Source organism: Phacochoerus africanus, chromosome X (genome assembly GCF_016906955.1).
Source record: "Phacochoerus africanus isolate WHEZ1 chromosome X, ROS_Pafr_v1, whole genome shotgun sequence".
Taxonomy (NCBI): Eukaryota; Metazoa; Chordata; class Mammalia; order Artiodactyla; family Suidae; genus Phacochoerus; species Phacochoerus africanus.
The window spans coordinates 15,009,454-15,153,632 of NC_062560.1; the positions used below are offsets into that span (position 1 = coordinate 15,009,454).

The 144,179-nt window shown below is 42.6% G+C and overlaps 1 protein-coding gene across 2 annotated transcripts; it reads left to right on the plus strand.

Annotated features, from left to right (window-relative positions):
* Positions 1 to 18,154: 18,154 nt before the first annotated feature.
* On the plus strand, positions 18,155 to 68,624 carry GRPR (gastrin releasing peptide receptor). 2 transcript variants are annotated; one of them, XM_047765554.1, is made up of 7 exons: positions 18,155 to 18,968; positions 51,359 to 51,710; positions 53,595 to 53,974; positions 61,186 to 61,316; positions 63,782 to 64,009; positions 67,793 to 67,925; positions 68,157 to 68,624. In XM_047765554.1, exons 1-4 carry the CDS (start codon positions 18,556 to 18,558, stop codon positions 61,226 to 61,228), a joined length of 1,188 nt encoding a protein of 395 aa, XP_047621510.1. In that variant the 5' UTR covers positions 18,155 to 18,555; the 3' UTR covers positions 61,229 to 61,316; positions 63,782 to 64,009; positions 67,793 to 67,925; positions 68,157 to 68,624. The 2 variants fall into 2 exon arrangements, with proteins under 2 accessions (XP_047621510.1, XP_047621511.1); XM_047765555.1 differs by lacking the exons at positions 61,186 to 61,316; positions 63,782 to 64,009; positions 67,793 to 67,925; positions 68,157 to 68,624 and having other exon boundaries at positions 18,177 to 18,968; positions 53,595 to 54,606.
* The last annotated feature ends 75,555 nt before the right edge of the window (positions 68,625 to 144,179 follow it).

Sequence of the window (144,179 nt, forward strand, 5' to 3'; positions counted from 1 at the left end):
GACATTGTGTTCCCAGCAGCTTCCTTCACAGTCCTCAGCAGAGCTATAGCACAGTGCAGCCTGGACCTGCCCATTCAGAATGTCTCATGAACGTGGGTTCCTAAGTTTTTCTTGTTATCTGATCCCTCCAGAGAGTTCAGACATGAATACATAGGGCCAGGCCAGGGACCTAAGTGCCTAACATCATTTCTGACCCTTCCCGAGGCGAGAAAGCAGTTTCCTTTTCCTTCAACCAATGATATAATCAGTTTATAGTTATAAATTCACCAGATGTATTTAAACCGTGGTTAAGGCTTAAACTAAGACCATCTCCATATATGTTGCTTGATAGGCACTCTTAGATTCACATAAAAAATATTGTTACCCAAAATGGAATTCAGCGAAGGTGTAAGTTGGTCATTCCCATTAGGAAAGAGAAATTAATGGTGAAGAGCCAATTTTAGTGACTTGCTTTGTACCTCTTTTATTTTTTTCCTCTTGGAAATTATTGTTTGATATTTGTAATGGCTTCTGAAATGCAATTTATAGGAAATTTCTTAGTTTCATGGGGGCATAGCTAGTTGAATTGGAACATGGTAAACCCATTCAATTTCGCTGAGAATGCAGTAAGGAACTATGTCTTTCTGCTAAATGCTTGTGTGTATTCCCAAAAGCCATTTTTTCCCTGCTGAGATAAACTCTCAATGTGGCCTTAAAGATGTAGATGAAATGAGGATTTCTTTTTTTTTTTGTCTTTTTGTCTTTTTGCTATTTCTTTGGGCCGCTCCTGCGGCATATGGAGGTTCCCAGGCTAGGGGTCGAATCGGAGCTGTAGCCACTGGCCTACGCCAGAGCCACAGCAACGTGGGATCCGAGCCGCGTCTGCAACCTACACCACAGCTCACGGCAACGCCAGATCGTTAACCCACTGAGCAAGGGCAGGGACCGAACCCGCAACCTCATGGTTCCTAGTCGGATTCGTTAACTACTGCGCCACGACGGGAACTCTTGAAATGAGGATTTCAACTTCAGCTTCCCTTTTCAGTTGAGAAACCTGTTCTTGTTTCCTTTGTTTAGAAAACAAATGGAAAGCCCATGTTAGCAAATGCTTTCCTCCTTAGGTACTGCTTGGCCATGAGGGATCTGGCTGAGCCCTTCTCAAATATTAAACCAAAAAAGGCTTCTGAGACCTCTCTGTCCTGATGCTGTACTTTTATGCTGAACTCTCTTGAAAATTACTCTCTTCTCTATATATTCACCAACCAAAGAGATAAAAACAAAAAATGCGTTTATTTTCCAAATATAAAATTATATTAAATATGCTTTTACAAACTATACCTGCCTCCCAGGTATTCTTTTTTCTTTTTCTTTTTTTTTTTTTTGTCTTTTGTCTTTTGTCTTTTTAGGGCCGCACCCATGGCATATGGATGTTCCCAGGCTAGGGATTGAATTGGAGCTGTAGCTGCTGGCCCATGCCAGAGTCACAGCAACACAGGATCTGAGCTGTGTCTATGACCTACACCACAGCTCATAGCAACCCGGATCCCTGACCTACTGAGTGAGGCCAGGGATCAAACCTGTGTCCTCATGGATACTAGTCAGGTTTGTTTCTGCTGAGCCAAGATGGGAGGGAACTCTGCCTCCCAGCTATTCTGATTCACCCTCATAGAAAGGCACTGCCCTCCCACAAATCATTTCTGTAGTATTGTTCTACAAGATTCGACCAGTGAAAAAAGACATGCCTCACCCATGTCTAATCGGGCCAATTATTTCAGTGAGCAGATTTGAGTTCTAGCTGCTAAAATCTCATCTTTTTTCCTGAGTATTTTCTCTGGCTTCACAGTGAAGCCTTTTTTTTTTTCCCCTCATTCCTATGGCTGGCCAAAATTGCCAAGAAATCAACACCCCCATCCGCATGAGCGGTCCGTAGCTAGTGTCAGATGGGTATTGGTGTGTGAATATCCCCAGCTCTCTTGCCCCTCCAGTAGGACAGTTCAGAGCCAGGTGTTCCACACTGGTTCCTAGACTTCCTACTGTGATCGCGCTCCAGTTACCCACTGGGGAAAGTAGCTTCATAACTTTTATTTATAACGTCCCTTTTATTCACTCCTTCCCTTCCCTCACACACTTCCCTACTCACCCCAGAATTTTTGGAATTATCTCACAAATAAATTATTTGCACTGAAAGTCATGTCTTGGGATCTGCTTCAGGGAAAGTTAAACAAGTCAGATAAGACCAAGAAAGACATCACATCCTGATAATAGCATTGAGGAGGAAACTCTGGATAGTAGGAATACAAAGATATGTAGGATTATGGCCCCTTATGTTGTTTAGAGTCAAGTGAGGAAAGATAAGCTGAAGCAGGTAAGCACAAGGTCTTTTGATATATATTAATAGAGGGGCTGCATAGGGTTTAAGACTAATTTCATCACTTTCAAGCCCTGTGACCTCAGTTTCATCATATGAAAATTGGGGGTGATAGTAGTAATAATCCCATATCAAGGATTAAATGAAATATGTATAACATGCCTAGGCCCGTTCCTGGCAAATAATCATGGATGAATACTAAATTCTCAAGTCATGGAGTTCCTGTTGCGGCTCAGCAGGTTAAGAATCCAACGTCGTCTCTGTGAAGATGCAGCTTCGATCCCTGGCCTCGCTCAGTGGGTTAAGGATCTGAGCTGCAGCACAGGTCACAGATATGGCTCAGACCTGATGTTGCTGCGGCTATGGCGTAGGCCTGCAGCTGCAGCTCTGATTCGACCCCTGGCCCTGGCCCAGGAACTCCCATATGCTGCGGGTGCAGCCATAAATACATAAAATTTCAAGTCATGTGCTGAGGTACCCTTGGGCACTGCAGGAAATTCACAAGGGTGAGGCAGGATATTTAATTATTTAATTAATCTATCTCTTTCTGACTTTACTGAGGAATAATTGACAAACAAAATTGTATATAAAGTGTACAACGTGATGATTTGATGTACGGCTATATTGTGGCGTGATTACCAAGGTCATGATGATTGGAGCTCCCGTCATGGTGCAGCAGAAACGAATCCGACTAGGAACCATGAGGTTGTGGGTTTGATCCCTGGCCTCTCTCCGTGGGTTAAGGATCTGGCGTTGCAGATGCGGCTCAGATCAGCCTAGGCCGGCAGCAACAGCTCTGATTCGACCCCTAGCCTGGAAACCTCCATATGCCGAGGATGTGGCCATAAAAGGACAAAAGACAAAAAAAAAAAAGATCATGATAATGGACACATCTATCACCTCACATAGTTAACTTGTTTATGTTATGTTTGTGTGTGTGTGTGTGTGTGGCGAGCATGCTTAATATCTAGTCTCTACAAATGTCAAGTACACAGTACCGTGTTATTCACTTTAGTCACCATGTTGTACATTAGATCCTTAGAACTTATTCAGCTTATAACCGATCTTTATCTCCCCATTTCCCCCGCCTCTCAGCTCCTTGCAACCACCTTCTAGTCTCTATACTCTGTTTCTATGAGTTCCGCCTTTTTTTTTAAGATTCCTGCATATAAGTGATACTATACAGTATTTGTCTTTCTCTGTCTGACTTATTTCACTTAGCATAATATTGCCCAAGTTTATTCATGTGGTCACAAATAACAGGGTTCCTTTCTGGTTTTTGGCTAATATTTATAAATATATATATTTATAAATATATATATATATATGTTTTTCTTTTTTTAATTACTCAGTGAATTATATTACATTTATACTTGTACAACAATCATCACAACCCTATTTTATAGCATTTCCATCCCAAACCCCCAGCGCATCCCCCCACCCCCCAACCTGTATCATTTGGAAAACCTAAGATTTTCCATACATATATATATATATATATATTTTATTACTTTTTTTTCTTTATCTATTCATCCATCAAAGAGCATTTAGGTTGTTTCCATGGCTTGACTACTGTGAACAATGCTGCAGTGAACACGGGAGTACAGCTATCGCTTTAAAATACTGATTTCCTTCCTCTGGATATACCCAGGAGTGGGATTAGCAGGATATTTTAAATTTTTGAGGAAAACACAGAGCTATGTAACATCTTTTGTACGCTATGCAAACTAATAGCTTGATGTAGTCCACGGTTTCAACATTGGGTCTATAACTTTTGATAGCATGATATCTTTTGAAGCTGGGTGGCTAGCAGTTGCTGTGGTAAAAAGCAAAACCAAGTGAGAATCACTATAAAACAGGAAATGAGGGGGTGGTGGCCAATCTGATTCCAAGGTTTGAGAAAATGTACAGTGCCCAGCAGGTGCACCAGTCTCACTGGGAAGTACTTGTGGTTGTTTAAGAATGAAGTTCTACAATATATATATTTTATTTCCATGCATTATTTTTTTTCAGACAGCTACTACGTTGTTAGGATACAAATATTCAATAAATTATTTGGCTTTACTTAATAAATGGAATTATTAGATATTTCTTTTCTTTTCTTTGGCTGTACCCATAGCATGTGGAAATTCCTGGGCCAGGGATCCAACTTGTGCCACAGCAGCAACCTGAGCTGATGCAGTTTCAACACCAGACCCTTAATCCACTGTGTCACAGAGGGAATTCCTGTTAGGTGTTTCTTTTGGCCTAGGGATCCCCTGAAAAAATTACAGAGACACAGACTGTTGTGAACTGAGAGCATTTTAGAACCTCTGGTTTATTATATTTTGTCTATTAAATAGCTAATCGAAAATTGAAATTGATTAAAAATGCTGGCATATGCCACTTTGACTGTATCAGCCTACTACTTTAAAATCTCAGTGTCTTCGTGTGCCCACCAAGAAAACACATTTCCTAGACCATTACTGCAGGCCTTTCATGATCTGCACCCCCCTCCACCCCGCCCCGGCAACACACCTTTTAGGTTTAACCTTCTATCACCATCGTCCGGCTAACACAAAATACTCATACTCACCATTTCCAGAGTTCCAGCTTGCCCTCTCTACCAACCTCTTTCCCCCAAAGGCACTCTCCCTTCTATTTATAGTATCCTACCAATTCTTCAAGAATCTTCAGAATTCAAAGTCAATTCTGTCTCTTCCATTGAAGAAGTTTCTCTTTCTCTTCTGTCAGATGTAAGTCGTCATGCTTTGAAAAATCTATAGACTTAATACACAATTCCCGGGAACATTTATCTCATATCTGCTCTTTTCTTTCCTCTATTAAATGGAAAGTTTCTATTTCTTCTGTGCGTTTATATGCACTGCGCTCTTACTCCCTTGAGTGTGTTCGTGGAATGGATGGGTGAATAGAAGGAAGGATGCATAGGCGGATGAATGGCTGCATAATACATTAATGGATGGAGAAAAAGAAGCAGCAAGGATGGAGGATGGATAAATAATAGATGGATGGGTAGATGAAGTAGTACATGGCTGAGTGAATAAATGTTACAGCTGTTAAAAAACCCACTTTTGGTTAACGATCCGGCGTTGCCGTGAGCTGTGGTGTAGGTTGCAGACGCGGCTCGGATCCCACGTTGCTGTGGCTCTGGCGTAGGCCGGTGGCTACAGCTCCTCTTAGACCCCTAGCCTGGGAACCTCCATATGCTGCAGGAGTGGCCCAAGAAATAGCAACAACAACAACAACAACAACAACAACAACAAAAAGACAAAAAAAAAAACCCCCACTTTTCCTAATATTTTAGTCTCTCATTGTCATAAATTACCCAGGGGTTACATTCAATTAACAATCCTTTTACCATTCCATACCTTATTAGAACTCTAACATCCCTTATCATCATATCATAAATTAGAACAAAATATCTCCTACTCACCAATGAGATTGACTTCTCCCAGTCAAATGTACACATCAGCGTCCTTATCAAATCATTTGATGGGTGTGTCCAAAAAATAAGTATAGTGACTATAACATGTATTTTTCATTATATATATTTCATACTATATAATTAGATAAAGGCAGTGTGTTTATAGATAAAACTCAAGTCTTCCCATAAAAGATGAGAATTAGTTGATTTTATACAAATACGGTTCAAGAGAGTATAATGGAGCTAACAGTGAATATCAAGCACAAAACTTGACAAAATTTGAAAGGGAACTGTACTTATTATTATTGTTTTTTGTTTGTTTGTTTGTTTGTTTTACGGCTGCACCTGTGGCGTATAGAAGTTCCCAGGCTGGGGTCGAATCAGAGCTACAGCTGAGGCCTATGCCACAGCCACAGCAACACTGGATCCAAGCCACATCTGTGACCCACACCGCAGCTCATGGCAATGCTGGATCCTTAACCCACTGAGCCAGGCCAGGGATTGAAGCCACATCCTCATGGATACTATGTTAGGTTCTTAACCTGCTGAGCCACAATAGGAACTCTCAGGAACTGTGTTTATTGAGCCTTGCTGTGTGTTATTTAATTCTCACAACTACCTTGTGGGTTAGAGATTACCTAATAGGGTTGAAAATGCAGAGAGAAGAAAGCATTTAGCACAGTGCCTGGCACATGCTGAGGATTCAGCAGATGCTAGTTGCAACTTCGGTTCCATATATGTGTTCTCACATGCAGATACTCTTGAACTCTTGAAGGGACGGACAGATCCAGGTTACACCCAGCAGCTGCTAAGTCTAAGTAGAAACTTCACTCCTGCTTTTTATATTTCTGCCTTTCTGAGAAAGGGTAAAGAAGTATTTTTCTTCCAGAGCACAGTTTGTGATGTTTCTGGATTGCCTAGTAACAAAAGCATCTCTTCACTCTTTTTCTGATCTGATTGTTTTCAACTCAACAGTGTTTTTAATTGAAGGTTTTAAAAAATTGTTAATTGAGCTCTGCTCCCCTGACCATTTGGAGTCACTGAGTCCCAAACAAAACTCTCCAGAAGCCCATAAACATTGTTTGTTATAACCTACTCAGAGTTGTTAACTTTCCAGTCTTTTTTTTCTTGGATGCTTGGCAACCAGGCTGTCTTGGCTGTAGACACGATGAGACATCTCCCTTAGGTCAGCATGGCAGCCGGGGGCTGCTGATGGCGGGGGAGGTCTGGCCAATCACTTCTCCAAAGCAGGGTTCCCACATTCTCAGGCTTTGGATGAAAGAAACAGAGTGTGTTTGGGGAGTTGATTCCAATGGTACAGAACTCAAAGAGCAAGACTTGTCAGTCATAATCATTACAAGGAGAGTTTACAAATGAAGGAAGAGGAGTGGATGTTTTTAATGACTGAAGTGAGGTCTTTCTAATCCCAGCAGAAAAGCATTACAAGGAGAGTTTACAAATGAAGGAAGAGGAGTGGATGTTTTTAATGACTGAAGTGAGGTCTTTCTAATCCCAGCAGAAAAGCGGAAGCCAGTGATTTTGAGAGGTAGCATCCTCACAGTTGGCAGAGGGACGCAGAAGTGGAATTAGGATGCTGAGTAGGGTGTGTGAGAGGGGAATGCAAAACAATGCATCGAGCCTTGCTCTGAGCCTATGAGTAGCCTCTTTCCCAGGAGATCAGAAATGCGGGCTTGTTCACTGTTCTTAAGGGTCACCCCAAAGCCTAGCAGTGTTTTCAGCAAAATGGTACATAATTTGCTTCATGTTTTCATGGGAATGTTTTGTCTTATTTCTTGAAAAAGGAAGCACAGTTGAGGTCCTGTCACCATTGGGAACCAGTGAGTTTCTTCTCTCGACATCTTAAATTACTTTGATATGAAATAAATAGGACTGTAGACATAGAGAGGAACTGAGCATCCTGTTTATTTCCCTAGAGACAAAACCCCCAAAACCAGAAAAACCAAAAACACACAGGACACCGCTGCTGAGGAAGAAATAGGAACCACAGCTGCTGGACTCTCTGTGGTTTTTTTGCACTAGTATTTCAGCTCCCTGATTATCCCTAATTTCTACTTCCTTGTGTTTCAGCACGCTTTTGCCCTCTTGCCTGTTTGTCCATTTCACCTTCCAGGAGAACTCCAAGGTATGACTCTCTCTACTTCTACCCTTCGTCCCCTGAGAAGCGTGTGGACTAGTGGTTAAGCACCCAGTGACCAGAACAAACCTATTAACCGTGTAAATTCCGGCCAGTTGCTTCCCCTCCCTATACCTCATTTCCTCATCTGTACAAGGGATGTAAGTAGTCCTGTATCATAGGGTGGTTGTAATGGGAACCATAGAGGGAATACATATAAAATATTTGGATTCAGTGTTGGTCCTTTATTATCGTATCCTCTGTCCTCACTCTTCCCATAGGTCCTGTACTATTCACTATCCGGCAATTTAAAAGGATACGAAAACTTGCTAAGAGAAATAGAAAGCTGAATGCTGGTGGTAGCTTGTCCCTGAAGTATAAGAGGGGGTCCTCTCTAGAATTTTTGTGTAAAAGTCTGGAACAGTCATTTGAACTCATGTAACTCATATAGGAAAATAAGACTATAAGCCAAGCCATTTCTACTTTCTCTGACTCCATGATAAAGAGCCCGGGTTTTAGCACACCTAGTCTTTTAAAAAGCAATCTGGACTAACAATTGATCTCACATTTTTTACTTTTGTAGGACACCGCAGAATTTAAAATACACTAATGTAGCTGTGGAAAGGAATGAGAAAGAGAGGGTAGTTAGGAAAAAAAAAAGGCAAAACAGTCCATTTTCCTGCTGTATCTAGGAGGCATTTTCCTAGGCTGACAATCCAGTAGCCACTCTGAAATCAGTCTCATCTTGAGTCATGTGTTCTCCCTGGCACTTTAATCTTGGATCTCTGGATTGATGTGGAATAGAGGAAATGCGTATCTGAATGGCCAGAATGATGCTGCTGGCCTTCTGGCAAGCTCCACTCGACATCATCCAGCCAAGGTCTCAACGATACATGTGTAGTTACTTGTTTGGCCATATTTATTATGTTAGTAATACATTATGGTTTTGCTACTATTAAAAGTAGTGGAGAATTTAAACATATACAAAATACACGCACGCATTACATGAATCCCCGATACCTTCACCCTTCTCCAGTAATTATCAACTTGGCCATTCGTATTTCACTTCTGTCCCTCCTCACATCTCCATTTTCCATATGATTTGGAAGCAAATCCTGGCTGTCATACCATTTCGCCCACAACTATTTCAGTAAGTTTCTCTGAAACAAAGGTTGGCAAACTCTGGCCCGTGGACCTACCTCCCGTATTACCAATAAACTTTATTGAGACACCACCCCACCCACTCCTTCACCTATTTTCCATTGGCTGCTTTCCTAGAGACTCCGTGGTCCTCAAAGCCTAAAATATTACTATTTGGCCCTTTTATAAAAAGATGGCTCCCCCTCCTCTAAAAGGTAAGGACCTCTAAAACCATGGCTATGATGCCATTTTCACATCTCAGAAATTAACAATATACGAAGTAACTTAAAATTGTTGAGAAGTCTTTACCTCTGAAATGTCCTCGTATTTATTATCTCACTTGAATCTCGAGTCAACTCTCTCAGATGAAGATGGGAAACCTCACTGCCATCTAACTCCCTTTTATATACGAAGAAAGGTGTAAGCACAGAGAGTCTTAAAGTGACATTATTAAGGGCAGGCAGCTAATAAGCAGTTTGAGTAAGATCTTGCCTCTGATATATTGCGGTCCGGCCAGGGGAAGCTTGAAGTCTGCAATATGTGAATGGTAAATTCCCCGCGTATTTCTCAGTTGTTCCATTTTGAGAGTATTTGACTTGAAGAACCTGGTACGGGATATATATTTCAGACATGACTTGAAGTTAATTTAAGGTGAGCCTCCTTGAAGCAGTAAAAATAACAGAGTTTTTCTACTGAGTGAGAGTTCCCATGGAACCACTCTGAGTTTGAAGTGCTGTAGTGGCATCTAGAGAAAAATCTCTGGGTAATCCTGTTTCCTAGCATTTTCCTTGCAGAAGAACACGGTGTGTTATTTCACAGGCTGAAGAAAAAGAGTCAAGTGTGAGGTGTGGCGATCCACTTTAGTTTCATAAGCACTCAGAGTCTGGGGCCGCATCCCAGCCTTTTTTGTCCCTTAAAGCTGGCTGGGTGCCAAATAAAAGCCAGACTTTCTGATGAGAAACCTGATGGCATTTTTATCGGTTTGCCCATGAGGTAGTACTTCACCTTTGGGAAGAAAATCCAAGAGAGCATATCAGAGTGGGAAATGGTCTCAAAAAGTCCAACCAGACTTTGGAAACTGTAAGAAAATTAGTTTCCATTTTCACATGACCTGAAACGTTCCATACAATTAAAGATCATCACCAAAACAGTGTCCAGATTGTTTAAAAGGAAAGCGTGTTTGTGTTTATAAACTTGCTGTCTTTAAAGAAATTGCAAATGCTGTCCTAGTTAGGCAAATATCTCCTCAAGGGTAGGGACCATTGCTTGTTAATTTTTGTATTTCTAGGGTCTAGAACTGAGTCTGGTAGGGAACGGTACTTAATATAAGTACCGTTATGAGTGGTTACATGATGTCAACATAATTACTTTGGGTGTGAACGCAATCACATTTCTGGAATTTATCCCCCTCCCCCCAATCAGTGGGAACCCCAGCCAAAACCACCTTAACCAGAGATCAAGATTAGCATGACCACTGATCAATCATATGGATGTCGCGTAGTCTGCGTTGGCCGAGTAATGGCCTCCAATAATATCCAGGTCCTACTCCCTGGAACCTGTGGCTACATAATATAGAAAAATTTATGTGGCAAAAGGGACTTTGCAGATGCCCTTGAGATAGGGAAGCTATTCTGGATTCTCTGGGTGGGTTTGGTGTAATCACAAGAGACCTTATAGGAGAGAAGCAAAGAAAGCTTTGCCTGTGGAAGAGGAGAAGGCAATATGATGACAGACGTAGAGAGGGGAGAGACGTGGCCACCAGCCAAGGAATGACTGGAGCCTCTAGAGCCTTCAGAAGGAGCCAGGCTTGCCAGCACCTTGATTTTAGCCCTGTAAAACTTATTTCAGACTTTTGTCCTTTAGAATTGTAAAAGAATAAATTACTGTTGTTCTAAGCCACTAAATTCACAGTAATTTGTTACAGCAGTAACTAATGCATACCTCCTGATAAGATGTGATGAGAAGAGCACCTCTTTGGTTTTTCTCCCCAAAATCCACATCCCCAGTCTCATAATGAAAGATGTCAGACAAACCCAAATAGAGAGATATTCTACAGAATTCCCGACCAGTACACTTTAAAAGTGTCAAGGTCATGGCAGACAGGCAAGTCAGAAACCATTACGGATAAGAGGAGATTAAGGAATCATGTGCTTAAGTGCAGTGTGTTATCTTAGATTGGGTCCTGGAACAGAAAATGGCAGTAAAAGAAAAACTGGTGAAATCTTAATAAAGTCTGTAGTTTAGATAACCATATTGTGCCCATGCTAATTTCTTAGTTTTGTAGATACTAATTGAGGAAGTTGGAAGAAGGGTACCTGGGAACTTTTTTCCTATCGGTTGCAGCTTTTTTATAAACCTAAAGATATTTCAAAATAAAATGTTTAAAAAGGAATTCATCCCAACCACATGTTGTCTTGTCAGACATCTTCTGGTGAAAGCAGACATAATACAGGGATGCATTTCAGGGAATCTGGAGTCTCACTGATCAGATTCTCCCAGGAGAGAAGAGCTGGGAAGAGAGATGGCTGAGGGCAGAGGGGAAGGTGCCACTCACTGTGTGTTACCTTAGGTGCCATTGGATGATACTAATGCCTTAAGTTATCCTGAAGCGTAGGCCAGGGGAAAATGCCCCTGTAGTTTATGGAGGAGGAATCCATGGCACAGAACAGTTTAGTGGAAAATAATGATCCCTGAATTGATTCCACTTGCCCAAGCTCACTGAGCAGATGGGGAAATGGGATATAAATTGTCTAATTTCCAGGTATATGGTGACAGGGCAAGAAAGCTCAGCTCGTTTATAATATTTAAAAATACATATATTTTATCCAGATTAGAAACTTGGGCGTTATGGATTTCTATCTCCATAACTCTTCTGGATTTGACCATGCTTTCTTTTCCTTCACTCTCTAACCATTCAAGTTCAGTTACCATAAAGCAGTGGATTAAAGCCAAACATGTTTATTAACTCACAGTCTCTGCAGGTCAGGAATTTGAGAGTGTTTTGACTGGATGAGTCTGGCTTAGAGTATCTCTGGAGATTGTAGTCCAGATGTTGGCTGGGGTTGTAGTCATCCAAAGGCTTGACTGGGGCCGGAGGATCCGTTTCCAAAATGACTTACTCACATAGCTGTGGACAGGAGGCCTCGGTTCATCAGCCTGTGGATCTCTCCATAGAGTGACTTACATGTTCTCCTGACATGTGGCTGACTTCTTTCAGTGCAGGTAAGCTAAGAGACAGTGCGTGGAAGGAGCTACAGTGTCCTTAGCCATGTGATCTTGGAAGATGTGTGCCATTGCTGCTGCCCCATTCTGTTTCTTAGAAGCCAGTCACTTGGTGCAGCTCACATGCAAGGGGAGGGAAATTCATCTCTACCTCTTGAAGGAGAGTACCAAGAACTGGTGGAATATTTTAAAACCACCATTTGAGATGTTGTTTGACTGAGAGTCTGGTCTTCCAGTCCAGGGCTGCTTTGGGCATCGACCTGTCCTTCTGCAGCTTCGTGTGGCTCAAAATCAAACTCGATTCTGTCTTTCAGAAGACCCGCCCCCCCCCCCCCCGCCCCATCTCTCCTAAGTTTCCAAGCCCCATGAAAAGTCACAGAATGTTAAGAAAAAAATAAGGGAACTTGAAGTGATCCCGGCATTACAGGATCTGGATATAGTCACCTGTCTCTTTTGTTCCTGCTGCAGCACTAAAATTTGACATCTCTGATTCTTCTCAAGTAAGGGTTGCTGCAGTCTTTTCAGCAGCTTCTCCGTGGTGCTGCCACAAATAGAATATTGAAATCATGTTTGGTCCCCACTGACTTTCAGCACATGACCCTTTCCTCAAAGCCTAGCTTCACTTGATTCTCAGCGATATCTCTATACCTTTAAACCATTGTCATTCGGCATCCTGGTTCTCAGCCAGTTGTCTTATTTACCTCTCTGCGCTCATTTCCATTGGCTTCCTTCCTTTCCCTTGTTCATGTAATGAACTCAGTACACCTGAACCCAGATTCAGCATTTCCCTCCAGAGTGCCCGCCCTCTTGCTCTTGCTGTTTATTCTGAGTCACAAACCTTAAAAAAAAAAAAAAAAATTACTGTCGAGCGTCTCCATTGCTTGTATTCCCTATATTTATAATGTGATTCTGGCCCTTATCTTATGGCAAAAAGAGCTTATCTGCCATGCAGTCTGGGATGATTCCCAGCCATTTTCAGGGATGTCAAAAAAAGCCGCAATTCAGGGATTCTTCATTCACTTTGAAATTCATCTGGTTGCTGGTTTCATTCTGAACTTGAGATTTCAGTTTCCTCTCTGGCCCCAGCTCCTGCTCTGGCTTCTTAACCTTTTCTGCCAGAGTTCCCTGACGCCTAGATGGGCACTTTTCAGACATTAACCATGCAAGTGAATCCCTGGAGAGCTTGTTAAAATGCAGATTATGATTCAGGAAGTCTGGGATGGTGCCTGAGTTTCTGCATTTCTGACGAGCTCTACAGTACTCCCCATGCTGTGGGCTCAAGGACCACACTTTGGGTATCAAGGGCCCGTAGCAACAATCTCCTAAATGTGCTTTCTTGCTCACCCGATCCCTCTGCAGAAGGGACAGCGCAAGGACTGTCACGTTGCCATGATCTCTGGGTCGCGCACTGCCTGCATTACTGGTCCCCAGCACTACAGAGGGCTGGAGTCCCTTTGGATCCTCATGAAAATGACTGATTCTTGGCTTCCATCCCTGGAGATCTGATTCAGTAGATCTGGGGTATGGCTGCAGAATCTTTATTTTCAAGAAGCTTCTCTGGGAAATCTTAGCGGTTTTGTTTGTTTGTTTGTTTTTGAAGGACCAGTGTTTTATAAATTCAAGTCCAACCAGAAACCGTAAATGTAAAGTCTTCCCCGGCAGATCCAGTCTCCTTTTTGTCTCATTTATTACTTCTCTCCACAGCTTTGTTCCAGGCAGACTGTGTTTCAAACAGACCCAAAGCATCCCCTTCTCTTGACTCTGGCTCCACCTGCAAATTCTACCCACTCTATAATTAATTTAGCTTTTCCGTGGATGTTCACTGTCAGTCTACCAAGAATGCCAGCTACTGGAAAAGATCCAGTGCTAGGCACATGGCTGGTGGGAGGAGACTTTGCCTCTATTCTCTTTGGTCCTGTTGAGTCAACTCATCCTCCCAAGTTCTACCAAATAATTGTGCCCCGCCCCCCCAGCTTCCTAGAAGAATGGAAAATGTGACTGTTGACTGAAACAGAAGTGACACTCCTGCCCTGACACATAAGAAAGGATGCTGAGTCACACTCCAATTCTATTCGGAAATCGGAGTCCCTGAGGAAGGGGACCTTGCATTATGTTTGTTCTATGCCATTTTCCTAAGTCAAAGGCACCTCATGCTCACAATTAAATAAAAAGCTAAGCAAATGTCTAAGTGTGTTTGGTGATCTGCCGGAAGGTGACACATAATGGTAAGGGTGGAAAGAGTCATTGTACCTAATTAGTTGACGTGATATCAAAATTCTCTAATTACCTTTTTATTTATTTATTTTTTTACAAGAGTAGATAGGTTTTAATCATTTCATCCAGTAAATATTTTGGGGGGGAGGAGGGCTCCAGACAACCACACATCCGCATATGCTGAAAAACAAACACTTTGGTGGCCACGGTGTGGGGGTATGGGCTCAGGGAGCAGGGACAGGTGTCAGGCAGAGACCTGACAGGTACTGGTTGCACTGACCCAGGTGGCTCTACTAGGACTACAGCTTTTTTTTTTTCTTTTTTCTTTTCTTTCTTTCTTTTTTTTGGCTACACTCGCGCCATGTGGAAGTTCCTGGGCAGGGAACCTGCGCCACAGCTGTAACCACAGCCGCAACAGTGACAATACCAGATCCTTAACCACTGAGCCGCCAGGGAACTCCAGGGCTATGGCTTCTGAAGCCTCAAATTTGTTCAAGCTCCACTTCCTGTCCTCCCGCCTCCCTCCCCAATGCCAGCTCTTGCTGCCTGCCCTGCCCTGTTCAAGAGGATGGTATTTCTGGTGGGATGGTCTCAGCTCTCCCCTGGAGAGTGATAACCACATGGAGTCTTTTCATGAAAACCTGTTTAAAGGCTGCAGAGTCCACGAGAGCAGAACACTGCTCATCTTATTCAGTGGTACCCTGAGCACCAGATGCAATGCCTGCCCTAATTAACTTTTTAAAATATCCTTGCTCCCAGAAAATATTAGGTGTTGAACGGTCAGTATATCGTCACTCCTAAAATACCATCAGAACAGTCTATAGTGCTGTGGGACATGTAACACCAACACCAGCCATGAGCAATCACCCCTTTCAGCATCAGTGTAACTTATGTGGAAGAAACACTAAGAGCCCAGTTGAATTTAAAAGATGAGGTTGATTCAACACACAGGGTATCTAAAGAAATAAGGGAAACATCCGAGAGTCCTCTTTGTGAACCCAAAACATGCCTTCTAGACCACACTTCTTAAGAAGCGTACAAGAGCTGTCGCAGACCCTGCCAAACCTGCCTCAAGCTGCATTTCACACCGCTCTCTCCCACCTTCCCTCTTCCAATCTGTATGGCCTTTGTGCACTTGAAGCTGTCCCTGCTCAATGCCGAGCTCTTTCCCTTATGCTTCCATCCTAGATGCATACTGTTTTCTCTCTTCAAAGGATTCTGTCAAACACTTACAAAGCCTTTAAGATCCAATGTCACCTTCTCTGGAGAAAAGGTAGTTACTTTATTCTAGGGACAAGATGGGGTCTAAATGCTGCAACTGTTTTTTGTTTTTGTTTTTTCTTTTTTGGTAAGCCAGAGTTTATTTCTATTTAAACGATACTCAAGGAACTTTCAGAGGGTTAAAAGGCCCAAAGATACCTGGGTTTAATATAATATTATCGCCAGGCTATTGCTGCGTCTGTTTTGAAATCCTCAGGACAACCCTGGGCAGTTCAATGCTTCGCTAATTCCTCTAGTCCAAGAGTGGTGAATTTCTCTGGGATTTGGTCTAATTCATACAAGCCCAGGCCGACCTCATGGTGCAATGGTAGCGCAGCTGACACCATGCAAGACTGTTCCTCCAGGACTGATGACAAAAACTATGCCAGAAGCAATCACTGTCATTGAGAGGAAGAAAGGTAGATGATCAGAGAAGAAAGCCACCACAAAAAGCAATTTCAAGAAGGAGAATTATTAATCTGGTATGGAAAGAACAGAAGCCTTTGCACACAGGGTATCTAAAGAAATAAGGGAAACATCCGAGAGTCCTCTTTGTGAACCCAAAACATGCCTTCTAAACCCTTCTCTGGCTCTGAGCTTGAGTAGCTGGGATCAGGACGGGTCTTCTAATAACATGTATCTTCACGTTCTTTTCCTCAGGCTCTTGCACACTGTCTGGAAACTGGCAGATGTTCAATAAATGTCTTTCAAGTAAATGGAGGGCTTGCTGATTCACATGTGATAGGACCTTTTGTCTATTGACCGGAGGTCCCTTGCTCTTCTGACTTTATTGGGCTTTTCCAAAGTAAAATCACAAAAACTCTCTCTCATCACAACAATAAGCATAGTAATAGCAGTTGATATTAATTGAGTGCTTACTATGTGCCAAATACTATGAAGTCTTAACATGGCCAATTTCATTGAACTTCATTTAACAAATTATCCCCACTTTACCCGTGAAGAGCTTGAAGCTTAAGACACCAAGTTAACTTGGCTAAGTAATTTGCCAAGGGAGTGAATAAAGGAGCCAGGACTTAAGCACGGAGTCCCTGTGTTAAGCTCTACTGCTAGCTACTCTTCAACACCACTAGGCTGATAGTTATTAACTCATTACTGGCGGTACTGATCTCTACTGAGAAGCTCTTCCCCCTCCAGGCACGTAGCATCAGATTTACTGCTGGCCGAGGGGAGCACGAGCCCCTGGATTTATGGAAGGAGCATGGCGGCCGCCTCGCCCCAGTGGTGTAATCTGCTGTTGGAAATTTCCATGACAGCACACTTGGAGGCTTTCTTGGTGGGCCCTGGCATGGTGATGAATGCAAGTTTCTTTATTCCTTATGGATCCTGAAAAACCAGACCTTCCGTGGCTATGCCTGCTAGTAACTGGCTTCCTGCGATGGATCTGGAAGAGCTGGCTCCTTGTAAGTCTTGAAGATTCACACTTGATAGTTTTATACATTGTTGCTGAAGGTCTAAGCTCAGATCTAAAGTACCTCCTCAAATAAGCCTTTCCTGGCCCCTGTCAAGTTAAAGTGCTTTCTTTCCACTCCCTCATTCCTAGTTTTCTGTCTGTAACTCCTTTCCAGTTCATTTCCCACTCAGAGCTTAGGAGGAAACTTGCTCTAAAACCTGGCAAGCATTAATTAAAAATTGGAAATAGCTGCATCAAAATGCCAATTCATGTACTTTTTTGTATAGTGAGAGAATACCCATTCTTCTGGAAAAGACTACGGATCTGTGAGAGATCAGCTGGCTCTTGATTTTATTTCTCTCTGGTAAAGGGAACAAGAATGGCCTGACAAATCCGCAGGACCGAGCGCATGTGCCCTCTGCCTCTGGTTTTCCTAGCTGTCAGGTGCTGAAGGTTTAAGCAGGAGCCCTGTGCTTATTTGCCCACAGTTGCAGTCCCCGTTCGGATAGGCAGGGGGAAGGCTGAGTGGGCCCACGCACACGTGGACACCCTGGGCATCTGTGTGCATTTAATCCGGAGACAGACCTCATTTCGTAGCAACCTTAACATGTCATTCGAATGTACTGGAAAAGAGGAGAAAAGGGAAGGTGAGTCCCCTCTGGACCCGGAGCCTCGTCTCAGAAAGATTTCCCGTGCTTTGCAGAGGGCCGGAACCCTTAGGAAATACCTGCCAGGGGTTATCCACTAAAGCTGCCCGCTAGCACCGGCAGACTGCAGGGGATTCTCATCGAGGCAGAGCAGGCGGCCGGGCAGTGATTGAAGTGTCCAGCAGGGGGCTGGCATTCTCTGTCTATAAGTAGCCCTGGTTCCTTTCAGAGCCTCAGCTCAGCAGAGCTGCCGTTTGCTGGTGAAGCCGCTGACGTGCAAAGCACTCCTGCCTATAGCATTTGAGGCTTTCTCGGTGCAATTTTTTTCTACCCACTTTAAACCTTCAGGTTCTCACTACCAAGAAAGACACGGGGAATGCCGTGTGGCAATAGCAGGGCCAAAGTTCTTAGTAAACTGCAGCCGGGGAGACTCAGATGAGAATGGAGGTAGAAAGAGTTGGTACAGAGTGGGTTTGATTCGAAGCCCCTTGGGGGCTGAGTTTTTGTGGTTGTTTTCTTGTGAACTTATTGAATTTAGAGATGTAGTGCATTGGTCACATGAAGACCAGGGCAGCACCAGCGTCAAAATAGTGACAGACAGTCTGAATGCCATCGTAGCTGTGTACTCAGAGTATTTTTATTAGAGAGGCTAAAGAGCCCGGCATAGATTTTTATCCTCCTCTTCACCCAACTGCACAACCAAAAGTTCAGAAACGGCCTCTCAGGACACGCTTTAGGTGAGAACGAATCTGGAGGATGGCTCTGAATGACTGTTTGCCTCTGAACTTGGAAGCGGACCGTTTCGTGCACTGCAACATCTCTAATCTCAGTGTGGACCTCCCCACGAACGACGACTGGTTCCACCCTGGGGTCTTCTATGTCATCCCTGCCATTTATGGGGTCATCATTCTGATAGGCCTCGTTGGCAACATCACCCTGATCAAGATCTTCTGTACGGTGAAGTCCATGCGAAACGTGCCGAATCTCTTCATCTCCAGCCTGGCTTTGGGGGACCTGCTCCTCCTGGTGACCTGTGCTCCCGTGGATGCCAGCAGGTATCTGGCCGACAGGTGGCTGTTCGGCAGGATTGGCTGCAAGCTGATTCCCTTTATCCAGCTTACCTCGGTGGGGGTGTCTGTCTTCACGCTCACGGCTCTCTCCGCAGACAGGTAAGCCCTGGAGGAAAGTGGGGTTCTCTCGGATGGTGGGAGCTGCCTCGGTAAATGAGCTCCCAGGTTGGGACAGACGGGGCTGTTTGTGTCAGGGGAAGTTCTCCTCCAACTCCGCTTCCCTTTCAGGCGTGTTTCTGTTCCTAGGGATTACTTCCTGCGTTGGACATACTGGTTTAAGAAAGGAAACTCAGTGAGTGGGTGGTGGGGAAAAAAAAAGATCTCTGAGCATAAGATTGAGGTGCATTTTTCTGGGGACAATGGATTTAGCCTTGCCTTTTCCTCCCTGCAAAATTAATTGACTGGTGAGAAAAAAAAAAAAAACCACACCTAATAGAGTTTAACCCCCAGGCAGATGTTTCTTAGAAGTCATTCAAAGGCTTCGGAGAACCAGCAACAAGTCCCACTCCATTTCTTCTTCAAATATTCTTTCAGAAAGAACCAAGAGGAGAAAATAAGCGGCATTTCCTTGAAATCCATTTTCCTCAGACAGTTTAACTTTTGTCACAGCTGGTTTTGTATTTGACTCTCTGGAACGGAACAATTTGTATGCTGATTTTTCTAAGTATCTCTTAGGTGAAATCAAGCATTCTTTGGATTTTTTTTCCTTAAGCAATGTCCATTTTCAAGGTTGATTTCCAATTTTAATATTTATAGTGATGTTCTTCCAGAGACCATTAGGGGTTTTTTTGTGGGTGGGGGGGGAGGGAGTCCAGTAACATTTATTCCTGGGAAATATACATATTGGTGAACTGCATTTCTTGTGAGAACGTGTTGCTTAAAAATTCACATTTATTCCTCTGTAAACATTCCTACTCATTCTTTGGGCATTTCTCAAGCGTCTGTCATGTAAAAAACATTTGCTTGAATTAGCCAGTCAGCAGCTGTCTGCAGGTTGGTCACGTAAATTGCTGAACCTATCTTACGTACTTCCGAGCTCTAGAACTTGAACACAGTAATGAATAGGCTCCATATATGTTGTAGACGTTGTGGTCCCATTAAGAAAAACTGATGCAATGATTCAGAGACTCTCAATTTTTATTTTAAAATCAACTGCATGTTATGCTTTTAAAGATACATGGGGATTTGAGAGTGCACCGGGCAAGGCATAGAAGCAGCTCTTGAAAATTTATGCTCAGAAGAAAATGTCCCACATTTTAATACACATGGAGCTGGGTTCTTGCTTTGTGGAGGAACAAACAGTCCCCAGGTGATCGGGCTTCGTGGAGTAGTGGACAAATAAAGATAGTGTTATCAGTATTTGTAGACATGTGTTTATACTCAGCTGCCTGAAGTCCACTGCTCAGCACACACAACTTTTTCACGGACTGAAAAATAATAGCCCAGGAATGAGGGTTGCCCATGGCGCCAACTAGGCAGGGTTTCTCGCTTCCTTCCACTCACCTCCAGCTTGCTTGAACCCTGAACATATATGCCCACCAGGGCCTGATGGCCACAGGCAGTCTCACTGGGGAGGCAGGGCAGGCAGACTGTGGAGCTGGCTGCTGGTCTGTGGCTGGTTACCAGTGGCCAAGAGCGCCTCGGGATGAGGGTCATTTTCGTGATGGGGAGATGAGATTTTGGTTTCCGAGTTGGCGAGTGCAGTGGTACAGGTGGTGTTTCCTGTCCTCGTGGAGTGGGGTGGGGAGGAAGGGGAAGGAAAGTGAGGGCGTGTCACGGAAAGATGCAGCTGCAGGGAGCTCTTCTCCCAAGTTTCAGAGCAGACCAAATTTACCATCAGCAGAAAGGCTCTCTCAAAAGCCAGGCTGTACCCTTTTGCAGCTCTGGTGTGTTCTCAGTAAGTTTATAACGCCTGTATGTCTTTCCCCAAGTTCAGGAATGGCTGTAAGCTTCCATATAACTAACTTTTTTGTGTTTTGCTGAGGCTTAAAATTCTTGATGGGGGAGTTCCTGTTGTGGTGCAGCGGAAACGAATCCGACTATTACCCATGAAGATGCGGGTTCAAACCCTTGCCATGCTCAGTGGGTCGGGGATCCAGCATTGCCGTGAGCTGGGATGTAGGTTGCAGACTCAGCTCAGATCCTGCGTTGCTGTGGCTGTGGTGTAGGCCGGCAGTTACAGCTCTGATTCAACCCCTAGCCTGGGAACTTCCATATGCTGCAGGAGTGCCCTAAAAAGAATTTGATGGGTTACCAGAATCACAAGTAGTGCTTCTAACCAATTTCAACAAGAATAGGTCCTGAGCTAGTTACAATATCTAAGACTGTACCTATGTATTTATCTTTAAAAGCTCTTGGAGTCTTATAACAACCTCATGAGGTTGGCAGTTTCTTCTCAACAAGGTGTAATTTATATACAGTAAACTGAACAAGTATACAGCTCAATATATTTTTTGCATATTCTTTTTTTTTTTTTGTCTTTTTGCTATTTCTTGGGCCGCTCCCGCAGCATATGGGAGGTTCCCAGGCTAGGGGTCGAATCGGAGCTGCAGCCACCGGCCTACGCCAGAGCCACAGCAACACGGGATCCGAGCCGCGTCTGCAACCTACACCACAGCTCACGGCAACGCCGGATCGTTAACCCACTGAGCAAGGGCAGGGATCGAACCCGCAACCTCATGGTTCCTAGTCGGATTCGTTAACCACACTGCGCCACGATGGGAACTCCTATTTTTTGCATATTCTATCTAACAACATAACCACCACCCCAGTAGAGATATAGAACAGTTACAATACCCCAGGTGTTTCTTTTATGTCCCTTTCTGGTTAATACCCACTCCTATGTGAGACAGTCACTATTCTGAGTTCAGCTATCATGTATTATTTTGGCCAGTTCTCTCATCTCATAAAAATGGAATCCTACCTCTTATGCTTACCGTTATGTCCGGGATAGTCATCCATGTTGGAGCACATAGCAATAGTTTATTATTTTTCATTGTTGTGTAGTATTCCATTGTACAAATATACCTCAGTTTATTTATGCATTTTAATACTGATGGACATTGGATTATTTTCAGTTTGGGGTTAATAATAATCTGCTCTGGATATGCTTATTCATGCCTTATTCATAAGTGCTTCTCTTAGGTGTATGCCTGGGTGAGGAATTGCTGGATCATAGGGGGCAGGTATTTAGTAAGTATGGTCAAAGAGTTTTCCACAGTGGTAGTCTGTGTCTGATCTGTAGTCTGTATCACCTTAAAAGGGTAAGCCAGAAGACCCTTCAAACTGGGTGATCATCGCAATCACTGGGGAGCTTAACATATACAGTTTCTTAGCCCCCATCCTAAATCTACTGAGTCAGGAGAGACGGTAATCATCCATCTGGCTCCTAGGAGGTTGAGCAGCAAAGCAAGTTTTCATCCAGGCCTCCTTTTCTGCAGTCTTTCCCTTCCCCAGGTAAACTTGAGTCTTTGTTAATATGAAAAGAATATTATTTTTCTAGGAAAGTTTCTACTGCTGACACTGAAGGGAGACTTCAGGGCAGCCCTAGAAACCAGAATTCTGGGTTTCACACCACTAACCAATTGCAGATTATTAGCATTCAAGCCCCTACACTATTGGTCCCAACTCCCTGTACACGCCCACCCCTGGGCTTTCTTCCCCACCTTGCGCAACACTTATGAGTTCCCAGCTCTGCTTCCTTGCTTATGGTGTGTCACGCCCACTCTCTAGAATGCTTTCTCCTTTCCTAAATACAAGACTCTTCTCCCGATCCCATCATCGCACGTGATGTATGGGAGAGGAATGAGTATCAACAGCCCTGCGATTTGGGCTTTTTTTTTTCCTGCCATTGCTACCCATGTAAGGGAGTTGGACCAAGTCACTTAACTCTCTGACGTTATTGAACTACCTATAAAATGAGTTAAGTCATTTCCAAGGTCCGTTTGCATTTTAAACTCTCATGATTTTTATCTGTCATCTTGCCCATCATTCAGATTCTGGCTCAAGCCTCCTCCTTAAAGCCCTAAGTCGGACAATTCCAGCACAAATTTTCTGACCCTCTTCTAAACATGAGGCTTATTGTCTGAGACATGAATTATCTTGTGACATCTTTCATCTTGCTGTTTTGAAGTATTTCACTCATTTGTCTTTTTGAATATATAGTCGCTGATATATTCATTACTTTGACTTTTCAAGTAGATTATTAAAAATGTTGAAGGCAGAGATCTCTTATGTATTCTCATATCGTACAGTCAGTGCTTCAGATGGTTTCTTGTATCAAATGGGTGACCAGTAAATATTGATTAATTAAAATTATGGTGAATCACTGGAAAGCATACTCTTAAAGAATATATCACATGGTCACCTGCCTCTTACTTGTTTCTCTCTCTTAAGCTCCATTATTTGGGCAAATGAGAGAAAAGCTGTTCCTTGTGAGTCAGTAAATACATTTGGGGTGTGTGTGAGATGGATAGATGGAGGGAGAGATGGAATGACAGGTGGATGGGTGGGAGGATGGACAGATGGTTGGATAGAGAGATGAATGTTTGGGATGGATGGATATATTTTTTACATACTTGCCTTTCCTACTAGATGCCCATCTCTGTATTAAGTGCTTCAGTATTGTGTAAATAGAATTTAAGACCTAACAGGAAAAAGATAAGGAGAGTTTGTGTTTTCTTTTTCAGTGTAAGTGTAAGGTATAAAGCTGGATTTAATGTTAATAGCATATTATGCCCACGTTATATTGTGTTTGCTTCGGTACTTAGTTTTATTTCTGCTAGAACAGAGCTGAGAGAATAAATCCTAAGGACAAATGCGTATAGCAGTTCCACTGCAATGTGGTCTTTCTTTGACTTCATGGAAAAGACTGGTCCTAAGTTTTCCCCTCCCTTGTGATTTGGAAGGTATAAAAAAACAGGAAAGTATTATATTAATGCAACCTTCTGGATGTATAGATTCTTTTCATTCATTGCAAGCAGTTTATGAGACAATGTGCTTTTCAGCCTTTCCTGACATCTAGAGCTGCAGGGTCCAACATGGGGGCCACTAACCACATGTGGTTTATTTAAATTTAGATTTAATTTAAATAAAACAAAAAATTCAGTTTCCTAGTCACACCAGCCACATGTCGAGTGCTCGGTGCCACATGAGATTCTACTGGACAGAGCAGGTAGAGAACATTTCCATCACAGCAGAAAGTTCTGTTGGTCAGCTGGCAAGGGAGTTTGCTCTGTACCTTGGGGTCCAAATCTCTTTCCCAGGGTCGGTGCCAGCTGCTCTCTTTCATTGAGGGTATCAGGAATTCCTTACATAGGCAAATATCAAATGCCTCCCAGCTGCATAGACTCTTCCTGTCTGTAGAATATCTTGTATTGGAAGATACTCAAAGATGAAGAAGGAGGAAAAAAAAAAAGATGAAGAAGGAGGAGGACGGGCAACTCGGTACAATTACGAGTCACTGGCTTGGGGAATTCAGGCATCCTATTAATGAGCTTTTTGAGACTTTCTGAAGAATGTAAGAAGTGTTCACTTCCTGGGTCTGCGTTACGGACTTCTGTCTGATCCTTCTATCTGCCAGCCTTTTTACCTTCCTCTCTCAAAACTTGCCAGAACAAACACTGCTGTAGCTAAACTCTTCCTGTCTCCCAAACATGCCGCCTGACTTCTCCTCTCTCTGACTTCCCGTCCCTTCCCCGATGCAGGGCTTTCCCCTCCTTCTCTCCAGATCCTACCAGCCTTTCAAGGCACAGTTGCAGCCCTTCTCATCTATGAAGCATGCCCCGAGCATTTGTTTTCATTGATATTTTCCCCCTTCCCACGATGTTTTTGCCTGTATTATTCATTAAATACCGAATCTCTCCTACCTTGTATCAGTAGATCCTTTTTAGAGATGTGTTTTCTACTTCCTTGATCATACGGGAAGCTCCACAGGGTCTGTACCTGCTACAACACGCAGGCCTACCTTACATCTAGTAAGAGGACAGTAGCTATGGCTTGGTTGATATTTGAGCAGTGACAAAATGATCAAGTCTAGCAGCTACAAGTGGAAGTCTTCTTCAAGTTCAAACTCTCATAAATGATTCTGAGACTCAATTTCCAACATTAGGGAAGGGGGTTTCCCATATATCCAATAAACAATTCTCCGACACCAGCTAGAGGTCTGGGAATTCAACTCAATTCTGACACTATCAACCCAGGGATAGCATTGGATCCCCCAGGTTAAGGGCTCAGTCCTGCGAGATTGCACCTCCCCTCCCCTACTTCAGATGCCAGTCACCAGCCTGTGCTTCTGACCAACTGGCTAAAAATCAGAGGGTCACATGACCCCCTCTCCCCAGGTTCCATTGATTTGCTAGAGTGCCTCAAGGAACTCAGAAAAATGTGTTACTTATTAAATCACCAGCTTATTGTAGAAGGATACAATACTTGTACCCTCAGTAACAGCCAGGTGGGAGAGATGCAGAGGGCAAGGTAAGGGGAAAGGGAGCTTCCATGCCCTCTCTAGGTGCCACTCTCCTTGTATCTCACGTGTTCACCAACCCAGAAGCTCTCCAAACCCAGTCTTTGTGGGTTTTTGTGGAGGCTTCATTACACAGTCAGGATTGATTAAACCATTGGCCATTCTTTGATGACTGACTTGACCTCCAGCCCCTTCCTCCTCCCCAGAGGGGGGTTTCAGTCCCAGCCCTCTAATCAAGGGGTTGAGTCACTTGGTATAAGCCATAGACTGGACTAAGACCAAATATGGATGAGAGATATATTTTGGTCATTTGAAGGACCAAATAAATATTTCTTACAAATCACAATATCTCACCTTGTTTGACACAGAGACGGAAAGAGGTGATGGAATTTGGCCTTGTCACAACAAATTCAGAGTAGAGGCACACTAGAACCCTGCTTTTCTCAGTCCAAGTCCTAGTTCCCTCATGGGAACCTAACACTTGTCTTCGGAAACCATCAAAACAGAGTCTGATCCATTTTCCTTCTCTGGACAGTGGGAGCTACTGATCCCAAACTCTGCTCTTCTGAGTGAAGATACCCTGATTGATTCCAAGGTTGTCTCCTTCTAAGGGGATAACCCAGTGATTCCAGAGGTTCCTCTACTTCACCGATTCCAAGGAGACTGGCCCTTTCTCATAGGAGAGGACAATTTAATTTCTTATAAAGCATCTTGCCCAGAAAGTCTCTCTTTTGGAGGGGTTTGCATGAGCCACCAGTCTATAACTTCTCCAGGGTATGATTTTTCTGAAGCATATGTTGCCTGTCTAGAAGGAAACTGAACCCGTGTCTCCCCACAGTGATGGGTCTGTCGTAGCTGCTGGCAGACGCCACCGGGAGTGCTCAGAGAGAGGGCAGATGCAATGGAAGTGGGGTTTCCCAGCATGACTCTTTGAATCGGAGTGCTGCAGAGAGAAGGACAGCAAAGAACTCTGACCTTGTCTCTCACACATTATCTTTTAAAGTGGTAGACTTTTATGTGATTAATTATCCTTTCTGGCAACTTAAAAACATGGAGGTAAAAAAAATACACATACTTAATCATGAAACATAGAGCATAGACTGAAAGGGCTCCCTGGTGAGGTTTTGTGAACTGTGCTTGTCAATACTATCCTTTGAAAATAAGCTAAATTTGCATTTTTGCACTTGTAAATCCTCCTGGTGTGTGGGATTTGCATAAATTCTCTCTTAATTAAAACACGTGTTTTGCAGAATAAAAGAAAAAATTTCTCCATTCCTTTTTCTACTTCCCAGTAACATATCAAGGGGTCTTGTTTATTACAGTCATCTTTGAAATTCTGGTTATTAAATATTGGCTTAGCATCTGATATTTGCTGCTACTTGAAATGATTTGATTTGTCTAGGAACCCCTACGAGGCTGCTGGTTCATTTTATATATTAAGTGTCACCTTCTGTAGGACGTCTTCATTGGCTACTCAGTCTAAAGGAATGACCAACACCATACCGTCATCTAGTTTCTTCTTTCGGGTTGATCGAGGTATAACTTAGAGACAGTAAACTTGTAGGTGCGCATTTCTCTGAATTTTGACAAACTTAAGCAGTCATGTAACCACCACCGCAATTAAGATATAGAACACTGCCCACAGCCCCCCAATTCTCTCATGTCCCTTTGGAGTCTAGCCTCTTTCTCCACCCTGGAGGGGATATTTTTTCTTCCACATCCCAACTTTCTTTGGTTTATAACCTCCATGACACATTAAGTTAATTGTACAGAAAATAAAGCTCCTGGCAGCCAGTGTTCTTTTCCGAAATATCATGTGAATGAGATCATACAGTGTGTAGTTTTTGAGTCTGGCTTCTCTCACCTCATGTTGTTGCACATATTAGTCTGTTGCTTTCTATTGCCGAGTAGTAGCCCATCACATGGCTAGACTACAGTTTGTTTATACATTCTTTGGTTAATGGGTGTTAGGATGGTTTTCGGTTTGGGGTGAGATTTCTGTGAGTTAAGCTATCATAAACACTTGCATACAGGTTTTTTATGGGTGTATGTCTTCATTTCTCCTGGGTAAATATCATCCACTATTCTTTCCTGTTCATTTGGTGTTTTTTTACTTGCTTACTCTTTGTCTCCTACCTCGAGAATACAAGCTCCCAAATAAGTGGGAAACTCTGGCATTTGTTAGCATATACTCTGATGCTAGGACCGTCCCTTACCTGTGGTAGATGCTTGATAAATGTTTGTTGAATACATGAATAGATGGATGCATGAAGGAGGGACTAAAGAAATGAATGAATTCTAGCAGGTTCTACTATCCATGTTGCTGCAAATGACAAAATTTCATTCTTATTCATGGCTGAGTAGTATTACACACACACATACACACACACACACACACGAACACATATTACATCTTCTTTATCCATCTATCTGTGTGGATGGGCACTTAGGTTGCCTCTATATCTTAGCAACTGTAAATAATGCTTCTGTGAACATCGGGGTATATGTGTCCTTTCAAATTAGTGATTTTGTTTTTTTCAGCTGTATACCCAGGAAAGGCTTGCTGGATCATATGGTGGTTCTATTTTTAGTTTTTTAAGGAACCTCCGTATTGTTTTCCATAGTGACTGCACCCGTTTACATTCCCACCAACAGAGGACGAGGGTTCCCTTTTCTCCATATCCTTGCCAACTTTTGTTATTTGTGGTCTTTTCAGTCACTCTAATAGGTGTGAGGTGATATTTCATTGTGGTTTTGATCTGCATTTCTCTGACGCTTAGCAGTGTTGAGCATCTTTTCATGTGCCTGTTGGGTGATACCTTTTTTTATAGAAAAATTAGAAAGACAACTTAGTCTTTTAGGACAGCTCATTCAAATTGACTTACTATTGGTTTTTGGCCACGCCCACAGCATGTGGAAGTTCCCAGGCAAGGGGTAAAATCCACGCCACAGCAACAACCAATACCAGATCCTTAACCTGCTGAGCCACCAAGAAACTCCCAAACTGACTTACTATTAATGAGAGGGTAGAAAAGTTTCTTTCAGCTTCATAACTCATTATTGGTAATTTCATGTAAGTGTTTAGGATTATTATCAAATGTTTAGGATTATCTGAGAAAGCCACTGTCAAGGTTCTTTCCTATATGGGCTGTAAAATTTCATAGCATTTCAAGTTTTCTTGTGCCTTGAACAATCTTAAATGCTCGTTTAATTGATGATATCCATTAACCTATTTGCCATGGATATCTTTGCATTATTTTAAGTTACCTTCATCAGTGTTGGTATTTTGTGGATTTGCATAACATGAGTGACTTCACACAAACACATTTGCTCTTTGTAATTCGGCTATAGGTTTCTGCCATTTAAACACGGACATTCTGACAAACTTGATTTTGCTGAAGTATTTGGGTTTAAATCTCCCCTTTTATTATTTGTTTTTTGTTGGTCTCACTTGTTTCATAATCCTTTCCCCCTCTTGCCTTATTTTAAATTGATCAACATTTAAATTATTCTATTCTTCCCCCCACCCCCAGCATGAATTTGTCAATTACACAAACTCGTAATATCCTTTTAAGGGCTACCCTAGTGTTTACAACATGTATCCTTGACTTATTAAATTTTACTATAAATTAGAATTTTCCTACTTCCCAGACAAGGGTAACAGGGCACTTTAACTTCATCCTAATTCCCTCTTGCCTTTTTTGGCAGGGAGAGTGTTATCATACTTCTGTATTTCAACTGTCTCCATGTTGTAAGGCCTACAAGACATTATGTTAATTATTTTTATACACTTATATTTACTTACATATTTACCTTTAGATTTATTCCTGTATTCACCTTTTCTTGCTCTCTAGTCCTTCCTGTATCTCTGTGACATCATCTGAGATCATTTTACTTCTGCCCAAAGAATGCCTTTCAGTATTTCACCTAGTATAAGTCTAATGGGGATACATTTTCTTGTTTCTTTTGTCTGAAAAATGTCTTTATTTGATGTAATTTTGAGAGGATATTGTCACAGAGTATAGAATTCTAGGCTGGCCATTCTTGTCTTTCCCACTTTGAAGTTGCCATTCATTGACTTTTGACTTCCCCTGTGAAGCCAGATGTCAGTTTCATTGTAGCACCTTTAAATGTATTGATTTTCTTCTCTTTGACCGATTTTAAGATGTTTTTCTTTATCTTTGGTTTACAACAACATCACTGTGATGCACTTAGGTGTGGTTTTCTCTTCATTTTTCCTGCTTGAGATTCATAGCTTTTTTCTTAAATCTGTGGATTGCAGATTTTAGCCACATTTGGGAAGCTTTCAACCATTACAACTTCAAAAATTGCTTCTGTCCCATTCTCTTTCTCCTCTACCTATAAGTAGAATAGCTATAGGTTAACTTAAAGCTTTTCAAGGTTTTTTTTCCCCTTTTGGTTGTCTTTGCTTTTATTGAGGCAGGCAGTTTTGTACTTGGGTCAGGCCTCTGTGACTGGGAACTACTTTAAACACAATTTCATTTCACCATTTTACCCATTTACTTCTATTACCTTTTCTGTATTTTCCATCCTTTTTTCTCACTGTATTTCAGTCTGGCCATTTTCAGCTCACGAATTCTCTCTTCAGCTATGTCTACTCTGCCTCTGAAGTTTCCATCCATTTAATTGCAGATACTGTATATTGCAGTTTTAGAATTGCCTTTTGGTTCCATCTTGTCACCTAATTTCTTGAATCAGTCCCAATATACTGTAAAATCCCTCTTTGGTAACTCTAACATGTGGAACCTCTATAAATTTCTTTCTATTACATAATTCTTCTCTTGTTTTTTAACCATTTTGCTTTCTCTTCTAGTATATGAGGCAGTTTTTGTTTGACTCTCTGGTTTTGTATATGAAGACTTATAGGTAGTTTGGAACTCTGGACGGTATTATCTTCCAGAAAAGATTAGCTTTTGCTTCTTGTGGGCAGGTAGGAGGTGGCATTGTACCTGACCCAGTCAGGCATTGAGCAGATTGGGGGCCTGGCTTTGAGCTTTGCAAGAATTGGTCTATTTCTGGTTCACCTTTATTACTAGGATGTACCCCTTTGGGCATCTCCCCTGTAAGCCTGGGGTGTTTACCTGGGCTTCTTTCCCTGGTGGGCCCTGGACTCCATATTACTCCCCTTCATCCTGAAACTGCTAGAAGCTCTTCTCAGCTCTCAGTTCGTGCTGCTAGAAATTTAGGAAATGCCTTAAGGGGAAAACGATGCTGATTAACAGCTTCATCTCTTTGCACTTCCCTTCTCTCCAGGATTTTGACCCCTCAGATCCTTACTGCCTTGGTATTTCTCTGAGGTTTTCAAAGGGATTTTCTAGCTTTTCATTTCAGAAGAGTTGGTCAGTAATGAGCTAGGCTGCCATTATCGGAAGTGAAAACTCCTACACCACCTCTCTGAAAGACATGCTCCACTGCCCCCTAAGAGGTCCACATCCCAGTTCCTCTAAAGAAAAGGACAGAACTACCGAGTCAGACCTGTGGCACCAGCATTCAGAGTCTCAAATTAAATCAGCAATTTAGATTTAGAGAAATGAGCTCTGGCTAACCTCAAAGTGAGTAAGTCAGGAATCTCAGCTGAGGCCTGCCTCAGGCGACACTGCCAAGTATTACAGGTACCTGAAAGCCTCTGGGATCTTTCAACTAGGCCAGGACGCTGAGCCCCAATAAGCACGAGCGAGAGCCGACGTTTAGTTCTGCACTGATTGATAGCAGCTGAAATTTCGTGGTAAGGACAGAGCCAAAATGTTGCTAAGGTACACTTCTTTAAATTTCACTTCCTTATTACTTTTTCTTTTTTTGTATTGTTCTCACACCAATTGGCCAATAGTGATAGTGAAAGGTTACATAGGAAAGAAATAGGAAATGTGAAATGCAGCACATAAAGAAATTCACTTCCAGTGTGAAAAGAACTGTGACAATAATATGTCCATGTGACTCACTTATTTCTATGCTGTCTACTTATACATAGAATAACTACAGGTCAACTTTAAGCTTTTCAAAGTTTCTTTTCCCTTTGGTGGTGCTTGTTTTTATGGTCAGGCAATTTTATACCAGGGTCAGACCTCTGTTATGAGAACTGCTTTAAACCCAATTTTAAAACAATATAAACTTATGTAAAAACAAAATTACAGTAGTTTCTCCATGAGAACATATGGGAAATGCTTATTTGTCTTAACATAAGTGGTGATCAAACATATTTTTTAAAGAATTTTCTGGAGTTCACATTGTGGCTCAGTTGTTAATGAATCTGACTAGCATTCATGAAGAAGCAGGTTTGATCCCTGGCCTCGCTCAGTGGGTTAAGGATCTGGCGTTGCTGTGAGCTGTGGTGTAGGTTGCAGATGTGGCTCGGATCCTGCATTGATGTGGCTGTGGTGTAGGCCAGCAGCTACAGCTCTGATTCAACCCCTAGCCTGGGAACCTCCATATGCCGCAGGTGGGGCCCTGAAAAGCAAAAAAAAAAAAAAAAAAAAAAAAATTCCCTATTATCTTTTCATTTCCCCTCCCACTTTGAATAATTGGAAACATCACAGAAGAGCAGAAAGATCAGAATTTGGCATCTTTTCCTTCCTAGATTGTCAGCACGAGGTGAAATTGAAAGCTAAAATGATGGCTTCAGGACTATATACATATGCTACAGGATGAAGATAAATGTAGTCAATATTTAGTTTTAAGCATTCTTCATTTGTGCTTTAAATAGCCTGTGAATCTGAAGTGCTGCAGACAGATATAACTGACTTGCAGATCTGATTCTAGTCTTGGTTCTCAACTAACCAGCTGTGGCACCTCTGTGGGCACCAGTTCCCTCTTCTTTAAGTTAAGGAAATGGGACTTGCAGACACCTAAGTTTTGGATTCCATAATCATATATAAAGCAGGTTTGTAATCAAGCATGTCCTCATATGTCTGTACCCTGATGGCAGACTTCATCTACCGGCCTGGCATCTTCTGCTCTGAGTGCTCCACAAAGAGGAATATACCTGTGCGAGTATCATTCCCTTGTTCTTTAAGGGCTTCACCTGGGTAGCTTATTCCCTCAACCAGATTTTAAATCCGTAATGGCCGGGAACTTTGATATCCAGAGTGTCAAGCAGAGCCTGAGATACTAAACTAGTATTTAAATGTGCTGATAAATTGACTAAGCATCCTAAGCCATGAGTGTTTAATACTGGAAGACCCGCAGCAGAGCTTAGTGGCCTGTCGTCTGCACTGTCACAAATTAATAAGCCTAACAGGCAGTGCTGTGTGAAATGAGAGACAGGCTTTCCTCCATCCAAAGAAGGAACAAGCAGCTTCAATGTGGACAGCAGAGAACAACGGAAACGTGAGCCCTGGTCACACGTTCAGTGCACATTGGCCAGGATGCTTTTTCTGCAAAGTGCCATATAGTGAATATTTTCAGCTTCGTGGACCACGAGGTCCCTGTTGCAACTACTCAACTCCGCCGCTACAGTGCACAAGCAGCCATAGACACCATGTAAGCAAGGGGTCATGGCTGAATTTCAGTAAAACCCTATTTATGGACACTGAAGTGTGAATTTCATGTAATTCTCACACGTCACGAAATCTTCTTCTGATTTTTTTCCCCAACAATTTAAAATGTCAAAACCACTCTTAGCTCATGGGCCGTATGAAAATAGGCAGAAGGCCAGGTTTGGCTGGCGGGCCGTAGTTTGCTATTCCTGATGTAGTGGTGTGTGCACACTTGCTGAGGTGGTCATTTAGCAGAGAGAGTGTCCTATTTAAATGGAGTGGAACCTGGGGGGAATCTATGACCCCTGTTCAGTGAGCCAGGACGGACTTCCTAGGGGATATCATAAATACAGATCATCCGGCTGTGTGATGCTTTATGGCACATCAATCATAGCAGGCACATTAGCTTTTGGATCATCGAAAAGTTGAGAATCAAGGCAGCGTCCTTAAGCCATGTGTCTTCCCCTGGGTCCTCTGTGACACGAACAGTTGTTTAAATGAAGAAAATGAGAGTTTTAAACCCAGGCTTAGGTCGATTCCAGTTCTCATGGGAGGTGGGCACGGGGCAGGCCTTCCTCTTGGGAAAGTGAAGATAGACATCAATGCTGTGCTTCTCACTACCTCCTCCTCATGGTCCACCGTCACGCGCCACCGCCTCCTGTAAAGTCTTCATGATAGGCTCATGTAAGCAAGCCACCTTAAAATTGCTAAAAAGGGAAATTGTGCTCATGGAGAATCATTTCCTCAATACCCCCAGGGGTTCTTCTGGGCTTGAGACGGTTAGAGAAATCGGAAGTGTTTGAGTCACAGGAGATCTCTTGGGGAAAGCCTAATACGATGGTGTCCAGAGTGATTTAGGAGGAGCGTCTGGCTGGGAGCATGGCAGGAGAGGAGTGGGTTATCTTGAGCATCCTCAGCCCATTTCCTTATCTGAAAGTAAGACATTACAGGATAGACAAATGGGGTGCACAATTCTACATTTTTTTTGTTCTAATTATATATTTGTTCAATAAATAAAGCAGGCAAAAAATGAACAAACGCCCCAACCCTTAAGAAACTGAGAGTTGGAATTCCCGCTGTGGTGCAGTGAGTTAAGAATCTAATTGCAGCAGCTTGGTTTGCTGTGAAGGTGAGGGTTTGATCCCTGGCCAGGGGCAGTGGGTTAAAGGATCTGGCATTGCTGCAACTGTGGCTCAGATTGAATCCCACGAAGAGAACTTTCGCATGCTGTGGGTGCAGCCATTAAGAAGGGAAAGGAAGGAAGGAAGGAAACACAGTCCTGTAACCCAGAGTAAATGAGCCTTTATAGTTTCCAAGATGGAATGAAAAAAAATGTCACTGAGTGTCCAGGGCTTATGCCTCTCTTGACTGCCTCTGTACCTAGTACAGGGCCATGCAAAAGTAAGTGCTTAAGATATGGGGGTTTTTTTTGTTTTGTTTTGTTTTGTTTTGTTTTTTGCCATACCCATGGTATTTAGAAGTTCCTGTGCCAGGGATCGAACTGGTGCCACAGCAACCACCCAAGCCCCTGCAGCAACTACTCCAGATCCTTAACCTGCTGGGCCACAGAGGAATTAAAAGTGCTAGTGTTTGAGGAGTGGGGATGCTTTGTTTCATTTACCCAGGATGCACTGTGCTGGAGCTAATCCTAGGAGGCATCTGTGAAAGCAAGGACATTGCACTCTAGTGACCGCCGTGGCTCCTTGGAGTTAAATGGACATGGTGCCCGGAAAGGCCAGTTGACATCTGCAGAGTGCCACCTGCTGGCTAGAGGGGTCATGGGTATCTTGAGGAGGAACCACTTAGGCTAAAGATCCTTTAAAAAGATACAAAATTGTATGATCTGGATTCTGTACAAAAGAGGGAAATTGGAAGAAAATATATCAAAATATCACTTGTAAAACTTATGGATGATTTTTTTTCTTCTTTTTTAAAAGAATTGTCTCTCTAAAATTTTACAATGAGCTGTTAACACTTTTATGTTGAATTCTTCAACTGAAAAAAGTTATTCAAATGAACAAACTGCCTATAGACCAATCTTCCTTGACAGTGTCTTTGCTGACTCAAAGCAAACTTTTCTAACTGGTTCTTAAAATAACCCCAAAGTTTCCCTTCTTCCCTCCCTCCCTCTTCCTTCCTCCTTTCCTTCCTCCCTTCCTTACTTCCTTCATTCCTTTCTTAATTTTATCGTGGCAAAAAAATACATAAAATAAAATTTACCATTTTAATAATTTTAAAGCTTACAGTTTAGTGACATTAAGTGTTTTCCCATTGCTGTACATTTGTCACCACCATCCATCTCCAGAATTTTTTCATCTTCCAAATCTGAAACTCCATACTTATTAAATAATAACTCTCCTTTCTTTCATTTTATTTTTCTCTTATTTCTTCAATTTATTACATTTTGGAGATTCGCATTTAATAGAGCACTGTTCATAGTGAGGATAGGTTAAAAAGCATTGAATTTGATTTAAGAAATGTCTGAATTTGAGCCCTGATTCTTCTAATCGTCAACTGTGTGACTCTGGGCAAATTATTCTCAGTTTTCCGATCTGTAAAAAGGGGATAAGTGTATTTATTTTAATGTCATAGGACTATTATAATTTTATAATGGTAAATAATGTGTTGATTTATTTATGAAATATTAGTTTTCCCAGTCAAAAGAATGGATGTACCATCAGCATATTGTCATTTACATTCATAAAGGAGCCAGGAAGGTGTGGCTGAAATCTCTACCAATTGATGTTCTAGTGGACAGTCACTTGAAAAATGTTGGGAGCTGTACCAGGCACACAATAAGTGCTAAGATTTCATTAAATAAAAATAAAAAGAAACTGAGAGTAATTCTCATTGTGGCTCAGCAGTAATGAACCTGACTAGTATTCATGAGGATGCAGGTTCAATTCCTGGCCTCACTCAGTGGATTAAGGATCTGGCATTGCTGTGAGCTGTGGTATTGGTCACAGATGCAGCTTGGATACCATGTTGCTGTGGCTGTGGTGTAGTCTGGCAGTTATAGCTCTGATTTGACCCCTAGCCTGGGAGCTTCCATATGCGGCACCTGTGGCCCTAAAAATAAAATAAAGTAAAATAAAATAAGGATGAATTATGGAGGCTTACCCTGTTACTGAGTCCACATCAGAGGATTCCTTGTCACTTGTAGCTTAGGCAGCAGAAGTGGGGGTCCCACCATGTACAAGTTTCAACCATGACCATACTCTTCCCTGCACTTTCAGAAGAAGGAAGAGCATTATAGACATGGGTTTGTGCATGATCCAGTTTTAACTAACCTCCCCAAATGGACAAGTGGCTTAAAATATTTCTGCAGGAGATGGGATTAAGATGGTGGAATAGAAGGACTGGAGCTCAACTTCTCTCCTAAAAACAACAAAATTTACAACCAAATACTGAGCAGTCTTCAACCAAATGGACCAGAAACCTTAAAAAAGATATCCTACTCCAGAAGACAAAGAGGAGGCCACATCAAGAGGTAGGAGGGGCAATTACACAATATAAGCAACCCCATACCTCCGGGTAGGAAGCTCCACAGACTGGAAACTAACTGGTTCACAGAGACTCACCTACAGGAGTGAGAGTTCTGAGCCCCACATCAAACTCCCATGTGTGGGGACCTGGCACTGGGAGAAAGAGCCTCAGAGCATCTGGCATTGAAGGCCAGTGTGGCTTGTCCATAGGAGCTCCACGGGACTGGGGGAAACAGAGACCCCATTCTTAAAAGGCACACACAGACTTTCATGTGCACTGGGTCCCAGGGCAAAGCAAAGTCTCCATGGGAATCTGGGTCAAACCTGACTGCAGTTCTTGGAGGATCTCCTGGGAAAACTGGGGTGAATGTGGCTTGTTGGGAGGGAAGGACATTGAAAGCAAAGCTCTAGGGAATATTCATCAGCATGCCTTTCTCTGGAGGTAGCCATTTTGGGAAAATCTGGCCCCACCCATCAGTCAGCACTGAGAAGCCCCAGGGCAAACAACAATCCAGGTGGGATCACAGCCCTACCCCTCAGTAAACAGGCTGCCTAAAGACCCCCCCCCAGGCACACAGCCAACCCAATCTCACCCAGAGACAAAGCCCCACCCACTAGAGGAATAGGAATCAGCTCCACCTACCAGTGGGCAGGCATCAGTCTCTCCCATCAGGAAGCCTACAGCAAGCCCCCTATACCAACTTCAGCGACAAGGGGGGCAGACACCAGAAGTAAGAGGCTACAACTCTTATTATCTGTAAAAAGGTCACCACACCAAAAACCTATAAAAATGAAAAGACAGAGAACTATAACTCAGATGAGGGAGAAAGAAAAAGACCCCAGAAAAACAACTAAGTGGTCAGGAGATTCTCAGCCTCCAGGAAAAAGACTTTAGACTGTTGATGCTGAAGATGATGCAAGACATTGGAAATAAACTGGAGGCAAAGATGGATAATTTAAAGGAAATACCAAGCAAAGAGATACGAGATATAAAACTTAAACAAGAAGAGATGCAAAATACAATAACTGAAATAAAAAATTCATTAGAAGCAGCCAACAGCAGAATATAGGAGGCAGAAGAACGAATAAGTGAGGTGGAGGACAGATTAGTGGAAATTATGGATGTGGAACAGAAAAGAGAAAAAAGATTGAAAAGCAATGAAGAGAGTCTCAGAGAACTTTGGGACGGCATTAAACACACCAACATCCATATTATAGGTGTGCCAGAAGGAGAAGAGAGAAAGAAGGGGACAGAAAAAATATTTGAAGAGATAATAGCCGAAAATTTCCCTAACATGGGAAAGGAACCACTCACTCAAATCCAGGAAGCACAATGACTACCATATAAAATAAACCCAAGGAGGACTACCCCAAGACACATGTTAATCAAACTGACCAAAATTAAAGACAAAGAGAAAATCTTGAAAGCAGCTAGGGAAAAGAAACAAACAACATACAAGGGAACCCCAATAAGGTTATCAGCAGATTTTTCAGCAGAATCTCTGCAGGCCAGAAGGGAATGGCATGATATACTTAACGTGATGAAAGGAAAAAACCTCCAAGATTACTTTACCTAGCAAGGCTCTCATTCAGATTTGAAGGAGAAATCAAAAGCTTCACAGATAAGCAAAAGCTAAGAGAATTCAGCAACACTAAATCAGCTTTACAACAAATACTAAAGGAATATCTCTAGGCAGAAAAGAAAAGGCTGCAAGCAGAAACAAAAATACCACAAAATGACAAGGCTCACCAGTAAAGGTGTACATACAGTAAAGATATGAAATCATCCATGCACAATTATGCCACCAAAATCAGAAATCGTGAGAAGAGGAGGGCACAAATGCAGAACACTGGAGATGGACTTGCAATTAAGAGACCAACAACTTAAAACAATCTCATATATATATACACTCTTATATCAAAACTTCAGAGTAACTGCAAACCAAAAATCTACCACAAAAACAAATCTATCTACAAAAACAAATAAGAAAAATCAACTCAAATACAACACTAAAGATACTCATCGAGCAAGAAGAGGAGAGAACAAGAGAAGGGAAGAAAAAAGAGCAACAAAAACAAATCCAAAGCAATTAATAAAGTGGCAATAAAAACATACATAACAATAATTACCTTAAATATTAATGGACTAAATGCCCCAACTAAAAGACATAGACTGGCTGAATGGATTCAAAAACAAGACCCATATATATGCTGTCTTCAAGAGACCCACTTCACTTCTAGGGACACATACGAATTGAAAGTGTGAGGATGGAAGAAAATATTCCATGCAAACAGGAATCAAAAGAAAGCTGCAGTAGCAATACTCATAACAGACAAAAGAGATTTTAAAATGAAGAATATTTTAAGGGACAAGGAAGGTCACTACCTAATGATCAAAGGATCAGTCCGAGAAGAAGATAGAACAATTTTAAATATCTACACACCCAACATAGGTTCACCACAATACAGAAGGCAAGTGCTAACAACCTTCAAAGGAGAAATCGACAATAACGCCCCACTTACAGCAGTGGACAGATCATCCAAACATAAAATCAATAAGGAAACACAGGCCCTGAATGAAGCATTAGAACAGATGGACTTAATAGTTATTTATAGGACATTCCATCCAAAAGCAACAGAATACACATTCTTCTCAAGTGCACATGGAACAGTCTCTAAGATTGATCACATCCTGGGCTACAAATCCAACTTTGGTAACTAAGAAAATTGAAATCATATCAAGCATCTTTTCTGACCACAATGCTATATGACTGGAAATCAACAACAAGAAAAAATTTGCAAAAAATACAAACAAGTGGAGACTAAACAACATGTTACTAAACAACCAAGGGTCACTGAAAAAATCAAAGAGGAAATTAAAAAATACCTAGAAGCAAATGACAACAAAGATAAGACACTCCAAAACCTACAGGATGCAGCAAAAGCTGTTCTAAGAGGAAAGTTTATAGCAATACAAGCCCACCTCAGGAAAAAGAAAAAGCTCAAATAAACAAACTAACTTTACATCTAAAGCAGCTAGAGATAGAACAGACATGACCTAAAGTTAGCAGAAGGAAAGAATTCATCATAAAGATCAGGGCAGAAATCAATGAAATAGAAACAAAGAAAACCATAGAAAAGATCAATGAAACAAAAAGCTGGTTCTTTGAAAAGATCAACAAAATTGATAAACCCTTAGCCAGACTTCTCAAGCAAAAAAGAGAGAAGACTCAAATCAATAAAATTAAAAATGAAAAAGGAGAAGTAACAATGGACATCACAGAAATACAAAGGATCCTAAGACACTACTATATGCAACTATATGCCAATAAAATGGAACACCTAGAAGAAATGGACAAATTCTTAGAAAAGTACAATCTTCTAAGACTAAACCAAGATGAAATAGAAAAGATGAATGGACCAATCACAAGTAATGAAATTGAAACTGTGATTTAAAAACTTCCAACAAACAAAAATCCAAGACCAGATGGCTTCACAGGCAAATTCTATCAAACATTCAGAGAAGAGCTAACACCTCTCCTTCTGAAACTATTCCAAAAAATCACAGAGGAATGGATACTCCCAAACTCATTCTATGAGGCCACCATCACCCTGATACAAAAACCAGACAAAGATACCACAAAAAAAGAAAATTACGGGCCAGTTTCACTGATGAACATCAATGCCAAAATCCTCAACAAAATACTAGCAAACCGCATCCAACAATACATTAAAAGGATTATACATCATGATCAAGTGGGATTTATCCCAGGGATGCAAGGGTTCTTCAATATCCACAAGTCAATCAGTGTGACACACCACATTAACAAACTGAAGAATAAAAACCATATGATCCTCTCAATAGACGCGGAAAAAGCCTTTGACAAAATCCAACACCCATTTCTGATAAAAATCCTTCAGAAAGTGGGCATAGAGGTAACCTACCTCAACATAATAAAGACCATATATGACAAACCCACAGCTAACATCTTTCTCAGTGGTGAAAAGCTGAAAGAATTCCTGCTGAGATCAGGAACAAGACAAGGATGTCAGCTCTTGCCACTACTATTCGACATAGTTTTGGAAGTCCTAACCACAGCAATCAGAGAAGTAAAAGACATAAAAGGAATCCAGATTGGAAAGGAAGAAGTAAAACTATCACTATTTGCAGATGACATGATACTATACCTAGAGAATCCTAAAGATGCTACCAGAAAACTGTTAGAGCTCATCCATGAATTTGGCAAAGTCGCAGGATACAAAATTAATATACAGAAATCGATGGCATTTCTATACACTAACAATGAAAGATCAGAAAGGGAAATTAGGGAAGTAATCCCGTTTACCAAAAGAATAAAATACCAAGGATAAATAACCTACCTAAAAGAATAAAATAACCTACCTAAAGAGACAAAAGACCTGTACTCTGAAGACTATAAGACACTGATGAAAGAAATCAAAGATGACACAAATAGATGGAAAGGCATACCATGCTTTTGGATTGGAAGGGTCAATATTATCAAAATGACTATACTACCAAGGCAATCTACGGATTCAATGCAATCCCTGTCAAATTACCAAGGACATTTTTCACAGAACTCGAACAAAATATTTTAAAGTTTGTTTGGAAGCCCCAAAGACCCAGAATAACCAAAGGCATCCTGAGAAAGAAAAATGGAGCTGGAGGAATCAGGCTCCCTGACTTCAGACTATACTACAAAGCAACAGTCATCAAAACCATACAGAAAGACAGAAAGACAGAAATAGATATCAGTGGAACAGGAGAGAAAGCCCAGAATTAAACCCACGCACCTACAGCCAACTCATCTATGACAAAGGAAGCAAGACTATACAATGGAGAAAGGACAGCTTGTTCAATAAGTGGTGCTGGGAAAACTGGACAGCCACATGGAAAAGAATGAAATTAGAACACTCCCTAACACCATACACAAAAATAAACTCAAAACAGATTAAAGACCTAGATATAAGACCAGATACTATAAAACTCTTAGAGGAAAACAGGCTAAACACTCTGCGACATATATGACAGAAACATCTTCTCAGATTCACCTCTTAGAGTAATGACAGTAAAAACAAAAATAAACAAATGGGACTTAATTACACTTAAAAGTTTCTGCACAGCAAAGGAAGCCCTAAACAAAATGAAATGACAACCCACAGAATGGGAGAAAATATTTGCAAATGAAGCAACTAACAAGGGATTAATCTCCAAAATTTATACACACCTCTTACCACTCAATACCAAAAAAAAACAAACAACCCCATCAAAAAATGGGCAGAAGATCTAAACAGACAATTCTCCAAAGAAGACATACAGATGGCCAAAAAACACATGAAAAGATGTTCAACATCACTCATTATTAGAGAAATGCAAATCAAAACCATGATGAGGTACCACCTGACACCAGCCAGAATGGCCATCATCCAAAAGTCCACAAACAATAAGTGCTGGAGAGGGTGTGGAGAAAAAGGAACCCTAGTACACTGTTCCTACTGTGAGAATGTAAATTGGTGCAACCACTGTGGAAAACAGTATGGAGATTCCTCAGAAAACTAAACATGGAACTACGCTTTGATCCAGCAATCCCACTCCTGGGCATCTATCCAGAGAAAACCACGACTCGCAAAGATACAAGTACTCCAGTGTTCCTTGCAGCACTCTTTTCAATAGCCAAGACATGGAAACAACCTCAATGTCCATCGACAGAGGAGTGGATCCAGAAGATGTGGGACATATACACAATGGAATATTACTCAGCCATTAAAAAGAACAAAATACCAGCATTTTTAGCAACATGGATGGACCTAGAAACTATCATGCTAAGTGAAGTCAGCCATACAATGAGACACCAACATCCAGTGCTTTCACTGACATGTGGAATCTGAAAAAAGGACAGACTGAGCTTCTTTGCAGAACAGATGCTGACTCACAGACATTGAAAAACTTATGGTCTCCGGAGGAGACAGTTTGGGGGGTTGGGGGATGTGCCTGGGCCGTGGGATGCAAATCCTGTGAAATCAGATTTTGATGATCATTCTACAACTGTAAATGTAATAAATTCATTGAGTAATAAATAAAATAAAATAAAATAAAATGTTAAGAACACTAATGGAAAAAGCAGACAACACATAAGAATGGATGGATAATGTAAGTAGAGAGATGGAAAGTCTAAGAAAGAATCAAAAGGAAGTGCTAGACATCAGAAACACTATAAAAGAAATGAATACTTTGATGGGCTCATCAGTAGACTTCACAAGCCAAGGAAAGAATCAGCTAGCTTAAAAATGTCAATAAAAACTTCCCAAACTGAAATGCCAGGAGAAAAAAGAATGAGGAAAAAACAGAAGGGAACAGAATATTCAAGAACTGTGGGACAATTGCAAAAAGTAACATATATTAATAGGAATACCAGAAGAAGAAAAGAGAAAGGAGCAGAAGAAACATTTTGAAAAGTAATGGCTGAGGAGTTCCCATCGTGGTGCAGCAGAAACAAATCCGACTAGGAACCATGAGGTTGCGGGTTCAATCCCTGGCCTTGTTCAGTGGGTTGAGGATCTGGCGTTGTCGTGAGCTGTGGTGTAGGTCGCAGGCATGGCTCGGATCTGGCATTGCTGTGGCTCTGGCGTAGTCTGGCAGCAGCAGCTCCAATTAGACCCCTAGCCTGGGAACCTCCATATGCTGTAGGTAAGCCCCTAAAAAAACAAAAGACAAAAAAAAATATTAATGGCTGAGAATTTTCCAAAATTAATGACAGACACCAAAGCACAGATCCAGGAAGCTCAGACAATACCAAGAAGAAAAACTGCTTTGAATATCATATTCAAGATGCAGGAAAAAACAAAGACAAAGAGGAAAATCTGGAAAGAAGCTAGAGGGAAAAAAGTAACTTACCTATGAAGGAACAAGGATAAGGATGACAAAGGACTTCATAAATGCAAGCAAGAAGAGAGTGGAGTGAACATTTGATGTGTTTGAAGAAAAAAAAAAAAAACCTTCACCAACCTAGACTCCTATATCCAAAAAATTTACCCTCCAAAAATGAAGTATAAATACTTTCTTAGACAAAAACTGAGGAAATCTGTCACCAGCAGACCTGCTTTACTAGATGTGAAATTCTAGTAAAGCAGGTCTGCTGGTGACATGTTAAGTTCTTCAGAGATAAGGAAAAGGATATAGGTCAGAAACTAAAATTTACAAAAAGAAAGGAAGAGTGTCACAGAAGGAATAAATGAAGGAAAAATGAAATATTTATTTTTCCTAGGCTTAAAAAATATATTTCTGCAAAAACAAAACAGCAAAACAAAACCCACAGATTGTAGGTGATAATAAAATTGCAAGTCCAGAAGAACAATATGAACATGCCAGAGAAGACGTTTCCCCCATTCCTGGTAGAAGTGCTGACTAGCTATGACACATTCAATCCCATCAAAAATATAGCTGTAATCAAGTTGTCCGACGAAAAAGGGGTTTACTGATAATAAAATCTGCAACACATTATTTAAAAATTATAATTTTTATTGTTATATCATCTTTTTAGAATTCTATATTTTAGCATATATTTCTCCCCAGCCTCTTCATGAACTGCTGTGTAATACCCACCCACATTCCACAATGAACATTTCCTAGATTTTGTTCTCATTTTTGTTTTGTTTTATTTTGCTGAACTCTGAAAAATAAGGTACAAACATCCTGATCTTTCTCTCCTAAGTATATCAATGTGTATTTCCTAAGAACAAAGATACTCTTCTACTTAACCCAATGCCATTATCACACCTGATGAAATTGGCAATAATTCCTTAACATCATCGAATATGTAATCCATAATCAAATTTCTCGCATCATTCCCAAAATACCTTTTATAGCTTTTTTTTTTTTTTTCCTAAATCCAGGATCAGATGAAGGCATATGCATTGTGTTTGGTTGTTATAGCTCTCTCTTTTGTCCAGTTTTATTGTGATATAATTAACACTTAACATTGTATAAGTTTAAGGTATATATAACATATTGATTTGACATATGTATATGTTGTGAAAAAGATGACTTGTTATATCTCTTTAATCTCCTTTAAGGTAGAGTAGTAGCGCCCCTATATTCTTCTAAACCAATGATGCAGGCTGTTTCAATGAGTCCCAGCCAATTATCTTATAGAATGTGGCAGAATTGGATTTGTCTGATTGTTTCACCATAGTAGAGTCAGGGTGAAAATTGGGGAATACTGAGTAGGCAGTGCTATGTCCTCCTCATTGCGTTGCATCCGGAAGCATGTGATTGCAGATTGTCCCATTACTGGTTGTGGAAAGTCTTATCAGGGCTACATTGTGAACTTCCTGGGCCCTTTGCACTTTTATCTCCCTGAGACCCTTTCTCCATAAAAAATATTTTAAAATTGCATTTTATAATTGTATTGGTGCGAAGATACATATAATCCAAGATGGATTGTGTTCATTTTTTTTGTTCTGATTTTAAAAGACATTAAAACATTTTCCTGAGCCCCTAAAGGTATCATGGGCCCTAGCCCTTGTGCCTGCTTCGCCTAAGGGAGAAATTCACCCTAGGTTTGACCACTTGATTAGAGGGGTGACCTTCGGCTCTCCCCAATGTAAAGGGTCATTTTCCCTCTGTAGTTAGATGGTAATCTTTGGGGAGACTCTTTGAGACTATGTGAATGTCTTGTTCCCCTAAAACCTCCCCCTCAGTGGTTTTATCATTTTGCCTGAATCGCTTACTACATTGAAGGTTGCAGGAATTATCTCCTGTTCAGGGGTGAAACTACTGAGGTGCAAAGAGTCCGCAATTTGTTCAGGATCCTAAAACTAGTGGGTAGAATAACCGTTAGGAACTAGGTCTCTCTGCTCCCACGTTCACATTAGAGCCCAGAGGAAACTGAAGTATATTAAAAACGAGTGAAAAAGAGCTTTGGCGTTATTTTTGCCCCGAAAGAAGAACAGAAAAGGATGACAATAATGTGTTACGTACTGAAAGATGACGGTTCAATGGGCAGCGAGGACCAGCAAGCTCTCCATTTGCAGAGTAATAGTTCAAAGGAGAGAAGACTCCATTGCTCTGGATTATAGTCATTTTACAAACCAGCTTATAATTGCCTCACATTTCTTCAGAAAAGTTTTTGATGTTATTCTCCAGAGAAAATAAAGCCAGTGTTTAATAGTCTTGTCAAATCGTATTAGGTATTAGGATTCTAATTTAAATGCCGACAATGTGTCAATTACCCTAGAGACCATTTAGTTCATTTCATTTTCTCTCTACCTCACTCCTCTCCAGGTAGTGTGCTTTAGGATTGTAATGGAGGTTTAAAAATATTGTTGTTCAACAATTCCTACCGACTTCAGTAGGTAATTATGAACAAATAAGGGCTGAAATGCTGGATCCTTAAAAATAAACAGACTTCCTATGTTGGAATAGAAGACATACCTTTCTGTGGGCAAAGGTTTCCAACCCTGGGTGTGGGAGCCAGCTGCTTCTACTTGCCAAGAATCCCTCTGACACATTAATCTTGCACGGAAAACATTTTTGACCTTTCTAATGTTTGCATAAGAAAAGTGAAGCACAGATGTTTTCAAAAGCGGGAAGCAGTTGTCTTCAGCCCCATATTATCAGAGGAGTGAATTTTTCAGAATGATTCTTACTAAGTGTGTGAAAGTGAACTTGCTGGCACTTGTTTGTGAGAAGTTGAAAATAAAAGACATGTCTGCAAATCACATATTATTCATCAATTCATTAGCAAGTTTTTGCTGAGCTTCTACTTTGAAATAAGTGGTATGCAAAACAGGGGACCGAAAACATTTTTAGTGACACACAAAGAAGAGAAGAGAGATGTAAGCTTCTGACCTTAGGAATTTATGAGTAAGTCAGATAGAAAAGACATGGCATGGAAAGCTAGCAAAAAATACAAGACAGTGCATGATAAGTGTAAAACAAGAGTAAAATTAGGCAGGTTGGGAGAAGAAATGGAAATGATTGAGGCCTCCATTGGTCAGGAAACCTTCAGGATGATTATAAGCTGGAATTTGGAAAGATTAGATTCAGAGGAAAGGAGACTCTGGGAATGGGCGTGAAGAAAGGAGGGAAGCAGGAAAGTGATGGAGAATTAAGGAACAGGGCGTAAACTAGTCTGTGTCTTGAGCACGACTGAGAGTTGACAGCTCATTCTTTCAGGGAGCAGCAAGTGGGGGTTGATCTCTGTGAAATGATCCTGGAAATAAAATCTGATGGCAGCATTAAATGACCATGATGTCTAATTGCTCTAGATAAGGCTCTTTTGTTGACAAAGAATGGCCTCCACTTAAATTTACCCAAGTGAAAAGGGAAGGGGAGAATTGTAAGATTATAACAGGACACCTCTTGTACATTCAAAAGTAATTCAAGGGCTGGGAACCAAGGACCCTCTGATATGATTTAGGGCCACCTCATCTCAGCTTCTTCTTTTATGTCTGCCTCATTCTTTCTCTTTCTCCCAGTCTACTACTACCTACTTTGCTTATTCATCCTGCATGAATCTCTTCCTCTACATCATAATCTTTTATTTCCAACACTTATGACTGACTAACTACATCCTCTCAGTTTTTTAGTTTAAATGCTTAAGAGAAAGAGAGAATCTTTGGTAGCTGGCCAGGCAGTTTATTGGCTGGTTTATATTACTGGATATCCACTCTGATCCAACCAGCCATCACTCCTAAAGGAGAACCACTCAATGGGATCTCCCTTCATTGGGAACTCCAGGCAGAGCAGTCCAAACTAGAAGAAGATATAGACTGATATGTCCCATGCTCTACGGAACCATTAGGCTTCCAGGAGCCTTTGAGTATGTTTCATACACATTTGGGAAATAGCTGGTCTGTTTCTCTTTGTCCATGAAGGATTTACCCAAAGCTTTCTTTTGAAAGAGCTGGGGTATCCTGAAAAGACTCAGTCCTAAATCGAATATTGACTCTATCACCTCTGAAACCATCTGGGCTTCAATTGGTCACCTGCAGAATGGGGATAATAGCACCTGCCTGTTGGAGTTGTCTGGAACATAAATGAGATCATGTAGATGCTCTTCTCTGCTTGGCACAGGGCAAGAGCTTAGTAAATGGGATTTCTTTAATTTCTTTGATGTTTTATGAATATTCCATAACAGAAAATTATTTGCAGTGCATTTTTATTTACTTTTTAATGATATAAATGATATATGAATATATCTGAATATGTTGAAGCAAACCCTAGATATTATATTATTTCACTGGTAAATATTTTAGAGTGTGTTTTTCTTTTTCCTTTTATGGCTGCACCTGCAGGGAGAGCCACGGGTCTAATCCGAGCTACAACTGCATCCTATGCCACAGCCATGGCAACACCAAATCCAAGCCACAGCTGTGGCCTGTGCCACAGCTTGCAACAATGCCGGATTCTTAACCCACTGAGCGAGGCCAGGGGTTGAACCTAAATCCTCGCAGAGCTGTTGGATCCTTAACCTGCTGAGCCACAACGGTACCTACTAGGGTGTGTTTTTAATAAGTAAAGTTTTTAAAAAATCTACACAGAACCACAATACCGCTATCATACCCAATACATTAAAAATAATTCCCTGATGTCACCAGTACTAAATCTGTGTTTGATTTTCTTCAGTAGTGTCAAAATTATCTTTTTATGCTTGTTTGGTTTTAGTCAAAATCCAAAAGGAGTCTGCAGAATGCACTTGATTGATATCATTTGGTCTGTAACCATTCTTTCTGCTTTCTGATGCCATATATTTGTTAAAAAAATGGAGTCACCATTCCTGTAGAATTTTCAATTCAAGATTTGACTGATTGCATCATCTAGCAGGTTCTTCTATCCCCACATCTTGAAAACTGGCACATAGATCTAGAGGCTTATTTAGATTTAGATTCAAATTATTTTTTCTGGCAAAACTATAAAAAAATGTTTTACACTACCTTTTATGTTTTAAAAGTTGTGAATGTGAAATCACAGCTAAGTAGTTCCCATGGCATTTTGCACTGAGGAATACCAGATTGCCACGAGAGAAGGAGGTAAACCATTCGCTCTGGTTTCTGCTATATGCGTGAGTAAATCACCTGCACTTAGAGAGTTAACGTACTTGGGACTGCTCTCTGCCAGGAAATGCAGCTGGAAGTCATAACTGCTACCACTTTACCTCTGATTTATCAGGGAGTGCTTTAGTCAGGCACATCTTGGTTTTGGTTTTGGTTTTGGGTGGTTTTTTTTTTTTTTCTTTTTTTTTTCTTTTTAGGGCTGCACCGGTGGCACATGGATGTTCCCAGGCTAGGGGTCGAATCTGCTGCCAGCCTACACCACAGCCACAGCAATGTGGGATCCGAGCTATGTCTGTGACCTACACCACAGCTCACAGCAACTCCAGATCTTTAACCCACTGAGCAAGGCCAGGGATCGAACCTGCGTCCTCATGGATGCTAGTCAGGCTTGTTACCAATGAGCTACAATGGGAACTTCCGAAGAATACCCCACTTTTTTTGTTTTGTTTCATTTTGTTTTAGGGCCGCACCTGCAGCAGATGGATGTTCCCAGGCTAGGGGTCGAATCAGAGCTATAGCTGCCAGCCACAGCCACAGCAGTGTGGGATCCAAGCTGCATCTTCGACCTGCAACACAGCTTACGGCAAGGAATTAATATTTTAATTAAAGGTATGTGAATAGCTGGACTTCCCTGGTGGCTCACTGGGTCAAGGATCTGGCATTGTCACTCCTGTGGCAAAGGTTCAATCCCTGGCCCAGGAACTTCTGCATGCTGCAGGTACGGCCAAAAAAAGCAAAAAAGGTATGTGAGTATCTTCAGCCAAAGATGTGCATGATGGGGAGTTCCTGTTGTAGCGCAGCACAAACAAATCCAACTAGAATCCTTGAGGATGCATGTTTGATCCCTGGCCTCGCTCGGTGGGTTAGGGATCTGGCGTTGCCACGAACTGCGGCATAGGTTGTGGACGCGGCTGTGGTGTAAGCTGGCAGCTGTAGTCCCGATTTGACCCCTACCCTGCAAACTTCCGTATGCCACAGGTGTGGCCCTAAAAAGCAAAATAAATAAGTAAATAAACAAATAAAATGAACTAATACAAATGATGGGTGGAAAAGCAAACCCAGGCACACTGAAGCAGGGCAATGGTGTTGTGCTGCAGTGTTGGGGCTGTCTGACGAGTAGTAGCCTTCTCGTCCCTGCCTGAAGTGGGAACAGGGAGCTAGATAGAGAAATAAGACGGATGATGATAAGAAATACTTGCTCCTGTATCTGATAAAGCCGTTCGGAGAATGTGACCTAGGTCCACAGCAATAACGAACTTGTAGACTCTGGTTTCCTATATTAGATGTGCCATGCTGCTATTCAGGGACCGTTAGATAAGCACAGGCCTCTGAGCTCCATGCCCATGCCGGGTTCTTTTCCCTAAACTCACCACGTGATAACTCACTCCCCCTTCCCTGGAAGGAGGCAGAAAGTGAGTGAGGCGTCGCGGTGCAGCCAAGAGTGCTAAGTCAATGGAGGCTGAATCAACATGGAGACAAGTGGAAATAACTGTTCCTCTCTCCCAGAAGTCCATGATATACACACGTATCAGAGGCAGAACCCATATCAACACAGTATTTTTAGCAATGACCACTCCCGCATGTAGGTGGTCCCAGCTCCTATCCATTTCCACACTGCAGCAGCTCATGCACAATCCAACAGATGTGTGTGCCGTGTATGCACATCACAGTGCTGGCAGATACCAAGATAGGAAAAGATACAGTCTTGACCCACCCGAGGCTCATCCTCTAGTGGATTCTCAGACAAGCTGACCCAGAGCAGGCTTGAAGCCCAGGGTGCTAGGCATTGTACAGGGAGTGGTAGCAGACGTGGCCATGCCCTGCTCACACCTCCCTTGAAGAAAAGACTCACTGTCCAGCTGTGGCGACTGTGGTTCCCTGACCGCCCCCCAATGTCAGTTTCTTCTGGGACCGCTCTACCCTTGAAGCGGGGGTCGTGCTCTTCTTGGGCAGTTCCCGCCCAGTGACAGAACCAGGTAGCAACTGAGATCACAGTCTTTTTGGGTGGCCCCAGCCAATAACCAAGCAAGGTGGTGGTACAAGGGCTTGGCCATTTCTACCAAGGCAGGACACCTGCACTGGGTGGTCTTTGCTCCTGAGCTCCCCATTGGGCTGGTGTCGGGTGACCAGCTGTCCCAGTTACTGGGACTGAGAAATTTCCCACGACATGGGACTTCGCATGCTGAAACGGGGAAATGGCCAGGCAAACTAGGATGGTTGTCACCTTCTCTGGTGTTGACCTCGCTCTGCCCAGTCCTGCTTGCTCCCCTTCCCCCACAGGTATTACTCAACAGTAAACTGTCTGTCCTCCAGACTTCATCTCACTGTCTGCTTCCCAGAGCGCTGGGCCCAAGACGGAGGCATGTGTAGCACAGAAACCGAGAGAGACCTAAATACTGCAAGAGAGTAGGAGGGCAGAGAAAGACGAATTTGATAGTTACAGGGATGCTTCTGTGTGTAACTTTTTTGACAGACTATTCGTTCTGCATCCTTTGAAAAAGAAAAGAGGCATATGTAAATACTCCTTGACTAAAGGTTTCCTAAACTGCATTCGAACACTCGAAAGGAAGGCTTGGCAAGAAAAAAAAAGATCCAACCTTCTTGTTCCTGTGTCCTTTGTTAAACATGCTTTATTATTCATGTCTATGATTTAAGAAGAAAAATAAAAGGAGTTTCAGCTTTTCTGAGAAGTATTCTTAAAAACAAGAGAGAATGTGGACAGAGTGTTACTGCTGGCGAAAGGGGACAGCATCTTTCAGGGCTTCAGGATAAGGTGAGCGAGGCACTCGGGGCACAGCATTTAAGGAGGCGCTGACTCTGAGTTCAGAGTTGGCACTTGCATAAACCTGGGAGTGAGCATCTCCTGATGTGCTGCACCCGTGGCACCCCGCCTTGCCACCCCCTGGGCCTGTGTGCTGCAGCTGTAATCCTATCAGGCAACTTAAGCAGACCCTTCCCTCTTTCCTGCCCCAGGTACAAAGCCATTGTCCGGCCAATGGATATCCAGGCCTCTCATGCCCTGATGAAGATCTGCCTCAAAGCCGCCCTGATCTGGATCATCTCCATGCTCCTGGCCATCCCAGAGGCTGTGTTTTCTGACCTTCATCCCTTCCACGAGGAAAGCACCAACCAGACCTTCATTAGCTGTGCCCCGTACCCGCACTCGAATGAGCTGCACCCCAAAATCCACTCCATGGCTTCCTTCCTGGTCTTCTACATCATCCCGCTGGCCATCATCTCTGTTTACTACTACTTCATTGCCAAAAATCTGATCCAGAGCGCTTACAATCTACCCGTGGAAGGGAATATACATGTCAAGAAACAGGTAGGTACCAAGGGGCGTGTCATTTCCTCCTTGGGGATTCGATCCCTTGCATTTCTTGTGGACTCCACTGACAAGTGCAGTGTTTAGGTGGCCATGTGGCTTGATTCTGCAATTAGAAGAGGTGGGCCATCTCTGGTCGGGGGTAAATGGAAACTCCTAACCACAGAAGACCAGGAATTCAGGTGTTCTTAAGTATCTTTTCTCTTACTAAAGCCCTAGGCTAGTGAGGTGTTGAGCACCTGAAAGATCTGTCTTTTTTTTTTTTTTTTTTTGGCTTTTTAGGGCTACACCCACAGCATATGGAGGTTCCCAGGCTAGGGGTCGAATTAGAACTCTAGCCACCAGCGTACGCCACAGCCACGGCAATGCCAGATCCAAGCCGCGTCTGTGACCTACACCACAGCTCACGGCAACACCGGATCCTTAACCCACTGATGGAGGCCAGGGATCGAACCTGTGTCCTCATGGATGCTAGTCAGATTCGTTTCTGCTGAGCCACAATGGGAACTCCAAGCACCTGAAAGATTTGGAGTATGGATTTCTTTTTGAGAAAAATCTAAAAACATGTTGTTTTTTTAAAAAAATAAAATATTGAGGCTCAGAGGGACATGACTTCTTTAAACTCCAATCACAGTGTTTGGCTAGGAAACCACGTGTGGTATATACACCACATGCGATAAAGCAGGGGACAGGAAAATGAGGCTGGTTGAAGAAAAGGAAGTAGTTTGATTCAGATGGGTTCACGTTGATTTGAGTTCAAGTCTAGACTTCCTGACTTACTCATTTACCCTCCGTGAGCATCAGTTTCTTATCCATGAAGTAGGGTAATGACCCCTACATTGTAAGGCTGTTGCAGGATTACAAGAGAGCATGCGTACCCCCAGATTGCCCAAATGCAGGATGCCCTCTGTATGTATTAGTCTCCCTGCCCCTTCCCCCCGTCACCCCCTTAATTTCACCCTTGGGGTATAAATGGTAGAAACCAGTGGTTCTGGTTCTCTCCTTTTGGTCAGTTTTTGCCTTCTAGTCCCAGTGTAGATCCTGTGATATTTATGATGGAAAAGCCGGAAGACTCTCGCCCCTTTAAAATGTGTATCTGACTCAGGTGGAGGCTTCACCCGCTAAAGTTCGTTTTTTTTTTTTTTGGCCTCGATGATGCGTGGACAGTGGCAGTTCTCAGTGCAACTGTTTCCCTTCTTGAAAGACCTCTCGGTAACGAACATCCATTGTACCCCAGATTCTTTCATGAGAATGACATTTCCGTTGCAGTAGGGAGGGGGCTGGGAACAAAGGGAAGTGCTCAGCTCGCTTTGTCTGAGACCCTTCCTATATAACACAGGCAAGACATAACTTGAGAGGGAAAAAAAAAAAAATAAGAGGTAGTTATCTTGGTCTCGCCAATGAGGAAGCACGAAGCTGGCTGCTTTTTTAAGCACAGAGGGAAGAAGAAATGATTAACTGTGGAGCCAAGAAAGACATGAAGTCATACGGCCACTCACTGCACCAATGCCCTCCGGAGGAGAGAGAGGGCACTTACCAGAATGTCATTGTGCGAGCCACTCAAGCATGTAATCAACTTTGTTTAAAGATCTGTCCTCAGCGGCGCGTCCTAACTGTACTCTACTCATCGATTTCTGCTTCCCGGCTTTTCCCTTGGTGTGTGTTTCTGACTTGTTTTCTCTTTCGGTCTGTTTCTGTGGCTTCTTTCCCTGTGTTCCTCTCCTGTCCTCTCTCTCCTATTGAACTCATTACCTGTGGTCTCGTGAGCCCATCTGTTTCCCTAATTCGCTTTCCCTGTCTTCCTCGCTCCTCAAATCTTGGTCGCCTCCTCGCCCCACACTGTCCCTCATCCCTCTGTCTCGCTACATGTGACTCTCTCCTCAGATCGAATCCCGGAAGCGCCTCGCCAAGACAGTGCTGGTGTTCGTGGCTCTCTTTGCCTTCTGCTGGCTCCCCAACCATGTCATCTACCTGTACCGTTCCTACCACTACTCCGAGGTGGACACCTCCATGCTCCACTTTGTCACCAGCATCTGTGCCCGCCTCCTGGCCTTCACCAACTCCTGCGTGAACCCCTTTGCCCTCTATCTGCTGAGCAAGAGTTTCAGGAAACAGTTCAACACCCAGCTCCTCTGCTGCCGGCCCGGCCTGATGACCCGGTCTCACAGCACCGCCAGAAGCACCACCTGCATGACTTCCTTCAAGAGCACCAACCCCTCCGTGGCCACCTTCAGCCTCATCAACGGAAACATCTGTCACGAGGGGTATGTCTAGACTGACCCTTGGCTCTGCCCCCTAGGGACCCCTGGTTTTGCTCAATGGCAGGTAAAGAACCCTGACACCTGTTGTCTCTACATCCTCCCAAGACCCTTTGGCAGGCTCCTGAGTGAAGGAGGTGGGTGGGGGCGAGGCCCACACGGGTCACTACTATGTGTCAAAGGGCCATCAAGGCTTACGTTTTGCATTTCAGTTTGTGAATGCTGCTTTTGATGTAGAGCGAACTTTCCCTTTTTTAGAAAAGGGGAAAAAATAGGAGATCATTATTTTAAGCATTAAACTCTGATGTACAGATGCACTCAACTAGGTCAGAGTAACTGTAGGAACAGCTCAGTGTATAGAGCAGAGAAATTGTACATTGAATGTCCACATTGTGAAGCACTTCACCTTGTCATTTCTTTAGGCAGAAGCCAGTGCTTTACGAATATGATTTGAGTCATTTTTCAGGAATATTTATAATCACAAAGCAAGGAACTATTATTTACACATATACAATGAGAAGTCCACCCTTGGAGAGTATCAGAGCTGCAGCTGTCGGCCTGCGCCACAGCCACAGCCACGCCACATCTGAGCTGTGTCTGTAACCTGCAGCACGGCTCATGGCAATGCCGGATACTCAACCCACTGAGCAAGGCCAGGGATCGAACCCGGGTCCTCATGGATACTAGTCAGGTTCGTAACCCGCTGAGCCACAGTGGGAACTCTGAAAGGGATCCTTTTTGAGTAGAAATAGAAACATGTTTACATGTAGTGTCTGCTTCACCAAAAGTCTGTGGCAGCTTCTGTCAGTCATACGTGTTTCTGTCTGAATATGCTGAAGAACGCTGCAGGGGTCTTAGCTTTAAGAACCGATTGAAAGACAGCTACGGGTACATTCGTTCTACCTAATGAAGAGTATTTATGAAACAGCCCATGTGCAGAAAAATACTGCACTTACATCTTTCTCATTTTATGAATAAAAGGATTTGACTCTGTTACTTTAGAAACCCAGAATCAAGATTTTCTTGCCTCAAGGACAGGCCAGTTCTGACAGATTGCAAATATATTAACCCACTTTCAGATTAATCAAAATTCCACAAATGCGCCCCCATGTGTAGCCCTCACATACGAAGACCGTTTTAGGTCCGATTTTCTCTATCCAGGTGAGACAGAACAGTCAGCTCGCTTGTCCATGTAGCGCAATTTAAAAGATTTTTGTTTCTCAATACAAGGAAGCACTCACTGTCTGCAGTTCTAGAAGCTGGGACCAAGACCTTTGCCAAAATCTGTATTTATAATTATATTAGCTAGGGTGAACCTCTGCACTTCTCTTTGCTACGTGCACTAGTACAGTGTACACATGTGCTCTCCCGATGCGCCATAATTACTTGGGACAGTTTGAAAAGAAGATAGGCAATGAAGCTGGAAGAACCAAGATGTTTGGCTTGACATCCCAGCTCTATCTCTAGCAGTTTCTCTAAATATAGATGGCTATCATTTTTTTTTATCTCTGGAATGAGAAGAAAGTCCCTTCTCTTGCCAAGGTCCTCTGAGTCCCATCATTGTTTCTGTCTCTGGCTCTTAAGCATTTATGTAGCCCCCTGGTCGCAGTGGTCCCACTTCTGCCACCTTTGCAACAACTCCTCTTGAGGAATCCTTCACCCACCATTCTACACGCATGTTCCCATCAGCGGAATGGAAGGAGACAGACTGTTCTATCAGTTGAAATAATTTACATGAATGGTGTCCCATGAGCTTGTTAGGTTTTGTAATTTGAGATGAAAGAGACGGAAGAAGACATATTGCTCAATCTCCTCATTGTACAAAGGGCTCTTCCTGTTCACCTGTCTTCAACCTCCATGCACCTGTTATCTTGAACTACTGCACCGCGGTTTTACCCTTGGCTTTCTGCAAAACTCTTGAGTACAAGTGACTCAATACCTAGTTAGTTGCTGAGGTATATAGCATTCTGGGTTTCTAGCATGACTAGTTCAAGCATCTTCCATCTGCCTGCTTCCCAAGACATTTTGGGAGTAAGACTTATCTTAATGCCTCCTTTCGTTAGCATCATGGCATAGGCTGTGTCTGGCCTCCTTTCTAGCTTTGGGATAAATGGGAGATTGATGTCTATGTCTAGCTGGGTGTCCTTAGGCAAATCTTTATCACCTTTTTCAGACTCTTAAATGAAGGGTTGGAGGAGGCCTTTGCCGATCAATAATTTAGGATTGGTCAAATTGTTTTGCGAATCTACTGATGGATTGACTCAAACCTTCTTACTGGGATGAACTTAGCCAGATTCTTCTCTAGGGAAGTCAAATTCTTATTTCACCTGCAGAACCTAAAATCACAGTGAGAGAGACCTGAGCCCCCATGAGGTATCACCTCTCTGCTAGGGCAGAGGGTGGCCGAGGCTGGAGCTAAGACATTTCATGCCTGGCTTCCAAAGATAATCATGTTTAGTGCTTATGTCTTTGGTGAGGACAAAAAAAATCAATTTGGCTGTGGAAAACCATCTGTGTTTATTCAATTGACAGGTACTACCTTTCAATCTATCTTCAATTGAACCTCCCTGAGGCAGGCAGCTCAGCAGTGATAGATTAAGCAATAAACGAACAGTCTTTCCAGCCACGGCTGCTGCTGGCACGAGAGGTGCAGCTGCCGTCAGGAGGGATCTTCCGCAGCAAGGTGATCCTCCCTGAGAGGTACAGACAGGACCCCGCCGTGTTGTTGATGCTATGATTCCCCAGAAATCTGGGTGGCTAAGCCCTGTTCTTTGCGCTGCCCTCACTCCCCCACCGAGCCTAGCCTTCTGCTTTGTTATCAAGCCCTGGATTTCCCGTTTTGCCCCGCAGACCATTTGGCTTCATCTTAAAGGATGGAGAAGCCTTCAGTAAATAGTTTACAAGCTGCTTTCCATGAACCAAGTTCAGCTTGTTATGAAAATGTACTCTCTGAATAGAAATAAATGACTTTGCCCACAGGACATGGGCACACTTGAGTTAGAAAGTCTTTGTTTGTGCCCAAAGTAGCCATTGGTTTTTGGTTTCAGTCTATTCATGCACCAGGTGGCTTCTAGTAAGAGTGATTAGCTTTGTTTGGGGACTGCAGGTTGAATGACATTCTCAGTCTGTGGACTGCAAGGTGGCTAAGTCACTTTTCCCAGGAGCCAGATAAAAATGATGGCCCTGGGAAGCTGAATGTACGAGAGTTGAATGATTGTACATACCGTGTTGTGGTGAGATGGGGGGATGCAAACTTTCTTGCCATTTATGCCCTTCACACCCACACCAGGAAGGAGCCATCATTCAAAAGTAGCTTAGAATTAACCCCGGGTTGCTGGGGGAATGGAGCATATTTGGGACATTTGTCTAATTTTTGGCTGAATTTTCATTAATTTGGATTAATAGCTAAAAACAAAGGAATTACTCATTCTCCTGGGACCAGGCTTTGTGTGTGAGCTATTCAACGAAACCAAGCCCTAACAAGCTCTGCTTCATTCTCTATCCAGATGGCCTTTTCTCTTGGTCCCCCACCTCGACAATCAACACCCCCCAACACACACACATAAACACTTAACACAAACGCGCCAAGTTTAGTTCCCCACCTCGACAATCAACACCCCCCAACACACACACATAAACACTTAACACAAACGCGCCAAGTTTAGTATCAAGCAATCCCTTTCCATGACTTTGGCCTTCAAAGACACCCTTTTTTTTTCGGCGAGGACTAAGCATTAACTCCAGCAATCAAATCACACGCTGAGAACCAGCTGTTCTCCTGTGAAACTTCACATTAGAAAGGCATTCGGTGGAATTTGCCTACATTTTTTAAAAAAGTTTAAGAACGGCTCAGTTAAAATAATACATATCCACAGTTAATTAAAAAGATGCTTTTCATTGACTTGCTTCATGGTCTGTAAAGCATTTTTAACTTATGGCCTCATCTGATCCCAGCTTTCCCTGCTGCCAAAGAGCTGCTTTACATCCTTTACTGTGGAAGTTTGTCAATGACATCGAGTAGTGACCAGGCCCTATGAGATTAAAAGGCCCATGGAACTGTGAGGCCTAAACTTGAAAATGCTTCATACTGGACCAGATGTGAGGTACAGAAAGGTGATTTCATGTGGTTTGGCATAACCTGGTCTCATTCATTGTCACGGCTTGGTCTGTGCTAGTGAAGAACGGTGCCGATCGTCGCTGCCCCGTTGATGGGGCTGTCTCTTGCCCCGCAAGGGAGTCTGTTTAACTTGTCACAAGGGAGTGAAGGATGTTGTTGGTGGCCCCAGCATATTATCGGGATCAGCATTCCCCCATCTGAACCGAGTTCTGTGGCTCTGGAAGCGCTGCAAAGAAGAGGCTACCACCCCCAAAGACCGCCGATGTGCCGCGTGCCGTGCCCGGCACGTGGCTGTCATCCGCACAAACACCCTGAGGAGCATTCAGAAGAGGAAGCTGAGGCTCAGGGAGCTCACCTCACACCCCCAAGCCACCTGGCACAGCTGCACGGGAGTGTTCATGTGCTTCCACTGCTCAGCATCGCTTCTCCAGTGCAGCCCATGTGAGAAAGTCAGCCCTAAGTACCTCGCGGACCATCCTGTTCCCTACTCAAGATTTTGTCCAGAGGTCTGAATTAGTGATAAAGTCAAAGACTACACACAAAGGGCATCAGAGATGTTTCAAAGCACATAAGGCCTCGCTGCAGGCAGGTGCTGGCATGCAGCACACAGTACGTGAGCAAGGAGGTCCCTTTGTGCATGTCCCCCCGAGACACCGGAGGCCCCGAGCAGAATGGCCCACCTGGGTCTGTGGCTGACTGAGGAGGAAAAGTCCAGGCGAAGGGCATGTCCAGAGGGAGGCCCCAGTGGAGAGTAGTCCGTCCCGGCATCCTTCAAATCAGGATGATTTGGAGGAAAGGTATCAGGGAGAGGTGGCACCACCCCCTGCTCTACTTCCCCTGCAGAAGAGTAAGCTACCACAGTGGATGCTTTCTGGAGCCTGGAGACACCGGCTGCAGGAACAGCCCCTGGTAGACGACCAGCTCCTAGACTCAGGGGCAAGTCCTGGGCTCAGGTACAGACTGAGGTGTCTGAGGGCCTGGCCCTGAGTGCCCTGTTTTAATCCTAGATGCCACCAACTCTCTGCCCTCTCTGAGCTCACGTTCTAGAAGATATGATTATTTTCCTTTTTTTCCCCCCCAAATTTAATTCATTCCCAGAGCCACATAACGCCGTGGAAGGACTCCCATAATTTTATGGTCTTTTAAAAGGATCATTTTAATGGATAGTAAAACCTTACACATTCCACACCTCATTAATTCCCAGACAAGCTTGAAAATTTTGGTATAATCTGGGATTTCAGTGTTCAAAGTACTTTACATAATTTGGGATTTTTATGAATCCAGATTTTTCATCGCTTCACTTCAATTTGAGCTGTTGATATTCATGTATCAATACTAACCATGTACAACATAAAGAAAGTAAAACCGATTTTCTTTTTAAAAAACGTGTTTCTGTAATTTGGGCTTAACTGATTCAAACACGACCTTTTTGCATCTGAGTTAGCAGGGTTTGGGGGTAATAAAATTTGTTGAAATGGTCAATTTGGTGAGTTGTAAAAATACTTGGCACAGACTTCTTCAATGTCATTTTCTGTTTTGTTTTAAATGTTAGACTCATATTTTGTAAATTATAATTGTACTTGTTACTATTAGCTGTAAATATTTATTGCATTAAAAATGTGCTCTGTATTAAATAACGCAGAACAAGTTCCAGGTGTGGTACTTAGTATAAATAATGTCATGGCTTGGCTTTGCCTAGACTCCTTAGAGTAATGAATTATTTATAAGAAATTCACAATAATAATATGAATGATTCAGATCCTTTTAAATGTGCAAAACTTAACTGTGTGACCATGTAAAATTCTCTCTATGAAGCGTGCTCATTGATTGTACTCTTATTTTTCAAGAAATGTTGCCAGTGCTTCTGTCAGGTTGTGCCTGGTCTGTACAGCATTAAGTCAAATCCTGTGTAGTGAGCTGAATATTCAGGTCACGGAAGATTAGAAATGTGTTTTATTTCGTAATATAATAAAGTGTACTTTATGAAATGAACAGATGCATGAATGCAGTGTTCAATAAAAACGTGGCTGTTACATGAATGTGGTCTGTGGCTATGTGCCCTGTAGTTCCTTGGTTCCAGAACCATCCACATCAGAATCACCCAGGTTGCTTGTTGCAAAATGCCTGTTCCCCAGTTCAACCCCTACTGTCTCTGGAACATCTGAGGGTGTGGCCAAAAATCTGCCTTTTTTTTTTTTTTTTTTTTTTGTCTTTTAGGCTCGCACTGGTGGCATATGGAGGTTCCCAGGCTAGGGTTCGAATTGGAGCTAGAGCCACTGGCCTACGCCGCAGCCAAAGCCACAGCAATGCCAGATCCGAGCCGTGTCTGCGACCTACACCACGGCTCACGGCAACCCCAGATCCTTAACCCCCTGAGCGAGGCCAGGGATCAACCCTGCATCCTCATGGACGCTAGTCAGGTTTGTTTCTGCTGAGCCATGACAGGAACTCCAAAATCTGCATTTTAAAGCACTAGAAGATTCCTAGGAACACGAGAATTTTGTTTTATTAAACTTTTAAAATATATATATTTAACTTTTGAATAAGTAAGCCATTCTCGTGATTCAAAATTGAAAGCACAGAAAGGTACTGAGTGAAAAGATACTAGGCTGCCGCGGTCCCCTGTCTTCAGGGTTCTCAGCATCCATCGCCACTTCCCTCCAAAGGGCAGCCATTGTTAGCAGTTTCTTACATGTGTATACCATTATTTATGCATATGCAAGTAAATACAGATATTTTCTGTATCCCACCACCATCTTACAGAAATGGTAGCATATTATATGCATTGTTTTCCTCCTTGCTTGGTTCACTACACACTGTATCTTAGAGATCTTTCCATACCATTATGTAAAGTTCTTGCTCATTCTTTTTTATATCTGCATAGTGTCTCCTGATTTATTTATCCAGTCTGCCACAGATGAACATCTAGGTTGTTTCCAATATTTTGCTATTATAAACATTGCTGCAATGAACAATTGCATGTATAAGTTCATGCACGAGCAAGTGTTGCTAGAGAAAAAAAATCCTAAATGTGGAACTGGGGGACCGAAGACCACATACCTCAATAATTTTGACAGTTATTCCACATTTCTCTCTTTAGGGCTCGAATACCAAAGTTTGAGAGCCTCTGCTTTCTGGGATAATCCTAATCATCCGAGAGCAGGAAAGCAGCAAAGAGACGACACAACAACTGGCTGTCAATGGGAGCTGTCCATGCTCCCTGCGCCCTAGGTGAGAAGGGTAACAGGCATGCCCAGCGGATACAGTCAGCACATTCCCAGAGGGGCACACTGCCAGCCAGGCCAAGGGGGCTCCAGAGTGTGGGGGTACTTGTAGCCACCACCCCGGGGTCATCTTGGGAGTCAGCTCTCTGTTCCCCAGATGTAGCACCACTTCTCCTGCCAGGCACCCCACCCCCCTAATATACAGCATGTACATACAGCCGGCGGCAGTTAAACTGTCAACGCTCCCTGAAAGGGTCAGTGCTTTAAACAGCTAAAAGTGATTGAGCCTGAACTAGACCCTGTATCTCTAGCTTTCCTGGGTTCGATGGGACGATGGGGCAACTCAAATCTTTGAGGCACCCGGGACATAGACCTCCAAACTGATACTTAAGAATCATCCATGTTAATTGCTCAGAGCCCCAGCCAAAGCCCAGGTGATTTTTCCTCTTAGAAACTCTGAACTTTCTCTTTGTAAGCACGCTGCTACCATGTCAGAAAAGAAAGCTTTATTAAGGCACAGATTGTAGTACTGAGAATTTAATATTCCCTTAGAGTCATGGATTATTAGAGTTGGAAGACACCCCAGAGAATGCCCAGACCAAACCCCACATTTCGCCAATGAGGAAGTTAAGGGAAAGTGTCATGATTTGCGTTTGCACACAGTCATCAGGCTTCGTGAAAATGAAAACGAGTTGGCTCAGAATTGACATGGCTGAGAAGAGGTTCATCAGGCCCTCCTGCGAGAGGGAAGGTGAATCGCGCAGGACCATCTTGTAACACACCAGGCAGGAACTTTCCTGTTTACTGGGTTCTAGAGGAATAAACAATGGCTTCTAAGACAAGAGAGATGGCGTAACAGCAAGAAAACGACGCAAAGGCAGGAGTCCTATCCCTTGAGCATGCACTGAACTATGTTCAGAACATAAAAATGAACTTCTAAAAGCACAGCCCCCTTCCCAGAGCCAAGTTCAAGGAGGTCAAGCATTTTGCTCCAGATCACTTGTCAAGTCTGCCATCTCCCCCGTGTATTTCCCAGTGGCTCTCCCACCTCGAGGGCTCCTCAGAGGGACCAGGCTAGCTCTGACTCACCAGTGTGCACGCATCCACTCTTGTGAAGGTCTCTAGGCTATGGCTACTTCAGGTATCGTCCGTGGGTCAGCAGTGTCGCCATCATCTGGTAGCTATTTGAAAAATCCAGACTCAGGCCTGGCCTCACACCTAGGGTATGGGAATTTTAGCACCTCCCTGAGCGAATCCTATGCATATTCAATTTGTGACCAACCACGGGCGGTTGTGTGTGAAGAAATCCAGATTGGGTTTGACACTTTTTCTACGCCATCTGGTGATGTCTACATATTTCCCTAAAGCTTCTGGGTTGAGGGCCTTGGAATCCCTTTCCTTATGTGGCCTGTGTTCACATTTTTAGTCGTTTGGACCTAACTTTGTCTCTCCTGAGTGGCCAGGTCCCCCAGTGTCCCATCCCTGCTCTCTAAGAACTGGGAGTATATGAGTTCAGGACATCAGTCCTGCAGGACTGACCACCCTTATGGACCTATAGTCATCTCAGAACTCCCCACAGAGTTGACTTTTTCCTTCCTGTGGTATGCAAATGAGGTCAACCAGCAGTGGCCATTGTCTGTGGTACTCAAGTCATTCCTTGCCTGGAAAGACCAATTTTACCTGCTAGCAACTAATGGGACATGCCACGCTTCCCAAGTTCCCATGAGAAACCTTCATCCAAAAGAAGAAAAGCTGTATCTGCTCGTTGCTTAATGTTTCTTTGAAAGAACTGAGAGCTATCTGTCCATGAATGCCACCTCAGAGAAGGTATTGCGTTTCTGATTAGATCCTGCTGTTTCAGTTTTATCTAGGTCAAAATAGGTTGTTAAAAGTCCACTGTACCCGCCTTCCCAGAAGCAGAATCCTGATGGCTGGCAAAACCTTCTGCGGTGTTCCTTTAAAGCAGGAAGTGCAGTTCTGTGTGAACAAATGAAAAAGAAAAACATCTCACAGGCCAAGAGCTAAAACCATTTGGGTCCTATCAATACTGCGACAAGAAAGAAGCGGCATCGGCCCCGTTCTGGTCTCTAGGTCTCTTGAAGTTTCTTGAAGTTTCTGCCTTGTTGCACATTTTAAGAGAACATAGAAAGGGGTGACTCCAAATCATGCAGATGCCTAGTAATGAAGACCAGCCCCCTTTTGATGCCAGCTGATGATTTATATTTAAAACCATATCGCTCTCTCTCGAGACCCTTCACCTCTTTTTGTGTCCCCTTTGACTTTTAATAGCCATCACAACTACCCCCGTCATCGAGACTCAAAACCTTACCATCATCTCTGGCTCCATCCATTCAGCATCACCCACATGCAACTAGCCCCCAGCCTCAGCAAATGACCATCCAAAAGGTCTCAGGTAGAAGCCATTTTCCTAAGGCTCTACTCATCCAGTGCAAAAATACTTTTCACCCACAGGTCAACAGCTGCTGGGCTGACCAAGTGCCTCCCGCAGCCTCAACGTCTGCTCCAGGACCCTGTATTTTCCATGACCCAGAAACTAGAGGATCAGGCTCCCAGAGCAGGGGGTCTCTGGGGCTGGATAGTGGCGGCCATTCTGATGGGTTTGGTACCCAGGTCATGCCCAAGATGTTAGAATTTTGACCCTCAGCCCTGAATCTGCCCAGCCACATGTCACTGCCCTAGGTAAGATATGCTCCTTGTTTTGCTTAAACGCTTACAAATAGTTCCTAAGAGGCTCTTATTTATTATCGATGTCTCACATTTCTTCTCAATTCTGTTTCCTTATGTGCGCCTCTGATCATGTTGCTCTCATGCCCATGTTCTGTTACTGTTCTTTTCCCAGGGCAAAATCCCACGTCTCTGGCCTGAATGGCAACTCCCTACTTCCCAAGCTTATCTCCCATGTGCTCCCCTTCCCCCTGCAGCTAGAGAGTTCTTCCATCCACACCTTGCTCCTGAGTGGTCCCTGGCACCTCCTTAGCCTCATGCTTCCCAGCCTGGGCTGCCCTTAGAATCACGAGGGGAGCTTGACAAAATCCTGATGATGCCCCGCCCCAGAACAGCCGAGTCAGAATCTCTGGGAGGGAAGAACGAGGCATCCGCATTCCAGGCTCCCCAAGTGATCACGCTGATCAGACGAGGTTGAGGACGGCTCTCTTGGATCCACTCCATTCCTCAAAGCTCAGCTCCCATGTCTTCTCGCTGAGAAGCCCTCCTGCTGTCCTGTGCTCCCACAGCCCTTTCTCTGTGGGTTCCAGCCTTTACCATATCCTGCCTTGAATTACATTTACTTGTGTGAATGCTGGTCTCTCCTGGTAGATCAGGGATTGGCAAACATTTTCTGCAAAAACAGGCAGCGAGCTCGATTTGGCCAGAAAGCAGTTGTCGCTGGCCCCTGTGTGAGACTAACAGTGCTTGAGGGGCAGGAGTCTTTTCTTCCTTCCTTCTTTCTCCCCCCCGCCTTCTCCTCCTCCTTCTCCCCCTCTACTTCTGTCCCAAGTGTTTATGGCAGTGCCTGAATCAATGAGAGAAACAAACAAAAATCCTCTGTGCAGCTCTATGTGGTCAGTCTCTCGAAACCACAGCCTAGAGCATGAGCAGGCAAATCGAATCAGAAAGAGTCAGAGTTTGGAGTTCCTGTCTCGGCTCAGTGGAAACAAATCTGATCAGCATCCATGAGGACGCAGGTTGGATCCCTGGCCTTGCTCAGTGGGTTAAGGATCTGGCATTGCCATGAGCTGTGGTGTAGGTCGCAGACGCAGCTTGGATCTGGCTTTGCTGTGGCTGTGGTGTAGGCCGGCAGCTGTAGCTCTGATTCGACCCCCAGCCTGGGAACCTCCATATGTCGTGGGGGCGGCCCTAAAAGGATACACACAAAAAAAAGAGTCAGAGTTCATCCATTCTGCTTTTTAGGCAAATATTAATATTTACCTACTTATTCTCTATATAACTGTCAAACAAACAATTCTATCTGCAGTGCGCAGAGTCGCTCACTGACAGTGAGAATGCATTTCCCATGCCAGGGCTAACTTCCAGCTGCACATGGACTCTCTCCTACTGTGCTGTGAGCTGGAGAGCATCTCGAGATGGTTAGTAAGGTGCAAGCATCTGCAGAGAGGTCAGTGTCTATATAAGAGGCAGCTGTCCAATTTGCAAACCCAGACTGGAAAATTAATCTGATTAGCAGTACCAACTAATATTGAGCTAATTCCCCCCTCATTAAAAAATCAAAACAAAACAAAACAAAAAAAACCTATGCTCCCTCTAGACACAAGTGAAAGGAACCAGGGCGCCCTGGTCTGTGAGAGCCCCTTAAAATGGGTGGCCAAATTTCTTATACGGTGTCATAGTTCACTCAGCCTACTCTAACAAAAATACCATTGACAGGTAGTTTATAAACAACAGAAATTTGTTTCTCACGGTTCTGGAGGCTGAGAAGTCGAAGATCAAGATGCCTGCAGATCCATGTCTGGGGAGAGCCCGCTTCCTGGTTCAGAGGCAGGGCCTTCTTGCTATGTCCTCACACAGTGGAGGGGACAGGGAGCTTCCTTGGGCTACTTTTATAAGGGACTCCACCCTCGTGACCTAGTTACCGCCCAGTGCCGCCCCCCCCCCAATATCATCACCTTGGAGGCTAGGATTTCACATATGAATTTGGATGGGGTGGGGTGACAGAAACCTTTGTCCACTGCAAAGGAGTTCTTTTTTTTTTTTTTTTTTTGCTCTTTCTTGGGCCGCTCCCGCGGCATATGGAAGTTCCCAGGCTGGGGGTCGAATAGAAGCTACAGCTGCTGGCCTACACCACAGCCACAGCAACGCCAGATCCAAGCTGTATCTGTGACCTACACCACAGCTCACGGCAATGCTGGATCTTTAACCCACTGAGTGATGCCAGGGATCCAAACCGCATCCTCATGGATACTGTTCGGGTTCATCACCATTGAGCCAACAAGGGAACTCCTCGGAGTTCATTTTAATTAGGAAATGTGCTGGTGAAAGATGTGCAAAGTCAAAAGTAAACTTTCTCATGCACACTCCCCGAGTGCGCATTTAAAATAAAACTACTCTCAAAATAAAAAATAAAATAAAATAAAATAAAATGTAAATACAAAAAAAAAATAATAAAATAAAACTACTCTCACACTATCCCACTCATCCCAGCCTTGCACCTCTTAATTCCCTTTTCTTCTCCCTACTCCAAAATGTATCTCAGGCAGTAAGAAGAAAGACTGTGTACAAAGTACTGGACTGGAATACACAGCCAGAGCCAAAAGGATACCAAAATAAATGAGTATGGATAAAGAAAAAAAAAGCATAATATCTGGTGACTGCATGATCATTTACATATGCAATGTCAGATTACCTCAAAACAACGAAAGCTCATAAAATCTTGAAGCTCTGCCCTTTCCCTGTAGAGTTAATATGTTAGAACTGAAGTTACATAAGAGGCTAAGTGTGCCTGGTAAAGAGAGGGAACAGGTCAGCTGGCTTTTTCTCTGACACCATGACACCTGTACTGGGCCTCTTGCCTTGAGCTATGACTTCCTCATCTCATAACTCCAGGACAGAGAACAATTTTTGGCAAAGTTTATAGCAAGAGAAATTGCTTAAGAGTTTGCAGGGATGTGGCATCTCCCAGGAAGCCTTTAATGAAGAAGCCAGGAGCCAAAATGAGGACCCCCATGTAGGAGGACTAGGGAGACCAACAGCCCAGAATATAGATAATCCACGAAGGCCAGCCTATGCTCTGAGACCTACAAGATCCAGGCCAACCTGTGAGGCTGAGCAGCCCCTCACTTACCCTTCAGGAACCCCAGGATCAGGAGGGCCTTGATCTAAGGGGGGTGACCTTGGGTCAGTAGAGGGAGGAGGGTGAGCCTCTGACAGACATCAGGGTGAGAACCCAGCATGAGGAACGAGGGAAGGACTCAGCCAGAACAGTGGGGTCCCATACAGCCCTGCCCTGACTGTCACCGATGGAGGTCTGGGACAGCCATGACTGGATTTGGGTCACCCTGACTTCCAACTCCGTGGTTCCAGGAAGGCGAGGCTCTTGATTGGAGGAGAGCAGCCCCAGGTCAGCTGAAGTGGCATCCCAAGAACAGGTCTGACACCACAGTGCTTGGGGTCAAGGTGTGGACAGTGAATGTGGAGTGGGGGAACCATCCCCCCAGAACATAGCAGGCCCCACAAGTCTCCTCCTCTCACCCCAGATGGCCTCCCCGGGAGGCCCAAGAAAGAGTGATCAGGTCAGGGGGAGGAGCCCCCGGTTTCCACCAGGAGGGTCAGAGGTTCAAGCAGAATCAAGGTTAGCACTCAGTGACATGAAGAGACCCCAACCAGCAGAGAGGGATTGGAGAATCTTGGGCTAAGTAGAGGCCCCAGTTTTGCAGAGGGAGGAGTTTTATCCCCACTTGATGCCCCAGTTAGGACCTCGAGTACCAATGAGATGATTTTTCCCCAAAGGAGGGCGCTTCCCAGAGTCCCACCCCTGTTCTTGGCCTTGGGAGACCTGAGGCAGGTGCAACCAGATGTGTCAAACCCAACACTCTAGGGATTCATGGAAGTGAGGACCTTGGTTGGAGGCTGATGGACCCAGGTCAGTAGAGGGGGGAGTCCCAGGCTTTGATACACATAGGTGGGGCCCCAAACAGTCCTTCCCCAGCTGTTAGCCCTCAGAGTCCCCATACAGCATTGAATGGAGGTGGTTCACCCTGATTTTCTCCTCGGGGAATCCCAAATGGGGTGGCGCAGGGGGACTTGGTCTGCTGGGCATAGACTCAGGAAAGTGGAAGGTAGGTAAAATATCTTAGTATCCTTTGGCCCTTAGGTTCTCCAAGGATCAAGAACTCTTAATCGTGATACTAGCAGGGAAAAACAGAAGCTTGACAAGATCAGGAGTGCCTTTCTTTTCTAGGGTAAGATTAATAAACACAGTTAGAAATCTCAAGATATCAATGCATTGAGGTTATCCAGAGGGATTTTGACATCTCTCTTTTTTTAAACCTTGAAATCTATATTGCATATAGAAAAGGATAATTATGTGGCCACCTGTGTTCCCACACGTAGCTTAAAAAATAGAACATGGGAGTTCCCATAGTGGCTCAGTGGTAATGAACCCAACTAGTATCCATGAGGATACGGGTTTGATCCCTGGCCTTGCTCAGTGGGTTAAGGATCCTGAGTTGCTGTGGCTGTGGCTTAGGCCAGCGACTGCAACTCCAATTTAACCTCTAGCCTGGGAACTTCCATATGCTGCAGGTGCAGCCCTAAAAAGCCAAAAAAAAAAAAAAAAAAAAAGCAGCACACAGCCAGTACCTCAACAACCCCCAGTGGCCCTTCCCCATCGTCAGACCCCTTCCCACCGGCTATGGATTGAATGACTCTGCCCTCCAAAATGCATGTGTTGAAGCCCAGGTGTCATGGTGTTTGGAGGTGGGGCCTTTGGGGGAAGTAATTAGGTCTTGAGGGTGGAGCCCTGATGAAGGCTCCTTAAGAGAAGAGGAAGAGCACTAACCTCTCTCCATTTTGTGAGGACAAACGAGAATTCCGCCATCAACAAGCCAGAAAGAGGGCCCCCACCAAGAACCAAATCTGCTTCCACCTTGATCTTGGACCTCCCAACCTCCAGAACTGTGGGAATTAAATGTTTGTCGTTGAAGTGCCCTAGTCCAAGGTAATTTGTTATACCCTACCCCAGAGGTAACTACTACTCGTGTTACTTGTTTTCTTTGCTTTTCTCCAACTTTAAATGTATCCCTGAACGATCTAATCCTTCGTCAGTTTTGCCTGCTTTGGAACTTGATACAAATGGAACTCCGTTGGAGGTAATCACCTGGGACATGCTTTCTTGCCTCTACTGTGTTTGTGATATTCGCCTGGGTCGAAGTATGTGCTTCTAGTTTGTTCATTCTCATAGCTGTACCTCATTCTGTCTTGGGCCAGTCTCAGCCTATCAATAACCAGTGCTGTGGTTGGACTGGCCCTTGTGGTTCTTATTATGATTACAAGATGCCCTTCAGCAATAACCACCAGGAAACTCTGAAAAAATAAAGGTCTATTACTTAGAAGATCTGGAAATTACACAGCACACCTGGAGTCACAACAAGGTCATGGGTAGAGAGAGAGAGAGGGAGGGAGAGAAAACACTGGCCTGGGGTTCTTTTTTTATTAGGGTCGAGATGGGAACCCTGGGGTTTTGAGGGCTCAGTCTTTATTGGTGATTTCAAAACCTAAGAGGGGGATTTTAAAGCACATGAAGAGAAAAAAATAGCAGCCCAGACAGGTCCGTTTTTGAAATCAACCAAGATCTTTAAAACACGGGAACATGGGGAGCAGTGGGGGGCTGGGCCCTTCTCGAGGCCTGTGGCTGGTCATGAGTCTGAGGTAGTCCTCTTTGAGGTGAGCCTATCAAAGCCTCAGGCAGGCCCTTGCAGTATAAAAAGTCAAGCCAACTGTCAGGGCTTAAACTGCGCCGTCCGGCGTCTAGCTATGCCACCAGGATTTATCTCCTTCACTTGGGTTAATACTTGAGTTGTTTCATGCTGCCATGAATATTTGTGTAGATGTCCTCTGGTTCACCTGTGCAAAAGTGTTTCTCTGTAAGTTTCGTGTTTGGTAGTGGCATTACTGGTCGAGGGCAAGTTCCACTTGACTAGCCTAACTCTTTGCATTGTCACCACAGGGGAGGAGATTACGTCGGTCTCTATTTTTCACCAGTGTTTGGTAGTTTTCCACTCTTGAATGTTGGGTTCCTCCGCTGTGTGAGGATGTCTCATTGGGGCTTTAGTGTGCATTTCTCTCTTTGCTAATGAGGTTGGTGGCCTTTCTAGATGCTCATTTCCCACTTGGATATTCTCTCATGAAATGTCTGTTGAAATTCTGTCCTCACTTTTCATTTCAGGTAGGTTATTTCCTTATTGATTTTTATATGAGTTCTTTATATATTCTGGATATAATCCTCACACAGTTAATATGTTCTATAAATATCATCTGACACTATAGGACTTGTGTTTTCTTTCTTTTTTTTTTTTGTCTTTTTTGCCATTGCTTGGGCCGCTCCCGCGGCATATGGAGGTTCCCAGGCTAGGGGTCCAATTGGAGCTGTAGCCCCCGGCCTACACCACAGCCACAGCAACGCGGGATCCGAGCCACGTCTGTGACCTACACCACAGCTCACGGCAACGCCAGAACCTTAACCCACTCAGTGAGGACAGGGATTGAACCCGCAACCTCATGGTTCCTAATCGGATTCCTTAACCACTGAGCCATGACGGGAACTCCAGGACTTGTTTTTTCATCATTTTTATGGTGAGTTTTAAAGAAGTCTTTGATTTTAAGGAATTCTCTCCAGTCAATCATTGCCTTCCTTAAAATGTTGTGGGTTTTACGTCTTGTTGAAGAAATCCTGCCCAACTTTGATGATAAAATATTCTCTTGTTTGTTCTTCTGAAGCTTTGTTATTTTACCTTTTGTGTTATTTCTTTAATTCAACTGGCATGAATCTTTGAGAAAGTTGTGAAAATGTAACTTTTCTATTTTATCCATATTGAGTATCAGTGAAAAATTCATCCTCTCCGCAATGATGTGTGCTTCCGGTCATGTACTAAGAGTTCATACATTAGTGTATATAGGGGTTCTGTGTTGTTTCATTTGTTTATTGTTTATCCTTGAGCCAGCACTACATTGTTTTAATCATTTATAGCTTTATAGGAATCGTGGTATCTAGGAGGTAAGTCCTTCCATTTTATTCTTCTTCAAAAGTTTCTTTTTACTTCTTTGGCCTTTATACTCTTTGACATAAATTTTATTTTAATTTCTTTTTAATATTGAACTTGCTTTTGTTGGAAGTAGATCACTCTAAGTTGTTAATTTTTTTCCAAATGATTTTTATTTTTTCCATTATAGCTGGTTGCACATAAATTTTAGAATTGGTCTGTCAATTCCCAAAATTGTTGGGAGTTTTGATTGCCATGAAGTGTAACTATAGATCCGTTTGAGACTTTATGCCTTGACAATACTGAGTCTTCTAATCCATGTCTATGGTATATTTCTCTAATAATTTGTCTTCTTGAGTACTTTTCATTAACATTTTATACTTTACTCCACAGTATTTGTTAGACTTAGAAGCACTTTTTTTTCTTGAGCTATAGCTGATTTACAATGTAGTGTTAATTTCTGCCTTACAGCAAATGATTCAGTTGTACAAATACACATATCCATTGTTTTTCAGATTCTCTTGCCATTTAGGTTATCGTAGAATATTGAGTGAGTCCCCTGTGCTATACAGCAGGTCACGTTGACCATCCACTCCACATATAAAGCTGCGTGTATGCAAAATTATACATGCATACCTATGTATTTTTTATTCTTTTCCATTATGGTTTATCATGAGCCATTGAATAGGGTTCTCTGTGCTGTCCAGAAGGACCTCGTTGTATATCCCTTCCGTGTGAAATGGCTTACATCTGCTAATCCCAACCTTCCACTCCATCTCTCCCAATCTCCTCCCCTTTCCCAACCACAAGTCTGTTCTCCTTGTCTGTGAGTCTGTTTCTGTTTTGTAGATGAGTTCATTTGTTTCATATTTTAGATGCCAGATATATGTGACAGAACATGGTATTTGTCTTTCTCTTTCTGACTTACTTCACTTAGGATAATGATCTCTAGTTCTATCCATGTGGCTGCAAATGGCATTATTTTAATCTGTTATGGCTGAGTGGTATTCCATGATATATATGTATGTACTACATTTTCTGTGTCCATTTATCGGTTGATGGACATTTAGGACAATAGTGCTGCTATGAACATAGGGGTGGATGTATCTTTTTGAATTACAGTTTTGTCCAGTTATATGCCCAGGAGAGGGATTTCTGGATCACATGGTAGTTCCTTCTTTAGTTTTCTGAGGTACCTCCATACTGTTGTCCATAGTGGTTGCACCAATTTATATTCCCACTAACAGTGTAGGAGGGTTCCCTTTTCCCCACACCCTCTCCAGCATTTGTTACTTGTTGTCTTGTTAATGATGGCCATTCTGACTGGTGTGAGTCGGTACCTTGTTGTAGTTTTGATGTGCATTTCTCTAATAATTAGCAATGTTGAGCATCTTTTTGTGTGACTATTGGCCATCCGTACATCTTCTTTGGAGAAATGTCTAGTTAGGTCTTCTGCCCATTTTTCAATTGGGTTGTTTGTGGGTTTTTTGGTTATTGAGTTGTAGGAGCTGTTTGTGTATTTTGAAAATTAAGCCCTTGTCGCTCATTTCGTTTGCAAATATTTTCTCCCATTTTGTAGGTTGTCATTTTGTTTTGTTTATGATTTCCTTCACTATCAAAAATCTTGTAAGTTTGATTAGGTCCCATGTGTTCTTTTTTGTTTTTATTTCTATTGCCTTGTGATACTGACCTAAGAAAACACTGGTATGATTTATGTCAAAGAGGCACATGTATTTTTGATGTTATTGTACATCCCATTCCCTCCCAAATTTTTAAGTGATAAAAAGAAATATTTTATGTATACATATATAATCAAGTACTCTTATTAAATTCTCTTACTACTTTTCATTTATATGTACATGGTTTAGCCTTTTTAAAAAAACATAATCACATGCCCTGTAAGTAATGATATTTTGTAATGTAATGATTTTTTTTTTTCTTCCTTTGCAATTTTTCCTTATGTTTCTTTCTTTCTTTTTTGTCTTTTGAGGGCTGCAACTGCAGTATATGGAGGTTCCCAGGCTAGGGGTTGAATCAGAGCTGTGACTGCTGCCAGCCTACGCTATAGCCACAGCAATACAGGGTCAGAGCCATGTCTGTGACCTACACCACAGCTCACAGCAACGTCAGATCCTTAACCCACTGAGTGAAGCCAGGGATCGAACCTGTGTCCTCATGGATACTAGTCAGATGAGTTTCTGCTGAGCCACAATAGGAAATCCTTATGTTTCTTTTTCATGCCCTACAGCACTGACCAGAACATCAACACGATCTTTAATGAAAGTGAATGAAGGGCCCTCACCTTGTATCTGAACATCAGAGGGAAGGCTTTCAGGATGTCTCCATTGACTATGATGTTTGCTGTAGCTTTTTGTATTAGCTTAAGTGATATAAAAATTGATGACATTTGACCATTTCATACATTTTAACATCATAGGTGCTCTTAGCAGGTTAAGGTAGTTTCCTCCTATTCTGATGAGTTTTTAAAGGTTTGAGATAATTTTTTATAATACGGATGATGCTTTTTTTTTTTTTTTAAATGCTTTTCCTGCATCTTCTGAGTTAGGATATTTTCATGTTTTCTTGTTAGTGATTGATTTCTAAATACTAAAACAATCTTGTATTTCTGGATTAAACTCTTGTTTAATATTTTACTTCTTGTAAAAAAGGATCAAACATGCATCCTCATGGATACCAGTCGGGTTTGTTACTGCTGAGCCATGATGGGAACTCCTCTTGTGACTTTATTAAACTACGTGTTCAAATGTTACCTGTGCCTGTTTGCTCTCTCTTTGCCATGTGTAATTCTGATTAGATGTATGTTACTGTTCTCATGCTATTATTTTACATTTTATCCTCTTTCACATTTTCTTTATGTTTGTCTTTCTCTGATGCATTCTGGTTAATTCCTTCAGATAAATTTTCCAGTTTATTAGTTTTTTCTACAACTATGTGTGATTTCTATTGAAGTCCTCTTTTGAGTTATTCACTTTTAGCTTCTAAAAGCTCTGTTTCAAATCTTCATGGCCATTTTTCATAACTTCTTGCCCTTGCATGTATTTTTTAAATTATTCATAATTTATTTAAATATAGTAATCATTAGCTATTTTATATTCTGTGGCTAATAAGTAAGATCTTCATAAGTCTGTTTCTCTTTGCTCTTATTTTTTTCTGCTAATGGATTTTTTTCCCATGATTTCTTTTGCTTTTTGCTTATATTCCTTAATTTTATTTGCTGGAATCCTTGGAGACTTGAAATAAAATTCCTAGTATAGAGAGAATTGGCTTTTGCTTTCATCTACCAGTTGTGGGTACTTATGAAACCTGTCTAAAACCAGTAGATTATTGGTTTCAAGTTTTGCTGCACACCCAAGAAATAAGAATTTGAGCTGCCTAGGCTCTAAAGGGGTAGCTTATAATTACATCTTCCTGAGGGCAACTCTTCCCTCTCAGTGCATAGATGTAGAGAGCAATTCTCATTGCAGTCCCCTAAGCCGATAGCCCTTTGGGTTCCCAGTGTTAGAGCACAGCCTTCTGTTAGAGTCATCCTCTTAGGCAGGCTCTTGATTTCTTCTCCTATATCCATGCCACACAGCAGTGTGATGCTAAAGTTCAAGTTCACATCAGTTTGGCCAACACTCTCAATGTCAAATGCTTCAGTTTGCTACTTACTTCCCAATGTCAATGCTTCAGTTTGCTACTTACTTCCCAGGGTTCCCATCTTTAATCAATCTATTACCTCTGTGTTCCTTTCTTTCTTGCCTGCTATCGGCTTTTTTAATAATTTTTTTAATCCAGTATTTTAAATTGTTGTCTACAGGGGAGTCAGTCTAGAAACTTTGCCTATTCTATTACTGGAAACTAAAGTCCAAAGACATTATTTTATGCATAATTACTTTGCAACTGGTTACTCTTCTATTGTAACACCTATCAAGAAGTGAATAAGGAGTTCCTATCGTGGCTTAGTGGTTAACGAATCCGACTAGGAACCATGAGGTTGTGGGTTCGATCCCTGACCTTTCTCAGTGGGTTAAAGATCTGGCGTTGCTGTGAGCTGTGGTGTAGGCCAGCAGCTGTAGCTCCAATTAGACCCCTAGCCTGGGAACCTCCATGTGCTGTGGGTGTGGCCCTAGAAAAGACAAAAAAAAAAAAAAGAAGTGAATGAATATAATTAGCAACCCTCAGGCTAAAACCGACTTATTTCCCCCAGGAAGCAGAGACAGAGAAACAGAAAGAATCATCTGTATTCTGAAACTTAAGAAAAATGGTATCTTGCTCCATCCTGGCCCATCTCATATAGGAATAATGAAGATCACAGCATTGATGTGGCATAGGGGTCCCTATGGAATCCCTACTGTTTCCTTATTCTCTTCCCCAAATAATATTAAGCAGTACAGAGAGCCCTCTGGTTCCATGTGTCTTTTGTTTTCATATTCAACTAAGAGCAGATCAAAAATATTCAAACCAAACAACGAATTCCAGAAAAGCAAAACTTGAATTTGCCCCACACTGGCAACTATTTACATACCACAACAAACTATTTACATAGTGTTTTCATAGCATTAGGTAGTATGAGTAATCTAGAGATGACTTAAAGTATATGGGAGGATAAGTGTAGGTTATACGCAAATACTACACTATTTTATATAAGGGCTTGAGCATCCGTGGATTTTGGTATCTCTGGAGATCCTAGAACCAATTCCCCTTGGATACAGAGGGATGAATGTGTTCAGATTGTTCCCATCATAACTTAAGGCTTTTACTTGTGAGATTTCTTCTCTCCCCAACCCATGTCCAGCTGTGTCTGAACTGGAAGGTTCTGTGGTTCTCAGACAGGGTGATTTTGTCCCCGCCCCGGGCACATTGGACAAAGTTTGAAGGCAGTTTTGGTTGTCACAACTCAGGGTGGAGGTGAGGAGTGCTACTGGGATCTAGTGGGTATAAGCCTGGGATCCCATTAAACAGCCCCCTGCCCCCACAAAGAATTAACCTGCTCCAAATGTGTATAGTGCTGAGCTTGAGACATGCTGGGAAGTGATGAACCCAGAGAGTTTTGCCCACGAGAGGATGAATTCCTCAAAGAGTGTAGGTGGCAGGAAATGCAAGCTACATCATCAGCCAAATATAATTCCATTGCCTCACGAGAGAATGGTCTGATCTTTACGTCCTTCTCTAATGTAAAAATGATGACACTGTAGCAAGCTGGCACCACCTCTGGGCTGAGAGAAACTGTTCACAGAAATAGTGAAGCAGTAGATGTTTCATTCACTGCAGTGCACATAAACTGTCTTTAAGGACATGCACACAGTGGAACTTCGTTAAGTACAAGAAAAAAAGTCCCAATCTCCAGTCCCAATCATTCATTGTATATGGAGTGTTAAGACAAGTCAGAAGTAATCCAGGACAATTTACACTCCCACAGGAGGGCATTTGACCAAGGGTCTCCCAGGACAGCCACGGAGTAATTTAAATGAAATCTGATGATTACAGTTGCTGAGTCAGCTTATATCACCAACCATTTCAGTGGCTTCCATTTAGGAGACTGCTTTTCCTCAGGAAAAATAAATAAATAAATAACTCACTAGCACTTGAAAGAGAAAGATGGCTGTGGCTGTGGCATCAGCCGGCGGCTGCAGCTCCAATGAGCCCCCTAGCCTGGGAACCTCCACATGCCACGGGTGCGGCCCTAAAAAAAGACCAAAAAAAAAGGAAAAGAGATTATCTTCAAGCTGATTCAATGGCATTTTAATATTGATAAGTAACCTAGGCCACAAAATATAAAAATTTCAATGATTCTGTACCAAATAATGCTGTAACAGCCGACTTGCTAAAGTCATTAATGACAAGGGGTGAAATAATTTCTAGAACATCTGAATCAATCAGGGCTCAACCGAGAAGCAGAAACACAATGCATGCCGTAAAGGGTTTATTACAGGGTTTATTGTGGGGAGGGTGGAGCAGTTCGTGTACAGCTGTTTTCTCTGCATCTGGTGTTGAGCTGGAAGTCACTGGAGTTCAGCCAGACCAGCAATTGGAGATGAGCTGGGCTTAGATGAGAGCAAAGACAGACCAGAAGCTGCATCTGCCTCTTACTACCTCCAGCCCCAGGTCCATGGATAACCTTCCACAGAAGCTGGCTTTGCCATGGCACTGCACCTGTCCTTGTCCTAGAGAAACCTAAGGAGGGAGGTGTCAGGGGCTAGGTGAGCCATATGTCCAGGTACTGCCCCTGACTGCCAAGGTGAACTAGCAGACAAGTGACACTTTGCCTGGTCCTCCACAGCTGGGTTGTAAATAGAGCTGCTAAACCTAGCTGCTGCTTAACTTCTAAACTTCTAAATCTCGCGCAACTTTTTCTCTTGTGGCCAACCTTAGCATCCAGGGAAAGGAATAATGGGACGCACAATACAAGGACAGCACAAATACCCTGCTTTCCAAAGGAGAAGCAAATACACATAGATAAGCATTTCCCACCATGAAATGAGTGGATGACATTGTGAGAGGCTGGGAGTAGCTTTGGGAATGTGGATGTTAGAGCAAGAATTCCAGAGGATGATAAATAAAGACAAAGTGACCCTGGGAGACTTTCTCAGGGAACTCTCTACCCAAGACGATGTGAACTGTGGAAGAGGCCATGGGCATCTCGTTTAAGCTGGCAGCTAGAACTATGATTGGAACTGGGCAACTGGGGGTGCTGGGGAGCTAGTTTTTAGACACTAGGACATTTGATGCTACCTTATCAATGTGGAGTGTGAAAAAATTGTTTGAAAGACTAAGTAAGTTGGAAATTAGAAAGCTAAATCAAAAGAAAATGACATACAATACTTTTTATAGAGAAGGCATTTGATAAATTCAACAGAAATTTAGGATTTTAATGGAGTTCCCATTGTGGCTCAGTGGTTAACAAATTCGACTAGAAACCATGAGGTGGTGAGTTCAATCCCTGGCCTCGCTCCGTGGGTTAAGGGTCCGGTGTTGCCATGAGCTGTGGTGTAGGTCGCAGATATGGTTCGGATCCCGTGTTGCTGTGGCTGTGGTGTAGGCCAGTGGCTACAGCTCTGATTAGACCTCTAGCCTGGGAACCTCCATATGCCGTGGGAGCAGCCCTAAAAAAGGCAAAAAGACAAAACAAAAAAAAAAAGATTTTAAGTGAACTATTAATAAAATGATAGAAGCATTTGCCATTAACCACAGCAAGACAAAGATAGGTTTTAGTACCATTATTATTTCTTCAAATTTTTAGCCAAAACATTTAGACTAGAGAAAGAAATCAAAAGGCATAAAAATCGGGAAGGAGAAGGTAAAGTTATTATTACTCATGAATAAAATTATATATATTATATATATAATACATTGCTGGAAAACCCAATAGAATGAACTAAAACGCTGTTAAAATGATAGGTAACTTTAGTACATTTCTGGTGATAAAATCAATACACAGAAAACAATAGCTTTCATACAAACAAAAAACAACCAAATTACAAGGTATACTCACCCTACTCAAGCAGTTGTGACATGAACTGTATATTCTGTAGCAGTGAAAATATCTGTTATCTGACCCTTAGTAGAAAGGGTTTGTTAACTCCTATTCTAGCAGATGAGGAAATACTAGAAAACAAAACATAACAATGCCAGACAAAACTGTCTTTGCCCTCATGGAACACATATACCAATGGATTCTAGCAGGTAAAAGCCACCTATTAGACACAAAAAAATCTAAAAGCCTAAATACCTTCAGAAAGTGTATGAAGCATAAAACAAAATTTCCTTATTAAAGCTACTCTAAGTACTGCCTCGCAGAGAAAGTATCTGATCAATTTTCTAATTCCTTTCAGTCCTTAAGGAAATACTACTTCTCTATGATTAATCTCCGTGTGAAATAATTACTTTGTATCAAAAGCCGATTTCTATTAATGCTACTTATCTTAAGCTAATCTCTTACATTGATTCCAGTAATATATCCTGAATTTCAAGTTTGCCACCCATTGTTTGAAAGTGTACTTCTATCTTGTGTTTCTTAGGTCCTTTCCTCAATGAAGCAAAATCAAGGCACTCATAATATGCGTGATGTTTATAGTAATAGAATTTAAATATTTCCATTTTGCTCCAACAGATGAGATTTAATCTATGAGCAGAGTTTCACAGTTTGGATGCTGTTGACATTCTGGACCAGATCTTTTGCTTTGTTGTGGGGCTTGTCCTGTGCATTGTATGTTGTTTGGCAGCATCCCTCGCCTCCACCCACTAGTAACTGCTGGTGCCCTTCAGTGAAGACAAACAAAAATGTCTCCAGACATTGCCAGATGGGCAAAATCCCAATTAAATTCAGCCTTTCGTGTTTTCCTATTACTTTTTTATTGTTGTGTTTTTTTTTTTGAAAGATTCAGTCATAGCCTTTGGTATTAGATAGATACCAGTTTGAGAGGTTGCCCAAGGAAAACCTTTGCACTAATATTTTCACACCATAACATTTTATAGAAGCAACCAAAGACTAGGTTACAGCTATGCACACTTACTGACCTGACAAGTACAAGCTAAGTAAGTTATTTTATTAATACTAATGCTGTCAACCTGAATAAAATCCTTTATTGAGAGCATCATCATAAAGCTATTTGCTATTAAATTAACTATAGTGGAAAATCACTTCCAAATAGTTGGTGGCCTAAAGACCTCTGAAAATTCATTCCTACATAAAAGGTTTGATCAACACTATAAATCAATGAGACCTAACATTACAGCTATAGAACACTCTATCCAACAAGAGCAAAACACACATTCATGTCAAGTGCACATGGAACATTCTATAGGATAGGCCATGTATTGGGCCACAAAAACACATTTCAGTAAATTTAAAAAGAATTGAAGTCATATAAAGTATATTCTCCAACCACAATGGAAAAAAATTAGAAATCAGTAAGAGAAAAAAATTGAGAAAATTCTCAAGTATGTGGAATTTAAACATACTCTCCTAAATAACCAATAGTCAAAGAAAAAAATCATAATGGAAATTAGAAAATAAATGAAAATACAATATACCAAAACTTGTGAGATGTAGCAAAAGTAGTACTCAGAGAGTAGGACAGGAAAAGAATCTCAAATTAATAATGTAGTATAATTGTCCATGTTTGGGAACTACCAAAAAGAATAGCAAAGTAAACCCAAAGCAAGCAGAAAGAAGGAAATCATGCAGATTAGAGCAGGAATAAATGAAACACAGCATATATATATATATGAGAAAATTGGGAGTTCCCATTGTGGTGTAGTGGAAATGAATCCGATTAGTATCCGTGAGGATACAGGTTCAATCCCTGGCCTTGCTCAGTGCGTTGGGGATCTGGCGTTGCCATGAGCTGTGGTGTAGGTCACAGACTCAGCTCAGACCCCGTGTTGCTGTCATTGTGGTGTAGGCTGGCAACTGTAGCTTTGATTCAACCCCTAGCCTGAGAACTTCCATATGCCATGGGTGCGGCCCTAAAAAGCAAAAAAAGAAAAAAGAAAAAAAAAAGAAAATTGACGAAAGCACATATGGATTATTTGAAAAAAAAAGTCAAGAATTGACAAACTTTTAGCTATACTGACCAAGAAAATGGAGAACACTCAAATAACTAAAATCAGTAATGAAGAAGGGGCTTTATTACTAACCTTGTAGAAATAGAATCATAAGGGAATCCTATGAGACACTGTATACTAACATATTAGATGACCTAGATGATCAAATTCCAAAAAAAACAAAAACAACCAAAACTGACTCAAACCAATGGAAAATTTAGTAGACGTCTAACAAGAGATGGAAATAGTAATAAAGTTTCTACAAAGAAAAGCTCGAGCTCAAATGTCTTCACTAGTGAATATTACCAAACATTTAAAGAAAATTCATGCCAATCCTTCACAAATTTTTCCACACAATAAGGAAAGAACACTTTACAACTCATTCTATGAGGCTGTGATACCAAAACCAGACAAATACATCAGAATAAAAGAAAAACTGCAGATGCATATCTCAAACGCCATAGTGGAAAAATCTCAACAAAGCACTAGCAAACAAAGTCCAGCAGCATATTAAAGGGATTATATGCCATAATCAAGTGCAATCTGCCACAGGGGCGAAAGCTTGCTTTAAGTGAAAATCAATTTAATATATCGATAGAATGAAGGACAACCACCACATGATCATCTCAATCAATGCTCATAAAGCATTTGGCAAAATCCAACACTTCTCTAATAAAACCACTCAATAAACTAGCAGTAGAAGAGAATGAAAGTCATACTTAATGGAAAAAGACTGAATGGTTTCTCCTTAGGATCAGGAACAATACAAGGATGTCTATTCTTGCCACTTCTAGTCAACCTTGTGCTGGAGGTCTTAGCCAGCGCAGTTAAGAAAAATAAAGGCATCAAGATTAGAAAGGAAAAAGTAAAACTGTCTCTATTAGTATATGACCTGATTTGTATACAGAAAATCTTAAGGAACCCACAAAAGAACTATTAGAACTAATAAATGAGTTCAGGAAGGTTGCTGAATACAAGATCAATACACAAACTCAATTGTATTTTTATACAACTAGCAATGAACAATCCCAAAATGAAATGAAGACAGCAGTTTCATTTATATAACATCAAAACCCCAAAACACTTGGGACTAAATTTAGCAAAAGAAATAGCAAGACTCGCTGGACACTGACTACTACAAAACATCATTGAAAGAATTTAAAGACCTAAATAAATGGAAATACCATGTTCATGAATTGGAAGATTTAATGTTTTTAAGATGACAACACTCCCCAAATTAACCTACAAATTCAACACATTCCTTATCAAAATCCCTGCTGCCTCTTTTGAAGAAATTGATAGACATTCTAAAATTCCTGTGGAAATACACAAGAACCCTGTGATCACCTCTCCCCAGAAATTCCAACATGAAGATGCAGATATCCTTATTTTCAAAATTCCTGCAAAGGGACCCATTCTTTTTTCCTTGTTTTGTTGCTAAAATCAGCTCCCTGGACTGAAGAGTTAGCAGACATCTTAAAGCTATGATTGTTTTGCATTTAAAATTGCAAGGTTGCCACAGTTGTTAGTTTTTTTCCCTTCTTCAGAAATCAATGCCCATGGCAGGCGTTTATAGCATATGTTTGCTCTGTTCCTATGTCCCTGAAGCAGGAACATAGATAAGGATTAGCTGTCCCATGATGGCTCCCTTTTAGGGTGCCTCACAGAGGGCCTGGGCTTGGGCTTCTTGGCAGCAACCCAGGGACTAAACAGGGCTGAAGCCAACACCACCCTCCCTTCAGTCAGGTCATTCCTTGAGCTATGTGAGTGCATTGGAGTCCAGGGCGGAAGAGGGCCTGATTTAAAACACAAAACAAAAAGCTGTAGTAGTTAGATTAATTGCATATTCTGGGCATCTTTGTAATTGGTGATTTTATAAAATAGGACAGCCTCTCTTTCCTATCAGTGTAGTGGTTCAGAGAACAAAAATTAAAAGCCAACTCTTAAAAAAAAAAAAAGAATAAAGAAAAAGAAAAGAAAAAAATTAAATTTAAAAAAAGGAAAAACAGAAAGCCACTTCTTTTTTCAGCTCTGCATTTTCTGGTTCCTCAACCTCACTCTGTATTAATGGAATGATTTGAGTATTTGTCTAAAAGTTCGTCGCCCAGGAAAAAGAATAACGTACCCACTTGGCAAACCCAGAGGGCCAGATAGAGCAGGTCATTCCATTCCTGCAAAGACTTCTTCTGATAAATGCAAATATCTAAAGGGCACAGACATTAGCTTTGGTGGGTCAATGACTAATTCTAATTTTGAGAAAGCCTTCTCGATGATTGGGTTCTCAATCTTGTAAGATCTAGGACAGCAACTTCTCCAAGATTCTTTTTCTTTTTTTGGTGGGGGGATGCTTTACAATATTTATCCAAGACTCTTAGTCCTCATAATCTATAGGAAAGAAGTAAGGTGGTTAATGTAACAAGATTGGTAGGTGTGAGGGTTGTGATTAGGCACACCTGGGTTCGAATCCTTGACCCACCACTTAATAGCTGGGTGACCTTGGATGCTTTACTTAACCTGTGTCATGTTTCCTTTATCTGTTGACAAATCGTGATGATGATCCCTAATTTGCAAGGTTGTTGTAAGATTTGAAAATGACATTGAGAGGCACAACTTAACTAGTCTCAAGAAATGGGAAGACAAGTCTTGTAATTTTGTAACCTTGTAATGCAGATTCCATGTTATACCAATACATTTGTGAAAAATCACCAGTCCCATGGCTCCATCTCTAACCAAAACCCCACTTGAATGTGTTTGGTATCTCTCCTTTGGCATATATGCATCTTCGCAAAGTAAAAACAATTTATGTTTAAATTTATACAACGGTATTGTCTTACAGATGTCATCTATTTCTTTTTCTCGGTGAGAATACGTTTTTAAGATCTCTGCACAGTGCGATTGCTTTTAATTCCAGAATAGCATGCATTTGATTTGTCTGTGTCCCCATTCATGGACAGCTAGTTTGCCTCCAACACCTTGTTTTCCCAAACAAAGCTCCAATGGGCAAGCTTATTCAGATGCCATCACGGAGCTGCATGAGGGTGTATCTACATTCTATACAAAGGAGTGGGAGTTTCAGTTCTTAGGTCATATGAATAATTTCACTTAGAACCCCACTATTATTGCCCTCAATAGCTATACCAGTCTAAAACCCTACTTACTGGTAGTCCATGAGTTTTTCTGTTTCCTCACTTCTTCACAAACACTTAACGTTTTATGACAGTTTTTTGGCCATAAAACGAGGACAAGGTGTCTTGCTGTTTTACTTGGCATTTTTCTGATTGCCGGAGAGATGAAGCATCTTTTCTTATTCTTGTTTGCCCATTTAGAATTTGTTTCTGGAGCTTATCTTTTCATATAATTTGCCCACTTTCCTATGTCCCTTGCCTTTTTCTTGTTGATTTCCCTGATTCCCCTGTATATTGTAGATCTTAATCCTTTGACTCTAGTTTTCGATGTTCCAAAAACCTCCCACTAAGCCACTCACATTCTAAAAAGGTCTTTAGTACTGATGTAAACAAACAATAACATCTCTCAACTAGCCAATACTTTTTTAAGCAATTGGAAACATCCATTTACTAGGAGAAAATCATATGGAAAGTGTGTGACGGTGAGATTGCAAAATGAAGACGTTCAGCCCATGTTTCCTTAAACTAATCTTGAACGACCTCCAGGTTTTGTGAAAAATCAAATACCTTGTCTAGATGCAAACATGACTCTAAAGCACAATGAGGAAAATATTCATATTTCCACGTTGTGTTGACTTTGACAAAGAGAAGAAGTCTTTCTAAGAATGATGTTAAATTCTCTCTTAAAAATCTATTCTTTGACTTGTCCATATGTTTATTTCATATATAAGTTTTAAATACAGTTTATGGTTCATGTTATCCAATAATAAAATTAATAGATGTGATTTTTTGTAGATTTTTAATAGAACTTTTTCAGATGAAGGGGTTCCTTTTTCCCTTCTGTTTTTTTTCTGGTAGATTTACACTGTTATTATAATATTATGTTTTTCTTTATTCCTAGCAATGCTTTTAAATTAAATTCCACTTTAAATATTGCCATCACTACCGAAATTTTAATTTGATTAATATTAATCTGACTTATTTTCTCCTAGATTTTTATTATAAGCCTTTATGTTTGGTTTGATTTTAGGAGTTTCTTTTATAAATTAAAGGTAGCAGCTTTTGTTGTTGGTTTTAATCCAGTCTGATGGTCTATATCTTATAAATTGATATGAATTTAACTCCTTTAAATTTATTTTTATTTTGTATTTGGACTTGTCTTTTTATATTTTTTAGAGGTCACCCATAGACTTTTAAAAGCATAACTAAAGAGTTCCCTTATGGCACAGCAGGTTAAGGCTCTGGCCTTGCTGCAGATCACTGCCGTGGTGCAGGTTCGGTCTCTGGCTCAGGAACGTCTGTATGCCATGGGTGCAGCCAAAAAAAAATTTAAGTATAAATTTTTCTAAGCCAAAGTTACTCACCTTTACTTATCCTCCTTCCTAAGGCAAAGATTTTAACAGCCTCTATGCATTGAACAGCACCTACGATTTTATTGTTGTTTTGAGATTTAGTTTCACTCTTGTTTATAAAAATGATGAGGTTTTTTTTGCAGTTCGATAATGATTTTTATTTTTTCCATGATAGCTGGTTTACAGTGTTCTGTCAATTTTCTACTATACAGCAAGGTGACCCAGTTACACATAAATGTATACATTCTTTTTTCTCACATTATTATGCTCCGTCGTAAGTGACTAGATATAGTTCCCAGTGCTACACAGCAGGATCTCATGCAAACTATTGGCTTTGGAATGGATAAGCAAAATGATTACTTTTTAAGTCATTAATTCATCTGACTGACATATTTGAGCAACTTATTTTTTCTTTATTAATTAACACGTCTTAAGTGCACTCACTTCTCTTCTTGCCAAAGTATATACTTTATTATTTCTTTCATTAAGGGCCTATGAGTCATAAATTTAGCCTTTGTAAATCTGAAAATATTTTTATTTTTCCCTTATTCTTGAATACAAATTTGTATGCACATAAATTTCTAGCTTGAATATATTACTCCACAGTATTCTTGCAAATATTGTTAATGAGAAGCCTACTCTCTTTCTAATTGTTCTGTTATGTCTGTCATTTCTATTTGGTAGCTTTTAAGATATTTTCTCTTCATCCTTGCTATTTTCTCTTCATCCTTGCAATGTGCCTGCGGGTGGGGTGTAATTTTATTTGTCCTGCTCAGTTTCAAAGTGAACCTTTTCTGAAGATTCTAGTCTTCGTTCAGTTATGGAGAATTTTCACCTGTATTTCCTTAAAATATTGCTTCTTCAATTCCCCCACCCTTTTTTTTTTTTCTCATGGCACCTGCATTATACCTATGTATGCTCAGTCTTTCTACATCATACCTGCTCTTTTATATTTGGTATCTGCATCAGTGTGCTAGATTCTGGATGAATTATTCAAGACTGTTTTCCAATTCACAAAGTATCTATTCAAATGTGTCTAGCTTTTAGTTTATCTTATCTACTGAGGAACTGTCCTATCCTATTTTTAATTCCAGTAACTATATTTTTCTTTTTTTTCTTTTTCCTTTTTTTGGGGGGTGGGGGGGTGCACCTGCGGCATATGGAAGTTTCTAAGCTAGGAGTCTAGTCAGAGCTACAGCTGTTAGCCTACACCACAGCTCATGGCAACGCTGGATCCTTAACCCACTGAGTGAGGCCAGGGATCGAACCTGCATGGTTCCTAGTAGGATTTGTTCCTGCTGTGCCACAATGGGAACTCCCAGTAACTATATTTTTCATTCTAAGTTTTCTATTTGGTTCCTTTCATATGTATTGACTCTTATTCTTTTAGGTTGGGTTTGTTTTGTAATTTCCTGTTTACCTTATGAAAATTTATTTTTTAACTTGCCATCTTAGGCATATTTATGAGCAAAGCTTTTTAAAGCTGTTCTCTTATTTCAGTGTCTTTTTGAGTGAGTTTGTGTTTTGATCGATGATTTTATCAACTGTCTGTCTCAGCATACAGTTTATTCACTTTCTTTGGAATTTTAGTTTCCAAGATCATTTTGAGACTTAGAGAAGAACTTTTTTTCTCTCCTCTTGCTGCTTTCCAGCAGATTTTTAGTACCTCTGCCTTTGGGCTGATGATAAAAAAAAAAAAAAAAAAAACCAGGAGTTATTTGGAGGTGCCAGGTCTCAGTCTTGTGACGATGGGGCATCTCAGATCCAGTCAGAACAAGCCTGGGGATATCTTGGCTCCATTCGGGTGTGAAGGCTGCCTGCGTCCTCTCTCCCCTCACAGGCCCACCTATGAAGCACAGCCAATAAATTGCAGCCCCAGGTTGCAGTGAACAGCAGGTCTTTACAGCTGCCTTTGCCCTTTACTACGTTTTCTCCTGCCTCTCTAGGCAAACAGAAGGAGAGGGTGCTTGGCACCTGTCTCTAAAAGGTGGCTGAACTTTGTTCATTGCCTGGGTAATGTTTAGCATATACAGCAGGGCTGCAGTAAAGGCAGAGAAGCAGCCAGTCTATCCAGATGGGGAACTTTAGGAGTCAGGCTTTTAAAACCCAAGAGGGAATTTTCCTTGAAAATGAATCTAACTGATTTTATGGAGGGTTATTGGGCCAGAGATGACATAGAAAGATTTTAAGCATAACCGCTTTCCTTTGGGGGATATATCAAGGGCTTAGTAAATGAACCTGCTTTCAGGAATGTCAGAACATGAGAAAATATTCTCAAGACCGAAAGTAGGATGAGGCCAGAGGAAGAGAGCACAGAGAGAGAGAGAGAGATGGGGGGAGAAAATCAAGGAGAGGCAAAGAGGGAAGCAGGTGGAAAAACCAAGTAGAGACGAGGGCAGGAGGAAAAGAAGGGGAGAGACAGAAGCAGACAGAGGCAGAGTAGAGATGAGGCCGGGAGAAAAGAGCCAAAGGAAAGAAGGAAAAAGGAATGCATCGTGAGAGAGCCAAAGGCAGCCAGGAGAGGGAAAAGCTTGCAAAAAATATCCTGTATAGGTTGAAGGGATTCCATGTGCTTGCATTTAAAAAAGAAAACAGGAGTTCCTGTTGTGGCTCAGTGGTAATGAACCCTCCTAGTATAAGCGAGAATGCGGGTTCAATCCCTGGCCTCACTGAGTGGTTTAAGGATCCCGGCATTGCCCTGAGCTGTGGTGTAGGTCACAGATGCCGCTTGGATCCAGTGCTGCTGTGGCTGTGGTGTAGGCTGGCAGCTGCAGCTCTGATTTGACCCCTAGCCTGGGAACCACCATATGCTGTGGGTGTGGCCCTAAAAAAGAAAAAAGAAAGAAAAGAAAAGAAAAAACGTGGCCCCAAGCACAGGAGTAGATGTGCCCTGTTTGCTGAGTCTGGGGAGGGGATAACCCGGAAGAGAGGAAGTAGTAGAAATGACGCATCTTCCTGTCCATGGGATGACCCCCTCCAAGCCTGAGACAGAAGGCTGCTCTCCATGGGCTGTTGCCCGGCACAGCCAAGGAGCATTCCCATCGTCTCTGGTCCCTTCTCGCAGCCAGGCTCATCTGATTGTCTCTTCAATAACCCATCCATCCACAGCCTTAGATTAGTTGTCGTCCTGAGTAACACTAATTGCCCTTCGGCTGAGAGCACGTGTGAGGCATTGATTGATGACACGGCGCTCTTTTCCACTTGAGCGGCGGCCCCATAGGTCTTGGCTGACGCACACATCCCTCCCCTGGTGGCAGGTGGGGTGATTCCAGTGACTGCGAAGAAGGTGAGCCCTCAGCAGCAAACTAGTAGTTGGGTTAATAGATTGAACCACAAGAGATGAACCCCATCCCAGTGACTGATCTGCCCCCTTTGCAAGAGCACGGTCAGCTATCAGCATGAAGCCCAATATTTGCTTTTCTCCAAGAGTGCTTCCATTTATCCAAACCTGTCTTTGCTTGGGTTTCCCCCAGAAGCAGAATTCTGAGCAAAGCCTATGAGAGCAAGTAGTGTATTTGGGAGGTGCAGATAGCACGGGTGGGAGAGTGGGGAGATGGGGCAAGGGAGAGAAGGCAGCCGACAAAGCATGCGTTATCAAGCCAGCTTCCACAGAGGAGGACTGGAGCTTAAGCCTACAGGGGAACTCTGAGAAATTATATAAAACCCGTGCCCCAGGGTGCTTAACCAAAGGAGTGTGGGAACAGGGTATGTACACACTAACTCTGGTCAGTCCTTCTCTGCTCCTGAATGGCATTTTTTTTTTTTTTTGAATGCCACCCCATGGCATATGGAGTTCTCAGGCCAGGGATTGGATCTGAGCTGCCGTTGCAGCCTACACCACACCTGCAGCAGAGCCAAATCCTTAGCCCACTGTGCGGGGCTGGGAATTGAACCTGAGTCCCAGCACTCCAGAGACGTTGCTGTTGCTGCTACATCACAGCAGAAACTCCTGGATGGCGTTCTTTCCTGAGAATTCCAGCCTGTCCTGTGTATGAGCAGAGCGGCCTTCCGCCTAAGGAAATAGTGACACTGGCAGGTGGAAGTGAGCTGGAGGAGGCTAAGTGGTAAGGCTTGAGGGATGTGTGGGGGCACCTACAATACTTGGCCAAAGCCTTAGTGGGGACATAGAGGCTTGCCTCCTTTGCTGGCCTCCTCTGAGAGAGGCTGCCCATGTCTAAAGTTTCATAACATTGGCTCATTGACAAGTAGTCTGACGGCCTCCATTTGATGTACACTTGAATTTGTCCCAGCACCGAGGTTCAGTTGCAGCTCTTTACTTGCTATACAACCAACCAGGGGAAGAATGTTCCACCTCGCCAAGTCCCAGGTTTGTTTGTTTTTTGTTTTTTGTTTTTCATCTGTCCAGTGGAAATCATCATACCTGGCTCACCTCCCGCACAGGAATTGAAATGAGATTCCAAATGAAAATACGATGATAAGCATCACGTGTCTACAAACGTCTCCTATGAAGGACCAGATAGTAGAGATCTTAGGCTTCACGGGCCATGTGGTCTCTGTTGTAACTGCTCACCTCTGCTGTTGTGGCAGAACAATCTCGATGATAAGTAAGCAAATGAGCATGGCTGTGTTCCAGTAAAACTTGATTTACCAAACAAGCAGTAGGCTAGGTTTGACCCACCAACCCCAGAGCTGTGGTTGGCTGACCTCTTATAGACAAGAAAGGCCTTCGTAAACGGAGGTGTGTTTCCCACTTCCAGCCTTGTTTCTTCCTCACTCCGTAAGTCACTGCAAGTGGAGTTCAGTCCCCTCCTTCATTCAGCCCCACGTACTGAGCACCTCTTCTTGGAAAGGCATTACCCTGGCCCTGGGGATTCTATGCTGATAAAACACACTAGCTGTGCCCAACACCCAGGAGGGGGAACCTCATCCTATTCTCCTACCAATCTGGACCACTGGAAAGCCCTCCCTTTGGGTCAACAAATGACAACTGCAGTGGCAACTCTCCCAGTGCCTGGCAACTGGCGGCAGAGATGGCTTTTCTAAAGAAACAAGCTTCTGGGCCCCCTCTTGCAGTTGCCCCTTCCAAGGCCCCGGAAGGGGTGTGAGCAATGTTTCCTGTGGTCCTCTGGTTTCGTCAGGTGCACGCATGCCAAAACTATTTTAATCAAGATAACTATCTTTGTCCTCTCTGGAATCTTCCATCACACGTCCCTTGTATTAGGTAGTTTCTCTGATCCTCCCCTTTGAGAAAGCACAGTAAACTAATGAACAGTCCTTCTAAACTATTTTTAATGAAAAACATTATCACTGTTTGGACTTCAGAGTTATGGTTTATTGGAACTGCTTTAAAACAGGCCCCCATGGGAGAGGCAATCATTAGCATTCGTTAAATAATGATTCACTGAGGCTCTTGGGTGTCTCTATGGGTCAGAGCACTGCTGGGGAGGGCTGGTATTGGTAGTTATGATTACTTCTGGTTCGAGAACTAGTGGGAAATGTAAAATGACAAGGGGGCTTTCATATTCCTTAATGAAGCAAACTACCTAAGCTTAGGGAAACAGCTTGGGAAAATCCAAACAAAATTTATCAGCACTAAGATTTGGAAATTTACAAAGCCACTTTTAGTACTCTGCATGTTTATATTCATCTCTGGGCTAACGTGGACCCTGTAATTGGATAGCATTTGCCCATTCAAGTACTGGTATGCATGTATGATACAGACACATATGTATTTGAGTGTGTGTATACACCCACACACCCCCCCACACACACACACAACTACATAAGTGTACTTGACATCTGTGTAAAACTTTCTAAAAACAAAAATTCAAATATTAGGAATAGGCAACAGCATTGCATTTCCAAATATAGGCTGATAGTATAAACAATGACTACTATTTTTTGAAAGCTTATCATGTGCCAAGCACCATGCAGGCCCTTTAAATCCACAAAATTCCACAAAGTAGGTTCAGTTATCATTGTTTCTGTTATTCAGATGAAGAAACTAAAGCACAGAATATTATGGAACTTTCCCGAGGTCAACTTGTAAGTGATGGAGTTAAGATTTAAAATCAGCCATTTCTGACTTCAGAACCTGATTTGAACTACCACATGGTTGCTTTAAGTGTAATGTCCTGTTAAAAGGACAAGGTCCTGGCAAAACTGCCTAGAGCTTTGGGCATGTAGCTGCTCACCAAGCCTCTGCCGGGAGTTGACATTTTCATGTCTGGGCTGGGGCAAAGGTTCAGGCACAGATAGCAGTTTCTCCTGGAGTAAATACTGGGGAGCAGTTCCAAGACTGACTCTCACTCTGCCTTTCTCTTACACTTTTCTCCCTTACGGTGATTATCCAAGGGCGGGTCTACCTGTCCTTCTCCAGCTTCTGGGAGCCTCAACTTCTAGCAAGGATGTCTGTACTCTCAGACCTACTGAAGATTGGTACCTCATACTCCTCCCCTGGGCCTCTTTGTCTAGAACAGACACAGAGTCTATATGAGGTTTTTCTATGAGGTAGACAAGTTTGAATTGTTCCTGCTTCTAGTCACAAAGAGCTCAGGCTAAAAATGATTGTAAATCAAGAAGTCCCGCCAAACAACCCACAGAATGGGAGAAAATCTTTGCCAACGATGCAACAGACAAGAGCCTAATCTCCAAAATACACAAACTCATGCAACTCAACAAGAACCACAAAAAAACAAACAACCCAACTGAAAAACAGGCAGAAGACCTAAATAGACATTTCTCCAAAGAAGACATACAGTTGGCCAACAGGCATATGAAAAAAATGCTCAACATCACTAACTATTAGAGAAATGCAAATGAAAACTATAGTGATGTACCACCTCACACCAGTCAGAATGGCCATCTTTAATATGACAATAAATAATAAATGCTGGAGAGGGTGTGGAGAAAAAGGTATCCTCCTCCACTGTTAGTGGGGATATATACTGGTACAGCCGCTATGGAAAACAGTGTGAAGGTTCCTCAGGAAACTAAATATAGAACTACCATATGACCCAGCAATTCTACTGCTGGACTTATATCCAGACAAAACTTTCCTTGAAAAAGATACATGTACCCCTATGTTCATAGCAGCACTATTCACAATAGCCAAGACATGGAAACAACCTAAATGTCCATCAACAAATGAATGGATTAAGAAGATGTGGTACATATATACAATGGAATATTACTCAGTCATAAAAAAGGACAAACTAATGCCATTTATAGCAACATGGATGGAGCTAGAGACTTTCAAACTAAGTGAAGTAAGCCCGAAAGAAAAAGACAAATACCATATGATATCACTTACTTGTGGAATCTAAAATGTGGAAGAGATCCTATCTAAAAATAAACAAACAGAAATAGAGCATGGCCAAGAAGACCATCTCATTAAGTGGCAGGTAATTGACTTGGTAATAACCCATATGCAGGTTATACACAAGGTGATATTTTTCTTGGTCTTCATGTTGTTTTAGCAATTCCACTCAATTTCTTTATACTTCCGTTAATGTCCTCCAGCTAAAGACCACCAGAAGCGCATCTGTATTCAGAGTTGGCTTTATTGACTTACTACAGTGAGAATGAATGTGCCTGTTGGGGAACCATAGAGCATCTCAGTAAGAGGGGGTTAGAAGGGGTTTATTGTAGTATTTGGACTTGTAGCAGTTGACTTGGAGCAAAGTTTGGGAAATAGGAATTTTTGGGGGATTAGGTGCTATCAGGAAATGGGGATAACTCTTTGACTTGGTACTTCAGTAAGTCTTATCTAAAGAAGGGGAGGCTAGCATGAGGCTTTAGCTGTCGTTGGTGAAGCAGTGGCAATCCCTTACATGAGCCAAGATAAGGGGATGTTTGGTCATTTTTGTGTTTTGAACAAAGTTTACGCATTCATCTGTGGTCAGACAAGATTACAGGGTAGTTTTGGTTTTTTTCTTGATCTGCCATGGTCTCAGAATGGGTTGGTGGGGTGCTGGTGTTAGTGAGATTGTCTGTGTTGCCAGCAGAGCACCGTGGCCTTGCTCCAAGCAGCACCAAGGCTTAGCTGACAGTTCCTGGCCAAGTTCTGCCATTAGTGGCGCTTGGCTCTTTCTCGGTTTTCTTACTCTTAAACACTGCTGTTCCTGAGTCTCATCTTTGGGATGAATGCTCCCAGGCCCACCTCTCCTGCATGTAGACCTCACAGGGAAAGCCAAGACATTTTGAAGATGCTAACAGTGGGCCTTCGGCCTTCCTAAAGGTCTTTCCACATTGCGGCAGAAAACACAGATACCATGTTTTCCTTTTCTTAATTTTCCATTTCCTTATAACATGGAAATAATTCCATCTGTAGCCATACCTAGAACAGACCAGAAGGTGATGTACCAAGGCCTGTGGTCTAGTTAAAGTAGATTAAGGAACGAGAAATAAGGGATCCACTCTACTTCAATAATAAATAAATAGGGAGAAATCAGTGCACCCAATTTCTACAGTTAAAAAAAAAATGAAAAGTAAGGATCAGCGTATGCAACAGTTCAAAGGTCACATGATGGCACACATCAACAACAGTAAGAAAAGCACAGATTAATCTGTGTCATAGCAGTGATTATAGCCAAGTGACAGGGGAGAATGCAGAAGATGGCTTGGGATGGGTCTCAGCGTGACTTTTTGGCTTTGGAAGCACTTGATCACTTGACATTCCCTTCGATAGCCAAGGGAACCCTCCTCCCACCTCTTTTTTTTTTTTTTTTAATTTTCCCACTGTACAGCAAGGGGGTCAGGTTATCCTTACATGTATACATTACAATTACATTTTCCCCCCAGCCTTTCTTCTGTTGCAACATGAGTATCTAGACAAAGTTCTCAATGCTATTCAGCAGGATCTCCTTGTAAATCTATTCTAAGTTGTGTCTGATAAGCCCAAGCTCCCAATCCCTCCCACTCCCTCCCCCTTCCATCAGGCAACCACAAGTCTCTTCTCCAAGTCCATGATTTTCTTTTCTAAGGAGATGTTCATTTGTGCTGGATATTAGATTCCGGTTATAAGTGATATCATATGGTATTTGTCTTTGTCTTTCTGGCTCATTTCACTCAGTATGAGATTCTCTAGTTCCATCCATGTTGCTGCAAATGGCATTATGTCATTCTTTTTTATGACTGAGTAGTATTCCATTGTGTATATACACCACCTCTTCCGAATCTAATCATCTGTCGATGGACATTTGGGTTGTTTCCATGTCTTGGCTATTGTGAATAGTGCTGCAATGAACATGCGGGTGCACGTGTCTCTTTTAAGTAGAGTTTTGTCCGGATAGATGCCCAAGAGTGGGATTGCGGGGTCATATGGAAGTTCTGTGGATAGATTTCTAAGGTACCTCCAAACTGTTCTCCATAGTGGCTGTACCAGTTTACATTCCCACCAACAGTGGAGGAAGGTTCCCTTTTCTCCACACCCCCTCCAGCACTTGTTATTTGTGGATTTATTAATGATGGCCATTCTGACTGGTGTGAGGTGATATCTCATGGTAGTTTTTGATTTGCATTTCTCTTATAACCAGCGATGTTGAGCATTTTTTCATGTGTTTGTTGGCCAACTGTATGTCTTCTTTGGAGAAATGTCTATTCAGGTCTTTTGCCCATTTTTCCATTGATTGATTGGCTTTTTTGCTGCTGGGTTGTATAAGTTGTTTATATATTCTAGAGATTAAGCCCTTGTCGGTTGCATCATTTGAAATTATTTTCTCCCATTCTGTAAGTTGTCTTTTTGTTTTCTTTTGGGTTTCCTTTGCTGTGCAAAAGCTTTTCAGTTTGATGAGGTCCCATGGGTTTATTTTTGCTCTAATTTCGATTGCTTTGGGAGACTGACCTGAGAACATATTCCTGATGTTGATGTCAGAGAGTGTTTTGCCTATGTTTTCTTCTAGGAGTTTGATGGTGTCCTGTCGTATATTTAAGTCTTTCAGCCATTTGGAGTTTATTTTTGTGCATGGTGTGAGGGTGTGTTCTAGTTTCATTGCTTTGCATGCAGCTGTCCAGGTTTCCCAGCAATGCTTGCTGAAAAGACTGTCTTTTTCCCATTTGATGTTCTTGCCTCCCTTGTCAAAGATTAATTGACCCTAGGTGTCAGGGTTTATTTCTGGATTCTCTATTCTGTTCCATTGGTCTGTCTGTCTGTTTTGATCCCAGTACCACACTGTTTTGATGACTGTGGCTTTGTAGTATTTCTTGAAGTCTGGGAGAGTTATGCCTCCTGCTTGGTTTTTGTTTCTCACAATTGCTTTGGCAATTCTGGGTCTTTTGTTGTTCCATATAAATGTTTGGATTGTTTGTTCTAGTTCTGTGAAAAATGTCATGGGTAATTTGATAGGGATTGCACTGAATCTAGATTGCTTTGGGTGGTATGGCCATTTTTACAATATTGAATTTCCCAATCCAGGAACATGGAATATCTTTCCATTTCTTTACATCTTCTTTGATTTCTTTGATTAAAGTTTTATAGTTCTCGGCATATAGGTCCTTTACCTCCTTGGTCAGGTGTATTCCGAGGTATTTGATTTTGTGAGGTGCAATTTTAAAAGGTATTATATTTTTGTATTCCTTTTCTAATATTTCATTGCTGGTATACAGAAATGCAACTGACTTCTGAATGTTAATCTTATATCCTGCTACTTTGCTGAATTTATTAATCAGTTCAAGTAGTTTTGGGGTTGAGTCCTTAGGGTTTTCTATGTATAGTATCATGTCATCTGCATACAGTGACAGTTTTATCTCTTCTTTTCCTATATGGATGCCTTTTATTTCTTTTGTTTGTCTAATTGCTGTGGCTAGGCCTTCCAAAACTATGTTGAAGAGCAGTGGTGAGAGTGGGCATCCCTGTCTTGTTCCAGATTTGAGTGAGAAGGCTTTCAGTTTTTCCCCATTGAGGATTATATTTGCTGTGGGTTTCTCATAAATGGCTTTGATTATGTTCAGGAATGTTCCCTCTATACCCACTTTGGCGAGGGTCTTGATCATGAATGGATGTTGGACTTTGTCAAATGCTTTTTCTGCGTCTATTGAGATGATCATATGATTTTTGACTTTTTTTTTGTTAATGTGGTGTATGATGCTGATTGATTTGCGTATGTTGAACCATCCTTGTGAACCTGGGATGAACCCCACCTGGTCATGGTGTATAATTTTTTTGATATGTTGTTGGATTCGGTTGGCTAAGATTTTGTTGAGAATTTTTGCATCTATAGTCATCAATGATATTGGGCGATAGTTTTCTTTTTTGGTGGTATCTCCGTCTGGTTTTGGAATGAGGGTGTTGGTGGCATCATAGAATGTCTTTGGGAGTATTCCTTCTTCTTCAACCTTTTGAAAGAGTTTAAGGAGGATGGGCACCAATTCGTCTTTATATGTTTGATAGAATTCGCCTGTGAAGCCATCTGGTCCTGGACTTTTATTTGTAGGGAGTGATTTTATGACCTCTTCAATTTCATTTCTAGTGATCGGTCTGTTCAGTTGGTCTGTTTCTACTTGATTCAGTTTTGGCAGGCTGTAAGATTCTAGAAAATTGTCCATTTCTTCCAGATTGTCAAACTTGTTGCCATATAGTTGTTCATAGTATTCTCTTATGGTTTTTTGTATTTCTGCTGTATCCATTGTGATTTCTCCTTTTTCATTTCTAATTTTGGTTATTTGGGTTCTTTCTCTCCTCTTTTTAGTGAGTCTGGCCAGGGGTTTGTCAATTTTGTTCACCTTTTCAAAGCACCAGCTCTTGGTTTTATTAATTTTCTCTATTGTTTTTTGAGTCTCTATTTTATTGATTTCTTCTTTGATCTTTATAATTTCCTTCCTTCTGCTGACTTTAGGACTTTTTTGTTCTTCTTTTTCTAATTCATTTAGGTGGAGGGTTAAGTTGTCAATTTGGGATCTTTCTTCTTTTTTGAGAAAGGCCTGTAGTGCTATAAATTTCCCTCTGAGCACTGCTTTCGCAGCATCCCATAGGTTTTGAGCGGTTGTGTCTTCATTATCATTTGTTTCAAGGTAGTTTTTAATTTCCTTCTTGATTTCCTCATTGACCCATTGGTTTTTTAGTAGCATGTTGTTTAGTCTCCATGCAGTAGGTTTTTTCTCTTTCCTTTTCCCATGGTTGATTTCTAATTTCATGGCATTGTGGTCAGAGAAGATACTTGAGATAATTTCTATGCTCCTAAATTTATTGAGATTAGCTTTGTGTCCCAAGATGTGGTCGATTCTTGAGAATGTTCCATGAGCATTTGAGAAGAATGTGTATTCTGCTTTTTTTGGATGTAGTGTCCTGAAGATATCAATGAAGTCTAACTTTCCTATTGTTTCCTTTAGGATCTCTGTTGCTTTATTGGTTTTCTGTCTAGAGGATCTGTCCATTGATGTGAGGGGGGTATTAAGGTCTCCTACTATGATTGTATTCTCATCAATATCTCCCTTTATGCCTGTTAATATTTGTTGTATGTATCTGGGTGCTCCTGTATTTGGGGCATATATGTTGACGATAGTAACATCCTCTCCTTGGATGGATCCCTTAATCATTAAGTAGTGTTCTTCTTTGTCTTTCTTTATGTCTTTTGTTTTAAAGTCTATTTTGTCTGATACGAGCGTTGCGACTCCTGCTTTTCTGTCATGTCTATTGGCGTGAAATCTTTTTCCCCACCCTTTCACTTTCAATCTATATGTATCTTTTGTCCTAAGGTGAGTTTCTTGTAGGCAGCCTATTGAAGGTTTTTGCCTTTTTATCCACTCAGCCACTCTGTGTCTTTTGATTGGGGCGTTCAGTCCATTGACATTTAAGGTGATAATTGATAGATGATTATTTATTGCCATTTGAACCTCGTGTTCCAGTTGATTCTATGGTTCTCCATTCTTCCTTTCTCTTTTTTTTTTTTTTTTGGCTGGATGGTCTCCTGTTATTATCTGCTTGAGTGTATTTTTTTTTCATTTTTTGCAAATGCAATATTTGGTTTTGGCTTGTGGTTGCCCTGTTTTTTAAGTATGCTAACCCCTTCCCATAATTGTGTGTTTTAGCCTGGTGGTCCTGTAAGTTCAAACACTTCATTACTATATTAAAATTAAGAAGAGAAACATACAAACAAACAAAAAGGGTTATTTACTTCCTAACATCCCTTGCCCACATTTTATGGTTTTGATGACTCTTTTTTATTTTTTTTTTCTTTTTAATTTCATTTTGTTTGAGGCCTGTTCATGATTAAATCTGTATGCTGGCTTATTTGAGTGACTGCTCTCTGATTGTGGTTTCCTCAGTCCTAGTTCTTCCTCTTCTTCTTCTTTTTTTTTTTTTTCTCTTTTCTTTTTTCTTCCCTTTCCTTCCTTTTTGGTTTAGAGAAGCCCTTTCAATATTTCCTTTAACCTGGGTTTTGTGTTGCAGTATTCTTTAAGTTTTTGTTTGTTGGAAAAAATTTTTATTTTCCCTTCTATTTTAAATGATATTCTTGCTGGATAGAGTATTCTAGGTTGCATATTTTTTCCTTTTAGCACTTTAAATATCTCTTGCCATTCCCTCCTGGCCTGTAGTGTTTCTGTAGAGAAATCAGCTGATATTCTTATGGGGGTTCCTTGTAGGTAACATTCTGTTTTTCTCTTGCTGCCTTTAGGATCCTCTCTTTATCACTAACTTTTGCCATTTTTATTATGATGTGTCTTGGTGTGGGTCTATTTGGGTTCAGTTTGTTTGGGGCCCTCTGTGCTTCTTGTATCTTGAACCCACCATCCTTTAGATTTGGGAAGTTTCCAGCGATAATTTCTTCAAATATATTTTCCATCCCCTTATCTTTTTCTACTCCTTCTGGAATTCCTATTATGCGTAGATTGGCCCACTTTATATTATCCCATAGGTCTCTTATATTGCTTTCCAGTTTTTTGATTTGGTTTTCCGTCTGTTGACCGGATTGAGTGATTTCCATTATTTTATCTTCCATATCACTGATTCATTCTTCTGCATTATTCATTCTGGTTTTTACTGCCCTTAGTTCAGTTTGCATCTCTGCAAATGAATGTTCTAGTTTTTCTTGGCTCCTCCTTATATTTTCTAGTTCCTTTCTGAGGGTATCTGCATTACTGTTCATATCTTCTCTTAATTCCTTCAGTATTTTCACTATTTCTCTTTTGAACTCCAGGTCTGTCAGACTGCAGAGATCTGTTTCATTATTGACTGTTTTAGGTGAGTTCTCCTGTTGGTTTGACTGGGGGTGGTTTCTCTGCTTCTTCATCTTGCTTGTTGTTTTCTTTCTCCTGAGGGAGTTGTACTCTCCATTATCAGGCATTGTTTGCCTTGTCACTGCCGTGGAATATTTCCTGAGGGCTGGCGTTGTTGGTCAATCTTTTTTGAGGCAGTGTGGCTTTTCTGGAGTGTTGATGGGGCTAACAGTGTTTCTTTGAAGCAAAGGAGGGCTTCCTGAGGGCAGACAGGACTGGGAGGTCCACACCACGATGGTAGCAGATTTCACTTGGTCATGCAGAGCTTGCTCTGGTGTTTTTAGGCTGTGGGGTTCTTGCAGGGGGTTGGCGGTGTTGGGCAGCTGTTCCTCAGGAGTGCAGCACCCCCTGGGGGCTGGAGCAGCTATCTGGGTCCCTGAGAACCTAAGAGGCTCTTCCCTAGGGCAGCCCAACTCAGCCCAACTGAGAATGTAGGCAGATCTTTTCACAGTCTGGCCAAGCTTGTTGCAGCTTTTCTGGGCTGCAGGGGCTCTTCTAGGGGGCTGGTGGTGCTGAGCAGCTATTCCGCGGGAGTGGGGCACCCCCTAGGGGCTTGGGCGGGTAGCAGGGCCGTTGGAAACCGAAGAGTCTCCTCCCCGGGGCAGCCCAACTCAGAAAGACCGTCTGAGATCTTTTCCTGGCTTGGCCATGCTTGTTGCAGCTTTTCTGGGCTGCAGGGCGTCCTGTCTGGAGCTGGCAGTCCTATGCAGCTGATCCACTAGGGCACCCCCTGGGGGCTAGGGCGGGTAGCAGGGTCGTTGGAAACCAAAGAGGCTCCTCCCCGGGGCAGGCTGACTCAGAAAAACCGTCTGAGATCTTTTCCCAACTTGGCCAGACTTGTTGCAGCTTTTCTGGGCTGTAGTGCGTCCTGCCTGGAGCTGGCAGTCCTATGCAGCTGATCCACTAGGGCACCCCCTGGGGGCTTGGGCGGGTAGCAGGGCCGTTGGAAATCCAAGAGGCTCCTCCCCGGGGCAGCCCGACTCAGAAAAACCGTCGGAGAATTAGGCAGATCTATTTACGGCCTGGCTAGGCTTGTTCTAGCTTTTCTGGGCTGCAGGCCTTTTCTCGGGGGCTGGTGGCGTTTGGTGCTGCTCTGCGGAAGTGTAGCCCCTCCAAAGGGCAAGCAGGCCTGTGCAGGGACAGCCCCTGCGGTGGTAGGCTTCAGGCAATTGTTGAGGCCAGCCCTCCTGGATGGCAGGCGGCCCCAGGTTCGGCGAGAGCGCAGGGGGTGGCGGGGGTGGGGGGAGGGGATGCACTGGGAAGCACAGCTTTCAGCTAGCTAGCGGGCCTGTAAGCTTGCTGTGGCGTGGGGGGTATTCTATGGGGACCCACCCCTTCTTCTCTCCCCTCCCCAGCACGGGCGCAGACCAGGCTCTTTTCCCAGGTTCCCTCTGATGCGGCTTTCCACTTCCCTGCCCCTAGAGTATTGCTCCCTTCCTCTGCGACAGTTTTGTTTTCTAGTCTCCCAGGCAGTCTCTGCCCCGTCAAATGGTTTCTAGACCTCCCAAGCAGTTTCCGCTCCACCCCGCCCCCCCCAGCCCGGGGACTAACCTCTGGAGCCTAGGTCTCGGTGCCCAGCCCCCACCCAGGCGTCCCCCGGCCCCTTTCCGGGGACTAACCTCTGGAGCCGAGGACTCGGTGCCCAGCCTCCACCCAGGCGTCTCAATTTTTGGTGACTGTGCCTGTAGTTCAGATGGTCCGTTCGGTTCTTGATCAGCTTTTCCGTACTCCAACTTACTGCTACACTCCTCTGCATCTGGAGATTCCTCCGGTTCGTTTGATCTTTCCCCCGAGTAGGTGACTTTCCAGGGTGCGGGATCCCTTTCTCCTCCACAGTTCCCTTTCTGGAGCGCCCGTCCTGCTCGGATTCACCTTCTCTCACTCTCCTCTTTTCTCCCGTTCTGCCCAGTAATGTCACGAACTTCTTGCCGTTATTGGAGTTTAGGTTCTTCTGCCAGCGATTGGTTGCTGTTCTGTGCGAGTCATTTATTCTGTAGATGTGCTTTTTTTTGTTGTGTTTGTGGGAGAGGGCGAGCATGTCCCCCTACTCCTCCGCCATCTTGTCCTCTCCTCCCACCTCTTAACTTGAGCTTTGCATCCGCTTCAGCCTTTTCATCCTCTTGATTGTTACCTCCTCCCATAACTGTATCCCCCCAGGAGCCAAGTAGCCTGACTTCCTATGACACAGAAGCTTCCAAATGCCCTTCTCTGCTGGAGAATAAAAAATGTCCAACCCAGACACACTTTGTTTATCTTCTCTGGGCTGCTAATCATAGCAGTTGCCATCTTGATACTCTCAGATAGATAACTGAAGCTGTTGGCCAGTAGGAGCTAGGTTTGTGTTTCAGACGCTAGAGTGTTTTCTCTCTGCACTGTTCACATCCTCTGTCGAGTTTTACCCACATGAAAAACATTCACTAGAACTGCAAGTGGTCAGCTTGTTCCAATTTCTGTTATCGCATATTAATTTCCAAGTTCTCCAACTTTATATAAATGAGATGATGTGATGCAATATGTGTTCTTTATGTTTCCTTTCATTTATCATATTGGTGAGACTCATCCATGTCACTGCTTGTATCAGTAGTAAATTTTGTATTGCTCAGTAGTAGCCTATTGTATGAATATACCACAATTTGCTTATCTAGTCTCTTGATGGATATTCGTGTTATTTCTAATTGGAGGCTATTATCGATAACGGCGTTATAAATACTCTTGTATAAGGCTTTTTTTCATGGACCTATGTTTTCAATCCTCTTAAGTAAATACCTAAAAGTAGAAATATGGGATCATAGGGTGAATGAATGTTTAACTTTCTAGGAAACTGACAAATAGATTTCCAGAATGATTGCACTCTGCTACACTCTCATCAGCAATGAGACTTCTGATTGCTCTACATCCTCACCAACATTTTATGTTGTCACTCTTTGAACTTTTAGTCATTCTAGTGAGTTCTATAGCTTTAACGTTTTCTGATTGTCCATATCAGTAAGAAAGCTGGATTCAATTCTTATATATTTTTGCTACTATTTTTATATTTTTTAATTCTTAGGATTTATGAATGAAATGAGAAAAGGTACCGATTTTTTTTCTTTAAAATGGTACAAAAAATACTAACTATAAAAGGCAAGACTGATAAATTAAGAACTTCCATTTATCAAGGCACCTTTAAGATAATAAAAAGGCAAGCCATAGATAGGAAGAAATTTTACATATACAAAAGATGACTCATATCCAGAATATATAAAGAACTCCTGCAAATCAGTACAAAAAAAAGACAAACGACTAACTTTTAAAATGGGCAAAAGATTTGAAAAGGCATTTTACAAAGAGACTCTTCAAATGGGCCATTAGCATATGGAAACTTGCTTGGTTTTTTGGGGCAAACTTAAACCACAGTGAGATACTACCAAACACTCAGTAGAATGTCCCAAATCAGCAAGATTGGTAATACAAAGTGGTGGTAGTGAAGTAAGAACTAGAAAAGCAACCATCTGGCTGGAAAGGCTGCTACGTGCCTGTCAGCAGCTTTGCTTGCCCCATACCACCCTTCTTGTAGCATCTATGTGTCTTAGGTCTTTGCTAGCAGCCCTGCTAACCGTGCTCCAAGCATTGCTGATCAGTTTCACTTTTGTAATCTTGCTTGCTCGGCTCCTTAGGCAGGAACTCCGTAGGCTCAGGGAAGGGGGAGGGCCAGGACTGCTTGCACGGGAAACCTTGAGACCCGGAAGTCTGTATTATATAAAAGTTACCCAAAACAAAGACCAGGTGCTCCGACTCTGGAGACGACTCCTCTGAGCCCACCCTAGTGCTGAATAAACCTTGCTCTTCCGCATCTCCAAGTGCTGTTTGTCTCTTTCCACTGCCACGGTATCTACAACAGTAGCAAGGATGTGGAGCAGTTGAACTTTCATATGCATTATTGCTGGGAGTGTAAATTGGCAAAGTCATTTTGGAACACTGATAGAATCCACTTCAGCCGAACAGGCGTCTGTTATATGAACCAACAATTCAACTCCTAGGCATAGAACCAAAAAACGTGAGTGCATGTATGTTCCAAAGATAGGCCAGTTTTTTCATAGTATCCTTATTCATGTAGTCCAGACTGGAAACAACTCAAATGCCTATCAACACATAAATTGTGTTATATTCATACCATAGACTACAACGCAGCAATAAGAAGAGAAGGAACTACAGCAGGACACAGTGACATGGGATGGCTCTCACAGACTTAATGATGAGTGAAAGAAGTCAGACCCCGAATAGTACAGAGTGTGTAAGTTCCTTTGTATGAATTTCATTCATAGGCAAAGCTCATTACTCTGATAGCTGTCAATGGATACTGGTTGTCTCTGGGAGAGGTATTGATGGGAAGGTGTGTAAGGCAGCTTTCCATGGCGCTGGAAATATTCTGTATCTGGACCTGCATCATGAAAATTCATCAAGTTGTACCCTTATGATTGGTGCACTTTATTGAATGTATGTTACCCTTCAATAACTTTTAAAAACATCAAAAGTTACAGTAGACATATTTGAGAACTAAAAAACAAGTAGTAATTAGCCTGTTAAACATATATACTCCTCAGAATGCTTATGTTATTAGTGCCCCTGAAAATAACAATTATTTGTTGCCTTAACTGAGGGAAATGTCCTGAATGGATGCTGTCTAGTTTGTAAACCATTGCTCAGTTAACTGGTTCTTGGGATCTTTGCAAGATGGCCTGTTAGCTCTGATATGTCATGACCTCGTTTGGAAGGACTGGAAGCTCTTAAACGCCATTAACATTCCAATACTGGATTGTAACCACCCCACCACCACCCAATCAATTCATATTTTTCTTGTCACTTGGTTTCACTAATGTAAATTTGGCAAAAATTACCTTATAAGCCAGGCTTATGAGCTGTAACCACAATAGTAAGATGCCACAGCTGTGAGAAATTGACAACCTACCCAAGCATCCTGGCCAGAAAGTATGGTTTGCGACAGCACGATCTGATGGTGGTTCAGGGGGGCATGTGTGTGTGTGAATGTGCCATGTGTGTTTCCATAGTCGGGCTTGAGGCAGTATGTTTTCCTTTTATCATCAATGTTTCACAATTTAAAAAAGAGTTGCTGCAGTCTTAGGAGCAAAAAGACTTGTCAAAACTTTATGCAAGTTTCTTAGTTATCACTGGCTATACTTTGCCTTACAGTACGTTAGTACTAATGCAAAAAACCACACATTGATTTGGGGGTGAGGTGGTAGTGGGAAGAAATTGGAACAAAAATCTTGTTGGAGTAGCAAGAAACCCTTTGGAGGGACTGAAATGCCAACAGGGGATTATGACTTAAAAATTACAATAATACTCCTATTGAGACATGCAACCGTAGTAACAACATGAGACTGTGAATAAGTTACAGTTTTCCATAGAGGAAAGGCTAAAGGCAAGATCAATTCCACATGCATAATGATTTCAAAATAGCTTTTTTCTAATGTAAATTTTCTTATCACTAAGGCAGCTAATTCTGCCCTTATTAGAGGGTTCACTCAAGTTTACTGGGTAAATCTTTCTTTCGGAGTAAATGTGATATTAAGCAAAGCAGATTCTATACATAATCGATATGCTCAGGTATTTGTGCAGAATAATGTAAGGTCTGATGATGACATATTCATTAGCTAAGTACAAATCCTCCTCCACCTGAGAAACACGTTCTCCTTGGACTTCTGAACAGCTGCCATGCAGCGCTTTTTTCCTTGGGATGTCTGACTGCAGAACGCAGTTTTGGCATGATTGGCTGGGGGACAAAAATTCCAAAGTGAATTGTCTCCCTTGGGAATCACATCCATATCCCAGACTTTCCCAGTGGAGTAACCAGCCATGCATGGGAAGTCTCAGTTCTGGTGACTCTGCCATGGGCATGCTAAATGAGCCCTCTCATAGCTCATCTAATGCATAGAAGCAAGACTACTGCTCAGCAAGACAGAAAAATGGACTTTGTCACATGCTGACTTTAAACAGCTGGGCAAAACTTTTTTTTTTTTTTTCAAAAATGTTCAAAGGTGGAAGATTTTGTAGGAAAAAACACTCTCCCAGTACCCCTCAGAACATCCCTCAAACTCATAAAAGGAACATGTCAAGTCACTAAGGGTGCCTCCCTGGACTGGCCATCACTGCTTACTGTGGAATGAGTAAGTCTGATTTTATAGTATGTTTGCTTTCAGGAGATTTTCAATTTCAATTCATAGCTTTTGTTGTTTTGCTGGTATGTTTTCAAGAGGTATTTGAGGAGTTCCCGTCGTGACGCAGTGGTTAGCAAATCCGACTAGGAACCATGAGGTTGTGGGTTTGATCCCTGGCCTTGCTCAGTGGGTTAAGGATCTGGCGTTGCCATGAGCTCTGGCGTAGGCCAGGGATACAGCTCCGATTAGACCCCTAGCCTGGGAAACTCCATATGCCACAGGAACAGCCCTAGAAAAGGCAAAAAGACAAAAAAAAAAAGCTATTTGAAGAAAGTTTCACTTGTGGGACTTTGGGGTAAAGTAACACCTGTTACACAGTGTCAAACAGTGAATGGCTTTTTAAAGTTTTTAATAAATTTACTTCTGCTACACAGTGTTAAGCTTACAAGTGGAGGGATTCATTTCGACCATCTGATGGCCCAAAGGCAATATTTTCTCAAGTGGGAATGTGACACTGATGTTCAAAGTAGACTCATACTTCAGTCCACAGATCCAAAGGAACTCTCACTGCCTTATCTGTATATATAAAATATATGTATAAACACTTCTTTCTGTCATGTATATTGTACTTCAACTAAATTTTGGACTCCAAATTCCCATTCCAACAGGCTAATAGATTAGTAAGTAATTCCCCATCTTCTCCATAATGTATCAGGCTTTTTATGTCTTGGGAAGAAATATTGACTGGAGGCAAGGGGTGAGAAGGACTCAGAATGACCATCTGATCTTCAGTTGTGGTCCTTGAAGGCTCCCGCAGAACCAGCCCCTGTCTCCGACAGCATTACCACTGGGACAGAGACATAGTTATGTACTTTCATCTGTAAGATACACCATCGAGCCAGTCACTTTTGAGGTCTTGCCAGCAGGAAAACCAGGAAGTAGTTTGTAGATACAAGCTATTCCGTGATCCGTGGCTTCCCTTTCTCATCCAATTTCCCAATCCCAAGGAAATTAATTTCTGGTCCAGGAGGGAGAAGAACTTCTCTTCCTTCTACTTTTCTGAAATCCTGAATATCCTTGAAAATGAACGAATGAATGGAGAAGTGAATGATGTTTCATAAGCCCTGTTTGCTCGTAAGTCTATCTTGTACCACAGAGCAAGTTCACTCTGTCATCTCTACTCTGCTATGACTTTAATCTAAACCTTACAGGACACTTATATTTATTACCAAATTTAGCCTTTTATGCCAGGAATTGTGAGGGCCACAAAAGAAGCGACGACAGCATTGTCGCCCCCAAGGAACGTCCTGTCTAGTTAGAGACACGCACGAAGGTCACTGGCAAATATGGTAGACAGCAAACACTACAAGGAAACAAAGGATCCTGAGCCAGATCACAGATGTCTTTGGTAGGCAGAAAGGAGAGGGGAGAAAAAGCCTTTGGTTAAAAAAAACCCCAAACATTTCTCACCTCCCTTGCTCTATCTTAGTTCTATAACCAGGGATAACCCAAAATTGAAAAGATACTCAGTAATACCTTATCAATTGCTTGATAAAGATATATAGGTCTTGGAGTTTCCACTGTGGCACAACCAGATCAGCAGTGTCGCTGCAGCACCAGGACGCGGGTTCAAGCCCCAGCCCGGCACAGTGTGCTGGAAGGATCACGTGTTGCCACAGCTGCTGTATAGGTCACAACTGCAGCTTGGATCTGATTATGCAACAGAGCACCCCAAAAAAGAAAAAAAATAACATAAATCTGCAGTGAGGCAACATGGATCTAGTCTCAGCTCTGCCACTAACCAGCTGTGGTAGGCAAAGCCATTTCCCTTTTCTTGGCCTCAGTTTTCTCAATCAGAAAGTGAGACTAATGACAACCAACAGAGTACTACTATATAGCACAGGTAACTATATTCAGTATTTTATAACAACCTATAAGGGAAAAGAATCTAAATAAGAATTTTACACACATAACTGAGTCAGTTTACTGTACACCTAAAACTAACATTATATTGTGAACAACTATACTTTAAAAAAAAAAACAGGAAGAAAGAAAATGAGGAGACTAGATTTTAAAATACTCAATTCTCTTTGGGCTCTAAAAGTGTAACATTAATTATCACCCAAACTTAGGAATCAAGTTGCAAAAGATTTTCTGGAAGAAACGAAGCCCGAAGGGGTTTTTAAAAGAAATATATCAAGGAGCAAAGATGAAAAAAGGATCAATGGATCTTCATTTAATTGCAAGGGTAACTCATTAACGAAATTACACTGTAGGCCAGAATTTGTACTCTGAGCAAAAGTAGGAAACTGAAAACACATGGATTCCTAGTTGCAGAGGAGCCTTTTGAGTGTATGAGGCTCACTTCCCCATTCTCACTTCAGAGGAAATAGGATCTCAGTGATGGGAATTGTCTTCTGTGACTTGCACTCTAAGCTAGGAAGTCAATGGGGTGACAGCAGAAGTTTCAACTTAGCTAAAATAAGTGGGAAAGTTTGAAACCAATGGAATGTCTTCATTACTGAAATCAATTAAAACCTTCTCATAGAGTGTCATTTAGATAATTCCCTGCTCAGTATACTTTTTTGGAGTGGGAGGGGGCAAAATGTCATAGTTTGAAAAATCCGTCAATAGAACAAATAGTTGAGCTATTTTTCTTATTGTTCAGATTCCTATCTTACTATAGAGTCTGAGGGACGGATCATGTATTTGTACTCCTCCCTAGATTTTTATCTCATTGTGCACCATTTTTTTTTATCAATAAGAAAAAAGAGAAAGGCTAAGAAGGAAGTGGAAGGGAATTCCTGTCGTGACTCAGTGGTTAATGAATCCAACTAGGAACCATAAGGTTGCGGGTTTGGTCCCTGGCCTTGCTCAGTGGGTTAAGGATCCGGCGTTGCCGTGAGCTGTGGCATAGGTTGCAGACGCGGCTCGGATCCCGCGTTGCTGTGGCTCTAGACGTAGGCCGGTGGCTACAGCTCCAGTTGGACCCCTAGCCTGGGAACCTCCACATGCCTTGGGAGTGGCCCAAGAAATGGCAAAAAGACAAAAAAAAAAAAAAAAAAAGAAGGACGTGCAAGCATTTTAGACCTATCAGAGGTAATCCTTGGATTTGTTCCTCTGTATGGACAGTGCTGGCAACATCAGAAAGTTGAGGTACAGTCACTTAGGGTGAGCCTGTCTTGACCCTCCACACCATCCAGGAAGTTTGTCATGAAAAGATGACCCGGAACTATGAGACTGTCTTTCTCAGGAATTTACAGTGGGAGGTTTGGAATTTATCAGCCGTTGAGAGGATGCATATAGGAAATGTCAGAAGGTAGGATCTGGATCGTGAGAGACCACGGCGAATTAAAATCGTGTGAAGGGGGAGTTCCCCCTGTGGCACAGTGGGTAAAGAATCCAACTGCAGTGGCTCCAGTCACTTTGGAGACTATGGTTCAATCCCTGGCCCAGCACCGGGGGTTAGAGGATCTGGCATTGCTGCAGCTGTGGCTCGGATTCCATCCCTGGCCTGGGAACATCCATGGCGGCACATGTGGCCCTAAGAAAATTAAGAGAAAAAAAAAAGTGTGAAAGTGGAAACTAAGTAAAAGGTATGTGTGGAGGGGAAAACAGAAGGCGGAGGAGAAAGGAGCAGACTCTCAGAGCAGGACAGCAAGGCCACAACCAAGGTGCCTCAGTGTAAAGGAGTGAGTTCCCGGAGTCACCTGTCAGCTCCCACTGGAGCTCAGAACACCTGAATCCTGACTACAGGTGACCGCTTTCCCTGCAAGACCCTCCTGCATGAAGCCAAAACACCTTAATCAACGCATGAAAGAATAGTAAATGCCCTATCCTCATATTCAATGAATAAATCCTGGAAGCGGGTTATCCTTAATAACATCCTGTGAACTCCAGCGGCAACCCAGTCAAATCACCTCATTTTGCAAATGAGAAAACTAAGGGCCAAACAGCAGAATAACATGGCCAGTGCCACAGGGCTCATCACTGCCATTAGACGGAAATCTACATCTCTTAAGAGGGCAGCTTGTATGAGTTGTATGAGTCCCTTCTTTTTTTTTTTTTTTTTTTTTGGTTTGGTCTTTTTAAGGCCGCATCCTCGGCATAGGGAGGTTCCCAGGCTAGGGGTCGAGGGGTCGAATCGGAGCTATAGCTGCCAGCCTACACCACAGCCACAGCAATGCAGGATCCAAGCCGCGTCTGCGACCTACACCACAGCTCACGGCAACGCTGGATCGTTAACCCACTGAGCCAGGGCAGGGATCGAACCCTCATCCTTATGGATACTTGTTGGTTTTGTAACCCACTGAGCCACAGTGGGAACTCCCCTTTGAGGCCCTTCTTTGAGTGTAAACAATACTTAGTGGTTTGCTCCTGGTAAATAGAATATGACAAAAGTGATGCAGTGTCCCTTTGGCGATTAGGTTATAACAGACTGTGGCTTCTAGCTTGCTTTTCCTGTCTCTCTTCCTCTTCTTGCTCCCTCACTCCGATGAAGCCAGTTGCCATGTTGTGAGCGGCCCTATGGCGAGGCCTGGGGGACAGGGAACTGGGGGGCTGCCTCTGGTCAACAACCATGGAGGAACTGAGGCCCTCAGTCCAACAGCCCATGAAGAACTGAATTCCACCAACAACTGTGAGTGAGTTTGGAAGCCATCAAGCCTTGGAGACGACGTCAGTCTCAGTCAGCACTTTGCGCTTTTGACCCTTGAGAGATTCTGAGTCCAAAGACCCAGCTACGCCACGCCCATATTTCTGACTCACAGAAATGAGGAGGCGACAAGTGTTTGTTGCATTAAGCTGCTCCATTGCGGGGTAATTTGTCAGGCAGTGCTGGATAGGTGATCCATCCCCAATGCCCAGATCAGTGCTTTTTGCTGATGCCTGCAGAGTCAACAGGGGCCCTGGGCCTGCTGTCTCCACCCGCAGGAAAGCTCTGCCTGTGATTAATCTTTGATCCCAACACCAAGTGATTTCACTGCTGACCTGGGCAAGGAGACGATATTAAAATGACAGTGGACCAAGTAAAGCTCGGGTGCGAGAGAAGAACAAACAGAAACCACAGAGACTTGTTGTTTCTAAAGTGACTGCAGATTTCTGCGATCTGGAGACCCAAGTCTCAAATTATCTACAGCTGCCCCTTAAACATTTCATCAGTAAATGCACAGCAACAATCTGGTTCCTGGTCGTGTTCGCAATGAAAACAAACACGCTTGATTGATTGTTCCCTCCAATAGAATGAATTATCCACGTTCTTTGTCAGTGTGGGCAAACATGCGTGCGTGTGTGCACAGGGAATATGCACATCTTTCTCGTGTAGTAGAGAGACTTAGAGAAAACTAAGATTTGAATTCCTTTTGCAAAGACCGATGGCTACCACCAGCACAGTATAAATTAAGTGAATGAAAATTGCTCAGGGAGGATAATTGTATCATTTTTATTCATCCGTTTATTCCTTCAGTTACTCCCTTGCTTGTTCACCAAATACTTACTATGCATCTATATGTATCAGGCAGTGTTCCAGGTCCAGGAGATCCAAAAAATGAAAAAGTTAGGAGTTCCCATGGTAGCTCAGTGGTGACGAACCCCTCTAGTATCGATGAGGATGTGAGTTCGATCCCTGGCCCCGCTCAGTGGGTTAAGGATCCGGCATTGCCGTGACCTGTGGTGTAGGTCTCAGACATGGCTCGGATCCCATGTTGCTGTGGCTGTGGGGTAGGCCGGCAGCTGCAGCTCTGATTCAACCCCTAGCCTGGGAACCTCAGTATGCTGCGGGTGCGGCCCTAAAAAGACCAAAAAAAAAAAAAAAAAAAGATTAATTCCCCGCTCCCCTTCCATTGGATGCCGGTAGCAACCCTCTCCTCACTCTCAGAGTTGAAGTAGCCAAAAATGTCTTCACACATTGCCACGTGTCTCCTGACGCTCAAAACCACCCGCAGTTAAGAACCACTGAACTAGACTTTTGGGCAAGGAGAAAGCCACCCACATACTAAGTGTTTAAAAATTTCACATACTAAACTTATCAAGAAAAAAATAGCTCTGGAGTTCCCGTTGTGGCTCAGTGGTTGACGAATCCGACTAGGAACCATGAGGTTGCGGGTTCGTTCCCTGGCTGCACTCAGTGGGTTAAGGATCCGGTGTTGCCATGAGCTGTGGCGTAGGTTGCAGATGCGGCTCGGATCCCGTGTTGCTGTGGCTGTGGTGTAGGCCGGTGGCTACAGCTCCGATTAGACCCCTAGCCTGGGAACCTCCATATGCGGCGGGAGTGGCCCTAGAAAAGGCAAAAAGACAAAAAGAAAAAAATAGCTCTTAGCATCTCTTACATCAAATGCCAGGGCCAGCTCAGCAGGATGGAGCTGGAGAACGGGTGCTGTGGAACTTAAGGAAAAATAGTTAACACAAAACAAGACACAGAGACATTTATCTTAAGTAGAGGTGGGAGCCAGGGAACTCAAGGTCTCAGGGACCAAGCGCCCCTGCCTCAAGAAACCACACTGCTTTTATTGTGCTCTTTAGATGAGATCAAGTGAGGAGTGGCTATGGGTGGATGATACAGGGTTTGTTTGCTATTATATAAGTTCTTTTACTATTTAGAAAGCCACTTAGGTGGTAAAGGGTTAAGCTCTTACTCTGACCTCTAGGCACATAACAGTTCTTAAGCTTAAGTCACTTATGCCTTTAGGTCTTTGTTCTTAAGCTTAAGTCATTTACCAGCACTGTGACTGTTTTTCAAAGCAGGAAGATGGGATAAAGTAAGACAAGAAGATGGGATAAAGTAAAGAAGGACAAGATGGAGTTTTCAAGGAAACATGTCTTGCAACAATCAAATATGTCAATATTAGTCTTTTATGGTAGTGATACTACACAAAGGTCCAGGTTTTATAAAAAAATAAATATTTAAGCAAGTTTAAAGTTGATTGTGACCTCACTTGTATAAAATTCTGAAATGTTATCCCAAAGCTGCTCACCTCTGTTAGTCTACTTAAAACTTAACCCGCCAACCTCAGCCTGCCTAGCTTATTACACTAGAAACTCTTAATGATTATATCTGCATGCGTTCTTGTATTATCTCTTTTTACTTTATCAAGAATAATTGTGGGGGGTAGGAAACTTCCAAGTATTAACTTTAAAGAGTTAATGTGATATTCAGTGATCTCATAGGGAGGTTTGTCTTCAGAGACAGGCCCTTTCATATGAATTTTCTTTTGTTTGCAAGATAGTGAATTTTATACTGTGTATTTTACACAATTAAAAAAATGACTGTAGACAAATATATGATATCACTTAGATGTGGAATCCAAGAAAAAAAAATGATACAAATGAACTCATCTGCACAACAGAAACAGAACCACAGACATAGGACACAGACGCGATGAACCAAGGGGAAAGTGGGGAGAGGGATCAATTAGGAGTTTGCGATTGAAATATATACACTAACTACTACATACAAAATAGATAACCAGTGTCAACCAAAAAATACACAACCTGGAGTTCCCAGCATGGCACAGCGGAAACAAATCCCACTAGGAACCATGAGGTTGCAGGTTTGATCCCTGGCCTTGCTCAGTGGGTTAAGGATCCGGCGTTGCCGTGAGCTGTGGTGTAGGTTGCAGATGCGGCTCGGATCCCATGTTTCTGTGGCTCTGGCGTAGGTTGGTGGCTACAGCTCCGATTTGACCCCTAGCCCGGGAACCTCCACATGCCTCACAAAAAGACAAAAAAAAAAAAATGTCAGAGAGCAGGAACAAAGGAGGCCTGGGCTCTCTGAAGTCCTTCCTTTGCCATGCACCTCTGCTCTCGGGGCCAGGATCCTGGGTGTTCTCAGCTTGCTCTCCCCCTTGGAGGGGACTGCATTCAGATGACCATGCCATTCTTTATCTTTAACTACAGACTGGGCAGAAAACCACCCAAGGAGGAGAAGGGGGACTCGCACGATGTGATAAAGGGGTGTGTGTGTCGGGGGAGGTGAGGGGGCTGCAGCACACACATATTTTACAAAAGTTTGTTGCTGATCTCCTGAAGGTTACTACAGGTCACGAGGAGCAGACATCACCATGAAGGATTTTAGTGTTTTTCTTTGTTTCTTTTTTTTTTTTTTTGTCTTTTTAGAGCCGCACCCACGGGATATGCAGGTTCCCAGACTAGGGGTCTAATTGGAGCTGTAGCCACCGGCGTACATCACAGCCACAGCAACGCCAGACCTGAGCTGCGTCTGTGACCACAGCTCACGGCAACGCCGGATCCTTAACCCACTGAGCAAGGCCAGGGATCGAACCTGCAACCTCATGGTTCCTAGTCAGATTCCTTTTCCGCTGCGCCACGACGGGAACTCCTTTAGTGTTTTTCTAGATATGAGGAGATGCAAGAATTGGGCACATAAAATCTTCTCCTAAAAATATCTGACTATCTAAAGACCTGTTCTTCCAGTTTTCCCAGCGCACAGAGGGCCTCCCTCCTGGTCTCCACCCTGAGCTCCCCTCAGCAGGGGCTGTGGCTTGGTAGCTGCAGTGGCTCAGGTTCTGCTCCTTGTAGAGGCTGATGGCAAGGGCCAACCTTCAGTTCACACCAGCAAGGACGTTCTGTTTTGATTTAACCTACATCGTCGATAACTTTGGTTGTTCTTGAATACCTCTCTTCTGGGCGTTCTCAACCTTGACTTTGTAGGAGCCCAGTTACATCTAGTTAGAAGAGGCATAGGACCACAGGAAGGCCCAAATGACCAAATCAACCTAATTTAATTCCCCTTTGATTATAGTGTAGGGGAGGAAAAATAATTTTCCCTCTACCCTCCTATGTTTTTGACTGAGATCCCTCTGTAAGAAAAAGACATGTTAAGACAAATAGAAGGTTAATAACAGATACAGCTCCGTATACAAGAGAGAGACCCAGGAAAACTGAATAACTCCCAGAAATGGCCCAAGCCACCACCATTTAATACCTTTTATTTTCTTTTTTCTTTTCTTTTTTTTTTTTTTTTTGGTCTTTTTGCCTTTTCTAGGGCGGCTTCCTGCAGCACATGGAGGTTCCCAGGCTAGGGGTCTAATCGGAGCTGTAGCCACCAGCCTACACCAGAGCCACAGCAATGCTGGATCCGAGCTGTGTCTGCAACCTACACCTCAGCTCACGGCAACGCCGGATCCTTAACCCACTGAGCAAGGCCAGGGATCAAACCTGCAACCTCGTGGTTCCTAGTTGGATTCGTTAAGCACTGCGCCACAACGGGAACTCCTTCAATACCTTTCTTTGGTTAGAGACAAAAGAAAGATGTTGGGGGTGGGAGATGAGGACGCCAGTAATGGGCGGTGACCAGGAAATGCACACTCAACGAGAATAAAGCTGTTCTGTAGATTGAAGTCAGTGCCTTCTCCCTTGCTAAGTGTTTCTAGAAATTAATTCTCCTTCCCTTCTGGGTACCTAGAGGGAGACACCCTTACAAATGTAGATTTGCCTGAGACAGGTAAATGTCTCTAACAAAAGGGTAACTTTTAATCAGTTTTTCGAGCTTCTCCTTTGTCTATTTCTTGCAAACAGCCCACTCAAGGAGTTCCCCTGGTGGCACAGCGAGTTAAAGATCGGGTGTTGTCACTGCTGTGGCCTGGTTTGATCCCTGCCCCAGAACCTCACATGCCATGGGTGTGGCCAAAACGAAACAAACAAGGAAGCAAACAAAACCCCAACCAGCTCAAGATAATCCTAAGCCCAAGGGGTGTATTTAGGGGTGTCATATTCTGCTTCCCTTCAAAATGAACATGGTTTGTTGTTTTTTTTTTTAATGGTGAAGTTTTAGAATTCTGATATCAAATGCAGGCAGACTTTTCCTCTCCGGAAAAATTGGGAGTTACTCCGCTACACATAAAAAAGTCCAATTTAAGACTTAAGGAAAACTTGGTCTTAAAAACAAAAGTGAGCACTTATTTAGCGCAGATGACTCTGCATGAAACAGAGACAGGTAGTGGGAGTACAAAGATGAGAAGCTAAACCACAAAGTTGTGTGTAGCACATGGCGAAGGAGAAAACAAATGGCCTAGGAGAACATCCTGGTGACCTTGGCACACCCTTCCGTGGTACTTGAGCCTGTTAGCATTAGGCATGTGGTGGCCAGTCTTTCGGGACTGTCTCGATGTAATCCCAAGAAACTTCAAAATTTTTAAGAAGCTGGAAACATCTTCTTTGGATCACATATTCATTAGCGAGGTTATTTCTTCCTTAAATCCAGGCCTCTTAAGTATATCTCTTCTTTCGTTAATTCATTCCCTGAAAGTCCCTGCTGCCAAGAGAAAAGCCATTAAAATTTTAAAATCTTTTACTACTCCATTAATTGTAATGAGAATTATAATGCCTTCCATCCCAATCCAAGATACCCAAACACAATTTCACAGATGGAAATATATATCAATTCAATGACAAAGAGAACTTTACATAAGTAAAAAACAACAATTTGTATGTAAAATGAAGATTTATTCGTATCTGTTCTCAATGACATTTTCTCAATATAAACACTATGGTGCCAAATAAAATTAGTAGGTACAGTTTTGTCTGGAATTTTAATACTGAAAATTTGCTTCTAAAGGAGTTTTCATTTATTGATGTTTTGGTCTTTAAAAAGTCATTCTGAAAGGAAAGAAAAGAAAAAGAAATTGTCTGAATAGGAGTTCCCTTTGTGGCTCAGTAGTAACAAACCCGACTAGTATCCATGAGGATGCGTTTGAATCCCTGGTCTCCCTCAGTGGGTTAAGGATCCGGCACTGCCATAAGCTGTGGTGTGGGTCCCAGACGCAGCTTGGTTCTGGCCTTGCCGAATTGTGTTGTAACTGTTGCTGAAATTCGGCCTTTGTCTGCTGGTGCCAAATTGAAATGCAAAGATAGAGTTTTGGATAAAGGAGAAAAAAATAGCTTTATTGCTTTGCCAGGCAAAGGAGGGTCGCAGCAGGCTGATGCCCTAAAGACTGTGCCCCTCCCCTTGCAAAGAACTGTGAGGCGTTTCATAGTAAAAAGGAGACGACCAGGCTTTCAGATAGGAATCGGGATTGGGAGAGACATGCATTCTTCTCGCTTTGGGGGCCTCTTAGTCATCAGAGCTGGAGTCGGGAGACCTCGGCTTGATCACGACGGTGGTCTTCTGGGTGACTGACTAGAGTAACAGCACTTGCGAGAAGGGCACAGTGATCAGAGAGGAGAACCAACGCGGAAGGTTCCTGGACGACGTCATGGGCGCATCCTCCTTAACCCACAGGCGATTATGCTCAGGGTGCCTGATCTTTAGCTGAGGGGTGACTGCGTTTAGGGTGCCATTAAGTCAGGGAGAAGGACAAGGAAGGGCTCTAAACTGTTCAGTTTTTGAGTACTCATTTCTAACAGAAGCCTGAGGAATACCGCTTTTGTCTTAGGTGTGCAAGATCCTCTGTCATTATGTGTATCCCTTGAGAGGGAACCAGGATCCTGCCCCAAGGCTGTGCCGCTGTTGCTTGACGGCTCCTGCCTCATCCCTGCGTCCCCTCCCTTCCCTGGTCAGCAAGTGTCTGAAGCTGTCCCTAGGAACTCAGGGGAGGCATGGAGGCTGAATGAGGCCCATTTCCTAAGAACAAGAAATGGGGGACACAGAAAGGCTCTTACACCCAGGAGCCCCACAGGGCCGTGCTCGGTTTCATACCTGAAGAAAGGCCACTATGGTGCCAAGTCTCAACTGACCAGTCCTTGGTGTGCCATAAGCCCGCGCATTGTCTTCCGCATTTATGACCACATAGGCGTCACATCAGTACCTCTAGCAGGTCACGTAAGAGGATCCACATCTTCAGCCCATGGCCACCATCTGTGGGGGAGGGAGTCGCATGTGCATTGCAATGCCTGAGACGTGATTTTGACCTTGCACTCCACACTTGACCTGATGATCTGCTACTTAAGAACAACCAAACGACATGAAAGGTTAACTCCACAACTATATTCAGCCTCCTGTGGAGTCTTCACAGGTATGATTAAAAAATCACCCTAAGTAATTATCCTATTCAGCAAATCAAGATAATTCACAATCATGCCTCTGACAATTTTTCAGCAGAAGTTCAGACACCAGGTAAAAAGAGATCAGTTTCGAGTTGAAAATGTCAAAGCAACTTGAAAATCAGCTCCAAGGACAGCTTACTTCCCTGATAGATATGCTGTTACCTAAGAGTCCCCTCAGACATATTTTGTAACAGTTACTGTTCTTTCTTCTTCGCCAACTCTCTTCTATGCACTGAGTGCCTTCTATAAATGGACATAGTGCAAAGTATTTGACAGTTAGAGGACCTGGATTTTTCCAGGCTTTGCCACTGAATTTAAGATGTCATCAGTTTTAAGCTACACCATTATTGATTTAATAAGAAAAAATGTTTCAAATTAAATTATGATATAGCGCTTCCTAATTACTTTGCAATTTTATTGTATAATTTTTGAGAGAACTTTTAAAAAATTAAAGTATAGTTGATTTACAGTGTTGTGCCAATTTCTGCTGTACAGAAAACTACTCAGTTGTACCTAAGTACACATTTTTTAAATATTCTTTTCCTTCATGGTCTATCCCAGAAGATTGGATATAGTTCCCTGTGCTGTACAGTAGAACCCCATTGTTTATCCATTCTAAATGTAACCGTTTGCATCTACTAACCCCAAACTGAAATAACTTTTTGTGTATTTATTTTGTTTATTTTAAATTTAAATTTTTTTTTTTTTAGGGCCACACCCATGGCATGTGGAAGTTCCCAGGCTAGGGGTTGAATCGGAGCTATAGCTGCCAGCCACAGCCACAGCCACAGCCATGCCAGATATGAGCCATGTCTGTGACCTACACCATAGCTTATGGCAATGCCAGATCCTTAACCCACTGATCAGGGCCAGGGATCGGACTCTTGTCCTCGTGGACACTAGTTGGCTTCATTAACCACTGAGCCACGATGGGAACTCATAAACATAAAATTAAGAATACTTTGCGGAGTTCCAGTCGTGGCGCAGTGGTTAACAAATCCGACTAGGAACCATGAGGTTGCGGGTTCGGTCCCTGCCCTTGCTCAGTGGGTTAACGATCCGGCGTTGCTGTGAGCTGTGGTGTAGGCTGCAGACGCGGCTCGGATCCCGCGTTGCTGTGGCTCTGGCATAGGCCGGTGGCTACAGCTCCGATTGGACCCCTAGCCTGGGAACCTCCATATGCCACGGGAGTGGCCCAAAGAAATGGCAAAAAGACAAAAAAAAAAAAAAGAATACTTTGCACTGATTTAATTCCTAAGGATTTTTTCAAATTCATTGTCTAACTTTTTTTTCTTTCTTTTTTAAAGATATATAGTTGTACAATGTGTTAGTTTCAGGTGTACAGCAAAGGGAGTCAGTTTTATGTATTTATAGTTATATATATTCTTTTTCAGATTTTTTTCCATTATAGGTTATTGAAAGCATTGAACATAGCTCCCCACTCTGTACAGTAGGTCCCTATTGGTTATCAATTTTATGTATAGTGGTGTGTATCTGTTAATCCCATATTTCTAATTTACCCCTCCTCCCCCTTTCCCCTTTGGAACCATAAGTTCCTTTTCAAGATCTATGAGTCTATTTCCATTTTGTAAATAAGTTCATTTATATCATCTTTTTAGATTCCACATATAAGTCATGACATATGATACTTGTCTTTCTCTGACTTACGTAATATAAGCTCTAAGTTTATCCATGTTGCTGCAAATGGCATTACTTCATCCCTTTTTATGGTGGAGTAATACTCCATTTTGTATATATACCCTCTTTTTGTGTGTGTCTTTTCGCCTTTTCTAGGGCCGCATCTGTGGCATATGGAGGTTCCCAGCCTAGGGGTCGAATCAGAGCTGTAGCCACCGGCCTACACCACAGCCACAGCAACACAGGATCCAAGCCGCATCTGCGACCTATACCACAGCTCTCAGCAACCCCAGATCCTTAACCCACTGAGCAAGGCCAGGGATCAAACCTGCAATCTCGTGATTCCTAGTCGGATTCGTTAACCACTGAGCCACGACGGGAACTCCACATACCACATTTTTATCCATTCATCTGTCAGCGGACACTTCGATTGCTTCTGTGTCCTGGCTGTTGTACGTAGTGCTGCTATGAACACTGGCGTGCAACTGTTGTCGAACTGTTTTGAGTTACTTTTCAACACAGAATTTCCATGTCCATGTTTGTTTTTGTATCTATGTTGTGCCATAGAATACATATGATCTTGTCTTGTGTGCCAGTGAGTGTTCTATGAACACAGCATTTCTTAAGATGATACGTCACTATTATCTTTGAGATTTTATTTCAAACTGTCAGCTTGGAAGAAAAGTCTACAAATGCTGATGTTGTACAGTCTTGCTTGGTGAGATAGAGGTAAAGCTTTCTGCCTAAACGTGAATAGCAAAATGGAACAGTTTCCTCTGCCAATGATGATCTTCTTTTCCTAGATCCCATAAAGCATTTGCTCATTGCATTGAGAGAAACTGTGAAATTGTCATCTTCTTTCAGTGACAGCTATTTGTTTCCCTAATATCATACTTACACCCCGATGCTGTTTTTCTGCCACTCTGCATTCACAACATCTTAGGGTCTCAGTACCAAATCATAGAATAATCCATGGAAGAGATTTTCAATGCCAGTTAAATTTACCATGTGTGGTAATAACCGTGTATTTAAGTCCATTGAATTGACAATGACATACGCACCATGGTGGAGCCGATGCCATAAATAACTGCGTGGCCATGACCACCCACCTGGCTGCCAATGATTTGAAGACCTCACCAAGCATTAGAAACAGCTCAGTTTCAGAAATGTTAAAATGGAGAGGTGAGCGTGCATCTTAGAATTGATGAAAGACATAGATTGCAAATAAAATGTGTCTGGGTTATTTCACGTAAGCCTCAAGCCTGATGTTCCCCCTTGTCTCTACGTGGGACCTTTAACGATTGCAGAATGAGACTGAAGAGAAATTAGAGGGATTCTACCCACATTTTGCATCATTTACTATCCAATGTGGCTGCGTTTGCTAAGAACTGCTGCCTCTGTAAGGCAGCAAGAATTTCATTCCAACTCAGTCCCAAATGTGGTTTCGGAAGCCTGGTTTGAAGAGAAACATCTCACTTCAGAACTCTTTTCTCCTGGTTCCCTTCCTTTATTACAAGAGCACATCAAGGGAGCCCTTCTTGATGTGCAGAGAAAACCCTTGAAATATGACTTAATAACATCAGAAATGACTCAAAATGATTCTTTAGGATTATGTGCCTTTTAATAGGAAATTCCAAAAGTGAGAATGAAGCCTTCAGGACCCAGAAGAATTTAATTTCCCAGAAAGGATGTGTACAGGGTGATGGTTTTGTTGGGAGAGGTTTTCTAGCACAGCTCGTATTCTGCTTGTCCATGAGGCGGGCAGAGCTGTCTAACCAGCGCGAGGTCCTCAGTGATTTGCTGAAGTTCTTCTTACTATGGAATTGAAAGGAGCAAGCAAACCTTTCTGGGATGTCTGCCAGAAGGCTGAGAATATCACTGTCAGGCCAGGTGTCCAAATGTCCCTGGCATTGGTTTCTTACCTTTAAAGGAATATGGTCAGATAGCGTGATCTCTCACATGTGTTCCTGCTCTTCCATTTTCTGATTCTGGGGCGCAATGCAGGGGAAAAGGTACTGGGAGAGAAAAAGGGTTCTTGAGTTCTGGGCCCAAATCGGCCAGCACTTAGGTAACCTAGTGCAGGTCCCTGCGCCTCTCTAAACCTCAACTGCAGAAGGAGAAGACTGGAGAGAACGTGTCCAGAATCCTCTCTGGGCCCATGTTCTGTTTCTAAGCTTCATTTATAAGTGACCACATCATTTCTGCTCTTTGGAAAACATTGTTCGGAGATGCGTCTCAAAATGAGCCCAACCCAGAAAGGAGACGCTAGGAAAAGAGTAAACAGATACGTGGAAAACAATTTTAGATTGTTAAGATGAGTATTAGAGAAAGGGAAACTTTAGAAGTCTAAAAGATAGAGAGGTTCTGGACCTAAAATAATATAAAGAAAATGCACAATTTTATTGTGAAAGCTTTTTTTTTTTTTTTTCTTTTAGGGCCGCACCTGTGGCATATGGAGGTTCCCAGGCTAGAGGTCGAATCAGAGCTGTAGCCGCCGGCCTACACCACAGCCACAGCAACGCTGGATCCGAGCCTCGTCTGCGACCTGTACCACAGCTCACGGCAACGCCGGATCCTTAACCCACTGAGCGAGGCCAGGGTTGAGTCTGCATCCTCATGCATCCTAGTCCGGCTGGTTACTGCTGAGCCACCCTGGGAACTTCCAATTGTGAAAGCATCCTTGGAGGGAAAATAAATGACTCTACCACTCATAGAAGGGAAGGTTAACAGTGTGCTTAACTACGAAAAGCTATGTCGAAAGCCCCATATGGCAGAGTGGTGATGAGTTGGAAGAAGTGATAGCTGATACAGAGCAGCTGGCTTAGAGGGAGAGGTGCCCAGGCAGACAGAGAAGTGACAAGAGGCTCTTTTCACATAGCTCTGGTCACAAGTGCAGGGGCACCAATGAGAAGCCCAGCCAAAATCTTCAGTCCCCGATTAGAGATGGCCGTGGCCGGCAGCTGTGGTGAAATCAACGATCCTGTTTGAAATACCATGCCAAAATTTCTAGCCAGCATCCTCGAAAGGGGCTCATATCTCTATAGTAAAGATACTAAGAGAGTGCTTGGAAACCAAGAGGTAAACAGAAAAGAATTGCACTTGGCCAAAGAATGTGTTCACGCTTGCGGATGGTTCTTTGCGGTGAAATGAAAGTAACATCAACAGAATAACCAATGTAAGAAAGGACAGAGTCCTTCACTATTCGTCAGTTATATATGAGAGTGTGATATGTGCTCTGACCCCAAACGGAAGAAAAAAAGATAGGAACATAAAATTAACTTATGATATTTGCAGCCCGGCAAGTAGAGGCTGTATTTTGATTATCTGTTTTCTCTCTTCACCCATAAATTCACCCTTTGAACAACAACCAGCTCACCTACAAGGCAATCTTCTTCTGATTAGTTTTCACCTTGTTCCCCCAAAGCCACATCAACAAGGTACCAGTTTAGATGATGAATCCAGGCCTATTGGCCTAGCTGCATCACATAAAAAGCTTCACCCTGAAGGAGCTACATGGATGCCAAAAACTAAAAAAAAAAAGCAATTCCTGGGTTTAAGTTTTTTCTTTTAAAGATCAGTTTCAAAATCCAGGAATATTCCTCATGTTTTTCCTATTCTGCTGTGGACCTGAAATGGTGGCTCATTCTCTAGCCCATTAGACAACTGGGATAAACTTTCAGAACAACCAGAAAATGGCCCCAAAGTTTGAGTAACAATGCATTTAAAAATATGTATTGAGAAGTTCCCATCGTGGTTCAGCAGAAACAAACCTGACTAGGATCCATGAGGACGCAGGTTCAATCCCTGGCCTCGCTCAATGGGTTAAGGATCCGGCGTTGCCGTGAGCTGTGGCGTAAGTCAAAGATGCAGCTTGGATCTGGCGTGGCTGTGGCTGTGGCGTAGGCCAGAGGCTACAGCTCTGATTAGACCCCTAGCCTGGGAACCTCTATATGCCATGGATGCAGCCCTAAAAACACCAAAAAAAAAAAAAAAAGTATTGAGCTCTTGTTATATTCCAGGCATGGGCACAGGGGACTGGAGGAAAACGGGATGTCTTCATCATTCTTGTAAAAATGTAACAAATGGCTTCAAAAATCTCAGTAGTTTGCTGCAATGAACATTTATTTTATGCTGGTGGGTTTCGAAGTTGGGTGTCATTTCAATGATCACAACTTGGGTAGGTCAAACTCCACATAACGCTACTGTCTGCTCCACATTGTAGGTCTCAGTCAGAAGAAGCAGTGACTCTCTGGGCCATGCTTTTCTCACAGAGAGGAGCAGCTCAAAAGAGCCAGTTGCCAACTTACCCCTCTCAACTCCAGTTTCACCCTTCAGTACGTTTTTCGCGGTAGCAGACTGGACTCTTTCACCATTTGGCCTTTACAGTGAGTGTGTCCTTTGCAGTAAACTTTGTCAGTAGAGGGACATTTTCAGGAGGGAGGAGGCTCCTTTTTCTGGATCTAGGTTTGTTTTTTTTTTACTTTTTCTTACATAGTGCATATGCGTTAAAACATCAAGTGGGGCTCTGTCCTAACTGTTAACTCAGTGCCCCATCACTGTCAGATCGCACAGCCTGGCCCAGGCCCAGGGACCTACATGGCAGGACTCTCCTAGTGTGGACACTTGTGCACTCTAGGCCTCATATTGGCAGTGGTGCCCCGCTCTCGCGCTTGCTCTCTCTCTCTCTCTCTCTCTCTCTCTCTCTCTCTCTCTCTCTCTCTCTCTCTCTCTCGCCTTGGCTCCCTTGTACCCCTGAGCATATTTCCTACAGCCCTCTGAGCAAAGATACTGTGTATCACAGACTGTGTACCACCTTGCCAGTGAGTGAGCTCCAGGTGCCCTGACTTGGCTCTGTGCTTCTGCCCATCAGCCTCTGCTCACCTGTGCCCCCAGAGAGTTGTTTCCTGATACGTGGTGATTGTGGACCAGCTCTGGTCAGGGGAAGCCAGGAAACTTCTCCACCAGCCACTGGGCTGCAGCCATACCCTCTCCGATAATATCTAAACCTACTCTTGGGAAGCAGCCTTCTTGCAAGTTAGTCCTTCTCATCCTTGGGGTATGCTTTAGAGTCCCCTTTGCCTATGTCTCTCACGGTTTAATAATGCATTATACTACATTTGCTCTCTTCAAACCATTATGCTTCCTCATTGGATCCGGATAGGCTGTGCTTTGTAACGCTTCAGTTCAGAACCAGTACCTTGTCACTTCTGCCCATGTTTCATTGGTCAGATCAAATCGGATGGCCAAACTCAAGTTAATGAGCCAAGGATATAGTCCTCATTATTCCGGCAGGAGCTCCTGCCAAGTTGCATGGCCATACGCATGGGTGTGTAATTCTATTCCAGGGAGTTACCAAGGGATTGGAAACAATAATCCAACCTGCCGTTTGGAACCTGCCTCATGGAGCACATTGGGGAAGAAAGATGTTAAGAAATTCCTGGAAAAGTAAGAGTGATTCAAGGAGAATACAGAGCACTGGGGGGAAATTGAATCTGTGGCATCATAACAGCTCAGACCGCACATCGGTTTCTTTAGCTTCAGCTGCAAAAAGCTTGAGCGTTCACCATGCATGGGATGCCAGGTATCAGACTGCGAGCAGGATTTAAATGTCAAATTTGAGGTTTACCTGCTTGGGCTCTCTTTTGCGGGGGGGCGGGGGTGCTTCCTTGGACTTTCCAGCAGCCTTGAGTTCTGTCCTTTGGTTGCCCAGGTCAGAGAGAAAGCAGGTAAAGACAGCAGCACGCTGTGATCATAGCCTGCCCTTGTGCCAGCCACCAAAGTTGGGAACTTGCCATGTGACAGTCATTTCTTGCAAATTTGAATGCCTATACAAAATCTGCCTATCTTGGTTTATTCTCTGGATCATTCGTGTAGTTGTTTTTGTAATTTGTACAGAGTTTATAGTTGTTAATCCACAAGAGATGAGGTCTGTTAGGAGTTTAGGCCCAACATATGAGAAATGAAACTCAGGTACTGATAGTCAAACATGAATTTAAAAAGCACTTGCCTCAAAGAGCGCCAAGCCTAATAGACAAAGCCTACAAATAAATGAGTAACTTCTAACACCCGATTATAAAGTGTAGCATAGGACATATAGTCAAGGCATAGGGTTGACCAGAAAAAAAAAAAAAATGAAGAAAGCTTTGGAGGGGAAACATCTGATCTGATGGGGAGTCAGGAAGAGCCATGGAGGAAGAGCAAGGCTGTGCAGGAGAAAGGGATGGGAGAGGCAGAAGGGATCCAAACCATGGCCTGACACTTATATAGCATTTCCCACATTTCGAATTATAATCATATCCATTATCTCGCTTGATTTTTAATGAACGCAGTGAAGTCAGACTATTGTGCCAAGAGAAATATTTTCCATCTTCTTGAAATGAATCTAAGCTTAGATTATTTCTCAATATAGAACAAGACTTTAAAACTGTCTTTTATGTGAGAAAAAGAATGTATGTATTAGCCCCAAGTGGGAATGGAGAAGAATAATATTCTATCCATTCAAATTGCTTCTAAGCGTTAATCAAATGTGACGCCGGCTCCCAGGATATTATGTGCAGCCTCGTGTCATCCTTGTTTTTAACAGAGAAATGTTACTGTTTTAAAATTCTGCTAAAACTCCTCTGAGAGCAATATTTCCTTGACTTTGTGTTTTTGTTTCTCTCTCTAGAAGAAATTTACAATGATACTGTCTTACAGTCTTGTTTACACACACACACACACACACACAAATACATGTTCCTCATTCTGCACAAACTGAACCCAGGAGTCCTCTTGTGGCATCGCCGGTTAAGGATCTGGCTTTGTCACTACAGTGACTTGGGTTACTGTCATGATGTGGGTCCAGTCCCTGGCCCGGGAATTTCCACATGCATGAGTGCAGCCAAAGAAACCCCCCCAAAAACAAAACAAAAAAAATTGAACCCATATTTTAAGTGTCACTTCAAGGCCTACTCTTCTGCTCCTTTCCATCCTTTTCTGGAACTCCCACCTCTAATATTCTGCAGTAACTCCTCATCCTGGATGTGAACCATGATTAGCCAGAGGGCTCCATCAAAATAAAATTTTTTCTGGGCCTTGCTTGAAATTTAGAGTCTCTGGGTACTAGGTCTGCATTTTGACATTCTCCAGGTGATTTTAATGTAGCCTAGCACACATCAACTAGCAACTGTTAATTAATAAGCGTCACATGGAGTTCCCGTCGTGGTGCAGTGGAAACGAATCTGACTAGTATCCATGAGGTTACAGGTTCGATCCCTGGCCTCTCTCATTTGGGTTAAGGATCTGGCGTTACCGTGAGCTGTGGTGTAGGCTGGCAGCTACCACTCCAATTAGACCCCTAGCCTGGGAACCCCCATATGCCACAGGTGTGGCCCTAAAAAAAAAGACAAAAAATAATAATAAGCATCACACGATTAATACTTAATTGTTGTCTGATTGCTGTATGTTGGCCTGTGTTCTTTATCAGGACTTCTCAGCCTTTAAAGTGCGTATGCATCACCTAAACATCTTGTTAAAATGCCGATTCCAATTCAGCAGATCTGTGTGGGGCTCAGGGCCTGCATCTCTAACAAGCTCCAAGGTGGTGCCGATGCTGCTGGTCCAGCTTGTAGGAGTTGAATACTCACTCTGGAATCAGGGTCTCTGTTTCTGATTTGTTTCCTATTTCAAAAGATGGAATCAATAAATATGATAGTGACTCGGGAGTTCCTGTCGTGGTTCAGGAGTTAATGAACCCGACTAGTATCCACGAGGACGCAGGTTCCATCCTCGGCCTCTCTCAGTGGGTTCAGGATCTGGTGTTGCTGTGGCTGTGGTGTAGGCTGGCGGCTACAGCTTCGATTTGACCCCTAGCCTGGGAACCTCCATATGCTGAGGGTGTGGCCCTAAAAAGAAAAAAAGACACACACAAAAATATTAGTCAATTCAAGGCCATTGTTTTAAATTATGTGCATTTTATCCAATGCCGTGTTCAGTTATTCCCAGCTTTAGAAAGTGTTCCGCCCATTTTCTTTTCCTGAAACTTACTACCTTTTCTCTCAGGATCTCAATAATGAAGATTCTATTATCACTTGGGGAAATGTTTTTTTTTTTTTAAAGTATTATTTCTTTTTTTGAGATGTATGATCTTTTTCTTTTTAAAATGATTTTTATTTTTTCATTACAGTGTTCTGTCAATTTTCTACTGTACAGCAAAGTGACCCAGACACACATACACATATACATTCTTTTTCTCGCATTGTCCTCCGTCATGCTCCATCATAAGTGACTAGATAGAGTTCCCAGTGCTTGACAGCAGGATCTCATTGCTCATCCATTCCAGAGGCAATAGCGTGCATCTATGAACCCCAGACTCCCAGTCCATTCCATTCCCCATGCCTCCCCCTTGGCAACCACAAGTCCGCTCTCCAAGTGAAGGTTCATTCTTTAAGTTACTCTTTTCAACAGAACAACAAACTAAAGAAACAGTCACTTTTAGGGACAATTCTCAGGTCACATATTATTGTAGCTTCTGCCCAAATAACTATATACCTAATGACATTCAATTATTGTAAGCTGTCATTTTCAAAATAACTAAGTATAATATGTTATTTTTTTAATGTTAGGGAATTATTAAGGTAGATCACCACATTAACCTATTAAAGAGAAAACTCAATGCATGCAGGAAAACATTTGATAAAATTCAACAATCACAACTTAAAAAAAAAACTCTCAGCAAAACAGAAATATACAAAGAAACATACTTAACCTTAAATAGCTGACTGCCTGCCAAGATTTCACAGAAAAAAAAACAAACAAAAAACCATAAGATGCTAGAACCAACCCCTTAAAGACAAGAACAGGATAAAAAGGGACCCGCCATCATTGCTTCTGTTCAGTATTATACAAAAGGTCTCAGGTAGCTCAATAAAACAGGAAAATAGTAGAGACAGTACAAGGAGTGGAAAAGAAAAAAGAACTAACCTGTTATTATCAACCCAGATAATCTAAAATAAACTACAGACAGAACTACTGCACTAAAAAGAGAGTTCAGCAATAAAAAAATAGACCTTTTGTACAAGATAGTATTTATAATAGCTACTAAAACAAAATACACAGGAAGAACTCTAACTAAAGATAAAATATGTTATTTTTAATCAAGTGAAATATGTTCCAGAATCAATTAAAAAGTAACATATGTACGAAGAAAAGTTTCTTTTAAGAGTACCTGTTATAGGATGTCCCTTGTAGAAAAAATTATTCTAGAAGGTGATTACTAGACATCAGCAATTCTAATAATAATCTAGACCATTCTTATCTGCCGAGTGAAAACAAAAGGAAATAAAAAATTCCATGAAATCTCTGATTATCTCCACCTAGTTTCTATTGAGTCATGGAGTGGTCCTTGATACCCTTTGGCGCAATCTTTCATGTTTTCTTTTTTGTTTGTTTGTTTTTTGTTTTTGTCTTTTGGGGGCAGCACCCACGGCATATGGAGGTTCCCAGGCTAGGGGTCTAATGGGATCTCTAGCCACCGGCCACAGCCACAGCAATGCCAGATCTGAGCCTTGTCTGCGACCTACACCACAGCTCACGGCAATGCCAGATCCTTAACCCACTGAGCGAGGCCAGGGATCGAACCCCAACCTCATGGTTCCTAGTCAGATTCGTTTCTGTTGCGCCCAAACGGGAACTCCAATCTTCCTGTTTTCATTCACTTCCTGGAGTCTGCACTGATTGGATTACAGAAACTCTCCATAGTTTCTGTCCTACGTCTCAAAAGCATTCTGAGGAAAGAAGAATCAGTGTCATCACCCTTTCTTTAGAGGGACAAGCAATTCTGGTAAAAATATTAATTTCCATGACCATCCTATTACAACACCCTGTTTGAACCAGACACAGTGGTCAAAACTCATTAAAATCAGTTATGTGCACTCCCTTGGGTTTCACTGTAAAATACAATTTTGTGCATTTCAAATTTACTTGAGTTTTAGTAACTAAATTTTTGTTATTTTTAATTACTCAATGAATTTTATTACATTTATAGTTATACAACAATTATAACAACCCGATTTTATAGCATTTCCATCCCAAACCCCTAGCCCATTCCCCCACCCCTAATCTGTCTCCTTTGAAAACCATAAGTTTTTTCAAAGTTTGTGAGTCAGTATCTGTTCTGCAAAGAAGTTCAGTCTGTCCTTTTTTCAGATTCCACATATCGATGAAAGCATATGATGTTGGTATCTCATTGTATGGCTGACTTCACTTAGCACGATAATTTCTAGATCCTTCCATGTTGCTGCAAATGCCATTATTTCTTTCCTTTTAATGGCTGAGTAATATTCCATTGTGTCTATGTACCACATCTTTTTTTTTTTTTGTCTTTTTGCTATTTCTTGGGCCACTCCCGCGGCATATGGAGATTCCCAGGCTAGGGGTCGAATCGGAGCTGTAGCCACTGGCCTACGCCAGAGCCACAGCAACGCGGGATCCGAGCTGCGTCTGCAACCTCCACCACAGCTCACGGCAATGCCGGATCGTTAACCCACTGAGCAAGGCCAGGGATCGAACCCGCAACCTCATGGTTCCTAGTTGGATTCGTTAACCACTGTGCCACGACGGGAACTCCAATGTACCACATCTTCTGGATCCACTCCTCTGTCAATGAACATTTAGGTTGTTTCCATGTCTTGGCTATTGAAAATAGTGCTGCAATGAACATCGGAGTACATGTGTCTTTGCGAGTCATGGTTTTCTCTGGATAGATGCCCAGGAGTGGGATTGCTAGATCAAAGGGTAGATCCATGTTTAGTTTTCTGAGGCATCTCCATACTGTTTTCCACAGTGGTTGTACCAATTTACATTCTCACAGTAGGAACAGTGTACTAGGATTCCTTTTTCTCCACACCCTCTCCAGCACTTACTGTTTGTAGACTTTTGGATGATGGCCATTCTGGCTGGTGTAAGGTGGTACCTCAGAGTGGTTTTGACTTGCATTTCTCTAATAATGAGTGATGTTGAACATCTTTTCATGTGTTTTTTGGCCATCCATATGTCTTCTTTGGAGAACTGTCTGTTTAGATCTTCTGCCCATTTTTTGATGGGGTTGTTTGTTTTTTTGTTATTGAGCTACAGGAGGTGTTTATAAATTTTGGAGATTAATCCCTTGTTAGTTGCTTCATTTGCAAATATTTTCTCCCATTGTGTGGGTTGTCTTTTCATTTTGTTTAGGGTTTCCTTTGCTGTAGAAACTTTTAAGTGTAATTAGGTCCCATTTGTTTATTTTATTTATTTATTTATTTATTTAGTCTTTTTGCCATTTCTTGGGCCGCTCCCGTGGCATATGGAGGTTCCCAGCCTAGGGGTCGAATCAGAGCTGTAGCCACTGGCCTATGCCACAGCTACAGCAATGCAGGATCCGAGCTGCATCTGCAACCTACACCACAGCTCACGGCGATGCTGGATCCTCGACCCACTGAGCAAAGGCCAGCCCACTGGTAGAAGGAGATAATCCTGAGAGTCCAGCGTTCCGTAGAAAGGATCGTCAATCATTTCTTGTGCCCATTCCCGAGTCTTACACGTTTCCCGAGTCTTACACGTTTCCTTATACCCCTCTCCGCCTGTTTCCTATAAATCCACATAGTCTCTAAGGGTGGTTCTTCATGAGGACAAAATAAGGCTGGTCTCCCAAGCTTTGCCTGACTCTTGACACGGAGCAAGCATTCATGTGTCCCATGGGCTTTCCTGAGTTAACTGTGCTGGAAAGTTTCCTAAGGAAGCTCAGCTTGGATTTCTAAAAGCCTCTATTATTTGCTACCCTGAAGCTAGGAAACCAAGCCCAAGAATCACTCTGTAAAAAATTTCCCTTGCACTCTCTATAAATTCTCCACAAGGTCCCTCAAATATACCCAGGTTCCTGGCTTGCCAGGAAGTCATGTTTCTGATCTCATGTGTGTCTGGACCCTCTAATTATCATGCCCATTTTCTTGGGAGGGCTTTGTAGGCATTAGTTCTGGAAATAAAATCAATTTGAGTTCCATAAAAGTGCCTGGCCATATCTGATTCAATGAGCACAATTCTCAAGTATGATACTCGGCACAAAGACTTTGGTCGTATAATTGTGGCTTCCAGTTCATTCATCCACATGTCCTCCGCCTCCTAACTTTCTTCCGAGGTCCTGCTCCCTCGGCCATACCCTCTCTTGAAAGGCTTCGACATGTGTCTCCCCGGCCAGTTAACATCCTAGAGGCTCTGTCTTCCTGAAATCCCTCTTTGCATTTTATTTTATTTTCATTTTTGCTTTGTAGGGCCATACCCATGACAAATGAAGGTTCCCAGGCTAAGGGCTGAATCCAAGCTGTAGCCACCAGCCTACACCACAGGCACAGCAACCCCAGATGTGAGCCGTGTCTTCGACCTACACCACAACTCATGGCAACACCAGATCCTTAACCCACTGAGCAAGGCCAGGGATCGAATTCACCTCCTCATGGATCATAGTTGGGTTCGTTAACTGCTGAGCCATGAAGGGAACTCCTGACATCCCTCTCTGAACCTCTGTCTCTTCTATATGCCATCTAGTCTCTCCCACCTCCGCTTCTCTTCTTTCCTACTGGTGAGTTGTACTTTCTCACTTGCAGTTCATGTCTCAGCCCAAAGCGGTCTGGCTTCTGTCTCTACCAAACTGCATTGTATAAAGTGACCAAGGACCTCCTCGTGACCAAAGCCACTGGACACTTTCCGACATTTATCTTACTAGAATGCTCAGCTCCTTCTATTGCCCACTGAATTCGAAGGCAAAACAATTAGCTAAGAGGCTTCCCGGTGGCCTTGTGGGTTAAGAATCTGGTGTTGCCACTGCTGTGGCTCAGGTCATTGCTGTGGTGCAGTTTTGATGCGTGGCCCAGGAACTTATGCGTTCCATGGGCATGGACCAAAAAAAAAAAGAGAGGCTTCTGAATCCATTTTTCAAGAGAGCATCATATCCAAATAGTCCTTCCATGAAGTTAGAAAAGTAAACAGCAATAGAAGCTGTGCAGCATGCATTAAATTGACTAAAATAATGCCATCAATTTAATGATGGATTCTTTGAGTGATTTAAGTATCAAAACTACTAATTATTCACTTATTTCTGACAGTAAAGAAGAATTAAATGATGGGGATAGTGCTATTTAAAAGTCCTTGTGTTTTCAGTAGCATGGAAGCCACAGAAATTGCTGACTTTTTTTTTGTCTGTTGTTGTTGTTGTTGTTGTTGTTGTTGTTGTTGCTATTTCTTGGGCCGCTCCCGAGGCATATGGGGGTTCCCAGGCTAGGGGTTGAATCGGAGCTGTAGCCACCGGCCTATGCCAGAGCCACAGCAACGCGGGATCCGAGCCGCGTCTGCAACCTACACCACAGCTCACGGCAACGCTGGATCCTTAACCCACTGAGCAAGGGCAGGGACCGAACCCACAACCTCATGGTTCCTAGTCGGATTCGTTAACCACTGCGCCACGACAGGAACTCCCGCTGACATTTTTTAATTTAAACAATGGAAGCCCTTTTCAGAAGGCCTGAACATGAAAGTGTTCATTGCTATAGAAGCACAGGCAGCCTTGTTCTCTGCCACTAACTTGCAGAATTCACTAAATAACTTACAGACTTGGAACTTAAAAGTCCTCCAACTATAAGAAAAATCACATGAAATCAGAAATGACAACCTCTAGAACTACGTGGAAGAGTAAATTAGCACTATATCCCAGGACCTGTCCAAGTTGTATGAAAAATGAGAGTCAATAGCGAGACGCACTTGGGGCAAAGTAATAACAGAAACACAATTAAGGGAGAATGCAATCAAAGAAAAGCTTGTTTGGGGAAAGTGAAAAATAAAAGTGTCATTCTTAGAGGAGCAGTTTAGATGTCCAGAGGAAGGGAACTGTTTCATTTCTATGCGCTTTCCTACCAGGACACCCAATGCACAATCTTAGGCAACTCTCTCTCAGAGGAGAACAAGGTCTTAGCAAGCCATGAGGTTAAAGGAGGCAGAGATGCTTGATAAAAGGATGGCCAAAAACAAAAACAACAATAACCAGCATGCCTCAGTGGAAACAAATCCGACTAGTATCCATGAGGATGTGGGTTCGATCCCTGGCCCTGCTCAGTGGGTTAAGGATCCAGCATTGCCGTGAACTGTGGTATAGGTCACAGACGCAGCTGAGATCCTGCGTGGCTGTGGCTGTCGTATAGGCTATCAGCTACAGCACCGATTTGGCCCCCAGCCAGGGAACATCCATATGCTGCAGGTGTAGCCTTAAACAGCAAAAATAAATAAATGAATAAATAAAAGGATAGCCAAGACTGTAAGCTGTATTGACTGATATCACAGAGCCAATTTACAGTGCCAAGTGGATGCAGACCTGACGTGTTAGATGCCAAGATAACAGACTATGCCACATCTCAGAATTGTGTTGAGGATCCTGTTTCAGGGGGAGGTGTCTACTGCTTGTGGAAATTTCTAGCAAAGAACTGGCAAGAGGGCAGCAAAAGTAAATAGTAGGGTGGCCCACAGAGTGTAAGTGAGGCCACATCACACAGGAAGACGGAGGGAGGTGCCTCAACAAACCCATCTTTGGGTAGAGCCCTGGCAGGATCCCAAGTCTCATTTTGAAGGATTTTCAAGATCAAGTCTGGATCCCATGATGGAGATTGTATTCACTTCCTATCCTACTATAAGCACTTACTACAAACTGGGTGGCTTATAAGAACATTTATGCAAGTCCTCAACTTCTTAGATTTTTGTTTAGACTCTTAGATTTTTGTTTAGACTCTTAGATTGTAAGGGAGCCCTCCCCATGATTCTGATGCAGATGCCTGTAGATTTCATTTTAAGAGACCCTATTGTTGGGTACTAATGGGCACGTGCATCTTTAGGGTTTCACCAAAGGCTTTGGAAGTAAAACTTTCTGAGTTAAAAAAAAAATACATACTACTGGCTTGAGAATAATCTTGAAAATAGAAATTAAGATTCCAAAAGCACAAGTCAGCATTTATGCACTGTGGCTTTGCCGTTATCAGAAGCTGCGATAAACAGGGCTCCTGTAATGTGGGAGATAACACCAGATTAACGGTGATTAATAAACATTGAAGAGAGGCTGGAATCAGTAGGTCAGCTAGAATGGCTATCCTTGTGAGAGTTAGTGAGTTAGCATGTGATTTACTCCATCAGTAAGGATGAAAGGAGTCTTTAAATGTTCAGGCAAGTGTGTATGTGAAAAGAGGCTAAAACATAGGACCAGCTAAGGAAAAAATTCGATAGAAATTATTTACTCAAGGACAGCTTTGTCTCAGATTTTGTTGCATTGCTGCAAAAGCAAAAGCAAATTTGAAGCTTCTCAGTTATTAATGTATTGCTTACCTATGCTTGTAAACACGATTTATGAGTAGGTTGAGCACTTGGTGAATAATTAATTGGTTAAAAAATGAGAAAATCACTTGACTGGCGATTCGTATTGAAGGGAACCTGTTTTATTTGACCCAACACAGACAGTGAAGCCAACAGGTTAGAACACTATGAAAGAATGGGCAAGCTTGGCATGAAAATCATTTATAATCTTTGCTCCAGAATCTTCTACAGTTTAAAAAAAAAAGTGTGTAGTGACTTTTAGAGGATAAGTGGTGAGAAATGAAATAACGATGTTGAGGCAAATGACGTAAAGGCAGAATCTAAGCAGGTTGTTCAGGAATACGTGTTTTTAAAAAGATGACAGTAGCAAGCTGAAACTCAAACTTCAGAACCTCAAAAAGCAGAAGGACTTTTTATTTTATTTTTTTTACGTTCAGGACAATGCAAATGATGAACTGTTTATAATGAAGCCGAGGCGAGGATGTTTATAGAGAAACTGGGTAGCTTTGAAGACATCCCACATTTAGGTGCGTGCATGACATCAAGTCCTCTTATTTGAAGAGATCGGAACAGACAGGGAAACTGAACCACTCGAAGTGAGGAATCACAACAGGTACCTGTCATAAACTTGACAATCACTTGACAATCCTTTGCTGTAGGGGTCATGCCTTCTCTCTCCAGGGTAGGTCTGACTGGAATTATTTACGTCCAGAGATGGTGTTGGGTGTTGAGCAGGATTTTCTCCGGCTTTTTTCTAAATCGTTGTTTTTTGTTTTGGTTTTCATTTTTTCAAGTTTGATTGAAGTCACGTTGTTTTACATCGCTGCAATCATATCTGCTGCACAGCAGAGTGATTCAATTACACGTGTACACACATCAATTCTCTTCCAGTCTTTTCCCACATAGATTATCATAGAATATTGCGTACGATTCCCTGTGCTATACAGCAGGTCCCTGTCAGCCAACCATTCCCTATTTTTTCTAAGTCTTGAAAATGAAGTCCCATTGCTGAAAGCAAAGGGGATTGAGCGGGCCACACCTTCAATTTATAAGAGGGGCCATGACGATAGCCAGCCACCTGCCTCCAGGACCGTGGAAAAGAGCCGGCAGCACTCGTTGCCGTCCACTCCTTCCTCCGCCCTGTTCCATGCCAATGGAAGACCAGGAAGATGTAGAAGGTGAACGCTGGGGGAAGAGAGGTGCTCAGGAAGAGGTGATCCGCTCTCCTTCCTGTGAGAGGAGGCAGGACCCTGAATCACTGGGGAGCCTTTGCAGGAAGCAAGGCTGGGTCGGATGTCCGCTCGGCTCACTGCCCTGCCCAGCAGATCCCCAGGCTGGGGAAGGAGCATAAGGAAGGGATGATAGGCTGTCCTTTTAGAGTGAAACATGGATTTGGGCTGTTTCCAAAGGAGCTGTTTGGGGCTGAGCTCCTCGGAGCAAGATCTGGAGAGACCCTCATCCATCCACATCTGTCCATGTTTGAGACTTAGTTCCATCAATAATGATGGCCAGCCAGGTGAGAAGAACATCCTACTGGGTAAAGAGCCAATGTCCATCTCTCCTCTCCCTCCCCCCGACCCTCTCACCAGAAGGACAAATGGGGAGAAAGGCCAGGGAGTCAGAGAGCCACAGCGAATAAGAAGAGAGCTTTAAAACAAGGAAAAGATAGAAGATGTAACACAACTGCTTTAAAAACTGGAATGACATGGTTCTGCTGTCCTAAAAGTGATTAAGAAGTTTTATCGGAGTTCCCTTCATGGCGCAGTGGTTAATGAATCCGACTAGGAACCATGAGGCTGCGGGTTCGATCCCTGGCTGCGCTCAGTGGGTTAAGGATCCTGCATTGCCGTGAGCTGTGGTGTAGGTCACAGACGTGGCTCGGATCCCATGTTGCTGTGGCTGTGGTGTAGGCTGTTGGCTACAGCTCTGATTCGACCCCTAGCCTGGGAACCTCCCTATGCCGCGGGAGTGGCCCTAGAAAAGGCAAAAAGAGCAAAAAAAAAAAAAAAAGTTTCATCATAAAAACGAGACTCCCAAAGGAGTGGCCAGAGCACAGTTGGTGGCAAAATGAAAACTCTTCACGTTTGTACCTGACACACTGAAAATTTCATTGAAAAAAACCCTACTTGAATAATCTACTCCCACAATGTGTAGTCTGTTCTTTGCAGTGGCATTTTTTTCTCCCGTAAGTGAGAACTTAGACTCCAGGGAAGCAATCTCGGTAAAGCTCCCTTTGAAATCCTTATGCTCCACCCACTCCAGCTTTTACTTTTTTTCCCACCCATGTCTAATTTGGTAGCAATTTTTAAAGCAATTTGCCTTTATTAAGTCTTTCCAAAGGGGTTCAAGTTTTCATACAACAATGGTCTTCTTTTTACACTAACTCGTTTGGTTTATGTAAAATATTTTAGCTCAATCAAAGAATTAAAAAAATAAGTAAAAATGGCCTCAACAAGCTTGGTCGCCAACGCAACTGATTCCCCGGGCGGTGGACAAACTGACTGGTGCGAGCAGAAGGGGTGGCATGTTCAGGACGCTTTGTCCTGCCTCCTCTCAGTGTGTCTGCTCACCTGACCCTCCAGGTCAGACTGATTGACCCAAGGGACAGATGGTCCTCATGGCTGGTAGGCTTCGCTAGCGTGTTTTAAAGCTGTGAGAGAAAACATTTTGTTTTGTTTCGGTTTTTGTCTTTTTTTGTTTTGTTTTGTTTTTTTGCTTTTCAGGGCCACACCCATGGTATATGGAGGTTCCCAGGCTAAGGGTCTACTCAGAGCTGTAGCCGCCAGCTTACACCACAGCCACAGCAACACAGGATCCAAGCCACATCTTCAACCTACACCACAGCTCACGGCAATGCAGGATCCTTAACCCACTGAGCGAGACCAGGGATCGAACCCACAACCTCATGGTTCCTATTCAGATTCATTTCTGCTGAGCCACGACGGGAACTCCAGAGAAAACATTTTGAACCCCACTGGGGACATCTGGGGTGACCTCAGATAAATGTAAACTACTTCCTTTAATCCATTAAGTGTCAGCACTCCTCCAGCTTGAGAAGAATGCTTATTTGATAGAAAATCACTCCCTTCTGATGATTGCCAAGGTAGAATGAATAAAATCTCCCTGAATGTTAGTAGAAAAGAACACCATTCCGCTCCAGAAATCCTTACGCATCACCCACCTCTGTTTTCTTTTTCTTTTTTTGCTTTTTAGGGCCCCACTGTGGCATATGGAGGTTCCCAGGCTAGGGGTCTAATTGGAGCTACAGCTGCTGGCCTCCGCCCCAGCCACAGCAACGCGGGATCCAAGCCGTATCTGCGACCTACACCACAGCTCACAGCAATGCCAGATCCTTAACCCACTGAGCAAGACCAGGGATCAAACCCGTAACCTCATGAATCCTAGTCAGACGTGTTACCCGCTGAGCCATGATGGGAATTCCCACCCTCCAGTTTTCAACTCTTATTTCCTGCAGATATCAAGCCCCAAGTTACTGAACCTTACGCTGGATGTGATAATATGTTAATGTCTCATTTTATCTGCATTGATCTCTCCAGTAAAGAGAGCTGATGTGAAGAGCATATTCGGATGCATGCCTGTAATTTCTAGTCCCCATTCAAGAGTTTCCTCACTGGAACTATTATCTTAATTTTCCCTAGAGGAGCTGTTCACTGTCTCTCGGACGCTGGTTGCTTTGCCACTTCCCATTCTGTGGGAGTGACAGAAATCTAATCTCAGTCAATTCAAGGGTTTCCTCCAAATCACACTTTTCCTAAGACCGAAGGCTCTTAAATATCACCGAGGAGATGAAGCTGGGAACAAGCTGGTCCCGAAGTTCCTCTGGCCTGACTTCTTCCCTCCAGCAGATCAGTTCCTTATGTCTCATGGTTTGGGACATGGGGATTATTTTGCTCCATTCTCACTTCTCTGGGGCACGAAGCTGGCACATCTCTGTGAGTCTGCTGGGGTGTCACCTGCCTGGGCTCACCACGGATCCATTTCCCGTCCACGCCAGGGGCAAACTTGCCAGCGGAACTGCAAACACTTTTCTCCCCCTGTCTTCAGAGTACGTGTAAAAGCCAGGAAGACATTGGCAGATTGTATGGCTCTCTCCCTTGCTCCACTCAGAGTGAGTTAGAAGCCACGTGAAGTCACTTAGTTTTCGCAGCATATATTCATCCAAAAATCTCTGTTGGATGCACGCGACGTGCCAGGCACTACACAACGCACTGTGTTCCTGATAAAGTGAAGGCGTGCTCACCTCTCCCTGGGCCCCAGGATGGACCGGGCTGGGCGTCTTTCTCTGAACCTTTCAAGATGGGCTATAAGCTTAAAAACCAGGTCCGAGGTGAGGGTTCTCAGGATGACGGTTTGCAGAACTGGACAGGCGTCTCGATCCCGCTGAGTACCTTAAACTCTTGGCAAGGGGAAGGGCTGTTTATCATTTACCTTGGTGCTTCCCCACCCCCCTTGACACCCCCCCCACCATGGTACCTAGCGCTCTTTCCTGAATGTGGTAAATAGTCACTAAAAAGGCTGTAAGTGAGTATAACTGAATATTTTATATACCATTCTATTTTCATAAAATTTGAAATACGCCATGCATTTTACTGGAGCCAGAGAAAGCTCAGAAATACAACTTCCTGGCGTTGCTTTCCTGGTCTGTCAGAACCAGGCTCTTGGTTTTGACAAGTGTTTTAATAATTATATCCTAAAAATGCTGAGGCAGCTTCGAAACCCAACAAATGCCTTGTGATTATTTAAAAATATCAAAGCTTTTTGAGTGGGACCCCTAAAGAGAAAGTAACTCTCCCCTGAAGGAAGTAATGGGCCTATCACTAAAAAATAATAATAATTGTAATAATTACCATTAACTGCTGAATTAGTTTAACCAGTCAAGGAATACCTTAATCTGGGAGTTGCCTGGTGGTCAAGTGGTTAGGATTTGGTGCTTTCACCTCTGTGGCCCGGGTTCAATCCTCGGTCTGGGAACTGAGATCCCACATCAAGCTGCTGCATGCCGTGGCCAAAGGAAAATTAAAAACTGCCTTAATCTGCGAGCAGTAATCCGCATGCAGTCCTAGAATTCCAGTTGGCATTATCTCTGTGACCCCAAACATCTATCCATACTCAAGAGCCACTTTGTTTTCTGGAACAAAGCTATTGCTTAAAGTTATCGTGGATTTTATGAGAAAGTTCAGGATGAAAAATATAGGTGAGAACAGGATTTCTGTAGTATATTACCCAGAATTGTTTGCTTTAGCCAACCCCGTTTCCTGGTGATAGATTCTGAAAAGCATAGCAAAATTAATGCTTTGTGAACAAGTAAAGGGCTTTACATTTTCGCTTAGCTCTAAGTCATAGATGTATTTTTTAAAGTCATGGAGGGGAGTTCCTGTTGTGGCTCAGTGGAAGCAACTCTGACTAGTATCCATGAGGACAAAAGTTCGATCCCTGGCCTTGCTCAGTGGGTTAAGGATCCGGTGTTGCGGTGAGCTGTGGTGTGGGTTGCAGATGCAGCTCGGATCTGGCGTGGCTGTGGCATAGGCCAGCAGCTATGGCTCTGATTTGACCCCTAGCCTGGGAACTTCCATATGCCATGGGTGTGGCCCTAAAAAGACAATACAAAATAAAAAATTTTAAAAAGACATGGAAACGAATAGTTCTCAAGTAGAATTTGAGGTCTTCCATGTGAATTTGTGGAGTGTTTTATCCTTTGACTTTTTCTCCTAGATGTAGGATGAAACTAGATAGGATGAGAATTCTGGTTCACTGGTTCTAGTTAAATAAGATTTTACTGCAGATTAAAACCTGGATGAATCGCTTTGCTCAAATAGCACATGTCAGCAGCCATCCAGCCACTGGAATTCTGTAAAAAAATGCTCTATCCTGGGCCTTTACATGTTTCATTGTATTTGGTCTCTGATGCTTATTTTACGCCTGATATAGAGAGAAGGATGCGGAGTTTTGCCAGCAGTGTGTGTAGCACTGGATGGAGCAGCATCGTTCTACTTGCTTTTATTTTTCAATATCCTCTTATTTTTTCCCTTGGCAAATGTACTTCTCTTATGTTCTACAGATGAGTTTTAGAAGGAAACCATCTGGAGTTCCCATCGTGGCTCAGTGGTTAACAAATCCGACTAGGAACCATGAGGTTTCGGGTTCGGTCCCTGCCCTTGCTCAGTGGGTTAACGATCCGGCGTTGCCGTGAGCTGTGGTGTAGGTCACAGATGTGGCTCGGATCCCGCATTGCTGTGGCTGTGGCATAGGCCGGTGGCTACAGCTCTGATTAGACCCCTAGCCTGGGAACCTCCATATACCATGGGAGCAGCCCAAAAAATGGCAAAAAAAACAAAGTAAATAAATAAATAAATAAATAAATAAAACATCAAAATGAGGGCTCTTTTTGTTGACATTCCTGAAACAATTAAGGTAGAACTATCAGGAGCTGTAAGGAAAGAAGAGATCTTTTATATATATATATATATATAAACATTTCTATAATATTATATAATATATATTATATATATTTACATTGTATACATATAACATTTATATATGTATAAAATATTATTGGTAGTTGGGCTTCATATTTTCATAACTCTGAAGGAAATGTTTTAATGTGAGAATTTAAATGTTGCTATTTTTAAAACAGAAAATTTGCCCGATTATCATAGTTGTAAGGGGAAAATATATCTCTCCTTTTGCTTAAATAAAATACAGAAGATAATTAAATAACCTTCAGTTAATGAGAATATTTAAACAAAACTTAATGCTTGAATCCATAACTAAAATTCAAATTTCAAAAAAAAAGATTCACATATCCTTCTTGCAAAATAAGTATATGAAGAAGAATAAAATTAATAGAGAATGTTTAGTTTGGTCAAATAAATGCACATGCAAAGATCTTCAATATTTTGGGCCCGAAGACTGTAGTGCTAGCTCACCTAGCCTCCTCTAGCCATGTTCTTTGCAATCGAAGTCCCAATTTGCAAGATTGCAAACATGGTTTAAGAAGTTTGAACCCGTTGGCCATTCACACCACTGTGCTTTCATTGAACCCACACCCGGTGAACAGGAGCTTGACTTTGGGTGAAAGGAAGGGGAAGAAATTTTGCAACCTGCTTTGCAATCCCATGCAGCCACTTTGTTTTGTTTTTCTGTTTTGGGGGGGGGGGTTGCTTTATTTTTTTATTTAATGATCATCACAATCCAATTTCACAGGATTTCCATCCCACAACCCAAGCACATCCCCCACCCCCCAAACTGACAGTCTCCTTCGGAGACCATAAGTTTTTCAAAGTCTGTGAGTCAGCATCTGTTCTGCAAAGAAGTTCCATCTGTCCTTTTTTCAGATTCCACATATCGGTGAAAGCATTTGATGTTGGTGTCTCATTGTATGGCTGACTTCACTTAGCATGATAATTTCTAGGTCCATCCATGTTGCTAAAAATGCCAGTATTTCATTCCTTTTAATGGCTGAGTAACATTCCATTGTGTATATGTACCACCACTTCTTGATCCTCTGTCAATGGACATTTAGGTTGTTTCCATGTCTTGGCTATTGCAAAGAGTGCTGCAATGAACATCGGAGTACATGTGTCTTTGCAAGTCCTGGTTTTCTCTGGATAGATATGCCCAGGAGTGGGATTGCTGGATCAAAGGGTAGTTCCATGTTTAGTCTTCTGAGGAATCTCCATACTGTTTTCCACAGTGGTTCCATGCAGCCACTTTGAATCTGAGGATAGAAAGGGGAGATGCGAGGAGACGGAGACTAAGGAACAAGTCTGCCATTTTGCTCAGAGCCCTGGTGGTGATCCACAGCTGATGGGAAACTAGTTCTCTGCAGTGTTTTTAGACATGTTTAGTAGGATGCTATTTTCAAGTTATTGATACATAATTTTCTCTTGGCTTCCATGGTGCACACTCTCCTGGCTTTCCTCCTACTTGATTGGCTTCCCTTTCTCAGTCTCTTTTGCTAGCTCCTCTTTGATCCTAAATGTTGGATATCTCATGACTCAGTCTTAGGCTTCTTTTCTTTTCTTTTCTTTTTTTTAGTGCTGCACCTGCTGCATATGGAGGTTCCCAGCTAGGGGTCTAATCGGAGCTGCAGCTGCCGCACTACACCACAGCTCACGGCAGCACCGGCATCCTTAACCCACGGAGCGAGGCCAGGGGTTGAACCCACGTCCTCGTGGATGCTAGCTGGGTTCATTACCGCTGAGCCACAACAGGAACTCCTAGGTTTTTCTTCTCCTTCTACTTTTTTCTTAGTTAGGCTCAACCAGACCCCTGGCTTTACATACCATCTCTAAGCCAATCTCTCAACATATGTGTCTGGTCCCTGATTCTCACCTTAAAATCCTAACTCCTATTCCAAATGCCCACCAGAGAGCTTCGCAATGAATAACTGAAAAGCATCTCCAACTTAACTTGTCCAAAATAGAATCATTGGTTTTCTCCCTCACCTCTGTCTCCGTCCCAGTCTTTCCCACTTCAGTTAACGGCCCCACCATCCATTCAGGGGCTCAAGACACAAACAGCTAATCCATTGTCCTTTCCTATTGGTTCTACCTTGAAAATAGGACGCTGCTGTCGTCTGCCGCCTGGACTTACTGCAGCAGTCTCCTGAGCAGCCTGCTCTCTTCCCCCCTCGGCCCCCTCCCAACGCTGCATTCACAGAACAGGGAGAGGGTTCTTCAGAAATGTGCATCAGGCCAAATCACCTCCTCAGAGCACATTCTGTAATGACTCCCCAAAGCACTTAGAAATAATATGTCGGAACTCCTTTCAGAACCTGGCCTCCTTGGTCTTACTTTTGCCTCAATTCCAATCTCATCCCATTCCCCAAACGCTCTGTGAACAGATTTCAGATACATTAGCCTCCACCATGTCAATCTGTGCCCCTTTCAATGTACTTGCGTTGCCAACTCTCTCTTCCTAGAATGCTTTTTCTTAGTATGGTTGACTTGTTCTCATTCTTCAAGTCTTTTTTTTTTTTTTTTTGTCTTTTTAGGGCCATACCTGTGGCATATGGAGGTTCCCGGGCTAGGGGTTGAATCAGAGCTATAGCTGCTGGCTTACACCACAGCCATAGCAATGTAGGATCCGAGCCACATCTGGGACCTACACCACAGTTCGAGGCAATGCCAGATCCTTAACCCACTGAGCAAGGCGAGGGATCGAACCTGCAACCTCATAGTTCCTAGTCTGATTCATTGCTGCTGCACCACGATGGGAACACCGTCATTCTTCAAGTCTTGACTCAAATTTGACCACACGAAATTTCCCTGACTTCCTTCACCTTATAATAGTGGCTCCTGCTACCCTACGTGGTTCTTCTTAATAGCCAACCCTGTTTGTTCTCTCCATACAAATAAGTGAACATTGGAATAATCTTTATTTAGTTTGTTCTTCACAGACTGTGAGCTCCTTGAAGGCATGTACTTCATCAAGTAAGAGACATTTTGCAAGCCACATCACCCCACACAAGTGTTTCAGGAGATACTTAGCTCATGGTGGCATATGTTTTGTATCCAGTATACCTATCACAGTTTTTGGCACAAGTTTGGCATTCAGTGAATATTTTTTCAATAAATAAATGACAGTATGAATAGAAAAATGAAAGAATGGGAGGAAGAGAGCAGCCTTCAGTCTTTGGATGTCTGGTCCAGGAAAATCAAATCTCCTGTAAGTGAGCCCAGTTTCCTTCCCTCAAGCCTTCCTACATCCCTCCAATCTTAGAAGAAAGAAGAAGGAAGCAATGAGAGACAGAACAA

Bases quoted from the DNA above. Each gene is read 5' to 3' on its own strand.
- GRPR (XM_047765554.1), top strand. From the start codon at position 18,556: ATGGCTCTGAATGACTGTTTGCCTCTGAACTTGGAAGCGGACCGTTTC. The intron at 18,969-51,358 runs GTAAGCCCTGGA...TTCCTGCCCCAG, and splicing joins ACGGCTCTCTCCGCAGACAG to GTACAAAGCCATTGTCCGGC. The intron at 51,711-53,594 runs GTAGGTACCAAG...CTCTCTCCTCAG, and splicing joins ATATACATGTCAAGAAACAG to ATCGAATCCCGGAAGCGCCT.